The 121896-nt window shown below is 40.9% G+C and overlaps 3 protein-coding genes across 16 annotated transcripts; 2 read left to right on the top strand and 1 right to left on the bottom strand.

Moving 5' to 3' along the window:
• Positions 1 to 2331: 2331 nt before the first annotated feature.
• On the bottom strand, positions 2332 to 38380 carry TMCO3 (transmembrane and coiled-coil domains 3). Of its 4 annotated transcripts, XM_056328908.1 has the most exons (14): positions 38223 to 38379; positions 34870 to 35415; positions 30580 to 30759; positions 26262 to 26453; positions 25352 to 25480; positions 22348 to 22440; positions 21008 to 21194; positions 19955 to 20072; positions 19184 to 19379; positions 18410 to 18457; positions 12859 to 13009; positions 6455 to 6534; positions 5797 to 5946; positions 2332 to 4190 (listed from the first exon to the last, which is right to left on the bottom strand). In XM_056328908.1, the coding sequence occupies exons 2-14, from the start codon at positions 35314 to 35316 to the stop codon at positions 4077 to 4079; spliced, it is 2085 nt and encodes a 694-aa protein (XP_056184883.1). In that variant the 5' UTR covers positions 35317 to 35415; positions 38223 to 38379; the 3' UTR covers positions 2332 to 4076. The 4 variants fall into 4 exon arrangements, 3 of the variants coding, with proteins under 3 accessions (XP_056184883.1, XP_056184884.1, XP_056184885.1); XM_056328909.1 differs by lacking the exon at positions 18410 to 18457; XR_008820238.1 differs by lacking the exons at positions 2332 to 4190; positions 5797 to 5946; positions 6455 to 6534; positions 18410 to 18457 and adding an exon at positions 18479 to 18642 and having other exon boundaries at positions 12920 to 13009; positions 38223 to 38380.
• Positions 38381 to 38625: 245 nt separating this feature from the next.
• Positions 38626 to 63921, top strand: DCUN1D2 (defective in cullin neddylation 1 domain containing 2). 8 transcript variants are annotated; one of them, XM_056328914.1, is made up of 8 exons: positions 38626 to 38765; positions 41016 to 41412; positions 44486 to 44654; positions 47309 to 47439; positions 52220 to 52387; positions 60152 to 60234; positions 62617 to 62713; positions 63436 to 63921. In XM_056328914.1, the coding sequence occupies exons 2-8, from the start codon at positions 41238 to 41240 to the stop codon at positions 63513 to 63515; spliced, it is 903 nt and encodes a 300-aa protein (XP_056184889.1). In that variant the 5' UTR covers positions 38626 to 38765; positions 41016 to 41237; the 3' UTR covers positions 63516 to 63921. The 8 variants fall into 8 exon arrangements, 5 of the variants coding, with proteins under 5 accessions (XP_056184889.1, XP_056184891.1, XP_056184886.1 ...); XR_008820239.1 differs by lacking the exon at positions 63436 to 63921 and adding an exon at positions 53846 to 53942 and having other exon boundaries at positions 38628 to 38765; positions 41196 to 41412; positions 62617 to 62665; XR_008820241.1 differs by lacking the exons at positions 62617 to 62713; positions 63436 to 63921 and adding exons at positions 53846 to 53942; positions 57657 to 57689 and having other exon boundaries at positions 38628 to 38765; positions 41196 to 41412.
• A 3275-nt stretch (positions 63922 to 67196) lies between these two features.
• Positions 67197 to 105396, top strand: ADPRHL1 (ADP-ribosylhydrolase like 1). 4 transcript variants are annotated; one of them, XM_056328905.1, is made up of 8 exons: positions 67197 to 67282; positions 75278 to 75442; positions 81744 to 81869; positions 84462 to 84602; positions 87666 to 87793; positions 91398 to 91530; positions 92635 to 92788; positions 98646 to 105396. In XM_056328905.1, exons 3-8 carry the CDS (start codon positions 81773 to 81775, stop codon positions 103390 to 103392), a joined length of 5400 nt encoding a protein of 1799 aa, XP_056184880.1. In that variant the 5' UTR covers positions 67197 to 67282; positions 75278 to 75442; positions 81744 to 81772; the 3' UTR covers positions 103393 to 105396. The 4 variants fall into 4 exon arrangements, with proteins under 4 accessions (XP_056184880.1, XP_056184879.1, XP_056184882.1 ...); XM_056328904.1 differs by lacking the exon at positions 67197 to 67282 and adding an exon at positions 70022 to 71429; XM_056328907.1 differs by lacking the exons at positions 67197 to 67282; positions 98646 to 105396 and adding an exon at positions 70022 to 71429 and having other exon boundaries at positions 92635 to 93475.
• Positions 105397 to 121896: the final 16500 nt, after the last annotated feature.

The following is a 121896-nucleotide window of genomic DNA, read 5'->3' as shown; positions in this document are numbered from 1 at the left end:
TCTGCCTTTTGTTTCCTTTGGGGCAGGGTGGGCCACCCTTCTCCCAGCCCTAAGGACATCTTAATGTTCTTCCTTCTCGCTTCACTCCTTTTGTTGGCTCCCTCGTTTGTCCAGTCACCTTAACAGCGGATGTGTGGTACTTGCTGCTCTTTATAAGCTATTGCTGTTTCCCACAAAGGTGTTAAGGCTGTTAGCCTGGCTTGCCTCCTGTCACTCAGGGGTCCAGTTTCCTCCACCTCTGGCACTGCCCATGTGTTGGAGCACTGCCAGGATTCCTTACAGAGCAGAACTACAGATTCCTGCCCTACACAAACCCCAGGAGTGCTTTTGTGGTTAGATTGTTCCTGGGTTCGCTCCAACGGCAGTAAGGCTGCGCTAGGTTTCTCACACCCTCCATCAAGCATCATCATACAGCACTATTCTGTCATGCTAGGCACCACCACATGCCTCCTGGCCCACAAAGAGGATATCCAACTGTAAGCCAAACAAAACCCAAGGTATTATGAGGCTGCTTTCACCTCATGTTTGAGGATTATTGGAAATATGAATTCTTATATCTTTTAAGAAGCTACGTAGCTCCATGGACTGAGCCACCATGGCAGCATTCCTTGAGCCATCCTAGACCCATGTCAATCACAGTTGCAAGACCCTACCTCACAGCTCCCACCAGATGGCTACCCACTGAGGTAGCCTGCTCTGTATGGGGTGAGCCCGTAAGCAGAGTGGTTGTGGGTCCGTATATACCAGTCTGACCCTGGAGACAGGGAAATAACTCACAAAGTATAAGCGTAGCCCACACTACCAGCTTTTAAACTTTCAGTTTCTTCACCCTCATAGGGAACAAAGGCCAAAGGTAGCAGTTAAGTGGTAACATGCAAGAACTCAAATCTTCAGAGAAAGCCACACAAACCAAGCAACCCACCTCTGACACAAACCAAACAAAATAAAAAGACCAACCCGTAAACAGGTATGCTGAATGAGTTGCTACTCAAGCATAGAGCAGACCCTTCCTTTCCAGTCCCTTCAGTTCAGCTTCACCATGGAAATACCCTCTCATCACTTACGAAGTTTCTGCTCTGTATCAGCTTTTTCTGTATTCTAATGATGCTGATCATTAGATAAATGAATGAGATAGCACCACTGTCCAACAAGCTGAAACAAAAATTTCCAGAAAAGACCACCTGTTCTTCAACAAACCATCAACAAATCAGTAGATCTTCCTTTCAGGGCTTCCAGATCTCTGCTTTACCTACCTGACACAGAAAGAGAATATTCCAGAGTACAAGTATAAGGTTCCTGAAAAGCTGCAATTACATTGTAGTGGGCCAATTGTGAAATATTCTCCCTGTTTCCATACAGGCATGACTGATCATTCAGGAATAAGGTCTATTGTTTCTATCCTAAGATTGTTTCAACGTAACTACCCCATTTTGACATGCATGGTGCCATTATTTGCATCTCAGGAAACATTTACAGTACCTCAATATACCTCCAGATTTCTATGAGGCAGATCTCAGACATCTGATTGTAAACAAAGTTATCATATGTCCAATAAAATTAGTAATTTGAACTTGCATCTAATATTCAATCAGGCAATCCAAGTCTATGTCAACAAAGGCACAGAACATTGATACTCAGATGTGGCTCCTACTTCTCTTTTCCTAGTTCTCCTAAAGCCTAGCCAAGTCATGACTGAATCAAAATTTGTTTGGGAAAGAAGTGACAGAGACCAGGCAAGCAGTAAGGTATCTAGGTATTTGTTTTCCTTATTGGACACAGTACCAAGAGGACTCTTCACCCAGCTCCTTTAAAAGAAAGAAAACATTTTCTTGATTATCTTTTAAGAGACACAAATGATCAGTATTTCCTACTCTAACTGGAATTTTCCAGAGAAGTACAATTAGCCACAGCAATTTATTTAGGAAAAAAGTTTACTCATCGCAGCTGTAATACTTTGTGTAATAGTTTCAAGGGCTAACTAACTGACATAATGGAAACCATACAAAGTCTTTACCACGGTCTGTCACAGATGCTTATTCTCCCCTGAAACATAGGTGGTAGAGTACATGTGAAATAAACATCTTTCAAAACCAAAATGAGGCATACAGGAGAGAAGCTTGTATTTCAAGCAGAAACTATAAGCTAAGTCAGTGGATAGAGTAAGCATTTTTTTCCCTACTACAGTTAAAAAACAAATTATTTTAGTGAGGCACCTGAAAAAGAATAAAAAGGTCTAAGCTAGTAGACTATTAAACAGTACTATAAAATTTTTTAATTACTTCTGTATTTTGAAAACAAAATATTGAAATACACTGACAAATCAGTTTCAAGTGTCTTTTGTGTTACAGATTCATTTTATTAAAAAAAACCCTGTTTATAGGGCAGCTTTTTCCTTTGCATTTGTCACTGTTCCTTGACAACTTTTGGAACAATTCAAGGAGAGGTGGAATTGCCCTACATTCTTGCAACCTTTATGAAGCATTAGTGCCCAGAGAGAAAGCTCTGAATCCAGTAACAAGAACTCCACTATGATAAAGTGTACCCTGTCCTAACAGTATGTATACGCTCCAGGCTAGTCCAAGCTTCATTTTGACAAGCCCAGTAGATGTCAAGAGAAAACACAGGAGGAAACTGAGGGTTCTACAGTAGAGGAAAGAGGTATAAAGCACACATCCATCCAAAGCTTTGGTTTGCTACTTGGAGGACCGCTTTCATTTTAATTGACAATTTAAACCTACATAACATACACTCAAAATGGTTAGAAAAATGCATCAAAGTTATTTCAGATGATAGTATAATACTGACCTAAAGTGTTACTATATCTTCAATAGCATTGTTTTTAGCAGATAAACCTCAAGATGATTTTTAACCCGTTTGTCAGAGTAGACTATAGCCTGTGAGTACCTTGTCTTTATGACAGTTAAAGCATGGGCTTTTACAAGGCTTATTCAGCTACTTACAATGTTTTAAAGAACAGAGCACTTATAAAGATCACATTCAAAACACTGTTTTTTAGAACGTCATGATATTTTAAAGAGACTAACAATTTATTCAATGTAAATGCAATATCTAAAGACGTGGAGTTCCAAATACACATCCAGTCTGTCATTTCCAGTTTTGTGCAAATTAATTTACTTAAAATAATTTCAAGGCTAGCACAGTGTCATATAACATCCAACCTCCAAAGTTACAGACTGATGTTTTTCACATCTGCTTGAAATTAGACTTCCCAGTTTTACTAAATTTATTTAAAACAAAGAAAAAAACCTGTAAACAATTACTGTAACAGCAGTTAGCAACAAGAATGGGTGACAACTGTCAGTATTCAAATATAACTTAAGTTATGCCCTTTCTTTGTGTCAACTTTTAGTCAAATATGTAAATAAATACAAGAACTAACACAAATAGAAGTTACCACAACAGGAAAATGCATTATATGCTGCAATTTGGAATAAAATACCATACAATTTTGGCTGCATCATTTGGAATATGTATTTCACTGCTTACAACACTTTGATGCTAAACAGTTTAACCTTTTTCTTTGCGTAGAGGACTACACTCTTACTCACCATTAGAAATGTGTTTTGTAATTAATTTTTATACTAGTATATTAAGCTCCTAAATGTGAAAAATGACTCAAGTCATTTAGTGAAAGAAGATACCATAGGCACCATAATATTATTTTTTTTCTCTTTAAACAAAATCTGGTGATGAACCAGCAGAAACAGGATGAAAATCAAAAGGCACATTCAGGCAAAAAATAAACACAGTTTGCATGATGCTGTATTTTTAAAAAAATAATTTATGCTCTGAATAATTGATTGGGTCAGGAACAAATATTCTGGCAGATTCCAATCTGTCAGAAAGTAAATTTTGTAAAAACTATGCAATTCAAATTATATAATTTTTTAAAATGTTAAATTTTGTTTGTTTTAAGGTCAGTATAAGGCTTATGACCAAGTGCACATTAAGGAGACTGACTATCCAAAACCTCTAGTTTTCTAAGTGCATAGAAATACAATGAGAAATCAAGATATTCCTTGCAAGATGTATTCTTGTATACGTGCAAATCTTAATCAAGTACTTGAGCGTCTTTCAGGTCTCGGAACACATTTCACAATCGCAGCTCTCCACAGGGCAGGGGCAAGTAAAAGGCTTAGAGTAGTCACACTCAGAATAAGAAGATACACCTGAAAATTGCAAATAAAAGTCATTACCCCTCTTAGTTACATGGTAAACTAAGAACCAATTAGAAGTTTGAGGAGATCAGACTCTTCTAGATGGTGTCGTCAAAAGACTTCACCTGTCTGCCTAACAACTATGCTTATTGTTACAAAAGCAAACAAGTGCATGCTCAAATCATCTAGTGATTTGTTTACCTGAAGATACAATCACAAAAGCAACATTATGAGCTTATAGAAAAACAATTATTTACACCTATAGTAATTTTGAAAGCTTAATGTTTGCTAAAAGGTCAAAAGCCAAACGCCTCTTTATTACAAAAAAAAACCCAACCACAAAACACCACAACAACAAAACCCACCCAAAACTACTCTAGTTTAATGATATAATGGCAACATTCACTGTATAAAACAACAGTTTGCCACTAAAAAAAAACCCCAAATAAAATCCCTTTAAGTCATACTGCACATCTTCTGAAAATGATCTTAATTACATCGTCTGAATTAATCTTATAAAAGAGCAGCAGGAAGTAGTTTTGAGGTCTCAAACAGAAGAATGACTTTTGGAAATTTCAGAGCTACATAAACCTCTACAGTAGATTATCACGTGAGAGCTGCCACAGGAAAAAAATGGAAGCCTAAAGGCCTCCAAGTGCAGTGGGTGGGCCCCTAAACTGGTTCTGTGATCACGTATGGGTATCTTGAAACTCTATACAAACACAGTTTATAACTCCTAATTATATGCAGGAGCAAACATGAAAATGAGTCACCTATACACAATGCTGTTCACATGTGGGTAAGTTTTTCACATGTGCTTTATTTGGAATTTGTTCCAGCATTATATAGCCCACTTGCTCAAACAATGAACAGCTCAGAGCGCCAGCAGAGTATTTTTGAGAGCAGAGACACAGAGGAGAAAACAGCTAGCACTACAAAGTGAGGTCAGTTGTTGTATCTCTACAGCCATAATTTACTTAATTTCACAAAGCAGACTTCATCTTGAAAAAAATAATGTTCTCACAGCTTCAATATAAAACTTAGTTTAAGACTTCCCTCCATGGGGATTTTTTCATGACTAGTGAAAAAGCTTGTTGTTTCTTCTGCAGAGGATTTTAAATAAACAAGCTTTGCAGGTAAAGATTACAAGTTTACTTGTTTAAGTGTTAAGGCAATTTCCACTTCACCATATCTGCTCTGTAGTTCTTATTTAATAATATTTCCTTAGTCAAACCCTATACTTTCAGTTACCTCTTTCTATAGCGGTATCAAGATTTTAAAAGCAAAAGCTTCTCAGTCTTAGTGACGTGGGTGCTATCTACAGCTCACTGCTCAGTTAATAAAGAAATTATAAGTGAGAGCAGTTAAGGTAAAGCATTTATAACTAAGCTATTTAAAACTAAACCCTGCTATTTAAAATATTAAACTACAGTATGAAACAAGTAAAAAACAGAGCCAAGAACACTTGTCAGGGACATAAATGTCTCCATTTGTATGCTAACAGTTGAAGGATGCCACAAAATTGGAATGTATTGGTATTTCAGATACACTGTAATACAAAATCCCAGTAAAATATTCAGGTGCAAAAAGCAAAGTTAATAACTATAGAACAGCTTACCTCCCGAGATATGATCCCTGCTCTGCGTGCTCTACTTCCCAGAACAAAAGAGAATTCACTGACTTGTGCCAGTCCTGCTGAGACAATCCACTTGATATACTGGCTGGTCTTTGGAAGAATCAGAGAAAGGACAAGCACTGCCAAGACAAACTTTAAAAACGTTGTTTTTTGGGGTTGTTGTGGGCTTGTTTTGTTTGGTTGGTTTTTAAATAACAGAAGTGTAATAAAGAAAGCAGTACAATCTTTGTAAGATACATAGCATCTAATGCAGTAATTCTGGACATAAACTAGTACACTTATAAATGCATCTTCTGTATTAATGCCAAAAGAGACAAATGTACATTGCACAGTAAAAAGCAGTATCTTGTTGACTATAATAAAAACACTTGATAATTTTGTCACAAATCTCAAGCTAGATAGGTAGATGTTTCTCTGTGTAGCTTAATTTCAAATAAAATCTTTCATTTTTTTAATACCCTAAGAATGTTGTATCAAAACGTATTCTAATCAGTAAGATTCCTCCAAATACGGATTTGCATAAAGAAGTAACATTCTCTGTTACATCAGATGTTCAGATCTCGCACAGAATTTTCATTAGGGCATGCAGCACAAAGATTATTTAGATTATTAAAAGATAAAAAAGAGAAAAAGAAAATACCTTCATTATGACCACAGACAATGTAAGGAATAGTAAGACCGTGAGTTCATAGATTACAAATGTGGGAAAAACATGAAGTCCTAAGAGGAAAGAAAACAATGTTTCAAAGTTTAAGGACAACACCATAACTTGATCATTTTCTGAATTAATAACAGATTTAATTAAGACTCTCTTCTCAGAAACAAACAAACAAAAAGCCCTGACATACCTACCAACACTACCTACTCGATCACTAAAGCACTTCCTGCGCTATCCAACCATTTTTCCTTTGGAGTGGTTTAACACAAACAATATTCTCAGTTGAGTTAAATTGTGTATGACTGATGCACGAGCACTTCTGTTTATGAAGTTTTCTCTTTTCCACACCAGTCAACAATCCAAATCTGAAACACACATCTAATGAAAGCTATAAAAATACTGCAGGAAAATAATTCCTTTGTTCTGCACTGCGACTATAATGCACTTTGCTAGCCATTTAACATTTTTGTATGAGATGGTAATGGACTATCACTATGGGACGAACGTGATATTCAGTATTTGTATAGGCTGCAGCCACAACAGAAAGTGTAACTGTTTTGATCCCATGACCCTCACTTGCAAACGCTGAAAGTCACATGAACCGGGAAAGTCACTTAGACTGGAATTGGGTCAAGTCATAAACCCCTGAGCATGGTCTAAGAATTGAGGAATTATATAAAACCCCATTGCTATGATGTTGTTGGGGTTTTTTTCAGGGGTGAGGTGTCTCTTCCCCCCCCATCCCCCCAATTCTTCTGTCATTTTACTTTGTTAGTTGTATGAGGCAAGATAACAAGAACCATAAAGAACACAGAAATTTAAAACTAAATCCCACTAACATTAAACATAAGAAAAAGAAATACTTGCTGAAGAATTCACACAGAATCATGGAAATATCAGGGTTGGAAAGCACCTCTGGAGATCATCTAGTCCAACCCCCTGCTACAGCAGGTTCTCCCAGAGAAAGTTGCACAGAGTCGCATCCAGGTGGGTTTTGAATGTCTCCAAATAATTAGTCCTGGAGTCACTCAGAAAGAATGTTACTCAACTGACTAAGTCCATTTTTTCCTCCTAGGGTATGAGGAACTTGTGCTGGCAAACATAACTGTATCTTTGGAAGCTTATTGCTCTTTCATAAAAGCTCTTAAAAAGAGGAACCAAAACAGGGGTGGTGTTCCTCATAAATCCATAATAGCTCCAGTTCCCCAACCCTATTATTTCTAGTGAAGGACAAGACAGTTTAGTTTTCTAAAGCATGAGGCATGTAAATCAATGCTGTAACTTCTTACTTTAATGCAAGACAAGTTTTCATTAATCCTTCCTGCCCTATAGCGCACCACAGATCTGGAGAACTACAGAAAACTACGTCATTTCTCTTCTTGAGTGCACAAGAGAAGTTACTTACAGTAACTTCACAATGATTTGCTCATATGCACATTCCCTTCTGAACGGAAACATACATCAAGTACATCAGATATTTTTATGCAGGTAATATACCCAGTCAGCATGTACACACCCTGTTTTATTTCTTAAATTCCTTCCAACTACTGAAGCATAAATGCAAAAGACTATCAGAATAAGGGGAGAGATAGCAGAATAAGAGCGATGAACACCTCACCAAAAAAAGAAATCCAAATGTGTGTACACATGCACATGGAGGGACAAGTAGTTTCTTTTTTTTACTGTGTATCATATGCATGTTGCTCATTCACCTTTAGGCTTATCTCAGAAACATACATGAAAACAACTAGAAAACTACAGCCTATAACAATGTCTTGTTTGGCAAGAGGGCCAAAGCTCTGCCACATCTGGAATTGAAGATTTCAGGGGGAGGCCCAGTGCTCTCATCACTCCTGGTGGAGATACCTTTTCAGTTCTGGCACAGACAGGCAGTCTGAAGTCCATTTGAACTGTTGCCCGACATGGAGATTATTACCATATTCCAAAGAGCTGAGGCACAAACTACCACAGATTTCTACCAGTCCTATGGGGGTAAGTGTCTGCAAGGTGAAGCAAGCCTTAACCTGTTACATACGCTATTCTGAGCAAGCAAACCAACATCCCAGCACACAGACACATTTCGGGGAAAATAAATCCCACCACAGTGAATTTCATGGTTAGACTTTTGCCCCAGCCCTAGATGAAAACTTTGGATAAGGCCAGAAGTCATATCAGACTACTATGCAGGGACATGAAGCCTCCCTGACAACACGAACATTATCAGAAAGATTAACTTTGTGAACAGAAAGTGCATGAATATGGACATTTATTTCAATGGTTTTAATCAGACTTCCTGACTAAGCTCAGGAGTCATTACGGACTTGTTCTCTAAAATGGAAGAAATGCTTCAGTTGAATAACTCAAGAACTTCACCACTGTTATCAGGTAGCACATGGCATGCTGGCCAGTCACCAATAGTTAGGATATCACTTAGGTACATTTTTACAGAGCTGAGCATAAACCACTGGACTTCAATTCTAAGCAGTGTTCTGGGATAGCTGGAATGGAGGCCTTGAGGCGCAGGTGACCCTGCATTAACATCAAGCCAAGAAGCACTTGCTTAAGTTGGTCTGTGTTCTTCTATGGATGATTACAGGCAAGATTTTGCACATTCTTTTTATAAGTACTTTTTTCTTAACAAGAAAACTGTCTCTCCCCCCTAGTTGGACAGGTTCCACCGATCTGCTGGATAATTGCTAAACAGCATGCAAAGATCCAAATGTCACGACCACATCTTGGATGATCCAGCATCAAGAAAAGGAATCTTGGAGATCCTTGATGGCAAACAAGATTACAGAAACCAGAACTCTGTTGGTCAAATCAGAGCCAGCAGAATTACTTCTGACACATCCTCAAGACAGGACATCACTCAGAAAAATCACATTAGCAATGCGTTAGGATGCTGTCTCCAGTAATAGCCTTAATGAACCTGAGATCGTAGTTAGCAAATGCAATAAATGCTGCATCCCTGGCTAGATTATTACGCAGTGGAGAGGGAAAGCAACATTCATTTCTATCTTTCTGCAAAGGGGAAAACCCTCTTGATTCTAATGCCAGTTCTGAAAGCTTGAAACCTCCAAGTTTCATTCAGTTCCATGCAGGACAACAAAGCAGTAGAGCTGGATGAATAAGAGATTTATGTCACCTAACAAATTCCAGTTGGGATCTTTCTTTGATTTCTCTCAAATTCAACAGAAATGTTAAGAGGCTTATTAGAGAAACATTGAGCGTGTGTTTGTTCTGGACAGTGGTAGCACTGACAGTGTCAGCATCACCCATCTTCTGAAGAAAAAGACCTCATTGATAAAGAATTTTCAGCGTCTTGCATTCATGGTCCAATGCTGACCACCCAGAAGGAAAACATGGAGCCTGGCAAGTGACTACATCTGTGCAGCACATTGACAACACACCTTGTAGACTGTCAAAAAATAATTTTGTCTACAAAGTAATTATAAGCCCTTGTATACTGCCTTTAAAAATAAGTCAAACAGTCTATGCAAAGATGCCTTCCATCTTTCCAAAAAACAACCAAAACAAAATGAAATTATGCAGAGGTAGAAAGGGAAGGATCTGAGTACTAGGTACCAAAACAGAAATGAGAAAGTTCTGACAATGTGACTGTAAGGGACCAGTCCAGATAGTCTCTCAAAAATGTTAGTGAGGACAGAGACTAACAGAATCTTTCTAACCTCAGAAGACAGCATAGAGAGCGCCAGAAACCTTGAGGAACACAGACAGGCCTAAATGAATGTACGGAGAGTAACTCAAAATGCAGTTGTTAATGCCTAACTGCAAAGATGTATTATTCCCACAGATGCACCCATGCATAAATTTGAAAGCAGTAGCATTACACAGGTCAAGCTAAGGGCAGGACCACTGTTACAGAAATTACACGAACAAGTACTATTCAGCCCAGCTTTTAGGCACCAGAAGGATTTCTGTAGTGAGAACAGAAAAGCAGGCATTTAAAACAAGCAATATAGGAACTAACTTTTCCAAGTGACATATTTAGAATCAGTTTTCAATTAAGTTGATTTTTTTCTGTTTACTCATTTACTCTAAAAGGGAACAGAAGTTACATTACTGCAGTAGTGTACCATCCCACCTGAGGATCTCAAGCGTATCTTCTCTCTATAATAGGGTGCTTGCTGCGTATAGCAACAAGCCTTTTTAGGCCAGAGAGAAGAATCCTTCACTGTGGCTTTGACATAATTCCACATAGTGAATCTCCATATATTTATAGACACATATAATTTGCATGTGTACATATGTAAGTAGAGAGCAAGCAAGAAGTCTTTTCTTACTAGATTTCTTCTTGAAAAGTTCAAGGAATCATTTTTATCCTGCTCAGGTTTTCTTTGCAATGTCACATCACTCCTTTTTAAAACCTACCTCCATGCCACCCCACAGAACTTCCTGTTAACCACAAAATTTGAAAGCAGTTGAAAGTAAAGGGGGAAGGGTGAGATAATATTTATGGAGAGGGTGGTGGTCGTGGTGACGGTGTTTGGGGTTTTGTTTGTGTGTTTTGTTGTTTTTACAAGCAAGCATTATCACATTCTGTCAGAGACTTATAACATAGCTCCTTTTCCTGATTTTTAGCTAACTTTCTTCTGAGGCAGGAATGACAACCATTTTCTGTAAAAACATACAAACTTGTTAGGCAATTTTATTTTCTTTCCCTTCTTGCAATTAGAATGATAACAACAGTTAAAAGGATTATTTTTTTTTATTCTGTGCTAGAACTACTGAAATAATTTCTTTACAGTATAACATAGGCTATACGGAGTGCTGCCAGCATGCCAGCTGAGGTCTTGCTATTTTCCTGTACTCTCAAGTCTTATCTCTAGTTTTAATTTACGTAGTCACAGGAGCGTAGGACAGTATTTTTGTTCAATCCCTTGTAAAATTAACTTTGGGCTTATAATTACTTGTCATGCTTTGTATCACAAATAACATTATCTGCTCCATCAACATCTTTATTGAAACACATACACAGCTTAACCTGTGAGCATTTAGCAATATCTCATCCAACCCTGTCAGATATATGGGCCTGAAAGTTTTATCACTGCTCACTACTTTCCTCCCTTTATTAAAAAATAAGTTATTCAAATAAATATATATATTACTAAGCAATCTGACTGAACAGCACAAGGTATTATCATGGGCTGGGTTAAAAAAAAAAAAAAAAAGAAGACTGGCAAGCATGACTAGCATGACTATTTCCTTTTTATTTTGACAATCCCCAGAAACAGGTTTAGTTTCTGTTATGAGACAATGGGTATTAGACAGATACATAAGAAAAGGCATTAAAATTATGCTGATGATGGGACTTCACTATTATCTGAATAAATATATGAAGATAAATAGAAAACTTAAAACCAGAAGAAAAACCAAGAGTGGTCTGGGGGCAGGGGATAACAACAAAAAAAACCCAACCCCTAAGGATGTCCGAGTAAGCACAGGCTGAAGGAGGTTGGATTTGTGCAATGGGCCACATTCAAATCTCCCGTTTTAGACCTTGCAATGCCCCCAAAACAGGACACACATCTCCTATAAAACCCACAGGGAGAGGCAAGTGGTTTCACAGGGCCAGTCTCCTCATTTGCTGTACCTAAACACTTCAGTAACCTGTTTCAGTTTCCTTTAGAGAAAGTGTATTGAGGCATGCATGGACAGCTAGAGAACGCAGCAGTTCAAAACAAGCTACTGATTGTAAATATTCTCAGAGTTAACTTGTTTTGGATAACAAGCATTATGAGTTAGTCTCCTGGCCTTAGGCACCAATGCTGCATTTCAGTTGGTAGTTCAGGTAGTCTCTGAGATACATCTTATTCAATTATTTCTTCCCTGTGTTGAGAACACACAGATCACATTTCCCTAACTAAAGAAACAAGATACTATAAAAAATGATGTTTCCATTATCATATCCTGCTTCTGGAGAAAACCACGCTACAAGAACCTGAAATCTACTCTACCAATTGACTCAAAACAGTAATGCAATTTTAGTATAAATTACGAATATAGCAGCTGTGAAGACAGAAGAACATTTTAAAAAAACACAAAACACAAAACCCAACAGCCAAACAAAAATCTTTTTCCCTTAAAATTTTTAGTTATGTTTTAAATAGCTTGAATTCAGAATTACCAATGAAAAACTAACATTACAACAAGAATTGAGAGTACAACATGGAAATTGCTTAAGAAAATTAATGTTACATTTAAAAATTTAGCAAAGGCAAACCAATATTGTGGTCAGTTAACAGTTCAGTATTTCAACAAAATAACAGTCTATCTCCTCCCATTAATTTATGGACACCACTTTCTTCTCCTCCCCCACATTTGTAGGTTAACACTATTTTTAAGTAAGTTTTCTTAGAAGTTACCTATGGACGCAAAGAAAATGATGGCAAGAAAGTCACGTATTGGTTCAATACAGGACATGATCTCCTCAGTAACCATGTGACCCTGAGAAGAGATCAGAGCTCCGGCTAAGAAGCATCCCAGCTCCATTGAAACATCCAACAGCTCTGTGATCTGTCAAGGAATAACAGAGAATCTATTGCTGTTCTCTAGCCCTGAGTGACTTTATATACCATTTCACAGTGAAATTACAAAACTGTACATTATACTGAATGTAGAGGAAGCTACTATGTCTTTATGCAAGTGCAACAACAAATGGAATTCAGTGTATGTATTTCAGTGTTTTGTATAAATACAATGCTGCACAAGACTCACAAAACCAGCTTGCCCTCCATGTTTCCTCCTTCCCCACAAAAAACAAAAATACATTTCTTAATCTACACTATAATGCTTTGTGTCATTCTTAAGGATAGCATCTGATTTCACAAAAACAAGACAGACTATAACAGCTTCAGAGTCAGGATTACATAATACTGCTTTATTTCACAACCTCAATGTAAGAACAGCATATTTTCCAGCTGTCAAATAAGGGGAAAAAATAAAAATCAAAGCTTGTAATTTGGGAGAATACTTTCAATTTAGCAGAAGTCCCACACATAAATTACATTTTATTATTGTAAACAGGACTTAAATGTGCCTGTGTACTTTACTGAAAAGGGATGTATTTAAGTATGTGAAGCAAACTGCTGAAATGAAGCACAATATCTGTTTGAAAGAATTCAGACTGCTTCATTCTTTTTTATTATTTGAATACAGTACTAGAAGGAAGAGATGAAATATATGTAAAGAGACTGAACTAAAAACAAAACAACTGCTTAATACAATGCTCGGAACATTAAAAAAAGCAAGCAGTACTTTAGTCTGTATAAAATAAATTTTAAAATAATTACTTTAAGACCATGCTTCTGCAGATGGTCATCTTACTGAGGAAGGGCAATGGTATGAATATTAATGGAACATTTAAAAGTGAAGACTTATTTCCAAACTAATTTAAACAACAATATACCATAGTACATTTATTTACAACATTCACCACATCATGAATGGTGTTACACTGTAAGGTATGAAGCTAAAACTCAAGTGACTTGAAATTAATGGAAGAGAGCAAAAGACACAATAAACAAGTCTCCAAGCTATGTATAAAATGCTACCTAAATGCCAGAATTTTGTGTATTGAAGTATAAATGTCTGAATGCTCATCACATAACTCCGTCTGTGCTAACAATCCGTAATTTATCGCAAGACATTTAAGACAATGAATTGGTTGTGTCTACTAATGCAAATAGGTGCTAATCAGGCAAAACCAACAACATTGTAGTATTACTCTCATCTTAAAAAAAGAAAAAGTTTCAGTGCTTTTCACCACAATCTCAAATTGTAAGAGGGAAGAAGGAAATCTATATGAAAGGCTTTAAAATCACCAAAAGATGAATAATATAAATGTTTCCTATTCATAACTGTTTCCTTTAAGCTCTTCTCAATCCCATGTTTGAGTATGATTAAGATCCAATATAGCCTCTTCAAATAAAGTTGAAATTATTTTTATTGTTATCAGCCATAATAGAGCTCCAGATCAAAACTTTTATAGCTAATATTTTAGGTACTCCCATGTACATTGTTAGGTTATTTTATAAGAAATTATTTAGGATCTCTGATATCAGAACTGCATAATACTGTGCTGTTATGAGAATTGCTGTTCAGGCAAGGAGCAATTTAAGCGTGAAAGAAACATGCTTGTTCAAAAAGCATCAGACATAACTAGAAGGAACTGTATGTCTGGTTAGGTTTGCTCCCACAGCATAGAAACTGAATTCTATGCCTTCACACTATGGCAAACAGCTCAAGGGCCTGGTAGATAAAAAGACAAATTTTGCTATTTCTTGTCTACTCTTTAGGTACTACACAACTTCAGGTCTACAAAATCTACAGGTTGCTCTATACACCAAAAAGTGTAGAGTAGATGAGAGGGCAAGAAAAGAATCAGAAATTACATTATTTTATTAACCACATACCCCCTCCTACCATCTGTTCTTCAGATTTTTATCTAGATTTATACAGAGATTCCTTTTATTATTGCCATCCTGGTCTCTGGTTGTCCAATAATATTACCAATGAGTAGACACATTTCCTCAACTAAATGTATAGCATCAGGATTTATTACTTATAATGTGTGGGCATACGTGCACACACACATACACAGGAGAGGGTTTGTTTTACTGGCAAGAGGGCATTTCAAGCAAGATTTCTTATACGAGTAAAACTTGAAAAATATTTTGCATTTAGTATTCCCTCTCTGCTTGCATCATTTTTAATGTTTTGCCTTTACCAAACAGGGTTCTAACGATTACTAATCCCTGGGCTCTCTGCACTGTCCTTTTCTCAACTCTTACATTACAGAAAGCTTTGCAGTCATAATGACATGAAAAGTTTTGTCAATTTACATGTTTTTCCCAATACAATTTAGTTTTCAGTTGTTTTCAAAGGTCTCATTTTACTCTAATTCAGAAAAGATTGCTTCGTTTTCACTAGAATATTGGATTTTTATGTTCAAATGTTCTACCACAGCAATAAAGAAAAAAACATTACTGCTATAACATGTTCCAGTTGAATTTCAACTATTTATTCAGCAGTTGTTTTATCTATATTCTCTAATAATGTGTATCTTATTGCTACTTTTTAATCATCATAGAAGCTTAATGAATATGGTAAGCCAGTAAAATTAAAGAAATTCCTGATGGAAACAAATGTATTAGAATTTCAGGCTTTAGTAACTTGAATTTGCCCATGAGTAAAGAAATGAATTCTAAGCTTGCATTTTAAGAAAGTAAAGTCTAATAGAAATGAAAACAATTTTTAGTGAGTCTTGTAAAAACACCATCTCAACTGCATTTTATGAAATAATTAACTAGAATATTTAAGATTACAGTTCTTCCTTAATCTTCTCCTTTTAATTGATAGAAAAGGAGTTCATAAGCAGGTTATGAACCATTGAGAAATACACCAGGCAAACCAGGAATGACATTCCTAATACACTGCAGGAAAAAGTGCGTACATTTTCACATATAGAGTACTGCAATAACATAGCTCTATTCTCTTTTCATCTTTTTGGTATATAAAACAAGCTGGCAGTTTCTATCTGCTGCCATCATCCCAGGACAACAAGAACGCAGTCAAACTGGAAGCCACTTTCCCTCCAACCCCATGTGTATGCACAGTTCTATAAATATGCAAATATAACTACTAACCTTTTTGTCAGGTCAGGTTTTATTTTTATCCAATTCCTTCATTACATTCAGCGAGGTAGTTTTAAAACAAAACAAAACTGACCACTGTTCATCAGCAGATATCTAATACTACAATTCGTTATCAGGATAGTGTTTAAAACAATTTTCCTTGTAATGTTTCTGTACATACAGAACATGAAAAAGCAACACTACACCAGTGAACACTCTGGCTGACTTATAACATGTTCTTCAGCTCACTGTGGTATGTATCTCACCCTAGAAGTACCAGTTTGGCCATCAATCCTAAAATGGTCATATTTAAAACCATATGCTACATTTGCCCTTTACATTGTGATTCTAGAGAACAGTTCCCCAGTATTTTTTTTTTCAAAAAAAAAAAAAAAAAGAGTGTCTGCATAATTCAAAGCCTGAAAAGAAGATGTAGTAATGATCTACTGAACCTTTGCTACTGATGACAAGGTACATGATTAAAAGATGCACAACTGCGTCTCAAAGTCAGCTAGACTTTTATAGGATTGGCACTTGACATGATCCCCCAACCTGATCTGCCTATCTAGTTGAGGAACAAAAGGGAGGGGAATTTCAGTTCCCAGTATACTTGGGAAGAGAAAGGGGTATCTTACGCTCCAAATCCTGGTAAAAATAAAATCTCATATTTGAGGTTTGGTGCATCTTTTACATTTAAGATAGTTTATCAAGAAGAAACGTATTTAAGATCCCATTTCAGATTTAGTGCGTTGCAATGTTATCCAATGAGCTAAGCAGTTCAGAAATGCTCAAAAGTCACTTCCATACAGGAAGTTCTTCAACTGACAAGATAATTCCTACATCAAAATTGCTTACTCATGCTGCAGTGTAGGAACCTCTTCTGTCCTATCCTCCCTCTTGCTTTCCCATATAGAACTTGCCCTTATTGGTAGACAAAAGGCAATTCTTGTTTAATCAGTCATCTGAGTTTCTCAAACACTGAAAACAAGTAAAATAAGTTTATAAATATATATAATGTGCATTACATGTGCTAGTGTTACAGATGAACCCCAATACAGGATAAACTTTGGTGTACCCCAGAAATCCATTCAACACTGCAGCACGTAACAAGTAACTGTATGCATGAAGCAGGAAAATTATATCATTCCTACCCTCTTTGTCATGTACTGGAAAGGATGTGGCCTGCAGAATAACTCACATGCTAGAAAGTGAGTCGAGTTAAAATATTTTGTTTAAAAACAAGTTTTCTAAATGGAGCTGCAGAGTCATCTTTGGCTAAGGCCACTAAAATATGCACTCTCATATTCCTCCTACAAATTCAAAAGCTTTTTTAGAATTACACCAGCATGGAAAATTCTGTGTTTGCAGATAATTATACAAACTCCATTGATAATTAGGCTTGGTTTTCCATGGAGAAAGATAATTGCTTTCCTAGCTGGTACCCAAAACCCTTAATTTATCCTTTCCAAACACATGCAACATTTTTACAAATTAGATTACCATCCCCCACCCTACGTTTCTATTCCTGACACAGTAGGGCCTCTACACCAATTAAGATTTGTTTTCCAGAAAATTTTTTTATTGATCTGTTCAGCTGGACAACTAAATACTTATTTGTTTTGGGGGCTTTTTTTTTCTTTCTTTTTTAAAGTCTTTGTGCTCAAACCGTAGCTTGTAGCATTACTATAATGAACGTATCACTGTCAGTGAATAGCAAGCACCTCAACTGGTTTACTGAGGTTACACGCAGTATCCTTTATACTGTTCCCTTTTATACATTATTTATCAACTTTAAAAGGAAAATCGTTTTCACTTAAAGCACACAAAATATTTGCTCCTTCACAAATGCTTCCCATGCTGAAGAAGCATTCTGTTTTCACAGCATGAATCCACCACCCAAGCATATACTCCCTCGGGTTTGTATACACACACATCTATTATGTAAAGTCATATAGACAAACTCCTTGTACATTTGTTATGATTTGGGCACAAGACACCCAATTCAATCACATCAGACTAAGTAGGCTATATTTTTAATGAAAGTAAGACTGCTTCTACATACCATAATATTTTATGCAACTTTTGTGGTTTGGTTGTTGTTCTTTATTGAACTTGTTCTACAAATGTGAAGTCTGCTTGTTAGAAAGTAAAAAGGAGAAACTAGTTCTATTCTTTCCCTCATTAGATGACACGTTTGGAAAGTGATTAGCCAATTAGAGGGATGGCATTTTCAACCTATACAATAGAAATCAACAAATTGTAAAGCTATGTTCTCACTAACTTCTTCCTTGACCTTCTTCCTGGAGGAGGTCAGCTTTCTCTGTTGGACCTGTAATAATTAAGCAAATACCTCTAGAAAAAAAGGCACATGCACAGGAACTTTTTGGGATATTTTTTCTCAGAAATTCTCAGAACACATAACAATCTGCACATCCAGGATAATGGAGTTTCAAACCCACAACATTATCAGCGACTGTCACATTCTGCTCCCCAGCAGAATAGCTTTTCAGAGGGCTGAAACATAAGATACAAACAAATAGGAGGGAGATTCAGAGGAAAACGAACCAAACCCACAAGGGATATCAAGACCTATGAACCTTAAGACATTTCTTTACTTTCTCAACTTCATGCCACCAGTCTATCTCCCACAGAAAATTATTTTATAAAAACCATGTTGAGAATTAGCTATCGAAAAGAAACTTGTGAGAAAATGTCACAATCAGCCATTATCAGTATCTCAAAACCCATCCTAAGTTATTTTCAAATGCATGAAGTAGCCCAAAATTAAAAATAGAATCATGATCCTTTAACTGGCTGTATTAAAAGTTACCAGCAGAAGTTCAGCTGATAGAATTTAAAATTTTATCTCTTCTTACTCATCTATGCTGTAATGCATAAATCGTTTGTGCATACAGGGGATGTTTTAAAACATTTTAAAACCAGTTAACTACAGAGGTACATGGCTATGCAATAACAGTAAGTCTGATGGTTTCTGTGATACTGATGCAGTAAACTACCACATCTATCAAAATGTTTTATTAATGTAAAAGATTACCGTTAACATAAGGAAGATGAATGCAGTTATTCCTAGAATGAGGATTTCTTTGTTCCCTTTGCTTTCCGCATGCAACTTGCGATAATACGGTCCTATGAGGTAAGTCTTTATAACAAGACTTATAAGAAAAACAGCAGCCAGAGTAAAGAGAATTTGGCCAATCAGTATCAGTATTCTCAGTATTTCCTTGAAAATGCTGGAAGAGAAGAACAAACAAAACATTTCTTTCAAGTGCTCTCATGACTCCCAACCAGTTCCCCTTGAGTGAAAAGATCTAATTCCACAGATGTTCAAAACATGAGTAGCTACAGTAAGATATTTAGATACATTAGTAAACAAAATGAGTACTAAATCTGCTGAGTGCCCAGCAATCTCTTTTACAGCTTAGAATTTACTTCTGTGTTGATTTGAAAAAAGATTTTTGTTGATTGATCTTCAAGGGAAGCCATCAGGCTCAGTAATACTATTGCAGAGTCTTTGACAAAAATATGTCCTGAGGGAATAAAGTAACTGAAGAAATTAACTTTTATATATATACACACAATATCAAACTTTTCACCACAAATTTTACGTACTGGACAGGACTGAGGCAGCTAGAGCAGAAAGAATAATCTCATACAACATGGTGAGTACAAATAGTAAAGGGAACTCACAGAGTGCATATTTTTCATAGAACTGACATTAACTGTAGCACACTCATACTCATATTGGTGATCACATACTAATTGGAAGGGTGTAGGGGGGAAGAGATATACACTATTTTTTTTTTACCTGGAATGTGTGCTTACTCCTGCTTGAATAAGTGTAGGCATGACGGCTATAAATAAACCAAGCTGCACATCCTGCATCACCAACATGCCAAGCAGTACGCTGCTGTAGTCAATATCCCCTGTACGCCAGCAAAGCAGTCATGGAAACATCCATCAGAGTCTATGAATGCTTGCAATGCTCAGAAATCTAGAAATGTCTTAACCAAATGGATGCTAAGTGTAGTTCTCAATGGGGTGAGGTCATTCAAGGTATTCTGGTTCCCCACACACACACACTAGTAAGTAAATTAATATACATATATAAAGACATATTAAAAATATAAAATATTCATATGAAGCTTCTGTTACACAATAAAAATAAAGACTTTGCTTAGCAGTTAAGCACTATTTATGCATTTACTGGAACTCCTTTACTGAAAACATACAGTCTTTAGAGTAACAGACAGATGTAAAAGCAGCATGTGTAAAACGTATACTTTTAATTTAGGCATTAGAATATGAACATTCTAGAGGGTGGGGAGAACTTTAATGCAGTACATATAAGGGAGCTTTAAGTGGAAGAAAGCAGGCTGGCAAAACTTCTGAAAGGAAACACTTGGAAGCATTTGACAAGCTAGCAATATGGCACTTGAAGGTACTTACTTGAAGAGCTGTTTGCTATGAAAGACTACCTGAGCTGGTCTTAGTTTGCTGAAGAAGGATGTGAATTATTTCTTTGCCCTGATGACAGACTGGTAGCAATGATCTAACCCAGTAACCCCTTACAAAGCACAAGGATTTCAGACTATTAGTAAAGTCAGTTCTTAACATGGAGAGTACTGATTTGCCTGCACTGCCTCCAAAGAGGACTGACGATGTAAATAGCAGGTACACCTCATAACAAGAATATACACAATGCTGGCTGGTGTTAAAGGAGAATGATCACTTGTAAACTAGACTTAACAGTGGGTTTTGTTTTGTTTTTTTAACTACTCTCTCTCGTAATATTACAAAGTTGACTTATTTCAAATTTTTTGTAGATAATACAGTAGTCCGTTTTTAAAATCATACTTACCTTCTTTATCGCCTCGAACACTACCTGCAAGAAATCTTGACACCAGTGGTGTGCTTGATAAAGATAAACAAGTGGAAATGAAGACACTTTGAGTTGGTCTAATTTGGAGTAAGTGTCCCCATAGTAAACCAAAGGCAATCATCAGAACTGTCATGTAGCAGGGTCCTTGCAAAGATATTTTCCATACCTTGGGAAGAAGACAAGTTCTTATGATAAAGCCTGATGACACTCTTCTCACTGATAAGTTGCAATGATTTTCAGCAGAAATAATCAGTTAAAGTTGCATGATTTGGGGCTGCAGTACTGGGCCACAGAAGTAACAGGCTATCATGCTATACATCCTAAAACTCTTAAGTTACTATGCCTAGTAGATATTCTAGGCCAGAAGGCTCACTACCAGAAATTAGGTCAATTTCCCAGAACTCACAGACAAATTAAGGGCCAAAGGTCCAGTATGGGTTGGAATATATTAAACTGATCTTCCATGTAATGATTTATTTGATGCGATTCCAGATTGGGAGAAAAATAGGAGTCACAAAGGCCATCATCAATACCAGCAGCCCATCCCACACTACCGTGCAGGGAATTCTGAAGTAGTAGTTTACATATTACAGTTTAGGAACACTTGAATTACCAATTTTTATCTTTGGCTTTAGATGGACTAGAAATAGCAGATTAAGCTGAATGCTCATAAATTTTAACACACTTCAATTAAAGTGTTTATAGTGTCATGAACTCCAAACCATTAGTTTAGGAACAAATCACACAATGCAACTTTTTACATACACACATTCTTCACATATTTTGCAGCAGTATTTTCCACTATTAAAATTCTAGGTGGTTTATGAGATAACTTTTTTTTTTTAAAAAAGTACCTTTTTGCTGAATCCTGATGGTCACATCATGTAATATGTCAGATTGTACTAACATACTTGCAGAATCAGTTTATTTGTCGGTACAGCATGTATCATTAATTCAGTATGCAGTACTTTAACTGATACATTTTTTTTTTGTAACAGGACTAGCACACATCACTGGATACTCCATAACAGCAACTGCATGTTGCTGCATGTTAAAATAAAGCAAAGATGGATTGCCATAAATAGTGTGAGATTCTTCTAGTAATCAAACTGTTTTACTAAAAAGAAGAGAAATAGTAAAGTTTTGGGTTTTTTTGAGACACCAAATAAATAATGCGTTCTGTTCTTTCCAGAGACTTAAGGAGCAGAAGCAAATGTTGTATTTCTCTTTTGAAAAACATATAAAGTTAATCTGAAATAACTGATAATTTGAATGTTAACAATTAAATCCCGTAATATAAAGGTAGTACACAAAAATACCTTTCTTAATCTTTCAGGAGAAAATTCCAGACCAACTAGAAAGAGAGTGAAGAATACACCAAACTCTCCTAATGTTTCCACCTGTACAATAGACTTTAAAAAAAATAAAATCAGTGCACAGCAGTCTACTTATAATACAAATAAGTCCTCTTACAAAACAAATTGTTTCTCATTATGTTTCCATAGGTACTTCACTTCCTGGTCATATGACACCAGAAGTTCCCTCAGCATCTTCAGGGTTCAAACATTATTCCCATCACCTGGCTGCTACTAGATAGTTTGGTTGGATAGTGCTGGTCATCCAAAATGCACACATGCATTGATCTAGGTAAGCTTGCTTGCTTGCTGAAAATGAAGAGGTTACATTTTATACATATGCTATTAACTTCTGGAATGCAAGCCTTGGGGGTTTATTTCTGGCTAGTTATTTTATTGGTCTACTAGTATAATCCTTCTGCTAGACTGTAGTTGCTGTTCTGTGCTCCATCCTGGACTCCATGCATCCATCACTCAGACCAGTATGACTACCAGCCTTTCCACTTCAGAGAGAAGGGTACAACAGCAAGAAAAGTGGTTGTCATCCTTGTCACAAAATAAAAATGGGGCTACATCTGCCTGAAACCCTGAGGAATGCTGCTGGTGATGAGTTGCAATTCTAGGGGCAGTTCAGTCCATTGTATTTATCAATGATCTAGACACAGCACTTAAATGCACCATTTTTTTTGCTGATGATACCAAACTGGAGGTGCTGTTGACTTTCTTGAGGGACACCAGGCCACTAATCAAAATGTGATTTTTATAGCTAACCACAGCCCATCGTTTCACATGCGCTAGTAATCAGGGTACACGTGATGGAGCTAAAAAGGTTCAAGAGGCCTTGCAGAGGGATCTAGAAACACGGAGCACTGGTCAATCATTAATGGGATGAAATTTAACAAATTGAAATACACCTAGGATGGAGTAATGCTGGGCACAATCATAAACTGGGAGAGGAGTGGCTGGAGAGCAGCCCTGCAGAAAGAGATCTGGGGGTGCTGGCTGACAGCAGCTCAGTATGGGTCAGCAGCGTGCCGTGGCAGCCAAGAGGGCAAACAGCATCCTGGGGTGCACCAAACACAGCATAACCAGCTGGCCAAGAGAGATGATTATCCCGCTGCGTTCAGCGCTGGTGCGGCCTCACCTGCAGCACTGTGCAGTTCTGGGCCCCACGATTGAAGGAGGAGGTGAAGGTCCCTGAATGCGTCCAGAGGAGGGCAACAAAGCTGGTGAAAAGGCTGGAAGGAATGTCCTATGAGGGGTGGCTGAGCACTTTGGGCACGTCTAATCTGGAGGAAAGGAGGCTGAGGGGTGACCTCCTTGCTCTCTACAGCTTCCTGAGGAGGGGAAGTGGAGAGGGAGGTGCTGATCTCTTCTCCCTGGTACCCAGTGACAGGTGGGAATGGCTCAAGGCTGCTCCAGGGGAGGTTTGGACTGGACACAGCAGGCTTCCTAGAGAGCTGGTTGGTGCCCCAAGCCTGTCAGTGTTTAAAAGGCATTTGCACAATGCCCTTAATAACATGCTTTAACTTTTGGTCAGCCCTGAATTGGTCAAGCAGCTGGACTAGACAATCGTAGGTCCCTTCGAACTGAAAATACTTTATTCTAAAAATCTAACACTTCCTTTTTATGTATTTACAGTCCAGAGCAGAAGAGGACATGGTCTATCATCAATCATAGAGAAGCAGAGATGGAAACTCTTCCCTGCCAAATTAGAATCTGCCTGCCTCCTCAGTTCCTCCAACATTCAGGTTTTTTATGAAATATAGAAGAGACAAAAAGAGGGAGCAAACACAAAAGACCCAGTCAACGTGAACATTATCCAGATGAGTAATATTTAATCACAGTTCCAAAAGACACAGGCAGCTCACTAAGAAACTGTCCTTAAGAAATCTCTCTTATGTCTGTTCTGACCACATCATCTTCCTCAGTGTAAGCCTCTGACAATTCATTGTTTAATCTCTTTCTAATGGAAACTTAGAAATTTGTTTCTGTCTCAGTGGTCAAGCTTTCCAGACCTTCTCAACACAGAAGTTATGTACCACACAAAGTTTATTATTTAATCTCAATTTTAGAATATGAAATTTTTAAAGTGTAGTATTTGTAGCCTTCTCTTCCAATAAGAGAATGACAAAATCCTACAATTTCTACTCATCCCTACTTACTTTTGAGCCCAACAGTCATTTTCAACAGAAGTCCCCATAAAAGCATATGTTGCAAAGACAGTAAGTTCCAAGCAGCTACGTGGATATCAATGTAACAGACACATTTAACTTAACTTGACATTACCATGCAACCTTAACACATGTTCTGTTTTGCCTGCTAGCTAAACAATTTGTTAATGCACACCAGACCACTAATCAAAATGTGTCATGTCTAGCCAACCACAGCCCATGGTTTCACATGAGCTAGTAATCAGGGTACATGTGATGGAGCTAGAAAGGTTCAAAAGATTTCAGGAATGTGGGCAGGGGAATGGAAAATAACTAGGGTGACTAGGATGGATGAAAGAGCTATGGAAATGAAAAATAATTCTCTAGGAAGCCACGCTATGCTACTCGGGGAACTACAGGTCTGAGTATTTCATTCATTTAAATAATCTGGCTCTCAAATGTGATGTTTTATGATTAAAGACAAAAAGAAAAGAAAAAAAACCCCAAAAAAAACAGCCCACAACACACAACTTTCAGCTTTCACTTTCAACAACTGCTTATGTCATGATTATATAGGAGAAAATAAACCAGAGCAAAGTGATTTAAAGACATAAAATTGTAAGGCCTCCTTTTGCAAAGCTCAAGGTTTAGGGTTTTTTTGTTGGTTTTTTTGTTTGTTTGTTTTTGGGTTTTGTTTGTGGGGGTTTTTTGGGTTTTTTTTAATACATTTGAGGTTGGCAGTACCATACTCTTTTAAAACTACTTTGAAAGATTTCAACAAAAGAAATCAGTCAAGAAGCAACTTGCACGCTTACCTTGATGCTATTTAGCCCTGATGGTCCTAGGAGTACTCCACAGATGATATACCCAAACATGGTCGGCAATCCTATTGTTGTGCACAGCCAGCCACATGGCAAAGACAACATTCCTATTGTCACAATATCCTAAATATGTAAGATTTACAAATGCATTAATATAAATGACACAATTTGGTGATAAAATTAAAGACTACTGTCTTTAAAAATTAAATATAGACTACTGCCTATAATGAAAAGAAAACAACTTCAGTAAACTAACCTGCACACTTCATTGTAGATGTAAGCACTGTGGTTTTGCAGATGAAGCAGGTGAGGTACTGATATTAAGTAACTGGTAGCTTTAAGGGCTTTTGATCAATTTATTAAATATTTGAAATATATTACAGGAAGTAGACTGTTTCCTGGGGAATCATGGGGGGAATGACACTTTGCATTAAAACAAAACGGTGAAACGATCAGGTTTTGGCTTTTTTATTTTAAAAATATCCCAATCCAGTTATTCTTGATAAAGCACAAATACAATAAAAAAAATCATGCCTATGTATTTTCCAGCATCCCTTTTTTCATTATATGACATGAACAGATATATTCTCTCTAGTGACAACGTGCAAGTGGCTTATGAGGTACAGCAGTAGCTTGCTTTAACACCAATGCAGTCCAAGAGAAGGGACGGTGTCCCAAAGGTGCAACAAGTTAAATCAAATAAACCCAGAGAAGAATCATGCAAGCAGCATGATCATTCTTGTTAAGACTATACCAGGAGTTGGGAACATACTGGCCAGATCACCAGCAGACAGAGGAATCATGAATGCTAGCATAAATTTAGATGGGGAAATGCTGAAACTATATTCAATTCAACCAACCAGTACTAGCATACAAACTAGTGGAATGCCTCTCAAATTATTACCTTTATGAAATGATGATCAGCACGAGGAATGGTTGAATCTCTGGGCTTGGTAAGGATATACTGATTGTTCTGGGAATCAATAAGCATACTAAGACCTAAGTCATCCTCTACTTCTCTTTTTGAAGCATTTCTTTTGGAGTTGGCTTCATCTTCTTCCACCCTTAAAACTGCTTCAAAGTTTACACCTCTTACCTGTAAGAAAAAGAAATCAAACAACCAAAAAATGGGGGTCAGTGAAGCATACAGTAAAAAGGGATGTTTAGCCGTACTTGAAATTGCTCCAGAATTTGACAGTGACTAAAAATACTGCAGTTTCTTCTTAGAGAAGTCTTTCAGTCTCTTTATCAAAACCGTATGTCCAGAAGTGAAAAGGCTATAATTTGCTTTACATTTTAAAACCAAGGGGGTTTCCAAACCACTTTGCCCAAGTTGCCCAACAAAAAAAATATAGACAGGGTATCAAAGCTGTAAAATTCCAATTCAGTATTTTCAATTGCATCTAATCTGAAATATTTTTTTTTAAAAAAAGCTTTATCACATCTAGAACACAAAAGGTTGGATTGAAATGTAATATTTTATTCCCTTGAACAAAACCAAAGAGATTACAAAGTGATATTCAGTTTAAAAAAAACGTGAAAGGACTACATTCCAAGTCAAGAAAAAGTCACTGTCCTGTAAAGTTGAAGGAGAGAGATTAAGAACTTTTTCTACTTGGCTCTGTCTTCAGTGCCGGTAATTACAAAGTGGAAATCATCCCAGTGTCTTTATTATTCCCTTATTTTAAATAATGTGTATTTTATCAATATTCAGAAACAGTTCAGGTTGTTACTTATTTTAGACTCCGGTAAAGAGAGCAGGCTCTTGTCATTCCAGTGACTGATTAGAAAATATCAGCTTTTCTGGACTGCCATATTTGGCCCAAGCAATTCCCCAATTTAATGAAAAAATGCATTCATATAAGCCATCTATAAAGCAGCCTCCTATTTTTCTTTGCCAGTTCCCCAGCACATTTCCCCAAACTGTTCAGATAAATATTGCATTTTCAATATTTAATATTTAACCTGCAATTTTTATCCTTTTCTTCCACTGCTTACATTTGTGTGTGTATAATTACAGAAACCTTCTATTGTGGGAATGACCTCTTCCCCTGGTTTTGTACATCACAGAATGGTTTGAGTTGGAAGGGACCTTCAGCATCATCTAGGTCCAACACCCCCACCCCACCCCACCCACCCCCCTGGCCAGGGACACCTTCCACTGGACAAGGTTGCTTAAAGTCCCATCCAGCCTGGCCTTCAGCACTGGCATCAGCAGCTTCTCTGGGCAACCTGTGCCAGTGTCTTGCCACCCTCACAGTAAAGAATTTCTTCCTTAGATCTAATCTAAATCTACCCCCTTCAGTTTAAAGCCATCCCCCTTATCCTATCACTACATGCCCTTGTAAAAAGCCCTTCTCCATCTCTCTCATAAGCCCCTTTAGGTACTGGAAGGTCTCCCCAGAGCCTTCTCTCCTCCAGGCTGAACAACCCCAAGTCTCTCAGCCTGTCTTTATATGAGACATGCTTCAGCCCTCTGATTATCTTCTTTGTGCAATTTGACAGACCTCTAAAGAATTGGAAGTCAGTAAGAATCAGACAGAGGGGGAGACAAAGGAATTTGAAACATATTATGAAGATTGCAGAATTATTCAGAAACGCAAAATATCTGCTTCATACATGAGTGTTTTTAGCTATTGGACTGGGAGGCTTACAATCATTCTCTTTTTATGCATTATAAAAGTTGTCTTTTTACTCTTTTTTGCCCAAACCTCGGCCTTTTAAATATATCTTGCCTTTACCTTCGCTAAGCTCCCCACTTACCAGGCTATTTTGCAGTCCAGAATGAGGTGTCCATTGCCAAGTCTAAGAGATCAAACCAAACCATGTTTTCACCTTTTCAGCTGATGGGAGAAAGCAGGAGCAGATGCATGCCACATACATGCAAACTATTCTGACAGTATTGGAGCACAGAAGAAAGGCCTCCCTACAGTCAGCAAACAGGAAGAACTGTTTCTAATCAGATACAAACTTAAGTGCCCAATCCTACTGGTTTTGTAAACTTTCCTCCTGACACCCTCTCCTACAGCCTCATTCTTACTCCAGGGATACTAAAACAGAGCTTAGAGCTTACTGTTAAATGTTGGCTCTGCAACATAAAACATACTTTACACTGACTTTCACACTGGAATTATTTCACAGTTCAGTGCAGTATCCCCATCTTGCAGATGACTACTACTTTGCCTAAAAATCAAAATGCTAGTAAGCCAACATCTGTTCTAGTACCTTCTTGGGAATTTAATGTTATGACATCAGCAATAGTGTTCACCAAGCAAAACTATCTTATAAAAATACATCAGTAATGAAGCATCTACTTTGAAGCTCTGGAACTCCAAATCCATATGGAGTTTGTTATATGTTCCTTTGTACTTGGTAGCTTGTGTGTCCGGACTCTAACCAAACTTCTCTGCATCAACATTAAAAATGTATCAAAGACCACACGAAAGCAATGCAATCTGATAAGCACATTCCTCATCTAGTGGAGTTCAGAGTCTTGCTGAGCAACAATATTAGGAAAAAAAGGAAGATGTTTATAAGATTAAGAAAATTATGAAAATTTTTTTTGTTTTTCTGTGTTATATATATAAAAATCATACACTGTATGGATATTATGGTGCATTTAGAAAAGAGAAGGGAGCCACCAAAAGACAGACTATGCTACAAGAACAAGAGTAGATGTCACAGCTTCAGATGAGCTTTTAAACACTAATAAATTTGAGGACATGAGAGAAAAAAGTTCTCTTCAGGACTTTATTTCCTAAAACAGCAATTCCTGAAAACAGGTTGTACTTAACAGAATACAGTGTGCAAATACTCTTGTCTTGCATTAAGTGGGTTAGCTCGGATTCTTTCTTCTCCCCCCCCCCCCCATTTTTACCTACTACACTTCTCTGATTATATTTTAATACAAACTTTTGTATCTTTATCAGATTACTGATGAATCTATTAGAGCTTCTTTGTTCTATTGTCCCAGTGTTCTAGCTTCAGAGAAAACACGCTAAACATTTCTTGCAAAGACGGAGATGTAAATAGTCCTCCAGGTCGCATTTCACGATTCCTTTTCTTTCATGAATAGAAATACAAACAGAAAACCAAGGAGGTACACTGCAGAAAAAAAGATGCTTTGGCGTTTGGCCAACTGACAGGTGTAGTGGAAGAAGCCTCCTTCCTGGTCTCTTTCAAACGTGCCGTTATGCGCCGGCGGAACGGAAGAGGGCACTCCAGCCAGCTCATCCCTTCCCCGCTGTCAGTCCTGCTAGGTAGGATTCCCACTGGGTACAAGTGCTGCGATCGGGCATACATACAAAGTAAAAAGCTGCTTTCACTTTCTCTCAATACAAGATCAACTACAAAAAATGGCCTGGCTTTCTACTACTGAGCAACTGTTTTTTCTTCTCAGCAGAATTCAAGAGCTATGCTCGCCTCAGAAGTCAACCTGCAAATCAACAAAAGCCTTCCAAAAGCAAAAACCAAGTAAAATTGCAACCCACGTTTATGCAAACAGGACCAGTTTAGAGAGTCAGTCTCTGAGGACAGCACAATGAGACACTAGAATAAACTGATGTACTCCAAGTTCTTAATATATACAGCCTTACCTGAGTGGTACTGTCCATCGTTCAACATAGAAACAATGAACAATAAGCCAAGGTAGAAAAAGCAGAGGAAGTCTGAAGCGGAACAAAGCAACACCACAAACACATTTCCAGTCCTTACCTTAAACAATGTATCTTCTCCCAGACTGTGAAAACTAACTGCAAGGATTCTTGTTCTCCCATAACTTTCTCAACAAAACGAAAGAGAAAAAAGCGGAGACTATGCTTAACATGGTAACTCTGTATCCTACCAAGTCTAAGTATCACTGTCACCACCACCACCGAGATGTTACAGCTCTCATGGGCTGTATCAGTGAGATAGATTACACTTATCACTGTTGAAGTGGCAGCTGCAGAGAGGACTTTCAAATCAAAACCAGAAATCACTAGGAAAAAGGAGTAATTATTCCTGTTTGCTACTCCTAATGAGCAATCATTCTACCACTAAATAATTTCTTCTGTTGAGAAGCAAAAAAAAAAAAACATAGAGCAAAACTGTTTTTTTAAAGTAGTCATTAGAATCCTAACAACTATATAACACAAGAGAAACACCCCTACAGTGCAAATATCAACTAAGAAATAAATGCACGCCAATGAAAAGAAAAAGACTGAGTCTAAAACGCCACTTACAGATTTGTTGTCATCAAAGGCATGCTCTTCGATTTCCTCTTCCAATCTATCAGCTGCCTTCCTGACATCCTCTAGAATTTCATCAAGCATTGACAGGCTTTTGTTTTGATGCTGCATATTCTTAAGGGCTTCAACCTGATGTTTTTCCGCTGCTAGGAGTTCAACATATTCCATTTCTTCCTGTTCAATTTTACAACACAGAGATACTAAGTACTGGTCAGGCCTTCAAGTAGAAAACCATCTGACAAATGGACACTTTTTTGACACAAAACATCTTACAAGTGGAATTACAAAAGCAATATAGACTTTATAATGGTATTTGGAGATTACTTTCTCTTGTGCTGATTTTCAGTGGGGGAAGTGGGCAAGAAAAACAACCACCAAACAAAATACCTACCAATCACCTTTTCTTATCCATTAAACAGTAGAGCTGCCCCCAAGGTTACAATCCAGAAAATACAAGAAAGGAACTACTTTGAGGAACTCAAGGAAATATTTCAGAGCAAAGTAAAGTTTAGAGCTCAGTGCTTTAGCAGGGAAGCATAATAACCTTGAAAGCATAATTTTACTAGCTACAAACAGACAAACTGGGAGGAAAACACAATGAATCCTAATTTTATAAGCCATTTTATAAACATGGGAAGAGGTCTGTTTATGGTTTTGAAAAATTACAAGTACTGTGGAAACAGCTACAAAAAAATAAAAGCAGTTAGAAGAAAGTACAGATGAGCAGTCAAGCACTCTAGCTGAGGTTCCTGTTTATGTTTCACAAGAAGCATTTTTCCTATCAGAAGTAAAATACTTGACTTTGTCAGTCTTTTCCATTTGGGCCACTTACGAGCTTGCACTAATGTCTTCTGAAATCCATTTCTAGGACTCAGAAGTAAGAAAATAAAAAATGCTGATGTGGTTTGACTTGGTGCAAAAATATTTCAGTAACTTCCCTGATAAAAGTTCTTATGTTTCATTTCTCTGTTTTTGAACCTGAAACATCCAAAGCTAGAAAGTTTTATTTACCAATTAATACAGGACCTAACACTGCACCTTCTACGTGCTTATCAAGACAATAAAGAATACTTTGTACATTGACAGAGTATAATTTGAGGTGGTTTTTTTTTAAAAAAAAAAAGATGTTTCACTTTACATGCCTATGTTCTTTTAAAGGTGCAATGATGGAGAGACAGAACAACTATGAATGAGGAAACATATGCAAAGGCAGGCTTCTTCCTTTCAGTTAGATTCAGGATGCTGAGAATATTTAAAAGAACAGATGTAGGGTCTGTCTCATCAAGTAAGCCAATATTATTACCAAGAGAAAAAACAGACCAGGCAAAAAATATAAGCAATCTCTAGGTCAGACTGAATTCCCAGAAAACACAAGTTTCTATCTCCATTTTAGATGCCCTGCCATATCCAACCCAGTTGGAAATCAAACAGAACACAAGTGTCTCTTAGGTTGTGTGCTTTATCCGTTTTATTCCACAAAGATATCTTACATAACCTGGGCATCTAAAATGATCCTAAACTCCTATGCTTAAATAACTGGAGTGTCCCCTCCTCCACATGTTTCCCCTTGAAACCTGCAAGAACATGCATATAATTTAATCAACTCCTTGACACCCAGACAAGAGAATGTTCAGTACAGTAACCGTAGCTTAACTCTTAAAATCCTGTCAGATGAATACCTCTAGTTGTGGTGAAACCACAGAATTGTTGTATGTTGGTGTTTAAAATTGCCATAGTTACAACAGCACGATGAAAATTACCCAGTTCCCAAAATAATTTGGAGCTGGGAAAAACGTAACTATTAATGCATTTGGCCCAATGTCAACTGCTTTAGTTCATATGCAACACATAGGAGAGACAGTCACTCTCATACAGCCTCAAGGAAAAACATTTCCTATCTGTTGTTCTCTGCTAACAGACATTGCTTGAAAGATGTAAAAAACAGCCCCCACATGAGCTGCAGATTCTTTCCTCAGTCAGCAAGAGGGAATTGACAAGGCTTAGACTCTTTCCCCTCAAAAATGGAACAGGTTTTGAGTGGAGAGTGCCAATCAGACCTTTCTGTCAGCTGAGCCAAACAGGCTGAACAGAGCTAGAGGTAAACTGCAGAAAAATAAATAACACTAATTTGCAAGAAGTTAACTTTTTCTGACTAGCGAGGTAGAAGAGCTTTGAAAAATAATGAAGATAAAGGTTTTTGTAGTCTATTAAAGCGGCATCTCTGTTTTCACCTACAGACCAGTGACATGGCAGTAGAATGGGATAATCTGAGAACAGTGTCCGTAAAAAGAACAAGCTATCTCTAACAGCCTGCTACGTGTTAAAGCAGAAGTGCATCACAGTACAAACAGTATTCCACAACTCATGCTGGGATTGGAGACATTGGATCACAAGGTACATACCAAGCAATCTTTCAAGCAAGGTAATACAGATAAGGATTGTGCACTATACCTTTTCCCAGCAGCAGAACCAGCATGAAATACATCAGACATGCATACATATCCCAACACTAAAGACTTTCAAATACTTAACAGAAATAAAATGAAGGGAAGAATCCAGCATCCTCTACAGTCATTTGTATTTTCCATTCAATCACCGTTTAAAAAAATGGAAAGGACATCTTATGAGTACACCAACAAAGTAATCATTACAATAAAATTAAACTGGAACAAGACTGAACCTAATGTGTGTTTTCTGAAGTAAGTAGTCATCCAAAAAAATGCTTCCCATGTAAATTACATTCTTTTGGCATGCATTTTGCCACTATCCTTTGTTTCACTTATATAACAGTTGTAAGGTTAGAACAACAAATACACACTTCAAAAAATCATGCACATGATGTAAGATGGAAGGGTGTAAAAGATTGCTCATTCAAGTAAATATCTGGATATGATGATACAAAAAAAGCCTACACAATCCACCTCTGCAGTAGAGTTTTGACAGGACGCATCTAAAAACATCATTACACACGCAGACCTCATTTTATGAGAAAAATGAGGAAGCGCCATCCTCAAGTTCAAGGATAGATCACTTCAGTATTTCATGACAATTGCTACCATTTCTAAGCAGCAGAGGCTGGCACTACCATTAAATGCCAATATCAAAGTCATATTGAGCATTTCCTTCGAACACACCTAGATCCAACCTACTCCCTATCCAAATCTGTTGTAATTCAGTCTTGGTTTTCACAGCACAAACTGCTGCAGTCTCTCAAGTCTGCATCCCAACTTATACTTCCACTAGCCCTTCTTGCCACAACTCACTGCACACCCTTCTTGTACACAATCCCTTGCCACCTTCATCCCTGGAGATCTGCACATCTCTTACACAAATGCCTTTCAGAGATTCTCCCAGCTCAGATCCTATATCCCAATTACATTTTTTACCTTCTCTTGATCCCTTGAGCAAGGGCATCCTATTCTTTTAGGAGACAGAAGACAAAGAAAATCCTTACTATATTAGTCCAGTGGTTGAGGGGTAGAGCAAAGAAAAGACCAATTTAAATACCAGATCAATTAAATGACATTTTCTCTCAATGGGAGACTTTCGGTACGCAATCTCAGCACTATCAAGTCCAGCAGACAGTGGCAGATTGTGCACACCCTAACAGGTCTGCATCGACATGGGAACTCAAATTTTCCATGAAATACTTGTGCTCAACTGTTACTCAACTTTACCAAGGAAAGCACAGATATTTCAGCTGTCTCTTTCTTGGAAGCACTGTTTTTCAAACCTGTACTTCCTAGGTTAGGAGTGCTACACTGAGATTAAAAAACTAGTCATCTCATATTTTGCATGTCCCTTCTACCCGTATCTACAGGAATATAGAAATAAAAGGCAAGAAGTCATCCTGTTTAAGTTGCAGATTTTGGTTGAGCAATTCTCATTTAAAGTGGAAAAACCAGTATTTTGTCAATGTATGGTATTATTTCCACTCTGATAATCCCACTGGCTTGGCTAGTGCAACTGTGCTATGGGCACTGACTCACTTCTTGTATTCCTTTTCCTTTAACGTAATAATTGCCATAGGTCTCATGATTATGCTTAGCTTTGTTTTGAAATAAGAACTATTGACTGCTAGTAAGCTTTAAGCTCTATGCCAGAATTACTTCTAATTTTACTAATGAGAACAAATACTTCATTCAAAATCCATCTTAAACAGTAAACATTGCAAGTTTTAAGTAGAACCTCTTTTTTATTAAAACAGACTGAAGTCGTGCCATAATACAATTAAAATCACAAGTAGAAAATTAATACTCTAGTAATATACATGGGGGAACTAACCTTAATTGCAGCTTCTCTCAAGGCTTCCAGTCTCTGTCTACTGCTTTCTTTCATATTTACAACATCTTTGTAATCACCCTGTAGAGCTCTCTGGAGGCCATGGATTGCTTGAAAGACTGAGTTTTCACTTTCATTTAGCTCCTTTTGGAAAATTTCAAAGGTATGCACCTGAAAAAGTTTCTCTTCATCTGACAGTCCTGCATCCTTCTCAACAGCTCTCATAGCATTTTTTAGTTTGTTGAGAACAACGTTCTTTTGGCGAAGAAGACCAGATAATTTTCTGCAGCTCTCCAACACCCATTGCTTTCTCTGAGTGATAATGGCTCCTTTTCCACGGTGCAGCTTTATTGCATGCTTTACTACATCTTCATGCTCTCCAGGGTTTGCTAACTGGCCACAAGGTAGCGAAACCAACATCCATAGGGGAATAAAGCCAGTCACCTTCATTCTTCTTCACTTTTTATTGCTGTCAGGAGCAACTGATAATCCGCAACTGCTCAAAACTTTCTGCTACATGGCTTCTGCATGTCCAGTATGTGTACCAGGCTGCAAGACAGTACCAATTGGTTATCAAACATGATAAAGTTGGGCCATTAGGTTAAATAAATGTAGAAAACAAATGTAAGACTGCATTATATGATTGAATCTGTGATCCTGCACTATGATCTTCAACAGAATGTATATGTTCTCCATCAGTCAACAGTTATCAAGACCAAGAAAGAGCCCAAGGATATTGATATATATGAAATTTCATTTTCCCCTTGACTATTTTCTATGTATCATCTTGTTTTAAAAACACTGAATGGAAAGCTTAGTCATTTCACACAGTAGTCACCTGCACTTCTTATATGAGAGAAAAACCGTTAAAAATACTAAGTCACAATGCCATAGGCTGTACTTGAACCTAGCACCAGAACTCATTATTCTTATCTATTAGTAAACCTTTTGTCTTTTTTCAAGAGCATCCTAAAAAATTGTATCATTTATTTATACAGCCTCAAAAGCATTAACACACTCAACTATACAAAACATAATGAAAAAAGCTTAACTGAAATGGATTATATTATAAATCATATTTGTGAAAGAAACATTTCTACAGTAAAGAAAAAACAGCAAAACTTCCCGGACTTCTGAGCACTACTAGTTTGGATCAAAGACCTTCACCTGAAAGGGTACATGGCCTTGAGGTGTTTTACTTCAAAGCTAATCATTGATCCTCACGATTCTAAAATGGTTATAGGAACATTAAGAGTAAAATCAATTCATTCATAAGTTCATTTCCCAGAAGCTACTTGAAGGTCTATATTTAAACTGGTGTATTTGCTTTTATCACCAAGCAGGATAGTTTCACAACTAAGAACTAATTTCCTTCCCCCAGATCCTACAGGAAAATACTGACCTTATTGTAAAGTAACAGTTACATTTTCTTTTAAAAATAACCTCAAACAAACACAAAACACCATTAAAAAAAACCAACACCCACACCCCATGATAACAGTGCATAAATGTAGGTACAAAACATACATTTATCACTTAAGTATGGCATTCTAAAAATGTACAACATACACTACACATTAGTAGATCAGTAATAAAGCAGGTATTTGCCTAAAACTTTAGCTGCAATCTTGATCTCTGGGCCAACAGCTTTAATCAGGAGCTAACATATGGACACAGCCATCTGGAAGCAGTCTACCCAAAAGATAATCTTTTCCTATAATGCAGCAGCAGTCACAATCACCAGTATCCAAGCCAGCCTTTGTCAATATATAGTACGGGAAGGGAAGATGGCAAGCACAGCCATGCACGACCCTCATTTTTAAATGCCCTTCCATCTCTGCTTCAGAGACAACTGAGGAAACCTGTCTGTGGGTTGGATTATTTCTTTTCAACGCAGGAAATACAAGCCAAGCTATTTAGCTATCAATAGCGGACTATAGGCTAGAGTTTAATAACATGAAGAGCTAAAACTTTTAAAATTAAGAACTAACAGGTAATTGAAGTAGTAAAAGCGTACTCTTAATATCACAGCAAAAGCATATCTACATACTCTTAGTATCAACAAAATAGTAAAGTAGAAATATTTCAAACCTTGGACAAAGCTACGGGTTTACTATTTTTAAGAGACCTGGAAAAAACAGCAATCCTCTCCACCTGGCAAAATTCTAGTGTGATATTTAAGGAAATACTTCTTCACATATACAAAGTAATACTCTTCCTGTTCAACAAGTTTGAGGGAGAGATTTTTCTGAATATATTACAACCTATTCCTGCAAGAAAGGGGGAGAAGAAAACACCTAGTGTATACTCAAGCTTCCATCTGCAGGGAGTCGAGTAAAAAAACTCTACTGCACGACTTAGGCAGTATGTCAAACTGCATACCTAAACTCTGAGCAAACTAGTGAGCTTGCACGTTGTTGCACCATGTAACCTCACCGCCGTGGCTCAGACACAGTACAGTTTTGTTTCAGCAAGTGTTTTTTACTGGGCTAGCAAAGACTATTTAGAAAAGTGGCACCTGGGGCAGTGCTCAAAAGCTCTTAAGGGAAAACCGACCGTATGTATAAAAATGTATGTATTTCAGAGTGCTGATAAAGAGAAAAAACCCCCACACGCTTCTCCAGGCACCTAGTAGGTATCTAATTTGAGGGAACTCCTGTCGTTTGGAGTCCTTTTAAAGCACAGTTCGTCTTCTGACGGACCGCAGCTCATCTTCCGGATTTTTCTTTCCTGACCACGACGCCGCCGTACCAGGTTTCGTCCGGCTGCCTTCAGACCGCGCCGCCGGTGCGAGCCCTTGCCCCCTCCCGCCAGTCCTTCCCGCAGCGGCCCGCCGGCCGCCACCCTCCGGTTCCCCCAGTCCGAGCTCCTCCCCGGGACCCGCCGAGGCGGGGGCGCCGCCCGCTGCCCCCGGGCACCGCTGCCCCGGCGCGCACCCACCTGAGCGCGATGGCGGCCGGCGGGCAGCGCCCAGCACCGCCGCCTGCTCTTCGCGGGCGCCCGGGCGGCGCCTGCCGGTACCTCTCCCTGGGGAAGGCCGGCGGGGGAGAACGGGAAGAGATCAGGAGAGCGCGGGTGCGAGCAGCCCCTTCCCCGCCCCCTCATGGCGGCGGAGGGAGGGAGGGAGGGAGGGAGGCAACGAGCCCGCCGCCCCGCAGCCCACCCGGCAGCGGCGCTCAACTCCCCAGCCCCGCGGTGAGGCCAAACCCGCCGCTGGCTCTTCGCGGCCCCCACACCCCCCCGCCGGCAGCCGCCCGGCGCCCACCTCAGGGCTGCGGCTAGCCCGACCGCCAAGCGGCAGGAGACAGAGAGAGGCACCGGCCCCGGGCGCCGTTTCCTTCCCCCGCCCCGCTCACCTGCGGGAGGCCGGCCGGCCGGCAGCGACCAGGGGAGCGCGGGAAGGCCGGGACCGGTACGGCGGCTGCGGCCGCTGACGGAAGGTGCCGAGGAGCCCCGTCCTCGCCAGCAGCCTCTCCCGCCCCCCGGCCCTGCGCCGCTCGCCGGTGCGGCACCTTTAAGCGCAGAGTCAGACGGGATATGTAGTCCGAGCGCCTCCTAGCGGCGCCTCACGGCAACCGTAGAGCGCGCTCTCCCGCCCCCAGCTCCGCGGCGCACGCCGGGAGCCGTAGTCGCCGCCGGGCCCGACGCGGCGCACGCCGGGAGCCGAGGTCGGCGCGCCGGGGCACGGCGGCCGCCGCCTCCCCCCGCGGGCAGCGGTGCAGGGAGGGCCGCGGGCTCCACCGGCCCCGCGGGCGGGCGGGTGGCTCGTCCCCGCGCTCCGCCTTTGCGCCGGGTCCCCGCGGCGCGGCCGGCGATAGGCGGCGAGGGCGGGCCGGTGCGCGCCTGCGCGGGAGGCGGCGCCGGGCAGCGAAGTTGGTCAAAGCGCCTGTGATAAAATGGTAGGTTGTTGGGGTGGGGGGTAGGGAAACTGCGGGGCTGGGTGAAGGGACGAGCCCCAGCCGCCCGGCCCTGCGGGCTGAGCGCCCCCGCCGCTCCCCTCCCCTCCCTCGGCGCCGGGTCCCGCTCCCCTACTCGGGGCGGGGGGGGACACACAGGGCGGCAGGGTCCGCGCGGGCCGGGGGCGAGGGGGGGGCTGAGCGGCGCGCGGGAGGGTGCGCGCACCGTGCGGGGTCACCCTCCCGCCGCCCCTCCGCCGGTGCCGGGAGCGGGGAAGGTCACCGGGAGCGGGGGGAGGGGGCCGGGCCGGGCGGGGCGGGCGCCGCCGCGGGTATTTCGAGCGCCGGCCGCCGGCGCGGCGCGTGCCTTTCCCTTTTTTGGGCTTGGGGCTCGCGGGGCAGGTCCCCGCCGCGCCGCGTCCCGGGCTCCGGCACCGGCCGGGCCCCCCAGCCCCGGAGGCGGCAGGTGCAGCGGCGGGAGAGGCGCGGTGCGCGGCCCCGTCCCGGGGCGGGGGGCGGCAGGAGCGGGCGCGCTGCCCCGTGCGGGGTTCGTAGGGCGGCTGCCGCCGCCGCCCGCGCTGCCCCAGCATCGGCTCCCCCGCCGGGTTTGCGGTGTGGGGCAGCTCCCCGGCTTGCGGGGGCTTCTCAGACGTGGCTTCCTGGTGCCTGGGTGCTCGCTGGGGGTCCCGGGGTAGAGGGCACGCTGGAACCCCCTGCGCCCCGTGGTGTAGGTACCGCTGTCTGCAGGGCGCTGAGCACCAGCCGTACGACGTGGCAGAGCAGCAGATCGGGCAGCCGAGCGTGCTTCTTATCTCCCATGCCTTCAGATAACTTGGCGTTTCATTCTGAACCTAGAAAAGATCCCTAAGAAATGCCCGGTGGGAAGCAGTCTCGTAAGAGGACGCGGGGTTTACTTGGGAATTGTTGTCCGAGACCTCTGTTTCAAAGTGGTCGTCGCTAAGTTTGTTGTTCAAACGAAGTTTATGGAACGGAGGAAGATCTTAGCGCAGAGACTGTTGTAGTTAGGCTTTAATGAAAATTGGGGGGGGCGGGGGGGGGGCAGGGAGGAGGAGGAGGTTACGCAGAGCTTGCAAAGGATTATTGAGTTTTTTCTTGCCAAAATACGATGTAGTTATTTTTTCAGCTCTTTTCCCGTTTTACATGCTGCTTCTTGTATAAAAAGAAACTTTGCATGTTTCTTCTGACATAAAATTGAAAAATCTTGTAGGAAAGGCCACAGTCCTTATCATGTTTACATGATGTGTTTCTTGTCTCAGGACCATCTGTAGTCAAGATGTCACCGCCCATATGTGTACAAGAGATAACATGTAAACTGAAAGATGGTCCTATGTTTACTGCTCACTGAATCAAGATTCAGTTTTTCCCTGATATTCAAGTGACTAGTACGTTTTCTGTTATACCTGATGACTTAAGCAGTAGTGATGAACTTAGGCAAATTTCTCAGCTTAATTGTTGGCCTGGAACATGTTAAGTATGGTTTAACAACTTTGGAAAGGATCAGAATATCATTAAACCCAGAGTCTGATTTAAGCTATTTCCTTCTTCCAACTTCATGTAAAGAATAATGTTGAATTATGTTAATAGCAAATTTGCTCCCTATAGAATCCTTGTTCCTACCTACCTCTTGGGTGTTGCAGAAGTTTAGGGATGTGTCAATACGGTCGCTGCCATTAAGAGAAACATTGGTTCCTGTGTACCACTTTAATAGGCAGTTTTGTTTAACATATTAATAGTATAAACATCGTTTTCAGAGTTAAAGTTCTGGATCTCATTTATAGCAACTTCATAGTCTTGTTCTAACATTCAGCAAATCTCCGACATGTCCACTTTGCCTATTTTCTTTTTGTCTCCTGTCTTCTGTTGGCAGTGGCTTCTAACGTAAAAATGTGAGAAACGCTTCTGCCTTTTTCAGCTGATCACTTAAAATGATTAAATTTCACATTGTTCGTTGTTGCTAGGAAAATATTAGGAGAACTCTTGAGCAGTTTTCCTCCATGTATGAAGGACTTGCGCAGAATCTCTAAGTTGTGCCTTCTTCATTTCTTGTTTGTATAACCACTAGGCATATTTTTCGGAAGATAACCATATTGTTATGGGATGGAACTTGTTTACTGCTGTTGCAGAACAGAAAAACATGCATATGTGAGCAATAAAGCAGAAATACAAGTTTAATACTGCTAGAATATGTGCTGCTAAAAATGTATATATAGATGCTGTTATTTCAATTTTCAGAAGAAAATGCTGTGTTTTTAACTGCAGAAGAACAAGGCTTTGTCTTCCTGTAATTCTGAAGTGAAAGTTGTCATCAACAAGAAAACTAAAACCATTTAAAGATAGGCATTAGTAGTAGAATGCTGAAACAAACTTCTGGATTAGCTTCATTGGCTTTCCTGCTTCTTTTGCATCCCAAAGCATAAGCTTAAATCGTCTCAGAAGGACAAGGTCCGCCAGTTTATGGCATTTACCCAGGCTGGTGAAAGGACTGCTATATACTGCTTAATGCAGAATGAGTGGAAACTAGAAGTGGCAACAGACAACTACTTCCAGAATCCAGACTTGTACTACAAAGAATCCATGAAAAATTCAGTAGACAGGAAGAAATTAGAACAATTGTATAATCGATACAAAGGTAAGGCTTTTTTTTTAGTTGTGGGGTTTGGGTATTTGTTCTAATTATTTCATTTGGGTGTAATTTCTGTTTTTCCTTCTGCCATCCTTAAGGATTTCTAAGGAGAAATTGCTAGCTTTTGATTCTCACTTTGTGGTAGTGAGATAAGAATGAAAAAGCTTTTAAATGCTCTTATTGTTCAGTACACAACTTCTGTAGATATTCCTGTAGAGCTTAAAGTAAATTCGCAGTAGGAAATTAAATCTATAATGAGGAAGTAGTGTCAGCTGCATATGTTGGAGAGTAAAGCTTATTATGCAACTTAATTTTTTGCCAGTGGCTGCTGTTAAATATATGTACAGTGTACTTTGTGTAGCAAAATAATACTAATTATACTAATATTTGAGGGAGTTAGTTTTGTTCAAAGATAGTAGCAGTTCTATACATCAAAATAAAAAATGTTTCAGATAATGTTACAGCTAGGAGTCTGACAAAACAGTCAAATAAGAAATCTCAAAAACTAGTCATAGAAACTCCACCCTTATTTCTTTGTGCTGGCATATTACAGCAAAAGTGATGTGTCTGTTCAGAAAGGCTTGGAGGGGAAGCCACAGAGAAGTGGATTAAAGGCAGAGTTGTTTCTTTTCCATTTTTTTTTTTACAGTGTTGTTAACAAGAACAGGAAAAAAATAAAAGGAAAAGATAGCCATGTAAATATAAGAATGTACAAGATCCAGGTAGAAGTGCTTTCTGAAATGTGGCCATCTGACATGAATGTGTGCATTGTTCATTACATGTTAGAGCAGTGTGGGCTGGAACCATTACCAGCCCCTGCTGAGATCCATGCACCTCGTGTTTTAAAAAATGAACTGTTAACAATTCCTCAACTATGATTTTGTGTACTTTTTGAATTGCAGTATATGGCATGCCCTGTATACACTTTAAGCTGTCTTCATGATATTGTTTCCACCTCTTTATTGTATTGTTACTCTTTACCTAATGGGTTCTATTTTAAGAATAGACATTCCTTAATATTTCATTATTATGTGGTAATGAGTTGTGTAGGGACAAAGAGCCATCAACACTATAGCATTTCCTTTGTGGAAAAAGAAAAAAAAAAAAGACAAGCGCTTTTAAAATTTGTTTGGGGCGGTGGGGGAGGGGAGAGAGAGAGATGTACATAGATATGAAACGTATATCTACATCTTGCCTTGCATGTCAGTCTTGGAGATTGCTCAGTCAAAATTATATACAATTTGTAAATGCTGCTAAGGATATCTAAAATGGAAAAAATCACGAATGTTATTTATTATTCATAAGTTTATAGCAGTGGCAAGCTGCATGGCTTGGCTTTTGTGAAAGGAAGTTTAGTCAGTTTTATGTCTGTGTTTTGGTTAGCAGCACACCTTTGCAGTTCTAGCACCCTTAATACTTAAGTAAAGCTGTAAACTTGAACAAACCCTTCACAAGATGTCAGAAAAAAACTGTAAAAGTTTTGGTTAAGCATCTTTCCTTTTTAAATATGTCACTTAAACCTGAGTCATTGGCCACACAAGAACAAGGTATTCATTTGTCCTACAGGGCCTACAGAATGTTCCATACGTTGCCTTGTATTTGAAATCTGAGATGAGAGATCTTTCATTTTCTGTGCTGTCCTTTTGTTAGTTTTCTTGGTTGTTTATCCAGCAACTCTGTCAAAAAACCAATTTTGTCTTTGTTCCTGGTTACCTGGATGATGTGAAACATGATAAGGATGAAACAGTCCTTGTTGAAGTCAATCCGAATTTTTCCACTGGTTTCAACACCAGCATGGTTTTTGCCTTTGATTCTTCAATTACTTCCCAAATATACAAGAAATGTATTTTACATGTCTTGGAACTAGATCAGGCACATAGTGGGATAGATGTTTGTTATTCCTGCTCAAAGGTCCCTAAATTATACCATGACTGTAATTCTTTAATGGGTATAAGTCTTTATTTGCTAAATTAACTTCCTCTCTGCATTTTAACATTTCTTCCACTGTAGTATTGGCTGGAAAAGCAGAAGACAATGAGTCTTAAGACCCCCAAAAAATAAAGTTTTCTTTAGAGTTGATTGATTATTTTTTTTTTTATCAACTCATTGCATAAGGAATTAAAAATAGCATGGCTGAGAATCTTACCAGCTGAAGGAGTTAGTCTTAAATTTACTGGAGGGACACTTTTCTACATAGTCAACTTACAATACTGAAATGTCTTCCTATCAAAAGCTGGAAAAGACAGTTTTGTAGTTTGTAAACTGTCAAGCTTTGAAAACTAATGGTATGATTTTGTTAGCTTGTTTTCTCCCCCAATAATTTAAGTTTACGTGCAGAGGGGGGGTTGTTTTATTTGTTTGTGGGGGGTTTTGAGAGAGAATTGTTACAGTTGCAGAATTGTTAGTGACATCCACCCTGAGGAAGTTATTTACCAGGTGTGGCTCTGACATTCAAAAAAGGTATTACTTAGTTCTAGTGAAATGTAGTATTTCCTATGATGTATTCTTTAGCTTAAGACCCTGTAATGCTAAGGCATTATTTAAGCAATATTTTGGCGATTTTCCTGACTTAGAATTTAAAAACCAAAAAGTATTTGACTTAGTGTAGTCTTTAAACAGTTAGTGGATTCTCTTATATACCTATGAGGAAAAAAAAATCTGTGAGCTCACTTGATAGATGTATTTTTGTTGGGTTTGGGTTTATTTTTATTTTCTTTTTTCTTTTAAAGTTTAATACATGCTAACCAATAAGTATGTTGTACATTTTGATGTGTTTATCAGCCTTACTGCTTTTAGCTGTAGTCAGGCATTTCCTCAGTTAATTCAGATCTTTTATAGAGCATTGTGGAAAGAAGACAAAACTATTTCATTTGTTAGCTATGAATTTAGGAAGGAGTTGCAAACCAATTTCTAGGAGAGTCTGCAGAATACTTAATCTATTCGCAGCTACTCTTCAAGACTGATGTTAACTAGATTTCAAGTGAAAACATTTGTGAAGTACATAAAAGCTATGTGGATGATTATTTGTAAATATTTTTGTGAATAATTACAATTCTCTTCTTTGTATTTTGAACTGCAGACCCACAAGATGAAAATAAAATTGGCATTGATGGGATTCAACAGTTCTGTGATGATTTAAGCCTAGACCCAGCCAGTATCAGTGTTCTGGTTGTAGCATGGAAGTTCAGGGCAGCTACTCAATGTGAATTCAGTAAAAAGGAATTTGTAGATGGCATGACAGAATTGGGGTAAGTATTCATTTCTGCATAGTTCATAATGTAAGACCTGAGCTCGGTTTCTGTTGAAAGCATTTTTAATTGAATCAAGTGTGAAGCTTCAAAAAGCTGGTAAGGTGGGTGCCAAGCATAATAAGTGCTAAATGCCTGTAGTGTCTCATCTTCATTCATTTGCTGCTTTACTGCAAAACCTTAACAATGACTGCAAAAGGGTGAAGCAAAATAATTCTTACCTGTACAGCAAGGAAGGCAGTGGATATGCTGATCCTATGTGATTCACAGTAAACATACACATGGTTGTGTTAAGATTTTGAGTTGGACTGTGGGTCGTTAAAAGCTGAAAGTCACTGGAGATGCATGAATAAAAAAGAAATTCCGTTAGTGTTGACAAAGAAAAGAAACAGGAAAGCAGAAAAGAACCTTCAATTCTTTCCCTTTACCTTACCACCACCAAATAGGACTTTTTTTCTTTTTACGAGTTTTACAGACCACAATTTTCTCTTATGCCTTGTATACTGGATACTCCATTTGTACAGAATATCTTATGAAAAACTGAAATAAAAGTGAGGGTATTGGTAATAGAAAAGGTTGTTTAGTTTGACTGTGATGTAATTGATAATTTTTTTTTTCTTGATTATGGAACTGTTCTGGCTAATAGACTTTGAGGTTAAATGGTGTTGCCTCTGTTTAGCAATAAAGTCAAGCATTTATCACCATAAAATAATATTTTGTGTATAACTTTTCCTTGGAAGAGGTGCAGTATTTCTAGTACATAGAGGTGTCAAAATGATTATTTTTTTAAACAGATTGTAATAGAAAGGTGGAGAATTACAGTTTATTACTTGTGCATAATTTTTGTAGCTAAATAATTTCATTTGATCTTAGAATGGTGCGTTACCAACACTGTTCTACAACAGACTAGCATCTAGCAAATGTGGCGGTTTGAGATGAGATCCTAGCAGTATTATTGTTAATGATCTCATCAGTTACTGACTTCTTTCGAAGCTTTCCTGTTTAGGTAAGGGTGTTCAGAAATTGTGATGAAATAACTTTTGGTATCACCTGAAGTCCAGTGCTTTGTTTTGTCCCTTTGGATAGAAATTCTAAGAATAATTACAATTTTCTAGCCATGGACAGCAATCAAGTGCTCATGCTGCTACATTAAAGGCTGCCAGCATTATTTGATATAGCTGATTAAAAAGGTTTTGCTAAACCACCTGTGTCTTTTGGCTTGGATTTTGTTTTGTAACTTTATTTTCCCATTGCTCCTATGTCCTTATGACTGTCTCTCATACAGTTCCACTGAGGTCTGTGATTTTTATCTCCTTCTGTTCAGCATGCGTTATAGTGTTCTTGAGAGCATGATCCGATCGTATCTGCTTGCCATGGTATAGTGCCTATTGAGAATTTGCAATGGTTTTGTTACATACTGAAGGTGTAGTGTCTGCAGTTTTTAGCATTGAAGATAGGTGAAGATGTGAATGAAAAGAATTCCCTGAGGCTTAGTTCATATAGCACCTTTAAGAAACCTATGGGAAGGTATGATATATGTCCCTATTGTTAACTAGATCGAGCCCCCATGAAGTTGTCAGGTGAAGACTGTTGGCAGAATTCGTTATCTTTTTCTCCACCAGGTACTGCTGGAAGCCAGAAAGGTACTTATTTTTATCTGTACCATGCAAGACAGTTAAAACTGTATCTGCATTTTTTTTTATGGATTCTGCAATAGTTAGCCATCCTTTAATAAAATTACTCTTGAATCTTTAGAATAACTACAAATGTTTAGCTACTGAGAACTTTTAAATGCCAGTTATTTGTGATAGCTGCTTCTTTGAAACCTGCTTCCTTTGCTTTGAGTTTCTAGGTACAAATCAAAGTATTGGTAATGTCCTATAAACCTTGAATATTCATTTTATTCCTTGTTATGGAGGAAACCCTTTCTTTTAAAACTACATATTGTCAGCTCAGGTGCTTTCACTGGAAATGCTTCTGTCTTGTGTTACTAAGGAATGTGTTTCTGTTAGAATCTCAGTAATGTATTCTATCTTAGCTTACCTGTGCCAGGCTGTTAAGCAGTTTGCCAGCCTTCAAGCTATTGTCAAAAGCTCTTTTTTTTTTTTTTTTTCCCTTTTCCTTTTTTTATCTGCAAGTGTCCTATGGTGGGGAGAGGATGACTGCAAATAATAGTTCATTTTGCTGGGAACTCTAATCTAACTGTAAATGTAGTATGTAGCTCTTTTAGGTAGAGCAGGGAATAAGGTCTATCTAGATTAAAGCAAAATCTCACAACCTTGTGTTACAAGAGCTATAAAAGGGGAAAGGATAGCAGATGTCAGTGAGGTCTGTATGCCTTTAAGAACAGAATAACAAGTGTTGTTTGAGTTCATAAACTTGTGAAGAGTCTGAGAAAAGTTAAACCACTGAATCCTGTTTGGGTTGTGTACTTAATGAATGCCTGTATATAATGTTCCACTTAAAACAGTTTAGTAAAGGCATATGAGTGTTTACATTTTTAATATTACTCTATTTTTATCTTATACCCTATATGTATACTTAAACTCTATTTTTTTCTTAACTGCTGTTTTATTTTGCTCTGAAACTAGAAGTTAAGGGGGGGGAGAAAAAAATGTCAAATATTTACAAATAACGTAACCTCTTTTGAACAGGTGTGACACCACAGAAAAACTAAAAGCTCTATTGCCAAGACTGGAACAAGAGCTAAAAGATCCAACAAAGTTTAAAGATTTTTATCAGTTTACTTTTAACTTTGCTAAAAACCCTGGACAAAAAGGTCTAGGTAAGTAGAAAAAAATCGAGGAATCATCTACAGACAGTGAAGTCAATTCCCAATACTTCCAATAATACAGTTTTCTCATTGGTGATTTTATAGTAAATTCATTATTGATTTTTCACTGACTTCTCCTTTTTCCTATCTTTAAATTAATCTCTTCTTTAATGTACCCTTGGTACAGATAATTTAATGGGGGTTTCTGTAGTATTGACATTCTTTCTCATCTTGTCAAGGGAAGTTCCTGCAGTTCTTAGAGACCTGTCATAATTTTTTTTTTTTTTTTTAAAGACTGAGCTAGTGAGCTCCTTGTGTTTTCCATTTTGTTCAGAACAACTGAAACAAGATGTCCATATTGGCTTAAAAAGAGGGAGAAAACTCTGTGCAAAAGTTACTGTTACAAGAATTTTTAGTTTTAGCTTACAGTTTTTATGTAAAGCTTATAAAAAGAATATTATGGACTTGGTTCAAATATAATGACTAGAAATAGGCATACAGTTTATACAGTATAACATTATTTTTCTTTATGAAGTCTGAGATTTATCCCAACCCATGTTTTGTATTGCTGAAGTAAAATGCATGTATTATTTAAATTCCAATGTTTTCTTCTCTTCAAATCAAAATTATCTATAGTTTGTGAATAGATGAAAAAATCTGTAAGATGAAATCTGATATCCTTTCAAATTTTTTGAATGTTCACTTTCAAAAGACACTGTGTAGGGAGGAATTAAACTGTTTTTTATGTCAAATAGCACCGTACCAGTTCTTTGTGCTGTGAGTGAGAGGAAAGGGGGGGGGTGTTAGCATAGCCACTTTAACTCTGTGTCTGCGTTACTTGGCAAGCTTGTTAATAAACACTTTTTCTCGAAAATTGTTAGAAGAGTAGTGAGATGAGGGAGCAGAATGTTGATTTAGACCTCCCCAACCAGAGGCGTCTGTTCCACATTTTTTTCTTTGGAATTCCTTTGAATAGTATCTCTTGTCTTTCCTGGTGTCTGGTTTTTTCTTTTCTTTTTTAAGCTGTGGGTAGCTCTTAGCCAGTTACCATTTTTCCTTATATTTTGCAGCAATTTCATTCTTCGTTCTGTGTGTCACTCTTTCATGGGTCACATGTCACCTTTCCAGATGCAAAAATGAAAGTGTCTTGTAGTGGTTCTGTGAGGGTGGTTGGAATTCAGGTCCCTTAGCTAGTTGTTCAGTTTCTTGCCGCTCTTCATTAAAAAGCCTAGTACTTTCATATTGTGGAAAAGGTAAGTCAGTTACAGCTGAAGCTGGAATTTGAGGTACCTAAAGTAATGTCACAAATGGCTTCCTGTTTTAATTGGATCAGTTCCAATATGAAACTCACGTACTTGGGAAATATGTCTCAGAAGTTTTTCACCTAAGCCTGTACAAAGAGGAGGAGGAGGGAAGGCAGCCCAACCCAGATTGTGGAAGTGAATGTACTGTTTATTTGACATGAGGAGGAAAAAGGAAACTTACTTGGTTTCCATTACTTCTGTTTATTTGGCATGGAGTCCCTTTCGTTTGTAAGTCTGTCTTTGTTGTGTACAAATGGTACTTTTTGGCAATAGAACACCTAAGTGCCTTCTTGCGCTAAGAGCTGAAGTATTAGCAGGAGAAAGAAAGAAGTGCAAAAATGAAAGTAAAGCTTAAAATAAACTATAGAAAGTATTGATTGGAACTGTTGGTGATCTCAGTTTTCAGGAATTTTAATAATTCTTGTAATACTGTTTCTTAATTCCAAATAGTGCTTAGTTCTTGCATGGCAGTATTTTGGTGATACTGTTTTGTCCGACTGTTTTTTCTAAAGTGATTCCAAATATTAAATATAAGCAGGTGCCACTGGTTTCATTTCAGTGGAGATACACCATATCTCTGTCTGATGTGAACTTGGGTCGCTATAGGTCAAGTAGAAAGAGAATGTTGAGCAAGCATGTTGACTAATAGGACATTGTGGAGTGACCAAGGTCAGTGATAGCTTATCCAAATAAAAATTAACACTGTATAGGTTTGGATTTGAAATCTTTTCAGCAAATGCCATTATATTCAGTGGAGCAAGGAGATGGAGTTAATAAGTTTACAGGTTGCCATGTACAATGTACTGCTTCCTGCTGTGATAGTATTCTAAGAGCTACGTCTGTTCTCTTTCAGCAAAAAAGTGTTCAGCAAGGAAAAAAAATTAGTTATCTTACAAGAGTGTCAGTATGAGCTGAGAATTCTAGTTGCTTCAGCTACATTTAATACGGACCTAGGTGCTTTTTTATTTTGCATCTTTTACTCTGTATACACTATGTATTTTCTTTTAGGATGAGAAACTGTCCATCTTCCTTCCCTCTCTCCAGAGGTGTTTGGTATTTGTGTACCAATGATTGTGTGCCCTATTGTCAAGGAGATGTGGGAGTTTTCTCTCATCTGTGTACGAAGTTTTGTTTCTCTATCACTAAGTTTGGAGCCTTGGCTTAGGATGCTTTTATGAATTTAGTCCAGATAGTTAAAGAGAACGTATAATTAGATTTGTTACCAAATAAGCTTGTATAAATCTCTGTCTAGGTCGTTGTCAGGTGTTGACCTCCCCTTCTTCCCCACATGTGTGTTAGATGACCCCGCAGTGCTGCCTAAGTGTAGGATGCTGCGAAGCTGCTGCCCTATGTGCTTGCCGTAAAATGTTTCTGGTGATGTGCTCCCATGATAGTGCTTGCTTGCTCATTCCCATATGTTCACATTTGAATTATGACTTGAAGACTAAGAGGTCAGTAAGTTTATGTCAAGTAGGAATAAAAGTGAATGCTTTTAATTAATGAAGTGGAAATAATCAAAGGAATTCTTTCCGAACATTCAATTACAGAACATTTTCATGTGATTTTTCTGGGGGGTGAAGTATCCAGTGCTTCCTCTTATTACACTTGGAGCTGAAATCACCAAGTCTGGTAGCTGTTGCATTCATTGCTTTAGGGGAGTCGTCTGTAGGCTAAAAGAATATTGCTTGATTCTCAGGTATACACATGATCTATGAATACGCCTGTTTGAAAACTAAGTAAATTTGACATAGTGCCAGTAACACATGGGAAATTCTTATTCTTAGCAGATTGTTAATAAAAACTTTTTTATAAAAAAAGACATAATTAAAATGGTCCTTCTGTTGGATCCTTCAGGCTAAGTGCTAACACATGTGGGTTTTTTTAACAGAAATAACTCTTGAGAATAGAGCTCACCAGAAAAATGTCTGCTAGGCATAGAAGACTCATTTCTGCAATTATTTTTCACGTTTATTATCTTAACATATTGAAACTATAAGAAATTGCTGAAATACCTCTAAAATGTTGAAACAGCGATGCTTTGGTTATGAGTCATGTTCATTGCTCTGTCAGTATTTTAATATGTTTCAGATTACTTTTTTAAAATTTCTGCTGTTTTAAGAAGTGATAAGCAGCAGTTATTACTTTATTTTTTGCCCCATCTCCCTTGAAGAACATCAGGAAATAGTGATTCATGGATTCCAGGTGGTCTTTACATTTAAAAGATAGAGAAAAACTTGTATAGTGTATTGCCTTGTGCCAGACAGGATAGACATCTACCAAAACCATTCCTGGCAGATGTTTTTCTAACCAAATGTTCAGTGGTATGCTAGCAATATATACTAACTTGCCTTTTCAGTTTCAATAGTTATCAGCAAGATTTGAGTTCTGATTGGCACTGGTCCTCTGGCTGAAAGTTTGAGTGCCACTGCCTTCATATAATAATATCATCTTGAATTTCTGATGGCAGGTCTCATGTCTATGCCCACACTTGTTCAAACCTATTGTTAGATTTATTTTTTTTTTCTTTTTCTAGCATATACCTTAAATCTTTGTTCCTGAATTCTCCATTTCAGTACTTAACCATCCAGGGTAAATATGCAGAATACGTTTCCTTAGAGTTAGTAACAACTTTTTCTATGTTTGGCAAGTGTGTCTGCATCTTCCCATAGTATCTAGACTGAGTAAAACAGACTACCCTGAAAAATTTTATCTTCCAAATCTGTAATGATGGAATTATATCTTCCAACTCTCTTTTCCCTTGCAGTCCAATTGATCTAACTTTCTCATGTCTTGTAGTACCCAACAGGCCTAGGTATCTTCCATGCACCTTAAATATTTTGGGGGTTTTTTACATCCCATTTTTGAGTTTGATTATGTTTATAACACTGGCACTGTCTGCGGTTTGTGATCTATTATATTATCGGGTTTCTGCAGAACTGCAATGCACCCACTTAATTCTGATCTTGCATTTCTGCAGTTGATTATTCCCACTAGCTATAGACTTTGTACTTCTCTTTAATGAAATCTTTCTTACTTCCAAGTGGTTTTTCAGCTTGTCCAAATAATTTTGAATTCTAATCCTGTCCTCTAACATGCTATACTTTTTGTAGGTTTTGTATAAGTTGCAGATTTAATACAGGTTTTCTTTGTTGTATCAGCTGAGTTAGTTGAGTCATAGATGATGTTAGATACAGGACTGACCCCCATGGATGAGTTATTTTCTCCCAATTTGGCAGAAAACCACTGAGGTTCTTTTAGAACCTCCTTTTAATCTCTGTGAAATCTTAAAGATGGTAGGTAGCAGTCTGAGGTTCCTTTGGCATACCAAGATGAATTTCACCATGTCTAGCTTCACTTTGGGTACCAGCACTTTCAGACTGAATTTCTAGAAGTCGTTTCTGAGATTACTGTCAGTTTTCATTGAACCCTTTTGCCTGGAGCATATATTGAAGAAAATCTCTGTGTATCCCAAACATTTCTCTTTCCAGAAATTTTAGCAGGATGCATAGTACCTTTTATTAAACCAGCCGCCATTTGTACAGGTGGGAGTGGGAAGGCACAGAAGCCATTCTTAGAAATTATTTTGGTGATACCCAACACCGTCATCTTCACAATGCAGCAGAGTTTGCTCCAGAAAAGTGGCCCGGAGGAGAGAGGTGTGTGTGTGCAGTTTTGTGTTTAGTTCATTTTTAGAACAGCCTGTCTTCCATTGTTTTTTAATTTCTTCTTATTCTACAGCTTCCCTCAAAACCAATTCAAGAAATTCTGCTTTTATGTAATTAGATTGGAAGAATCCTCTCCAGTAAATTAAGTTGCATGTATTCTGTCATTCCCCAAAACAGGCACAGTGTTCAATATACCATTCCTAGAATTCTCATTCAGAATACTCATTCCTAGAAGTAGGGCTGCCTTTTATAGGAGTCTCTCTTTTTCTGTAGTTTGTGTGGTGGTACTAGGGATTCTTTATTTCTCTTTATATCTGCAGGACTTCTGTCTCTATAGTCTTATCCAACTTGAATGTTAGAAATAAAAAAAGAAATAAAATTTACTTTTGTTAGCTTAATATTGTCAAGTAGTGTGCTTCAGTCTGGACACGTGCTGTTTGGAAAAGTAAAAGTAGTACCAGTGCCCCCTAGGTGATAGCTCATCTAAGTAATGAGATGCAGGAAGGAAAAGCATGTTGCATGAGATCTACTGTGATTTTCTTTAAGCAGAAAATTATGTTCTGATTGATGTTACTCAGGACCGAACCGTCAAGTGTCTTTCAAATACATTGGGATAGGTTTGATTATTATCTAAGAAAAAGATGGATGCTTATAACTGTTAAGACTATTGCTCTCTAAGTGGTGGACGGAATTCAGGAAAAAAGATTGCAAGATTTCAACACAGCAGTGCCATCTCACTGACTGCATGTTGGACCTGGCAGGCATAATATTTTGATATATTAAACTTCATCTGAGTGGGTTTTTTGTCTGTATTTTGAGATAACATAAAAGGTGTAGTTTATTAAGGTCTGGTTTGTCAGGAGACATTCACAAAGTGTTATGGATAACTATGATTCTGTCTAACCTGCTCTCTCATGTTCTCACTACTATATTTAGTACAATAAATCTGTAAGATTTGCAGGGTGCAGACTTGGAGAGGTTTATCTCACCTTGTGCTCCCAAGCTTTAGCTTTTTCTACTGCAATCTGAGTGAGATTATGCATCCTAGCTCTTGGTTGATAAGTGCACTGAAGAAGAGGGTTGTAGATCTTTTGTCATGTTGTATACAGAGCAGTGAGATTTCTAAGGACACTGTTCAAGCTCAAAACAAGACCTTAGCTCCATCTTTTTTTCTTTTTTTTTTTTTTTTGTGTGTGTGTGTAACTGGATACTTACTGTGAGTCTCTTGATGGGTCTCCCTTTGAGCCCTGACAAGACATGTTCAGGAGATTCCTCATCTCAGGAGTTTACCACAGTTTGTTTCAGCACCGTGGAGGAACTTAATTCATTCTTTCATGGTCTTCGACTTCCAAAATGGAAACAAAAAGCAAATTTGGTCCTTCATCACTCCTTTGTGGTCCCTTCGCCTGCTTGCTGGCTCAAAAGGTTGTGCTTCCTTCTCTCTGCCAGTTTCCTGGGATCAAGCAAGAGATGATACATGAGGAGGGCATTCAGACTTGAATCAAATATTACCTCAAGACCAGAAGAATGACTATCTTTGCATCCGGTATGTGGACTTCAAGGAGGTTGCATCTTCTATGAGCAGATGAGTATAATATGCTCTTTTTAATTGAAGCAACATCAGCTTTGGCTTTCATCATAGCAGTATCTCAAGACTCTTTGAAGAGACACCTAGACTTTAGGGAAGGATTTCCCCCCGCCCCACCCCCCAACTAGTTATCAAGATTTCCTCCACTTTCAATGAAGAATTAGATTGATCCATTTGTAAAAGTGAGTGGATGGAAGAAGCTGAGGAGGGAGTTCAATAAATGAGTTTCATGTTTATTTTGGAAGAGGTCTGTGAATGCCTTATTTTAGGTGTTTCAATGGCCTTGGTCTGTGTGTATGGTCCTTGCTTTATTTTTGGGCATGTTTTTCTTTCTGAAAATACCAGCAATCTAAAAGAAGCTTAGTATAGAGCAGGGTGCATCTGACCAAAAAAGGCCAATAGCAGCAAGAGAGTGGCATAACGGCCAATTCTAGCAATGCCTCATTGATTCCTTTACTCGTGTTTGCCTCTTACTTAGGAAGTGTATATCCAGTCAACTTTAAGTCATCTGTTGTAGTTTATCTCAATTGTACATGGAGAGATTTGCTGAGACGGAAGGATTTTGAAACTGGCTACAGTCAAGTTCATTAGGCTGCACTCAAATTGATGTTTAGATAGCTATCATCTTCTAAGCCTACCTCACATTCAGAAGCAGTTTATCTGCTTTTGTACAGTTGATACTCAAGATAATAAACATGAAAGCTTCTGCATGGAATCAGCCTGCTTCACCATGGCAGATGCTGAGATAAGCATTAATAAGCACAGTCAGACCCTGCCTGATTCCCGCTGAGCTCTTCTGATATCCACATGCTGTGCTTCACCACTCTCCCCTGTCTACCACAGGGACTTAACGCTGGTGCTGTGCATTATACATCCCCTAACGTAGAGTGCTGGGAAGGTCTTTGCTTACAGCTTTGCAGGGATGAATGGATCCAGCTCAGCTGGACCCTGAGTTTTCAGCCACTTCCTCTGTTTGTATCATACCCTTCACCTGTTTTCCCTCTTCTCTCTTTTTGTTGGGGAGCTCCTAATTGCAGATAAGGGCTATTTTGCTCTAAACTTTTGGCAATTTGGTGAAGGGGTTTTAGGCTGAACCCTGATGATATTTTCTGGTTATTTTGCTGTATAGATTTTATTTGTTTGTAGAAGAAGAAAACCTTCTGATTGGGAAAGAAACTAATTTTTGTGTCCATGTTCTTAGTAATTTGGAGGCCAAAGAAGACTCTTAAAATCATTCACAGATGAGGAAACAAGGAATCGAGTAACTCACTCAATCTTGCAAGTATTCATTTGATATTTGTTGGACAGGTAGTGTGATAGTCCAGTTGTTGAGGCAGATTGACACCAGTTTCCACTGTTGCCACATCGGCACCAATTTTGGCAGGGTGTCCAGGAATTTTATTGAAACAAAGTAACTTTATGCTTTTGTTTAAGCTTTATGTGACAGTTGCCTGGGGTCCCAGTGAGAAATCAAGAGGAGAGAGATTAAACAGTATCAACCAAATGATACTTTAGGGCAAACTGTATGACTGACTATAAAAGCAAACATCTGAAGTTCAGCATCTTACAGAAGCTATATGTATTTTTACAAGGTGGTTGAATGAAAAAATAGGTCTCTGTGTCTTGTGCCTGTCCAAATTAATTTTTTATGCATTATGAGGAACAGGAGAGTTTGTGGGCTGCTCTTTTTGTTTTCACATTTGTAGAGTAAGTTTTGGTTAAAGCACTGTGGAGAGAAAGCCTCAAACAAAGGGCTCTTGGCTCTAAAACTTTCATTTCCAAATTTTTGTCTTTTTTTTTTTTTTTTCACTAACAAGGCTAATAAAATTAACTTTTTCCTCCTACAAGCTTTGTTACATTCTTTACTAATATGGGGGATTTTTTTTTTTTTTTTTGTAGATGTACTGTGTAAAGCTGATGCATCCTGCTATTTTGGAGTAAAAAAAAAAAAAAAAGCTGCCTATGTAGTTTGAGAGAGTAGTCTTTGAATGAAACTTATTGGTGAGCACTGATGCTTATAACAAGCTGCCCAGAGTCTCTCCTAGAGATGACATATGAAGTAGCAAAGCTTTACAATATTGATGAGATGATCCCACATCAATAAAGGAAGAAAAGGCAACATTGGGACAATGAGTTAAACTCAAAAGATGCATTTAAAATAAATTACTTGTTTCCAAGCTCTAAAACATGATAGACTCTACCATCATAATGTACAGCTCCTAGTTAATATGCTATCTAGGGATTCTGAGGACAACGGTGGCTACTATTGAAGTAGTCTTATAAATAACTTCAAAGATTTCAAAATGTCATTAGGAAGCCAATGTAATGCCTTTAGTCTTTTTTGCTTTTAAATTGTATCAGTAACTTTGGTGAATTAGTTTTAATATTCTCACAGCTTCAAACATGACTGCACAAACAGCTCTTGATAGTAGGGCAGTCTGAGCGCTGGAGAGCTCTGTTTGGCAGAGGATGACAAGTGCTGCAGTCCCAGTGTACTGTTTCGACACAGCAGGTCTGAATGAACTTCATTTCATGTTCCTCATAAATCCTACTCTTCAGCCAGTTCCTTGCTATCTGTTGATTTATCTTTCTGTCTTCTCATTTCCTTGATTACTTGTGTTCAATGACTTCATTGCCCTTGTCCAAAATCATAGCAAAGGGATGAGGAACTTAATTTGATTATTTTTTTATGATATGATTTTGTTGATTTATCTTTGATCAAGATAAACATTTGATCAAATCCTGAAAGTAGACACAGGCTGTCTAACTGGTAATTTATTTTTCCTTCTGCATTAATTGTGCTTATTTGTTATCACTTCAAGTTTTCACGTCAAGCTTTATGTTTACACAAGGTAGAAGTGACTGGGGGGGGGGTTAAACAATTATATAATGAGGCTTTAATGTTTCAGAATAAATCATACTTCAAAATGCCTTACTTCTGTGAGTAGCTCACTTTGTGGAAAGCTGATTGTTTAAATAATTCAAAAATGTAAAGAACTTTTAAAACATACTAAAACATATTTACTAAAATAAACACAATTCAACAAAATGTTTTAAATCAGAACATTATTATACTAACCTTCTCCTCCTCCTTGAACTTGTTTTATTTAGATATTATATATATTTAATTTTTTTTAAATCTGGTTTTAATAATTTTGCAATGGTAATTGGTATCGCTTTTAGGTGACTCAGTTCTTAGGGTTTTACAGCATCTATAAAGCTTTCTGTAGTATGTAGCCACAACTAGACTAGATATCCAGAAAGGTGAATATCTAGGTATTGAAGCTTGCTTTCAATGTATGTAAAAACTTTGGAGTATAAAACCATTATACAGAAGGGGCTGCATGATATATAATACTCACTAGATATTGACACTGCAAATATTTTGGGGTGAAGGGAAATCTCAAACTGTTGTGTAAGTTACAGTAAATGACCTGGTATTTTTATGATGTTCTTTAAACATTAACTGCTTACAATTTTTATGTTTTGAGTGTGAACATGGATGTTTGCAGTGAAGTCTCTTGTAAACTGGTCCTTGCTTAGGTGTGAGTTTCTAGAGATTCATGCAGCTGTCTTTTCCATTTATAAAACTTAGCCTGTAATGTGGGAAACATATTTTTGGTACAAAACCAGCATTTTTGTAATGTACTTCTGGTTTTATTTTATTTGTAGTGATGCCTTCATATCTATGCAGCATTGAAACAGGTATGCCTAAGCCTGCCTAAGGAATCCATGCCTTGCAAACACATCTTCCTATGAGGATGCAGAACTTGGATGGAATAAGGCTTTTTTTGTTTGTTTTCTCTTTTTAGTGCTGCACTAATTGTAGCTGATGCATGAACACCACAGCATTCTGTTACTGATACTACTATCAGCATCCTAATGTCGAGCTGGAACTCTGTAACTAGGTTTTCCATTTAAAGCAGAAAAATTCTCTTTTCTCTCCTGTGGTGCTAAGTTTTTCAGCCTAGGTAGGGAATTATCTTCAGTATGTCAGCCATATCCCCTGAGGGTGCAGCACACCTGAAGGCCTAGTTTTCTTGAGAGCTTTAAGACTGCATAAACTGGCACTACTACCAAAAGCGATAGTCCCATCTAGTCCTTTTGTTCAAGTGTCTCCTGCGTTAGTTCGTGGGTTTCTGTGATTGCAGGGAATCAGATGGGGAAGATTTACTTTTTTTATTATTTTCTTGAGCTAATTTTAACCAAGATCAGGTGTTCTGTCAGTGTGCTTGATGGGGAGAGCAGCTCTCATGTGGACCAGTTTCGGCCACTACAGAACGGCATACTCAGCAGGGTATGATTTTGTTTTACATTATAACAAATAATTCCTGTATCTTTGTGCAGGAGAATCCATTTGCACACACATATACTGTATCCCTCAAGTATCAACTTAATTAAGATAGTACTTCACATGCATTGTGTTAAATGCAATTTTGCAATAATCAAGTTTACCCTAATATAATACTAAATTTTACACATACCCAAACGAACGAGGAAGTATGGCCTCTTCCTTCCCCTTTAATTTTATTGTGGCATCTGTAACCATCTTTGTTTCTTTACCTGTACCATCTTCCTTTTTCCAATGAATATTTCCATCAGAAGTATAAAAACTGTTCTGCTATTAAGGTGTTTTTTCTTCAGGATCATTCTCCTTAATGTTGTCACATGATAAGATTTGCAAGATTGTCTTGGAAAGGTTGAGTCTTCCTAAAGAAGCCTGAGTGAATGGGATCAAAGCTGGTCACTTCACAGTGAAGTTTAAAAACCCTTAAGATTATTAAAGTTTCTCCCTTCCCATTTCTTTTGCTTTTCATCTGGGATAACTGATCTGAGTAATCTGCATATCTAAACAGCAAGTAAACGCTATTAACTATTCTCTTATTTTCTGTGAAAAGTGAGCATGGTGGCAAAGACAGGAAGGACTTAAAGAAGTTTATTAGGGCATAAAGCAAGTTCTGTACTGAAAAGCAGTTTGATTGTAGTAGAACAGGCACTGGCAGCCCTGTCTCTATAGCCAGGTATAGGCATATTGCATTTCTCTGCATCTTGCAAATCTTGCACTTTGTCTGGGCCTCAGCCCTCTATGATACAGACTCCAGGGAACTAGCTGTGTTAAAATCTGGAACATCCCTTTCAGACCTGAAACTTGATTTCAGGTGACAGTGTCCTTTGGTTTGTAATGTGGTGTGTACAACTTCAAATACCTTGTTCCTTTCTTGTAGGTGTAGGTCAAGCTTCTGCCTTACCTGCTATGACAGTACTTGCTATTAAGTTTCATATTTTGTTTATACTTACTTTACACTGAAAGCACAACGTGAAATCTTTTTGTGGTTTCAGAAAGGCTGTGCTTTGTTTTGTGGTTGCACAGCAGTATGCATACATTTAGTGCCGTTACCTGTGGGACCAAGCCCAGAAGCCATTAGGTATTGTGAGTTGCTGAGGATGAAAACAGGCCTTCAAGAAAACATCCTTTTTACTCTTATGCTGCATCTAATATTGCTCCTACTTTTCCACTTGAATGTGCGGCGGTGCTGCATCCTCCTGTTGGCATGCATGAGCTGAACTCTGCTTTCACATCACTGGTCATGGTGCAGAAGAAGGGCTGCTTTCTTGGACTTCTATTTTCAGTATTGGGTGTAGGTGTTGGTCTGTTGAATGATTCCAGAAGAAGAGAATTATTACTGTAAGGGGTCTGAGGAATTACCATGCCCCAGACAAGTATGTTTTTTTAATTCCCTTGTGTCCTTAAATTCCCTTTAAAGTCAAGTGTGTCTAAAATGTGATAAATTAACGGGAATTGGCACCTGCAGACTTAAACGCTTGGGTTTCTGTCAATATTGTTGTGTTTGTATTTTTTTATTTGTAGGCAAAGTTAGTGATAACTGCTTTGTTCTGTTTCTGTAGACTGAAAGTAGCTTTAATCTTGCACTGTTGGATGGTGACAGAAAAATTTTAATCTTTATGACTGTGATGTTCAATATGCAATTTATACCATTACTGCTTGTCCTGAGTTTTTTGGGTTTAGTGAGAGTAGAAAACATTCCTTATAATTTTTGTAGTGATTTTAGAATAATGTTATTCATTTGTATCATAATGTACTGAATGTAGTATTGTTTTATTGCATATAATGTGCTGTAATGTTTACATGTTGCTTTCTCTTGCAGATCTAGAAATGGCAATTGCATATTGGAATTTAGTCTTGTCAGGAAGGTTTAAATTTCTAGATCTTTGGAATAAATTTTTGATGGTAAGTATGTACCATATTGCTTCCTGACTGTCTTAGTCTACAGTTGTCTGGCCTGTAGGCTATGTGCTTACAATAAAGAAAAAGACAGGATGTCTGAATACTTCCTTCAAACTTGTTCCTTTTTGGAAACTGATATAAAATAGTCTTAAATCAAGCCAAACTAAATCTTCTCTGTATAATTTTCTGATCAAGAAGAATGCAAAAAGATATAGTAAAGCAATAAAGCATTCTGCTTGCTTGATACTGCATCCTCCTACTTAAGAAAAGCTTCTGCATGAAAGGAAGTCATGATTGTAGATTGAACTTATGTTGTCTTTTTTCTCAAGGTAGCTGTGATGATTGTCAATCAAGTATTTTACCATGCCCTCCCTTCTGTGGTATTAATGCGTAAACTCCAGTCTTTTTTTAAATGTCAATCCTGTTATGACTGACTTAACCTGAGAGACTTCTCTTTTTAAGTGGAAGTTCTGCCTGAGTAGTTATTTTGACTCATTTTTTAGATAATAGTTGTGAGCTGATCTTGACAGTTTTCTATTACTGGTTTTAATTCTGTGGGCAGCACAGTAAAGATGCATAAATTAAACTTTAGGAATTGCAAAATACTCTTATTAAAGACCTGATTCATTCATCCATGTTTCTAAATTTGCATTTCTATGCACTTGAAAAAAAAAATCCACCTTATATAATGTTACATAATGTATAATTTACCTTTTTTTTTCCCCAATCTATCTTTTTATCTGTAATTTAGGAGAACTAGGAAGTCTTTCTGCATTTTGTCCCATAATCACCAGTGCTTAATAGGGGAAGTGTATATTTTTCACAGTGTTTTCTGAAGTTTCTTCTAAATCTTTGGACAGTATATTTATTATTCACTGAATAATGTGCCACTTTCATCAGGAGAACTTGTGACATTTCATGTTTCACACTTAACACATCCAAATTCAGATCTATAGATGTAACTGAAGAAAAAGTCTTTAACTTTTTTTCCCACTTGGCTATGTGATCAAGTTTGTTACAACATACGGTTTGGCAGATCTCTGCTTCAAGCAATAATCTAGATGATCTGGTATAAAATGTCTTACTTTGCTACAAATATTTAACCTGTATGTTTACTTCAGAAAAAATGTTTAGATTAAAAAAAATTCAACCTCAGAAGGAAGCAGGTTGGGATTCTTTAGGATGGGGTTGGGGTTTTTTTTATTGTTTGCATTTTGCTTATTTTAAGGAACCTTTTCCAGAAGGTATGTTTGCTTGTCATGTTTTTTGCAGTCAAGATACGACCTTTGCCTTGAATGAGAAGGCACATTTGCTGTTGTGTTGGACAACATGCTCATTTTGATAGAGTTCCAGATTTTTGAAATGTGATTTATTCTTCTCAATACAAACAACAAAAAAAAAAAAACCTGCCCCACAATACAAAACCAAAACCACAAACACAAAAAAACCCAACCCTTCACTGAGCAAGTTTTTTCATGCAGTTGCAACTTTTTACTGTAAACCAGAACTAGGTGTTGAAATTTAATTCCCTATTAATCACCTGCTGTCTTCAGGTAGTATAACAGTATCAACAGATGACGGGAGATGTGAATCGCCTGACTTGATCCTATAGCTCTCAACTGCTTAGTAATTGTGCTTCCCCACACACTCTCTGTTCTTGGGAGTGTTAAATTTAAAAGCTGAGAGAACGCTGACTAGAACTGAAGTTTTATGAGTGCTGCTCAAACTGGCCGGGGTGGTAACTAGTACTTGTGAATGGGGTGATGCAGAAAGCGCATCTGAAATTAGTCAAGGAGATGGTAGTGGAGGACAGAACAGACTGGGAAAAAGGAGACTGGGCAGAAGTGGAGCAGATGCAGGTAGTGCATTGTGGTGAAGGAGAAAATAGCTAGCTGAAGAGAGGCTGAGGTGGCGTGTTCGGAAGGCAGTCTGGGAGTGAGAAGAGCATAGGTGCAACTATAACCAACAAGTTGAAAGAGAAACTGGGATAAGGAAAAAAGGACTCGGGTTGAAATGACAGAATGCTAACCCATGGCTGCACAGTTTCAGAACCTGGAATGGATGCCAGTAAGTAGAAGTATAAAGTGCATTTGGTTTATTCTTTTTCATAGTGAGTTAGGAACACACACACCCTAAAAGCAGAATGGAAGAAGTGGAAGAAATACATCTGTTAAAGACTTCTTACACTTTTTTGCCTCCTTTAGTTGCAGTTTACCTTGTAGCTTTCTTTGGAAGCTCTGAACTTTATTTAATAATTAAAAAAAAGATGTAGAGAAGAAGAAAAAAATACTTAAAACATGTATTTCTGTATTCATCAATATAAAATACTGGTGTGGAATTTGAAAATAGTTTGGATTGAACAGTACCATTTTTCCTCCTTTATAGGAACATCATAAAAGATCAATTCCAAAAGATACTTGGAATCTTTTGTTAGACTTTGGAAATATGATTGCAGATGATATGTCCAACTATGATGAAGAAGGTAAGCAGTACTTGAATATCTTCAAAAATGGGTACAGTGGAATTAAAATATTGCTGTAAATGAACAACTGAGCGTGCTGCTACCTTCTGTCTTAATTTGTTTACCTTTAGAGATTTAGCTGCAAATATAGTGTCATACTTGTTGCCAAAACGGTAAAGATAAGAAGGTGAACTAGTTTGGTGTAGTGTGTAAACAGAAGTAAAGATACTATCACACCATGTTATAGCGCATGCTGTTTGAACCTGTTATGCTATCAGAGTTGCAGTGAAACTGTATTTTTTGCTACTTGCAAGGAAATACATCATTTTTCTAATGGCAGGAATGTCTATATGGGCATTTTTTTTTATTAATCTAGAAGCAATTTACACTTTGCTACTAATCCTGCAAACCCTGTTTTGGAATGACTGTGTACAGAAATATTTCTCAAGTTATGAATGGCTCTAATAGGAATGCTATGGTTTTGCTATCAGCTGATGTTTATAAACTTGGCAGCGTGGGGGTTTTATGCTTTAAATACACTTAGAACTATAGCTGCAAGAAGAGGTTCAAATGTCTAATTTATTAGTTAGATGCTTTTTTTCATGTGTTTATAATCTCATGCAAGTTAAAGCTAGACTAGGCCAGAAATGTCAGTGAGCTTCTGCTCCTTTGTATTTAAAGACTACATCCATTTATTGCTGAAAATTATACATTAATTTCTGAATTGCTTGACTTCTTTTTAGGAGCATGGCCTGTTCTTATAGATGATTTCGTGGAATATGCACGACCAGTAGTCACAGGAGGAAAACGTAAAACTTCCTAACCCCAGACTTGTCAGTTTGGACTAAACATGTGCTCTGAACTGCATTAGGTAATGAAGATTTGTTAACTGATAACTGTGCACATTGATGCTGGTTTCGGTGGTCGTGATGAGATTCTGCAGACAAAACTGAAATTCTTCCTTTCTGCCTAAAGAAAATGATTGCTGACTCTTGAACACTTCAAGAACAAACTCGGAAGATAGTCCAGGCTGTTTGTAGGCTATTGGCTTCAATCATTGTACTGGTTGTATCATATAGGATGTAGATTTTGCGTGATTTTATACTTTGGAGAAGTTTACCTAGAGGCCGTTTTATTAAAGTTTTGACAGCACAGCATGCCATTCAGTTCATGATCCAAAGTGAACACCAGCAGTTACATAAATAAAACTGTATTATATTGTACTTATATTAAGAGCAGTATTTGTGGTATATAAATTAAATCCCTAAATAAAACTTATGCAGTATGTTGTATTTTTATAAAAGTTAGTTCCATGGATCTGTCCTAATGTAGAAATGTAACAAAACAAATAACACTTACGCTTTTTTTACTTGTTGCCAAAATTTAAAATTTGTATTTTTGGGTCCTAGATGTATAGATTGATTACATACAGCCTCTTGGTTTTTCCCAGTGAGATTAACTTCCTCATTATTTTTCTTGAAGTGCTTGGACATGTAACAGTAGCATTGCTGAGGAAGGGCTGCTGCTTTATGTGGTGTTGCAACTCTAGCTTTTTTCTATTAACCATCTTAAAGTAGTTATTAAACAACCAAAGATGCTTTTACAACTCATGTTTGATTATCATAATTCAGTTAAGTCTTCAATTATGTTTTATTTATTTTAAATAATGAACTGATGGAATATAACTTCCAGTTTTATTTGTAGCCTGAAACATACCATAAATTCTAGCTAAATGCAACATAGTTATAAATGCAATTCCTGGCACTTCTCACAGAAAATAAATGTGAATAAGCCCAAAGACTTAACTAATTGGCTTCCACTTTGGAGAAGTAGTTAGGGGTAAGGAGACTTTATGTTAATGATGATTGGCATTCATGCCTTTGGATATATGTGCATTCAATTTTATATAATTAAGGGGGGGGAAGAGTAAGTTACTGCAGTATCATTGATCTCAAGGCTAGTGGAATTGGACCGGTTTTCACCAAATCTGAATTTGTTTGGTCATTTCTTTTGCCTCTTTCACCAGCCATCGATTATAAGGTGTACAGAGGTCAGTCTCCTCTTTCTCAACAGTGTCTTCCAATACCTAAGCACAAAGAAGTTTTACCAGAAACTATTCAACATGTTTTCACACAGGGCTCTTTTAAATGCTACCTCATCAAAATGAGTTTGTCGTAGCCACTGTAAAAGTTTGTTAAAGCGAAGCGTTGCTAAAGAGTATGTACAGCTATGATCGATAAATCTTCTGTAATCAGAGCTGAATAGATGCAACAATTTTGGATAAAATAATGCATTAAGTTATATAATTTATATCTGTTTGTATCATATCAGATCATTTAAGTATTGCATGACAGCATACTGTTTTATTTTGTAGTTGTGAGGGGTATAAAAGCTTACAATAGTCTCTGGAACTCTGATACTTATAGGTTCATATAAGCAGTTAGCTTTCATTTATGTCAATGCAACCTACAAGAACAAATGTACATGCTGCGTACAGAAAGATTACCTTCATTCTTCTGCTTGAGAGAATTTCAGTTGTGCATGATGTTTAGAAAGCAGGAGTAGGACAAATCTGAACAAATTAGCAAATTTTCTGTTAATAAGAATATAGCAGGCAAGTTGCAAATGCCCCATGAGTGATTTAGTAATAGTAATCTTTTTACCCCAGGCAGTGTTTGTAAATGTTAAAACTTGCATGGCAGACACTAGATGTCAGTGTCTCTGTCTTCAGGTGCTGCTCTCTTCAGCGTAGAGTTACAGAGTAATACTAAGCCAAATTATTAGTTTCTGACTACATCTCTTTAGAAGTGCATTTGTGTACATAAGTCCACTGCCTCTACAGAAGTCAACGAGATTTTAAAACTGTATTATGCTCTTTTTAATGCATTTGATTTACCTAGTCTTCCTTCCCCAAACCAGCCATTTCTGTATCTGTCCTGTAGGCTTTTGGAGAATGTGTAACATCTCATAACATCAAGTGCATTTTATCCCGCCCAAAGCAGTGGGATGCTTGATAGTCACACAATTGCCACTTAAAATATATAGCTATAATGTAACTGACCAGAAATAGTTTAATCTGTTGGTATGTGATGTAACTGAATAGTTTCATAGCGCTAGAGCTTGTGAAACATTTGTTCATGCTGAAAACTCCTTCAAATCAACCTTCTACATTTTAAAATAAATAGAATAAAAAATGCACGTGGGTCAAGGGTTTTTTGCCTTGTTAATCTGAAGAAGGAAGGTGCTTATCAGAGTATTCAGTTTCTATATATACACACTTACTCATTTACTCTTAAGCCTCAGTCCTGTGAGGATCCTTCATGGAAGACACCTTCTGGCAGAGTAAGACTGGGCAAAATACTCTCAAGATAGAAGCTGGTCCTTATCAGCCAGCTTCCTAGGCATGGTGTGCTTTTTTTTTTTTTTTTTCCTAGATTTCCACCCAGTTGAAACCACATAGACATTTTAAATGCCCGTAAACTATATCATGGAGGAACACCTTCACATTTGAACAATCATAACAATAAATGCAAATAAACTGCTTTCAAATTATGAGTTCCTTACGTATTTTAATAATTTTTTTTGTTGCTGTCCACAGTTCCACTTTACAGGGCCCTCCGACTCACTTTTTAGGTAAGCTGGTACAGTGGTAACACCTAGGCTGATCAATTTATAATCATAAATGGTACAGATGCCTTCAAGTTGCTCAGTGCATACAGTATCAATTCCTAGATATGCTGTATGTATTTTTGAACTTGTTGCCAAGTTGGTTGGTTTTACAGCCTAGAGCGTTTGAAACTGAGCCATAGGATTTGTACTTGCCAATTCTAAATTTAAATGTAATTTATCATGTATGTCATGCCAAGGAGAGCAAACCTGCAGGCATCTACTCATTCAATGCACCTGAGAGATTTGCTGCTGAGTAAGCTGTATGTGTGTAAATTTTGCGGCAATGGAAAAAGGAATAAAGGGAGTATCACATAAAGGACTGAAGTCAGCTGTGTGAGATGTCTGTATGGGTTTTGTCCACTTTCTGATTTGGAAGCCTTACAAAGGCCCATGGGTGTTGGGTTTTTTTCTTTTGTGGTTAATTTTGTGGTTAATTTACTAGATTCTTGCATTATTATTCCATCAAGTCAGAAGAGGGCAAGGATGTAATTTGTTAATTTTTGAGTAGTTATTATAAATGTCTGTTTTGCTCTTCTGTGCCACCTTTAAGCTTTTTAGAAGCTCAGTGTTTAGCTGCAATGCTGCATCCACTACGTGTACCTAGCGACCAAACTCTGCAATTTGCGTCATTGGCAACGAGAGGTGTAATTGCAGGGAAAGTCTTGCTCAGTCCTAGGCACAGGGCACTGTAGGAGAAGCAGCACACTCAGAAGTCTGTGCAAAGACCTTCAGAGCTATGTATTTGACTTCCTTAAATATCTTCTGAAAGCTTAAATCAAAATAATGAAGTTGTCCTCTGTACTCTCCCAGCTGGCATCCCTTTCCAGTGGTTTCATCAGCCACTGGCTGCTTTGGTGTCAAGTGAGTCTGTCTGCCTTCTCCTGTAGCAGTAAAACTGCTGATGCTGATACTTGAACAATGGTAAGTTCTTTTCCTTTTAAGTGTCAGCTCCAGTAGCTTTCCTCAGCTGATACCAACCAGCATCTGGCACATCAAAAGGCCCAGCCCTTCTGAAAGGAAAAAAGTAATGTTTTACAGCCATGAGAACCTTTTTTAAAAAAGTATTCAACAGAACATGTTTTCTGACCTGTGCATTATGTACAGTATGCTGGGTTGAATTAGGTGAGGTTGACACACCTCTAAAACAGGCTTTTTTTTGTTATAAACTATGGACAGAGGGATCTGCAACTGCAGCTACCTCTTAAAACCACATGCGGAAAATTCTGTGTTTCAGACAGGAGTGTACAACATTCACCTCTGAATGAGAAAAGCCTGGGGAAGCTTAAGGGCATTCAGATGTTGGTTGAGTATAATTGTTGAGATGCTTTCTCCTGTTGGTGTGTATACTTGACAAATTCCTATGTGTTTTTTCTTGTGCCTCTTTTACAAGCAGTGAAATTAGGCAAACCCTATAGGCTTCATGTCATGACATAAACCTGTCGAGAGGGTGAAGAAGAAAGAAGTCCATGCTGTGTTGTTAAAGGCATAGTTTTCCTTTAAGGCAGTGGTGTAAAGCTGTATGGAAATGGTTCATCCCCACTATTAAAGAATTGAGTAAAACTGGTCTATTTTTTCCTGCATCTCAATGAATGTGTTCTATAATTTGTATCATTCCTAAAAGAATGTCCCCGTTGCCAGAGGGAAGCCCTTCGCTTCAGTAGTTGCAAAGGTGCAGTTCTGACAGAAGGCTGATACCTATCTGGTATCAACCCTACTTTTCCAGGATATGGCTCTGCATCCTTCGGATTGGTGAGCTTGCAATCCAGAGCATTTCTCTGCTGAGTGTCTTTGAATGGGCAAGTACAACTTGCTCACTTACTCGTGGGTGAAGTACTTGGGGTGTAGTCGTCGTCTTCTGACTTAAAACGCTGAAGGGCTTGTGCTGCCAGAGTGGTCTCAGCCCATGCTCCGTTCTCCAGATCGTTTATTCAGTAGAAGACAGCAGTGCCCTTATTGCCTGGGAGCCTTCTCCTGGGTGATGGAGATCAGCGATTTGCATCCCCTTCGTGGGAGGCAGCAGATGGAGCCACATTTGCTGAAGGCATGCTTTCATGTTCTCACGTAGGGTTTCAAATGCAGTTGGGCTGAAAGAACAGCGTGTTGCCACCAACAGGAGCGAGTCTTTTCTCTGTCCTGCCTTCCTGTTCTTTTTCTTCTGGATTCTCCCCATCTGAAAGCAGTCGTGTGTACCGAAAGGACACCAAAGCTGCGTTTATCTGATGTAACTTTCATCAAACATTTTTTTGCCAGCTCCGCTTGGCTTTTTTTTCCTATTGTAAATAGGTATGATAAGCAAATGCTTATCCATCTTAATGGAGTTACTGTATTTTGGCTGTGTTTAAGCCATGCAAGTGTGGTGTTTTACAAATAATTGTCTCCTCTGCTGGGAGCAGGGGTAGGTGTCAGTGTGCCTAATGTACTGCCCAGAAAGCTCACAGTGGCTGGAAGTACCACATAAAAAGGAGATCACATGCAACTAACAAATTAAATAAAAACTAAATTCTTTGTGATGTGTTCTGTTTTGCAGTGTTGAATAATAGAATGTCTCTGAAATTTTCTCTGGGTTTTCATTATAGCCTTAGTTCTAAAGCCAAGGATTTTATTCCTAATTTGGGCTGTGTTATGAGCAGCCAAGTGTGCATGCAACAGGGCAAAGTCCACGGGAGGCAAAAGGGCAGTGCAACTGCCAGCCACATTCAGAAGGAAGAGGTAAATGGAAAACTAAGAATAGCTTTGCCCATTTTCAGGAGGGAACCTTCCACCTGATGAGGCCCTTACTAGCTCTCCGCAGCGTCTCAGCAGGTGGTTTCTCCTGTCCTTGCTTGGCAAGTTCAAATTCCCACATGCTTCCAAACCATAATGTTCTGCAGGAACAGAGAAGGGGTGGGTGCCGCAGGAGGGTGCGTGGACCACTAACGGAGACATTAACATCAGTGTTTCTGCCTGGTGTTTTTGTAAGCTGCCATGGCCTTAGTTTTCCATTTGGAGTGTTCACTTAAAGACACACAGAACCTGAGGTTCTGCTGAACCTGACAGTGCAGCGGTGACGCTAAGATTGCCTCTGTGTTGCTTAAATGCCCCGGCTGTGGGAGGTGACGCCTGTTCCCATAGCCGTGCAGGGCAGAAGAGCCAGCATCCTTGCCACCTGTGGCCAGCCATCTCCGGAGGAGGCTGGCCTCGGCCCCACGGCAGAATACTTGGCCCTGCATCTTCTCTCGTCCCTACATAATGCCCCTGGTATCCTAAGGTATAATTGCCCTTTATATTTGCTTTTTCAGTGCAGAGTTGCTCCTTCCTAACAGTGAAGAGACAGTCTCAGTGTCCTCTTCCTAATATTCAGCACTTGGTTACCCAAATTCTGATCTTTAAAACAGGAGTGTACTAACAGAGGCTGCTTTCACCGCTCTGGCACCTTATTTCTTCGAATGCAGGATAGGGATGGTGATGCTTATCTGTGTTCTGAAACTCGATTAAGGTTTCTCATGAAGTACAGTGATATTTCCACACGTGTTAATAACTCTGTCATTAACTGCTTATCGCTCTGGGTGATAGGAGGATGCGTCCTTTACACCGCTGGCCTTTTCCATCCCAACAGCAATCAGTATCGCTTTCTGAAAAAGATCCAAGAAGAATAAAGACCTTTCCCCAGGTACCCTTTATCAAAATTACAGTTAAGCCGATCAAAGCTTTCTGTTTATCTGCCTAAGTTTATATCTACTTTTGTATTTCTATCTGTAAAGTAGTAGTAACTTGTGAGCCTTTAGGAAAGCATGGATGGTGACTCAGAACCACAGAGTCAGTCTCAGCAGACCCCTTGAAAGGGAGGTGTTGAGCCTACACAGGGATGTCTTTGTGGACATAATGCATTTAAAAAGCTGCAAGACCACAGAGCCCCTTCTTGCACTGCATGGCAGAAGCACAGAAAAAAATGCAATAGCAGAAAGAAGCACATAATTGCAAAAGTATCAAGTTTGAAAGGATGGTATTAATAAAGCTTGGTTCTCACTAAGTGGTATTTCTTCATACATGAACTTCCTTAGATTCACAGGATGCCATTTAAATACATCTTTCAAAATAGTTTTTCCAGAGTCCAAATGTGGGCTGCACCTGAGCTCAGCCTTAGGAAAAAGTCACTCTTTGCCAACGAGTAAGAGGCTTGGGAGTGAAGCTGGTGTTCTGCTCAGTGTTCAACCAGGGGTGCATTGGATTAGCAAAACATCCTTGTACTAGGTGGAACAGAGCAAGAAGGCTGTTGACAGAAAATCACCGTAGGGCATAATTAGAAATGGGAGAGGTCGTCTACATTTGACTAGATTTTTTACTGCCTAACGCCTCACTCTGGTGTTTACAGAGTCTGGAAACTCCTTTTATAACAGGCTTTCCTTCTGACTGGTCCCTGGAAGGGAGGCTGACTCCATCATGTCAGAAAAGAGCAGGAAAATATATTTTACAAGTTATTAAATAAGTAAGCACCCCTGTGGAGGCATCTGTTTTTCTGAGTGTAGAGTTACTTACGCGGGGTAGGGCTAAGGCTCTCCTGGCTTGCTTTACGCTGGGTTGCAGAAACAAGGCTTTTGCACTTCACTTTGTGGATCTGCTCTTGCAGTTTCATTGAACAAAGCCCCTGCAAGATCCCTGGCTTATGAAATATTTCCTCTCTGTCGGGTCCCAGACAAGGGATGGCATCTGCAGAGCCAGAAAAGGAAGTCCTTGCCTTATAGAGAGCACTCTCGGTGTGACACAATGGCTGATATAAAGTGTCGGGGGAGCTGAGCTGAAGGCAAAGGAACAAAGGAAGATCAGGATTTGGTGGTGTCTGTCTCAGACAAAAGGAAAGTGGAAAACGTCTCAGGGATGGATAAATTTAAGGCTGCGTTTGTGCTGGCTGGGGTAGGGGATGCTCTTGGTTATCGCAATTTTTCCCGAGAAAACAATGCTTTAGGTGCAAAAATCCAGCAGGAGCTGAAGGAAATTGGAGGGCTTGAGAACCTGGTGCTCTCTCCTGACAAGTGGCCAGTAAGTGACAACACGCTCATGCACATGGCTACAGCAGAGGCTGTCATCACAGGTAGGTACGATGGGACTAGCAAACGCAGTCTGGAAAGGAGCAAAATTGTCAAACTGCTGCATTTCTTAGAATAAGCCTTAGTACTGGGGAAGTTGTGAGAAAGCGTCACAAATGCTGCTTATGCGCTTGATGTTGTGCATTAGCTTGTCTCCTCCGTGAGCGTAATCCTGCAGCCATCACACAAACTGGGGAGTTTCGATTTCTTGAATGTGAAGGGGCTCTCCCTGTATTTTCCCTAGGTTTATGCAATTTGTTAAAGTTTAAAGACTAAAAACCGCATGTCCAGCACAACAAAAATAATTGCTAAGTAAATTATCTGTGCACTGGAGTATGGCAGGGAATAATATAGCCACTAGAGAGTCTTCTGTAAACGATAAGAGCTCTCCTAAGCACATTTTTAACATGTTTGTGTCCAAAACTCCAAGCTGGAGTAAAGTCACCTTAATATCTCTTTCAGGCTAAAATCACTATTTCTGTCTCCTCTTTGCTGCCCCTCGGGCAAAATGTTGCACCTGCAAGGCCAGAAAAAGAACAATTTGCTTTATAAGGAAAGCTCTGTGTCTTTAGTCTAAAAAATATTCTAACACACAATGCTTATAATGAAGTCTATCAGAATAGTGGAAGTTATTAATATGTCTCTCCTAAAATCACGATAGTTTGAGAATGTTTGTTTTTTCTTAAGGTAGGAATAGTCTTTTGTAAGATAGAGTGATATGTGTATCAACACCTTACCCATCGAACTAGAGCTTTCTGAGGTTGCCAAGATCATCATCCAAAGTACACCAGAAGACAGTGACCATTCAGCAATATTTTGCCTCTTCAGAATGAATCAATTTTTTTAATTTCTGCAAAAATACCCCTGATTTAAAAAAAAAAAACACGCGTAACGCTGGATAACTAACAGTAGCAGAAGCTCACAACGTGGCTAACTATCCTTCACGTCAATGAAACCTCCCTTGTGCTTCTGTTTCACCACTTTATCTGCCTGCTTCCAATCTGCTCTAAATTTAGTACATAGAGATCAGTTGAAGAGTGTGTTGGACACTTCATACTTGGCTATTAGCTAACCAATGGTTTAAGGGGTGGCTAATACACTAAAGATAAGGGCAAGATGTCAGCCTATCAAGAAAAAAGATGACTAACATATTTCTGAATATAGGCTATGATTAAATACGTATCATATGTTTCTTTCTTATTAAACTCTTTAAACCTATAACTTCTGGGTAATCAAGCCAGTTAGACTAACAGTGAAATAATAAATCTTATTACTTAAATATAGCAGGAGCACTATGGCTCTAAAGAAAAAATGTCTCAGCTATAATTCCCATCGGCTTTGTTTATCCTACACTCTCATTTATTTGTCCTGATCAGACAAGCTTATTTAAAAAGTGATTTTATGGGCTGGTGAGAAAGCAACAAGCTGGAGTGCAGAATTTTAGTAAGAAAACTTCTTTTCACAGTAACATTGGTGAATGGGGGAAAGAGAGTCTTTCTCTCTGCTTCCTGCCTGAAGCAGTGTCTCCTCCTGGCAAGGGGAATGCAAAAAAGCCACTGGGCTTGTTCATGGCGCAGGCTGTGTGCCACGTCACCCAGGTCAGCAGAGTGAAGCTCAGGAAGGTGAACATGGGTCCGTGGGGCTGAAGGCAGCCACCCCTAGCCCTGGTGACCTGGAGTGGGGAGCCCTCACTGCCACGGAAGCTGCGATTCTAAAGAGTATATTGTGTGTCTGGAACATTACCAGCCAAAAAAAAAAAAGGTGGGGAGCAAGGGAAAGGAGGGTGAATAAGCAATAGGAATATTCCTGTCCCTCCTGCCCTTCTCCCCACACCTCCTGTTCACCTGCCCCCGCAGCATCCCCTGGGTGCAGGTGCATGCCTGCAGGAACATGCAGGATGCTGGCAGGCTGGGACGGACATGTCCAAGGCTCAGGCTCACTGTGAAGTCCCATTGCCAGAGCGCTGCCCTTGGGAGAGCTCCCAGCCTGAGCCTGTGGCAGCAGCCAAGCACAAGGTGGAGGTTTGTGTTAAGGACAAAGGCAGTTCTCACCTGGGGAGGTGATTCTGGCCAGTTTTGCCAGCTGCATGGAAGATGTCCCAAGGAAGGCCATGGCCAGAAGCAGGTGGGGGCTGTGGGCACTGCTGCAGACAGAAGTGGCGCTCCCCAAATCCACCACGTGCACAGACTGAAAGGTCGATCCGACAATGAAGGATGAATGAAACTTCTGCTTCCAGCAGGAACCTGTCCCACAAGGGAGGAACAAGAACAGCATCACCAGAGCCAGGTGAATTATCCCTGCAACAAGGAAAGCCTTTTCCTCCCTGACTTAAACACAGGTTTAAAAAATGTAAGAGTTCATTTCTAAAGAACCTGCCTGATTGGCTTGACAGCTGAGACAGCAGCCTGGCTCCAGGTGCAGGAGCCATGGTGGGCTCAGGCATCCCAGAGGTGCTGGACCACAGGGACTCTGGCTCTGGGGACAAGACTTCTGCAGAAGCTGCTGGGCGGTAAATCCTACTCCTGGCTCCAATCCAGATAAACTGACACCTGATTCCTAAATCTGGAAAGGGTCAGCAGCTTGAAAGTATCTTGTTCCTTTAGGATTGTACGTGGGATGGCCAGCGTAACTGATAGGGTATTTTTTTTATGTGAAAAGAGGGGAATCTTGGTTTTACCCTGCATCTTCTTTATTTGCCTGTCTGCTTCACTGGCATTTGTGAGCAGCTCTGGATTATGGGGCTTCAGACTTTCTCTTAAATTAAACCTTGCGCGGATTTCAAGAAATCACCATCTTGATCATGCATCACAAAATGAAGATGTTTTTAGAAGAACTTCCCCTACTGTGTCATTCAATCTGTGCATCAAACCAAGTATTAAATGGAGTTTCTCTACATTTGTAGAAAAGATATAAATGGACAAATCCCGACTGCCTCCTCAGTTCCCACTGATTACACAACTGTAATAGATGCCGGTGGAAGCTTTTCCTCAGCAAGAGCTGAGGGCAGGGCTCTCCAAGCCCAACAACATGCAACAGCAGCTGAGAGAAGCAGCTATACAGAAGAAACAGCGTATGTTTAACAGGGGGAAGGTTCCTGCTTAGGCAAGACTGTAGACCTTGGTAATAGTAATCAATAAACAGATGTTGTTAGTGGACATATTCCAGAAAGAAATTTATCTGCTGGAAATACTACAGACTCTATGGATTTACTACTCTTATTAATCTTTATAAACATTTTTATGAACGCTCACAGTTCTGGTTACTGTGCTGACATAGGATACTGGGATCTCTGCATGAAAGACCTACAAATTTTAAACAAATTAAATATAAAATATAGATTAAAAATAAGGTCAGTAATTTTCTTTTGTGTTTAATCATACATACCTCTTCAAAATAATTTGATGGTAGTTTTCAAAAAATAGGTTTTCACTTTTAAATTGGATCCCCATCTGCAAATAACAGGCTGAGCTGGGTGCAGCTGGCTTCATGCACACACCCAGCGCCCACGACAGCCATGCACCCACCTTACGGTTAGACACCTCTGTAAATACTTCACACCACGGAGTCTAAATAAAGCCCCTGAGCAGCTACTGCTGACGAACAGAATGCCTTCATCTTTGGATTAAAGGAATTAAAAGTGGGTTGAGAACAGAGAGACGAGACTGTTCTCCCTCCAGCCCGCTCTCAGAGGGTGCAAAAATGTGGTGAAAGTGGCACCAGAAACACAACTCAGTGTATTGGAAGTGGAAATAGGAATGTTTCTTAAATGCATAGTGAGCTTGCTTGTTTGTCGTCAGTGCCCTCTTGCTCTTCTGCCTTCACACAGCAACCTTCTCTTCCCTCCTCCGAGCAGATTACTGGTGTTTAGAGGACCTGTACCGGGAGCTGGTAAAACGCTACGTGGACGCTATCGACAAGCTCCCGGGGAGGCGGCCAGACCCCGCTACCATCGAAGGCTGCAGGGAATTAAAACCAGACAACTACCTTCTTGCTTGGCACACACCATTCAATGAAAAGGGTACAGTACCACTTTCCATTTACAGATCCTGGCTGGAATAATGCATGCTTTCAGTGTTTGTGCCTATATGGAAATTGTTTCCTTTTTCCCCCTGACATCAAAGGCTACTACCCCTGAAACGTTTCCATGCTTGCCTGAGGATGGCAGGAGGTCTGCCAGGAATTCCTTCTGTAGGGCACTATGTCCTCTCGTAAACTAACCCTTCCCGCTTTAACATCTATTTAAAGAGACTTTGTTCTTGGCTCTGTGCCTCGGGGTCCAGATCTTTGTCCTTGAGTTTAATGGTTACATTAAGAAATATTTTCTGCCATTTTTTGTTTAAACATTTGTAGTCTTGGATCTCTTTAGTGATGGCATATCTGAAACAAAAACCAAGCCTCTAAATTGCTTTCAGCACCTATGCATTCACTGGAGGGAAAGCAGAGGCTTTTCTCCAGGTGGATGCCCTGCTAACAACTATGACTTTTGCTGATAACCCTTAATATTCCTAGCCCTGTTTCGCTACCCCTGAACCTCTTGTTCTTTCTCTTTATGATCATTTCATTTTATGATAAATTGAATTTCTACTTCAAGTTAAATAACATGCATGCAATTACACGCACACAAGTACGCATATAGCCATAGAGTGCAATTAACCTTGAAAGCCCGTTGAGACACTGCATCACCAGGTGAAGCAGACCTAGACAGCCAGAAGGTGATGGCAGCTCACACAGACATTGCACTGTCAGTGTGATGCTGTACCACCACAGTACATACTGGCACCGCTCAACCGCATTGTGCATTGATGCAACATGGTGGCAAAGACCCAGTGGCACAATGCCATGGCTATTTCTGGGTCTCTGCAGTCAGTCTGACACAAAAAGCATCCTTCACTCCGCCCCCACTCCTCACAACAGCTGCTGTGAGGGAAAAGGATCCCCTCCCCATGTATTCTGCCCACCCTGCTATTAGCCAGGCAAATCTAGGAAAGTGCCTCTTCAGCCGTTGTCGTATATTTTATGACTGACCATGGGTAAAATTTGGTCAGAACAATTGTGGGAGCTGCTGCTGTCCCTGAGCAGTTCTCAACACCTCCAGCAGTGGAGCATGGCTGTTCCCTGGCCCATTGCTGTGTTGGAGCTACAACTCTTCTCTTAGCCTTCCTCCTCCCCAGCTTTCCACAACAAACTATTTGCTTTTGGGATACTCTGGACTAGAAGGATCTAAAATTAATTCCTGTTTCAAGACCTGGCAGCTAAAGCCCACCTGCTCCGTGTGCTCTGACAAATATAGTCCTGAATGTCTCAAGAAGCCTTTTTTTCACCCTGAGAGCAAAAGAAGCAGTGACCTGAGGTGACGATGTTCAGCCTACTGTGCAACTTGACACTGCTATGGGCATAATTAACTTTGAAATTGAACTTTCATTTATTTCTTCTTGAGGCAAAGACATTCCACGGGCACTGGATGCCTAACAGATGGATGATATCTTGGATGAGCTGGAACCAAAATGCTGTTTTCCTGTGGTTATTCTGTCTTACCTCACTTCTAGCAAGAATTCATGTGCCAACCCTCATGGACCAGTGAAATCTTAGCTTAGGTAATTTTGTGTTGCCTTATACAATGCTCCTCCACTCAAGTTCTTGTGGGCGTAGTCAGCAGCATGAATTCTTAAGTCAGGCTGCCCGGCGTGTCTCTCTGCAACCTCGTGCCATGCTCATGCCACACTCATGGCAGAGGTACCTGGTTTATGTTAAAGGCTGGTGAGATTCCTGTGATGGCCAGAAGACCTGTCCAAGGCTGTCTAACACCTTCTGTTTTAAGAGTTTGTTTCCAGTTTATGATGTTGATAAGCTCAAGGCTAAAATTTTCTCCACTGTTTGCCTCCGTCTGTCAGCGGTTGTTCAAGGTTTTGATACAGATAAGTCTACCATTTCTGAGACGTGGTAAAAATGTTTTGTTCCATTGCCAAAAAATCAAATTTTTCAGAGGAGAATCACTGATGTTTGAGAGCTGGAACCAAAATCTGAGTAGGGTGGTACCCCTTGAGCCAGAGATGTGCCTTCAGAATCTGACTGAAATGACTGAAAAGTCAGTCAAACAGCAGCTTGGCTCTGCCTGCACTGTGTGTATTCCAGGCTGAGGCTGCAGCATCCAAACAGGTCCTTATCTACACCTACCGGAGCAGCTGCTGGGCTTCCTCGTGGCACTTGAGAACAGTGCCTTTTTGCTGGTGGCATTGGTAGAGGAGCATGAGGAAAGAGTATGAGTTAAATGTGGAAAGTTGGGGAACAAAAGTGAAGGATAAACCGCAGACAGGCAGGAGAAAAAGGTGCCAGGCTCTACGGTCTCATGCAGAACAGTCTGTAGTCACAAAAGACACATCCTCTTCAGGGCTTAGCAGCCACTAAGCTGATCTTTATTATTCTACAGATGTAGAGTGAAGAAAAGCACACTGAGTTATTATATACTGCAAGAGAATAATATAGTGCACAATTTAAAATGATGTAATAAGAAAGTGTCAACACAGCTTTTGTGACAAGAATTCACAACTCAGAATGCTATTAGAAAGCTCATGAAGTAGCCAAGAAACAGGAAGAATAAAGGAGCCATTGTGAAGATGGTCTGTTAGGATTTCCAAAAGACTCTCAACGAGGTCCCTCACCAAAGGCACTAAGTGATGAGGCACTAAGCTGGATGGTGAAAAGGTCTCCTGAGGATGGACAACTGGTTAAAAGACAGTAAATGAAGAGCAGGAGATTGCAGTCTGTCTTCTCCACGGAGAAGGAGGTACCTGTGCTGAATCTCTGTTGTTCAACGTGTCCACAAACAAACCAGAAATGCAAGTGTATAGTGGATCAGCAAAGTCAAATATAATATAACGCCAACTTGTGGAAGATGCTCACAATGATGAATAACCATGTGGCACAGTAGCAGTACCAGATGCAATGCAGATAAGTGAAAAGCCATAGGTGAGCAGGGAGGGAAATCCTAATTTTATATATGTAGTTGCAATTGCTGACTCAGTTACCACTCAGGGAAGGGATCGTGGAGCTAAAGTAGTTCATCACTTCATTGCTCCATAAGAGCCAGAAAGCAAATAGACTATCAGAAATTAATGGGAAAGGAACAGACAACAAAACACAAAACATGTTTGCACTATGGTATAAATCCATAGCTGCTGTTCCTTGATCACTGTATATAATCTGGTCCCTCCCTCCCCGCCCCCCCCCCCCCCCAAAGGATGTAAGAGAACTAGAAAGAGTATGAGAGAGGATGGTTGGACTAGTATCCATAAGCTGTGATGTCTGAGGTAGTACGATAGAGAGCTGTAAAGTCATAGATAATTTGGAGAACATGAATAGGGACACAGAAAACTCAGTCTCCTCCAGCACAGAAACCAGAGACTCCAAATGAAACTGGCAGATCATGAGTTCAAAGGAAGCAAAAGGAAGAACTTCTTCACACAACACCTAATTATGAAAAAATATATTTTCCAATGCTGATTAGCAGATGCTACAGTTCATGTGAGTTCAAAATAGAGCTGGGAAAATTCACCCAAAGGAAATCCTTCAAGGGTTATTAAGCAGAAAGATGGATAGCCAGCTGCCTCCTGGACCAGGGCCACAAATTGACAGCAGCTTAGTACAAGGGGGTAGCATCATCATACTTTTCTTTTGCTCTTTCTTAAGTATCCTCTCCATTAGCCACTATCACACATGGTAAGTTAGGTCAACCTTTGGTGTGATCATGCAGGACAGTCCTTATGTTCTTACACATGTGTCTCACCTGTTGCTTGGACTAGTCTTGCTGTCCTTTACTTCATTGATTCAAATGGTAGACAGGGAGACATGGAAGCTAACAGCTGCTAATCACCTGGAGCCCTGTCTAGGCTTAATGTTACTCCCTGTCATGGAATTTTTTGTTACCAAGTTTGTTTCTCTAATTCTGCAGAAGGTTTTAATATAACTTCCTAGACTGGAGGAACACAATGACGTTGCAAAGACAAGGTTCTTCAGAGCAGCAGACAGATTACAGTAGTGCATCCTCCACTTTGTATATGCTAAGAGATGTCATTTAATTAACATCTCTGTGTAGTGCAACACCCTTCCCTCTTGGATAACCAGCGTGGACTGCGTGCTTTGGAGGAACCAGGACTGCATAGTGAAAAAGACTCATCCACTGCTCTACGGCAGCAGACGGTTTAATGAACAGTTTGGTCTTGTAAGCGGGAGAAGATACATTCTCCCAGTTAAGCTGACTGGTACTCTGGAAGACTGGATTTCTTTCCTGACTCTTCCTGGTGGTTTCTGTGTGATTTGTGGGATAGGCAGACAGTTTTTTCTGCTCCTGGCTCCTTCATAATCAGGCACTACAGAGGTAGCGTATGTGACATAACAGGAGCAAACATGCCATTTGCAGAACGAGTATCCAGCCTTTTCATGAGGAGCAGTGGCCAAAGGCATTCTGGAGAGGGCCCCTTTCACTGTTATCAGGAAGGCTAGCAAGGAATGGGGAAGCAAGCTCTGAGCTTGCAGGGAATAAAATGGTATTTTGCAAACCCTTTCATGTCACATTTATCAGGTGTTCAGCCTTATTTGGAAGAGTTATTGCATGCAAATTTGCACATCAGATTTTGAGGAGGAAGGGAAGAAATGCCTTCAGCTAACCTAATTCCATCACCTAGCCAGGGTGCTCACTCAGGATAGCTGCTTTTCTGGGAGAAGAGTTCATTTCCCAAGGGAGAAATTCAGATCCTAGTCAGTCTGTATTGAACCTGGAGATGCCAATGGGTGGCTTATGTTAGTTTCACTCAGGCTTCACTTTGGCTTGAAATAAATCTTCCTGCCAGCCCCATTACCACACTCTGATCACACTCATGATCCTAGGACACCTGAGCTGGAGCTGCTTGAGACAATGCTAAACAACAAGCAGTGCTCCAAGAGAGCCCCTGGCGCTCTGCACCCACAGCAGCCACAGCCCAGGGGAACAGCTGAGGGCTCTTCTCAAAAGAGGTGACTAGAAGCCCTGACCCTGGCTCTTTGGCATCTGCTGCTTCAGTTCGCTCCAGCCCATGAATTGCTCCTACTACACCATCAGACTGGCTAACAGAGATACAGCCTTTCTCCATGCTGCCTGTCTGGGAAAGACAGAGAGACTGTGCTCCTAATGCAGGGTCCACAGAGGCTAAAATTAGGTGGCATAAATATGCCCGTTATCTTCCAGGGGCCAAGGAGAGAAATGCTGATTGCTCTCAGCTATACCCAAGGTCACAGGGAAGTGTGATTGAGCAAAGACAGTGCTGAAAAATGCCAAGTACTTTGAAAAATCAAACCCTATCTATCTCAGGGTGGGCTCCTGCAATGAGTTAATGCTTTTTTGGGCACATTTGTCTCACCAGTTGCAAAGAGGAGATAATCACCTCACTGGTGTCTTGCAAAGATAAGCTCATTAAAACTTCTGTAGCATCCTGATATTACTGTGATAAGTACCACAGAGAAACTCATTAGTAAATTTAACTCTCCATTCAATAAAGCGTTTAAAAGTTGAACACCTGGAATCATGCACTCAATGCCGAGGACTGAAAGAAATTCTGAATTAGCTATTCCATAAATGAAGTCTGTGCTGCACAAGGCAGAAATTCCCAAGACCAAGCTCAGTAAGTGTAGGCTGTAGCGTGAGTGTGCTCACAAGCACTAATTCAGGTCACACGGAAAACCTCAGCTCTGACATTGCCCAGCTTAGGATGATTTGGCTCCATAGCCCTTGGGTTCTTTTTGGACAATATTTTAGTATGTCACAGAAACTATTTTAACTACCTGTGGGACTCTCTAGGATGAAACATATTAAAATTGAAAGATCAACTGTGATACTCATATAAAGTGTTTTAATCATGATCTCAGCATGAAGACTACTAAAACAAGCGGATAGTAAGCGTGTATCTGTTTCTCAAACTTCTGTTTCTAGTGCTGGCATCTGGAGCAAGCAAAACGGTGCTTATTAGCCAGGAATGAGTAAAGATAGCATGAGAGTTTGAACAAGGTCTGTGAACGAGAAAGCACACTGCTTTCTGAACCCACTATTCTCTTCATAGCACTTGAGAATATTGGAAAATAACTGTAAAACCAGAATGGCTGTGTAGAAGCAAAATTATTTGCAAGAAACTTCCAAAACTTGTAACTAGTGTTGCATGCTAATTTCCCATTCCCTGGGGAGTTCCCACACATGAGTTGAATTGATAAAATGTGCTTGTTTCACATTTTATCAACATATTTGTGTACTATTAGTCTCCTTTAAAATGCTTGGCATTATTTTTTTACTTTAGGTTCTGGATTTGGAGCATCCACAAAAGCCATGTGTTTAGGGATGCGATACTGGAAGCCGGAAAGGCTGGAGTCGCTGATTGAAGTGAGCATTGAATGTGGACGAATGACTCATAACCACCCTACAGGTAATGCCCACTGACGTATTGGTGTGCTGATGTCCCTAAGGCTGTGAATTCACCTGGTTAAATTGATTCTGCTTTGCAGACTCTAAGGCCTTGGTTTGAATTTTGCTTGAGTAGTATATAGATGTATACAATATTTACATAGGATTATGTATTTGCTCGTATATTATGCAGACAACAACCTCAGGCATAGAAGTTTTCCTTCCTAAAATACCAATAACTAAAGAGTCCAATGTCTGGATCGTGTTCATGTCACTTGCCCTGATCAAATTTTAGGTTTCATGTACATCTAGATGACTCACTGTTATCAAGCGAGTTTATGGTTCAGGAGATAATAACATTTTTCTCTTGACAGGTTTTGTCATATCCAATCACTGTAGGCAAAGGTAGAAAGCCAAAAAAAATCTAACTCCACACATTTTAGGACACAATCTGAAACGTTCTCTAAACAAAACATAAATAAATAGATTTGAAGTTGTTTTGAATATTCAGGTCTGTCATTCTGATAATTTTATGCTGTGTAAGTGTGTATTCGTTCTGTCTGCTTTAAACAGCAATAAATAAAACCATAATGAATGGTGACATGTTCAACACACTCAGTGCTCTGAAGCAGTCAGAAAAGCCATCAGGATGGTATAATATTAGAGGAAAAGAATTCAAAGCAAAGCAGAAAATAGTATTAAGCCAATATATAAATCTATGGTGCATTAGCAGCAGTAAGACTGCTTGCAGTTCGGGTCTCCCACCTCAGAAAGGACTTAGCAGAGCCAGAAAAAGGCAGCAAGGAGCATCCACCTTGTCAAACACCTTCCGTACAAGGAGGCATTTCACCCAGAAGGAGTTTTCAGCTGGGGAAAGAGGCAAGTGGCACAGCGGGGAGGTGGAGAGGAGAGGGGTGGAAGGGCCACCATGGACCTCACCGCCATTCTGAAAGGTGGCAGGGAAATGTCAGTTGCAATTCTCATAACTCAAAGTCTGAAAAAAACCAACTGATGTGTCAGTCAGGACTGAAACAAGCAGACAAAGGAAATCCCTCCCTGTGTGGTGCGCAGTTAAGCCACAGACCTTGCTGCTACAGGCAGCTGCAAAGTCCACAGATACGCCTCTGTTCAAAGGGGATCAGGCAAACGGACAAGAAAGGCTGTCACCATTAAAAGCAATCAAGCTGTGTAATTAAAATTGCCCTAGAGCTACTCTAGAAGCTCTGGGGTGTGGAGAAGCCAGGCCAATTAGGCTCGCTCCCTATTGGCATAATTTGCAGAGCCAGAACCCTCTGCTGGGGCTTGCTTCCTTCCCTGGTGAGGGGCAGCAGGCTGCGCGAGGGCTGCTGCAAGGAGGGGGAGCAGGGTGATAGCAGCAGGGGGAGGGGGCTGCCTGGGGAACAGGCAGAAAGAGACTGCCAGCCCCCCCCAAAACCCTCTGGGCACACCTCAACCTCTGCCACCCTCTGCAGTGACTTGTCCCGCTGCCCTTTGCTTCACCCTCTAAAGCCTCTGCTGCCGCCCTCACGCTGAATGTGGCACTCAAGGATCCTTATGGCAGTTGGGTTAGATGCTCCCTACCCAGGTGAGGCCCTTTGAGCTGGCTTTACCTGGGGTTTTATTCTTTATGAAAGCATCTGTTAGATTCTGGGTTAGATGTGCCTTGGGCCTGGAGCAGTATCGCAGGTCTTGTGGCAGAGAGAATTAGTAATAGTCTCATCTGGACTTCTAACCTCCTAAAATAATTTGGGTTTACCTTTAGCAAAACACACAAAGTTCATGCTTACCTTACTACCTCTGCGCACGAGTGAGCGCTTTTGTACCCATGCACTGAGAGATGCACACGCGTCAATACTTCGCTCACCTGGGGCTTGTTTAAACGACTGAGTTGTTTGCTTAAGTTTCTTTTGCACGTTGCACGGGGTTGGTTTTGTTGCCTTTGACGGAATACCATGAGCACAAAAAAAGACAAGAAATGAGCCCCTCTGTTTCTGATATCATGGAAGTGTTCAGTGCCCATCAACAGCAAGTTCATCTTAAGTATATTCATTTCTAAAGTGGAAGACCCAGCTAGGCAGGCAAGAGCATGTCTTGGACAATTGCTTCTTTGGAACATGGGCTTGTCCCCTTAGAGGAAAGAAGCAATTGTCCAAGTAGGACATGGACTTGTCCCTTTAGAGTAAAATGAGCCAGAAGTAGTGTTAGATCTAACAACCACAGCCCTTGGGCTGGATGAATCTGTAAGTGACGTGGTATAGCTTGTAATTGAATCACTTTGCGCAAGTCAGTTATTTCAATCAGAAGATTTTTGGTATCACATTAGTGGATTATGTTTATTTTTGAATGCTACCTCAATTTCTGTCATATCACACCACAGAGAACAGAGGCTCCCTTCTATGTAAAGTAAGTTGTAACCCAATGGGCACCACATGTTAGCCAAGGATCTCAACATGCCACGAGCCAGCCTGCAAACGGGCAGGGATAGGTCATATACATTCATTAATCTTACCCAACAGCCATGAGGCATTCCACTAATGATTTTACAAAGGACATGACAAGGATGGTACAAGCACAGACCGTGCATTAATTAATCATTTCTACCAATGAATTCCAGGCTTTCTAGGGTCCCTATGCACAGCTCTCTTTGTGGCATATGCAATACAAGGGAAACCCCTTGCGCAGTGGGGAAGAGAGATGATGAAGGTTGTGCCGATGGCTGAAGAATACTGCAAGAAGACCATTCGCCACATGGCAGGTAATGTGTCTGAATCAAAAGAGTTATTTTTCTTAAAATTATGTTTGCTAGAAAGACACCAAAGAGACATCGCTCCCCAGTCTGTCCATTTTGCTGCTTTCCCCACTCTCCCATCTCCACAGGCTGCCCTTCTGCTTTCTCTGCTCAGACTGTCAGCTCTTCACAGGTGGTACCACCTTCTTCTACTGTCTGTTAGTTGCCTGGTATACTAGTGGCAAAAATACGAAGAGAAATAGCAATGATAATGCCCTACTGCACAGTTTTATTTTTAGGAAGTCTTCAAAGATTGCTGGGCAGGGGGGAGGGAGGAAATGATATTTAGCAGGTTATTAGGCAAACTAACTGCTGAGATATGAATTATTCATCTCCCTTCCATCAGTTAGCACCATCTAATATTTTCCATAAGAAAACCCACTGATGTTCTTCATTTTGCCTGGAAAAGTTCACCTGCAGATACCACCTGACCAAGAGTTAGCTTTTGACCACAAATCCAGATTTGACTTGTTGCTTTTCTGAACCAATATTAAAATACAACCTGTTGTATCCTTGTTTTAAAACAACTGAGCATAGCACAACTACTGAACTTGACATTGCTACTTTACTAAAGTATGTGATCTTCACGGCAAAGGTATTTTAATCCCCTCTTGCCAGGGAGTGAGGCATTTGCAACGGTGAGACCTGCCATGGACAGACAAGTGTTGTTACATTAAACAATCGAGGAAAGAGGTTTTTCTGTTAATCTCAAGGGGCAGCTGTTGAGAAAGATTGAATTCAATGGAAACCTTTCCTTGAGAGCACTCAGAAATGAAGATTTACCCAGGAAGGAAAGCTGCTGCTTTAAAATCTGAAAGGAACACCAGGGAGCCTTTCTGAAAGACCCCGCATTTTCGTCTGTGCCTCATGGTGCACCAGGATTTTTTTAGCCGAGACCTATGAGGAGCAGGTGCAGGATTAGCGTGAGCGAGCTCCTCTCTGAGTGGCTTTGCAGCAGGTCCCTGTCACTCCACCCGAGCAGGACCCCTCAGCATGGAGGTATGCATGTTGGACTCCTGAGGCACGCTCTCCGGCTAGTGCCCATATTGTTGAGCTTCATCCTATTTTGGTAGTGGGAAAAATCTCCTGCATTAAGGTTAAGCTACTTGGCTGGTGAGATGCACTGCAAAGACACCCTGCCAGAGCCTTCCAGTTTTAGAAAACTCTTTTTTAGCTGCATTATCCCCCACGAAGAATAAACACAGCGTTCAGTTGCAGAGGGCTTGATTCAACACACCACTCCAATACTCAGTTGCAATCACTTCCCAGGTAGTCCTGTGGGCCTAAATGTGACCATCGTCTCAGGCTGGGCTCAAGGGATTTCTGACCATGCTACAGGTCGCCCATGCAACACAGATCTCCTGCAGCTGCTTTATCCCTTTGTTTCTGAACCTGTGCATTGGAATAATCACACTTCCTTGCTTGTTGAGGCACTTCATAGCAAACATTTGGTTTTGATGCATTCATCACTTATGGTTGTGAGGGAAGTAGGGGAAGAAAAAAAAAAGAAAGAAACCTGTCAGGTCACCTGCATTTCTAAAAGCAGTCTTGCAACCAGCTGCTGGAGTGGGTGCTGGTAGTTCACTTCAACTGCCAACATTTTCTTCATGTGACTTTTTTTTTCCCCTCAAGATGCTCTCTTGGCCTGATGGCTGTGAGTGCACTTTCACTCTGTTTTCTAACCCCCACCCTAGTTTTTTAGGGTTCTAGTGAATGGCTTCCTTGTGATCAGGCAAAACTGGGGCATGGACTCAGAAGAAGGGCAGCTGGGCATTCACCCGCATAGAGGGCATGTGGCTGAAGGCTCATCCCTGTCTGGGGCTGGGGAGCCAGCAGCCTTGGGAGACTATCAGGTCCTACAAGGCAGCTTGGATTTTTTTGCAAGGAGTTGAACTGCTTTAAAGATTTTAATTGCCAAAGAGGCAATTTAGGCAAATAAGCAAAATCAGATTACGTCCTTCAGAGAAATTGGCTGTGTGCATGCTCCTCAGCCACTTGCAGCACACAACGGAGTGACCAAGCAGGACAGAGCCAGGGAAAAAATGGCAACGCTCAGTTTTATTTTAAACTGTACACCAGCAGTCCCATACTGAATTGCTAGTTTGCCTTGGCACACTTAGCCGCCCGGTCCATGTCACTGCTTTCTAATTCCATATCCCCATGGGCTTCCCAGGCCAGGTTTCACTCAGGCCTCGTTTCTGCAGACGGGTGCATGTGTGTGTGCTTAACAGGTCGGGGTGACTTACACACCTTTATAATCTTTTATAAAAAGGTTGAGCCAGAGCATTGGTTTGAGAATAAACTGAATTTCATAAGATTATTTACACGCACAGTGTTAAGCGTGATTAGAGATACTCTTCCAATAGTGACAGAAAAAGGCGAAAGACCTATGGTTATTAAAAAAGGCTTATTTCTGTGGGCACAGATAGCAGATGTGTGTGCTGTTTATCCCTTCTACTACATTTGATAGGTATTATAATATATGCAAATGGAAAATTTGGCCTTTCCTATCTGCCTTTTCCTGAAAGATCACATAGAAACTCTGTGAAAACAGAACAGAAATACTGGAGAAATTACGTGATTAAAAAGTGATAACTGAGGCAGGAGGCAATTTGCATTTAGGACATGTAAGCATTTTCAGATATTCTTTACTCATAAGAAAGGAATATAAAAATTGGCATAATATTGATTTTTTTTCTCTTTTTGTTGACTCTTACCTTTTCTTTGGATCATTTCTCAGTAAGTTCTCTAAAAATCTCATATTGATGTATCTTAATGTAATTTTAATACACCATAAAAATACCACAAGACTGAAAATATTCCCTTCGTTCACATCTTCTGTTTCCAGTTAGATGTCCCACTCCATATTAAAATGCATACTTAGTACCTAAGCCTGCTTAATGTACATTACTGTAAAATACCTAGGGTTCTGGGTCAGTCGATACTGTAATTTTCTTTAACATGTATTGAAGTAAAACTGAAAAGATTGCCAAGATGAAATACTTCATCATTAATTTCTTTTGTATTCAGAATATCAGGAGCACTGGTTTTATTTTGAAGCCAAGTGGCAGTTTTATTTGGAGGAGAGAGAAATCAATGAGGAAAATCAGAATAAACCTGTCTTTCCAGACAACTACGACGCAGAGGAGAGAGAAAAGGTAACTGGAATTTCAGGAAGCGCTCGGAAAGCCTTTAAACCCAGAGAGGTATTTTCAAAGAGACACACCAGGATTTTTCAGCTGTTCCCAGTGCCAGAGTAGTCAGGAAGTCTTTCTTTTTCTTCAAGCAAGAAAAAACAACTCCCATTCTTGGCCCTGGTATGTGTTAGCGTAAGAAAGCAGTTGTCACCAGTCCTGGGGTTGCTGCAATGGGAGGAAACATGGCAGAGAGGCCGACTGAATGTCACATGTATTGACACCCAGAGCAGGCACAAAACGTAAGCCACAGCTATTTGAGGGTGGAGAGGGCAAACATGTCACTGGATGGATCCTAATGGAGCTGTGGCCCAAGTCCCACAGAAATCCCCCTGGATACTAGGAGCTGGACTTAGTCATGGTCCTCTGAACAGACGACAGCCATCCTACACAATTCTCTGCCAAGGCAGGCTGTGCCCAGACTAGTTTTAAGTGTCTCAAGAGATGGTGTTTCACCATGTCCCATGGGATACTACTTTATAGCATACATGATCTTTCCTTTGCCTCATCAATTCTGGTTATATTTTCTTAACTCAAGAGAAAGAATGTGTCTTCTTCCCTGGTGTTCACAGCTTTCTGATATGTGCTGGCACCTCTCAAAACTCTCCACTTAGCAGCTAAGCAATGAGTCTGTGATTCTTGTCACCCTTTCCCATAAATCAATCCTTTTTCCAGACTATTAAAACAGTTCTATTCTGAGAAGTCAATTAGTATATTTTTAGGTGCTTATCTATGCAGTGAAAGGTGCCAATGGAAGATAGATTGACTGTGGATAATAAGAAATTGCTCACTCTAAACATAAAGAATAAATCCCCTTCCAGGTTTATTTATTAATTCAGTGCCATGAATTCACTACCAGCTTTTTGTTCCTTCCAGTTCTACCAGAGTCTTAGCTTTAGGAGAAACTAAAATAGTATTTCCCCATGATCATTTCAAGAGAGAACTGCATGAATTCCTAACGCAGAAACAAAATTTACTTTCACCACCCCAGCCCAACTAATTTAGCCTATTGAGCTATTTATTTTGATGCACAACAAAGGTAAATGTTGCTTGACCCTCAAACTCCACCGCCAGCCAGAGATCACAGCCTGACAAAAGTCCAGAGACTTAATATGCTTGTAAGCTGAGCATGTTAATAGCCATGGAAAGAATAAATGAGGAGAAGGTCACCATCCTGCCTGCCTTTTTCCCAGGAGTGTTTTCCTTTGCATTCCCTCCAAACTAGCAGGCCACTTGTGTCTGGAGGTATAGCTGATCGCCTTTCTGCAGGCCATTACTAAAGCACCAATATCTGGCACCACTCTTGCCAGCAGGTCACTGTACACATGTTCCTGCTTGACCATGTGCGCCTTTTCGCAGGCATGTACCAGCTTAGGAGCTGTGAAAGTGAAGCCTTCAAATGTGGCTTGGATTGATCCAAGTACATCACAAGGGCAATTTCCCTCTCTAAAAGAAATGACACCTCAAAATTCTAAGCAGCAATGGTCACATTCTCTATAAGCAGGTATACAGCTTAAATTTGGAGAAAACTAGAAAAAAGGCAAATTACTCCTTCTTGAATGGATAAATACAAGATGAGCCAATGTAGGATAAATCATTTTTCAGTGGTACATGTTTGGAACATACTAGATACACAGTCAGCAGGCAGACATTGCTCTGCACTTGAGGTCAGCCTTGCTTCTGCAAATAAATCTGTCACCCTGCTCACTTTCCCATGCTGGACACGGTGTGTGACCCAGGCCAATTAGACTCTGAGGAGCTCATCCCCTTAAGATGGAGTTGCTTAAACCAGCACTGTGCAAGGACCCAAAAAGGGGTGGAAAAGGAAAAGGAAAGATGGAAAGGGAGTGCTAGCCAGTAGTGGGTCAGCTCCTGGAGGGTGAGGAAGTCAGAGGCAGCTGTGATTACTGACTGCAGGGGTTTGCAGCGAGGAGAGGACCTGTGAATTACCTCCAGGGCTTGGCAGCAGCTCAGTGCCTTCAGCAGGAAGGAGTGGGTATTGACACTCCAGTCCACGCACTCTGTGATACGGGTCCTTGCCCACCCACCCTAGGGAAGCTGGGCTGGTGCCACACGACAGGGCTGCGAAGTTTGAGAAGGGCTGCCTTGGTGCAGTTAAGTCCCCCCAGGCTCGGCCACGAGGACATCTATCCCTAATGTAAAGTTGCTTCAGCCAGGTGGGATGACATCAGACGTGTGCAGAAGCGTATGGGGTCTTAAGGGCTAAATGCAGGAACACTTGAGCCTCCTGCCTGCGCACCCAGAATAGCACCTCCACGCTTAGTCCTCTTGCCTTTGGTAGTATTACACATGGGCCAGTACTGCTCCACCAGCTTCTGAGCTGCAGCAAGAAGGCTGGAAAGTTTGCATGTGTCAGAGGACAGGATAAAGACAGAAATACTTTATAGATGGGGAAAAAAAAAAAACCACAACCAAAAACAAACAACCAACCAAACAACCAAACAAAAACCCCGACAGCAGCAGAGTAAAGCTGCAGTCCAACTCTGCTTTGTTTGATGTATATGCACATAAACCACAATCACGTGTGTAATGGCTGAGGGTAACGTGAACAGATATAAAGGTAAACCCTGCATATGGGTTGCAGAAACCAAGAGCCAGCCAAGCAGCAACAAGTGCATCTAATGTAATGAAACTTAAAGTTCAGGAAACAAAGCTGCCCATTTCCTTTAAAGGGAGGTACTATTTTACTGTAAATTTATCAGCGTTGATTTAATTTGGGGATTTGGGGCAGGAAAAAGTGAGTTCTGGAGCTACCTCTTCTAGAGAAAATCTGGTTTTCCTCTGCAAACCTCTCTGTGGGTTTGGGTTTTTTTTCTTCTTTCTCCTCCTGAGGAAGAAACTTTTCTTACATTTGCAAAGTATTTTCCCTTTTATTTAACAAATACTTGTAGAAGAGGAGGGAAAAGTCTTGTCAAGAAAAATTCAGAGAAGGGGCTTAAGATAACATAGTCTGAAATTGAGCCCCTAAAGAAATAACTGAATTGGAACTTTTCCACCCTCCATGTAAAACTTGGCTAATTGAAACATTTGCAAATGTGTGACAAGGGGAGTTGAGAATATTTCCAAGAGGCAGGAAAAGGACCGACAAAGTAAGTCCTTACCAACCCGAGTTTTTTAAATAATAAGATATTTCAAAGGTGTGAACTTGGAATCTATGTCACCTACTTTTTGGCCTTCTGGGCTTGCTTAAATTGAGCCAGCTTCATGGCCAGCCAAGAGCTTGGTGCGTTAAGCTGGGGTGCAGGCTTACACCTGCACCTCGGGCACCACCCGTGCTGCGGTAGCTGCGGCCGTGCTGTCTCACCCTGTGCCGCAGGCAGCGGTGTGGGCAATGCGGGCAGTGCGGGCAGTGCGGGCAATGCTGGCAGTGCAGGCAATGTGGGCAATGCGGGCAATGTGGGCAACAAGGGCAATGCGGCTGCCTACTGCCTTTTCCCCGCGAGGTGAGCTATTGCCACCCAGCAGGGCAGAAGTCACCCTGGCACAGCCGTGTGCCTCCCGCCCCCATTGTCAATGCCCTACCTTGATGCCACCGTCTCTCCCACAGACGTACAGGAGATGGAGCTCCGAAGGCCGGGGGGGCAGACGAGGCCACGATGCCCCCATGATTGCTTACGATGCCTTGCTGGGCTGCGGCGGGGACTGGACGGAGCTCTGCAACCGCTCCATGTTCCACGGAGGTGAGGCCCCCCCTGCGCCTCCCATGCTCTGCACCCTTGCCAAGGGTGGGAGAGAGTCCTCCTGGCTGTCGGCTGCTGCTGTTGGCCGATCTTCCACGTTGCCTGTTGTATCTGTGCCCCTGGTTTTACCCACCAAACAAACCCCCTTCTTGTAGCAGCAGCTGCCGCACAAGCCATTTACGGTGCTTTTCAAATGCTATTCCATCCAAGTCTCATGGTTTCGCCAGAGGTGCACAAGGAGTAAATCCAGCATGGCTTTGTAAAGGGCTGGCATCTTCCCCCACCAAAATGTTAGTCCCTCAGGTAAAGGAACCTCTTAGCTGCACATAGCAAAACCAAGTAAGGGAGAAAAATAATACAGTGCCCAACCAGTGCCAGGCAGATGAAACCTAGCACTTTAAAGCACACAATTTATTACTTCTACAGCTTCGCAAGAGATAACTCTCTCACTGGCAGCTGCATCCTGCTGGGCTTTCCAGAGGGCCAGCGTAGCTGGGGGGAAAGGACCCCAGCCCCAAATCACTCCCTCCCTCCCAGCCTGGCATGGGCCCTTTGCAAAGCTGCTGGGTTGCTCACTCGCCCCAACACAGCGGTGAGAGCTCACAGCCCCTCACCGCAGAGCCCAGCAGGCACGAGCCCGCGGGCACTGCATGGAGCATCAGTGCTGCTCACCATGGCTGGAGGCTTTAAAGCACGTGCAGTGCCACACTGTGCTGTGAGGAAGGAAGAGACACTCCAGTCCAGGACATTTTCTGTGTAGCAGGGAGCCCTGCAACTACTTTCCCCTCCTTTATTCCTAATGATGGCTAGCTGCTCACAAGAGCTGCTGTGTTGGAGTGAATTTTCCCCACACTGTAGAAGCTCCTAGCCCAGGAGCACATGCTGCAGAGGCATCATCACGTGCTTGCCTTGCTCCCTTCCCTGGGCATCCTCACCTGTGCTACCGGAGGCAGTACGTGGGGTGGTGCAAGCCATTGGGACCGACTCACCGTGCCACCACCATGCCCCCGCAGCAGTTTTGTATTTCCACCTCTGTGCAGCACAGGTTTGGTTCTGTATGTGCTGGTGACACTGAGACCATTGCAATTGTGCTTAAACCTGCAGGAGAAAGTGCAGCGACTGGGTCCATTGCCGGCTGCCTCTACGGCTTGGTTTATGGCCTGAGCAAGGTCCCCAGAGGCTTGTACCAGGACCTGGAACAAAGGGAGAGGCTCGAGTACTTGGGCGAGAATCTTTACCGGCTATCCATGGAGGAAAAGTAAAGCGGCTTCTGCCATTTTCTCTTTCTATAAAGACTATATCAAACGCTGTAGATAACTGACCGACATCCATAGCGAAGGAATTAGTCGAGAGTTAGTAGGTGAAGATAGCTGAATTATTCAGGACTGGTATTTATGGTCTTTGTGGTTTTTTTACAGATGTAGTGATTTCTGAGTATAAAGAGTGCTGCTCAAACCAGTGAGACAATCTCAAATGGAAAAAAATAAATGAAACCTCTTTTGACTGATTTCAGTCTAACTTGCTATAATACCACTTCCTAAGCAGCTGTGACCAGCAATCACACATATGAAATTAATTTTCAGAACTAATGCTTTCCTGCAAAACTAATGGTAGGAGCCACTTATGGGGATATTCTCTGTATATTTGACAATCCTTTCACCACTGTGTTCCTCCTTCTTCTCAAATCTAATGTGTCTGTGACACTTGTAAACCTAATGTCTCACGGATTAGCTTTTAATAAACCACTGAACTCCACACCAGTTCTGTGGTGCAAGGTATTGTTACAATTGAAGCTTCCAGAAAAGGAAAACCCAACACTAAAAATACTCCCAAGGAACAGCAAAGCTTCAGTGTGTCTAAAATTTCTGAATTATGCTTTTACTCTTCTTCAGTCTTCAGAACAAAAGGGTTTTTTTTAAATATAACTGGCTGAAATGTTTGTAAATAAATTAATCTTACACTATTTCCTAAGCATCATTCTTTATTTTTAGATTGAGCAGATTACATGTTGCTGTATCAGTATCAGAAATTTTGGCCGAGGTCTTCAAGCAGTTGTAATAGGTCAGCAGTCAGGCTGTGATACATTCCACAAGTCTGAGCACCACAAAAACCTCAAGAAGAAGAGTTACAACTGCTTTACCTTTTTCCTCTTTCCTCTTTCCTTTTTCCTTTTTTTTTTCCTTTTTCCTTTATTCCCATTTTTCCTCTTTCTTGCCTTACTTTGCCTTGCCTTGCCTCACATGTCCTCTCCAACTTCTTCAACTTCTTCTTTTCCCTTTCCTTTTCTTCTTTCTTTCTTTTTCTTTCTTTTTATTTTTTCTTTTTCTTTTCCTTCTTTTTTTTTCATTTTTCTTATCCTTTTCCTTTTTCTTTTTTCTTTTTTTTATTTTTCTTCTCTTATTTTCCATTTCCCTTTCCATTTTCTTTTTTTTTCATTTTCCTTTTTCCCCTTTTCCTTTTTTTCCCCAATGTTTTACTTTTATTTTTCAAGAAAACCAACAAATTATGATTCACTTAAAAGTTCCTGCAAAGTAAATAGTAAACCCCGGTGAAGGAGATTCTGATGCCCCTACAGCAGCACGGGCACAAATCTGGAATCCTCAATGAAATGACACAGAAGAAGTGAGCGCAGAATCTGTCCCTGGTGTTTAAACTTATGTTTTACCTCAGAAGTTCAGAAACTGAGGTCTACATAGCACTTTCCAATCTCCACTTTGAGTAAGTGCCTAATGGTGTTGGTTTCTCCTGTCCTCCTCCAGCTGCTGAACTGTGTTTTAAAAAGATAGCTAAAAATACATAAGTACTTTCCTACTCCTTTTTCCATGTAAGCAATTGCTGGAATTGTCATTGGGATGTTATGTGGCAGAAAGAGGAGCAGGTGATGCCTGTCATTATGATTAGCAGCCTGCATGACAATATCCGTATGAAAATGTTTTCTGTACTATGAGCTGTTGTTTTAGCATGTTTTCTCTTGGCAGCTTTGCAAGGTGCTTTCATGTTTGCTTCAGAGATATGTGGGGGGGGAAAAGGAGCATTTGGTCAGTAGCTTTTGATTTAAGAGAATATCAAGACTTTATAAAAACATTCCTTCTAGTTTAGGATGCCTCTAGCATACCTGTAATAAATTCAGCAGTAGAGAAGAGAGAAGAACATATCCTGCATAAGGTAGGATTTTTCTCTAGTATTTTGGCTTTTCTTCTTCCCTTAGAAAAAAATAATCACAAAAAAAGTTGAAGAGCATTCATAACTGTTCCCACTTTACCTTCAATCCAGGCTGGGGAGGACCAAGTTTTGTTTCAGACAAGTGAGAGAAACTAATTTAAAAGGTGGTTCCCAAAGACTGAACCTATAAAGCATCATTTCTGCAGCTGTTAAGGCAAGCGGCGTGTTGGCCACCATTTCACTGAAAACACTATGAAGGCCTGTGCATCCGTCCGAGCAGGCAGAGCCAATCCCGGTTGCCTTCCTTATCTAGGGGCAGGTCGTTGGACCAAACACCACGGCAGAGCTGGGCAGTGACGGAATGCCCAGGGACGAGGGGGCCTACGGGATGCAGCACCTCACACGCTCCAGCTTGTGGCCATTTCCCCAGAGTCAACCAAGAGCAATCCATTGATCTCTGGCAGCTTCTATGAGTTGGACAGTGGTTTCCAATATGTTTTCCTGTCTTTTGATGAAGTCTCTGTAGTGCTGCCTTCTCCTGCCCCTGCCCCTGCCCTGAGTGCTGCCCACACAGTAGCTAGTTCTTCAGGCTGCCAGGGCGTGCAGAATGGTGGTTGGATATTTCACATGTAATTCAGAGTGGAGGGACAGGGCCTTCTTTTCTCCACATCGGAGACTAATCCAGAAGCTCCAGCAGCCGTATGCTTTTAGCAGACACCACAGGATGCCACCACACCACACTGCTGAGCAGCCTCCAGACCCCTGGCTGAGTGGAAAGGCTGGATGCGGTGGTGCAGGAGGGTGCATACAGGGCGGTGGGACAGTGCCAGCTCCTGTCCCTCTGCCGTGGCACGTCAGCTTTCCTCTGCTCCACAACACAGTGGTGTCTGCTGCAGAGGTTTCCCTGGAGCAGGCCAGCCAGCGGGATAGGGTTGCACTGCTACCTGTTAGCATATCAGGCTGTTGCCACTCTGATGCTGCCATGCTAAGTGTCAAAGAACAAATAACTAAGCTGCCTGTGTTATGCATCTTAATTATTCGTGGGCCAAGAAGACAGGAAACTTTTGAAGGTGGCCTTGTCTCCTCTGGAGGTCCAACTGGTCTGTCCTCCAGACACTGAAAACCATGCAGCAGCACTTCCAGAAACCAGCAGCACATTGAGGCACCATCACGCACATTAGAAGCAATAAAAACCAGTGTCTCCATGGGAGGAGAGGAGTGAGGAGGCTGAAGTCCACATTAGGCCATTTCACAGCATCAGGGAGGAACCCAAGTATCTGCCTTGTCATCTGGCAGATCCCTCCTTGTACACGGGGGATACCTGCCTAGTTCCTGCTGGCCATAGGTGGGAGTAGAGTTGGCTATCCGTAGTTGATATAGAGGTTACTATAATTCATTGATAGGTCACATAGTTTAAGAACAGCAGGATGCCAGTTGGGAAAAGATGGTGAAGAAATATTAGGGATGATGTCTTGGTCTGTTGAAAATGGTGGTCATGCTCCCAGACCTGAGAAATCCTTTGATTTCACCCTCCTTCCCTGAGAGGGAGGCATGGTGTTTTCCAAACATTGGGACAACACAGACTCATCACTACCCACATTTTTTGTGGTGGTCACAGAATTCAGTGTCATTGTACCACAGCCCTTGCACAGAATGTATTTCAGATTTAGACAGTCATGATGCTGGTTTGCAGGTGAGGTCATCTTGGAAGACCTGCACATGCCCTGAATAGGTGCCATAGCTGTTTGATCATTTTCTGCTGCTTGCTGGTAAATATGGATCAAATACTCAACCTGTGCAACATGTCTTGGTACTTTAGGCAATGCAGTACTCCCACAAATGCTCTATTTCAGATGGCATCCTGCAAGAACACTCCAGCATAGAAAAGGAGAATCCTGAACAGGGCTCACGAGTAATACATTTTAATGAAGCTGTTCGAATTTTGTAGCTCATAAGTGACTAATGACTGTGAATATTCCTTGCAGAGAGGGTCTGATCTTCATCCCTTCACAATCAATAGTGGTTTGGCTGTGCTGACCTCACTGAAAGCAGGACTAATCTATATTTTACTGTAGCCATTTACTATATCCAAAGTAGCCCAGGAGGGAGAGGTAAGCAGGGCATCTGGTTCCACTGCTGTGTTGAGAGATCAGAGATAACCTAAATCACGCTGGCTGATGGCCCCACATGTGTTTCTGAATGCACCAGGCACTTCTTAGGGGGGAGACAGGTGGTCTTCTGCCATGGCAAGCTTTCAGTCCAAATATCAGCAGACTGGCTATAGAAAAGAGAGTGAAGCAGGATACTTTTAGACAATTATACCGTGAATTCTGTTTTTTTCTTTATTTTGAAAATTCTCATAGTTGTGACAAATGGGGATCTTGGTGTAACATGGGAGCCTTGCCTCTTTAGCTGTGGTCAGTTCAGTAAAGGAAAGGCTGGGTGTTGCCCCATTATGCATGTGAGAGCATGCACCTGTGCTATGCTGAAATGTGGTTATTCCCAATAAAAACCTTTGAAGTATTGTTTGTCACATTAGACACGGGCCAGTTGTCATGCTTTTTTCTTTTATTGGCCTTTAAAAATATCTACAAAGTCATTATAAATAGACCTTCTCCCATTCAAGATGGCAACTTCATCCCACTGCTGAGGGATGTAATTTTCAACATGTGCGTTTGAAATGCAGCCAAGTGAAATCCAAATTTTACGACTTGACTGGACAAGAACTAGCCCCCCACTTTGCAGTCTCCATAATATCGCAGGGGGACGGGCAGGTCCAGTCTCTTCCCGAGTCCATGGGGTGCCAGCTGCTGGGGCACAGCTGGGCCTTCCGCACCTTTCGAGCCTGACACTCCCTAAAGCATGAGCCTCTTTGCAGCCTTTCTGCATTTTCTACATGTGGGCTTAATTTAAAGAATTTTTTATTCCACTTCTGCTCATAAAAATTAATCCCCTCCCGGTATGCCGGCTGCATTCTGCACATGAAGCTATTTCACTGCACAGTGAAGTAACCTTGCAGCTTTTCATGGTGTCAGACAGCTGACACCTCTTGCCTTTCCCTCTCCTAGCCCCAGCTATTGTTATTGACTGTAGGCTCCCGCTTTTGTGCTGGGTTTAGTATTTAGTTCAGTAACTGATCCACAGCAATTAAAGCATTGCCTAAATCCCCAGCTGTCCAAGCGTCTGATTCTTCAAACTCAAGTGTAGGTCCAACGTATCAGCCTTCTTCCTCCAGATTAAAGGGTGTTGTTGTCAAGGGACGTTGCCAGTGTGGCTGTTGTGATGTTACCCTTCACAAAGCAGATTTAAGAGCATAGTCCTGATGTGGGGTTTCAGAAAACAAATAATCCAAATCCTGTGGTGGTTTTTTTTTAAGTCTGGAGAGGTACCTACTGACTTTTAACCTGTGCCAATAGCAAAAACTATCAGCTGCACATTTGTGCTCCTCAGCCTTGAAATTTGGTTTTAATGGTTTGACTCTGTTTTTGTAACCCAGAGGCAGAACTATGTTTTCCTGCTAACTGCGTTCTCATCAGTTTTATCTTTGCCTATGCTTTACCTAGCAGGAAAGGAAAACACCTTCCTTGTTGCCCTCTCATTAGGACACGGTGATATTAAATGAGTGAGGAGTGGCCCAGAGGAGATGTGGTCACCCCGACGAGTGTTGCTTGCCCACCTAAGCGCTTCCACTGCCCACAAAGCGCAGAAGACAGAGCCGGCAGTGCCATATGGGACCATGCGAAGCCCTGCGCGCTCCTGCTACACCATGCCTCACGAAGCTTGTAAAGCACTTTGCATGCTTTTTAACAGGCCACTAACAACAACTCTCTTGAGAAGTTATAAACTGGAGTATTTTTTTCCATTTTACGCGCGGCAGCATGCTATTAAAGCAAAGTTAAGAGGTAGCAGCAATGTTAATGATTGAAAGAACATTCGTGTTTTCTCTTGTGCAGCACAAAAAGCACACGCTTTTGTGGAGATAATAAGGTGCTGGTAGACCCTTTGGTGCTGAAGAAGAAGCTCAATAGGATGGCAACAGAGCAAGGGGCCTTTGCTGTTCTCAGCAGCCTGCTGCTGTACGTCACCGAGCTCGCAGCTGGCGACCCACAGCTCAGCAGCAAGAGGACAAAATGGGCGGAAGGTAAAGAAAACAAGGTGAGTTGTAACAAGCCATGTCCAGATCCAAACAGGGGACAGCATCCCACCCGGTTTCAGCTCTTGCGGTCCAGGTTTCTAAACAACAATCGCGAGCCATACACCAAGAAAAGAAGAGAAGTCGGCAAACTGGTCATTAAGGAGAAGCTGTGGGTGAGCAGGGCTGGTAACAAGCTGGACAGAAGCAGAGACAGGAAAGGAGATGGAAAAGCAGTGGAGGAGGATGCAGACACGGTGCCCAGCGAGAGGGCCAGGTGGAGTGGGAAAAACACGGTGAAGAGCATCCTGAAGAAATTTTTAGCTGCCGAAGAAAAAGAAGCCAAGGAGAAGTCTGCCATCTGGAAGAAGAAAGAGGCAAAGAGTGGTTTGCCCAAAATAGTCAACAGGAGTTCGGTCCTGTCCATACTGAAGGAGCAGTTTGAACGAAATGCTCTCTGCTCAGCTGCAGAGGTGAAAGCGCCGGTCTTGCGTAAAGCTGAGAAAAAGACAAAAATCTTCCCAAAGAGAAAAACTATTCGTAAGCCAGAGGTCAGAGTGCTGCGCACGGCAGCGATGACAACCACAGGCATAAACAGCCCAGAGTCCCAATATTTAGTGTGCTCCACAGTCCCGGTGCCCAAACTCAGCATTGCTACCGAAATTAACCATCCTTGGAGCTGGTCAAAAAATAATGCTGCAAAGCAGCCTTTCAGTCATGACACACCACTGAAGGAAAAGGGGGGATCCAACAAAGAACCTGGTAAGAACAAAACACTGGCAAATGCAGCACAGGACAGGGAGGACAAGGAAGAGTTACTGGTGGCACCTGAGGCCATATCTGATGTAAAGGACCGTGCTGAAGCTAAAGTAGATTCCACAAAGCAAGCACCCAACTTTAATCCTAATCTAGACAGCTCTTCTTCTACCTGTAAAAACAAAGCTCCTGCAGACAGCATTCTTCCCTTGTCTGATCATAGTCTAGACTGCAACAGGCATAACATGACAGCTGGGCCTGATACATCTTCACTGTTGTGGATTACCAATGCTGGGCAACATGTTAAGGAAGACAACCCACCTTCTAACTTGCCTTACTCTAGCACAGCTGAAGGAGCCCATGAGCGAAGTCCTCAGGATACTGAAACAGGTGAGATTCCTGAAATAACTATGTATGTATACAGTTCAGAGGAAGCTGACACAGAGCTCACAGAGCCAGAAAAAGATATTTTGTTTGCAGGCCAAAAATTTTTTCCAGAGCAGAAAGCACTGGAAAACACCCTGCCATTTCATTCTCCAGGAGTTCAAGCAGCTTGTGAAGTTGAGCCTCTAATGGAAGATCGACAGCTAACTGCCCTAATGCCAGCTTCTGGCAAAAGGCCACCAATAGTCCAAAAAAAGATACCAGGTTTAAGAGGCAGATGTTCTGAGGAAGCCAAAGAAGGAGTGAAATATCACAGTGAAGACAAAATATCCTCTACTTCTGGCAAAAAAGATAGCGATGTCCCAACTAAAAAGGAAGAAGAAAATAAAACACCCAACAGCCAAATGCAAAATGAATCCAAAACCAAGCAGCCACAGCCTCCTCAAATGCTCAGCCCACAAAATAACTTTGTTAATTCCAATGCAGACATAGCACATCCAGATGCAAATCAGACCAAATCCACTCTCTCCTCAAATGAGAGCCAGGAGCAGAAGCCTGGTGCTGCAGAAGAAGAGCACATCTCTTCTCATTTGGAAAAGACACAATGCCCTCTGCCAGGTGACTTTGTGAAGCAGAGTTCCTATGTAGCAGAAGATTATTTTGGGAAGGACAAATTAAGTTCATCAAATGAAACAATGAATCATGCAAACAATCGGGCCCTGCACAGGAGTACCTTGACAGACCTGGAGACCTGCCACAAACCATTCAAATCTTTCATTCAGCGTGAAGAGGCCACTGCAGATGAGATGCCCTGGCCTGACTCTGAGGTAGGGCAGTCACCCTCCTCAGCCCCTCTGCCAACACAAATGAGTGGGATTGCAGGACAAAGAATCCATCACACTCTTGGAAATACCCCAGCCCTTCCACCTATTGATCTGGTGAGACAGGGAGCTAGTGATCTGGGGGATGAGCATGGCTCTGAGAAGCATCCACTACCCTCTTCAGATGAGTTGACAAACTGTGGGAATGATACAATGGTGGAGAAGGAAACTACGTGTGATTTGAAGAACCAAGTGCTGTCCCCAAATCATGCAACTGAAGATGAAACCTCTGCAGCTGAAGAGACAAATACATGTCAGGGATTTGAGAACTGTCTTTCACTTTCAACCAAGAAGCCAGGAAAACATGAAAATAAAACCGCGCTAGCAAGAAAGCCCCTATTACTTTTGAAGAAGAACCGAACACCAACTTCAGATGACACCATGAAGCAAGGAAGTGATATGCTGGAAAAGAACCTGTTTCCTTTATCAACTGAATTGGTCTCAGACCAGAAGAAGCATGCAAAAGGTAGAAATAAGGTTTCCATACATACAAAGGATAAGCTCGTGTCATCAGATGACAATGGGAAGCGTGAGAGTGATAGGATAGAGACAGATGAGAGAGAGGAGAGAAATGTCTTGCATAAATCTGAGGAGGAACAACTATTCACACCAAGGGATACAGTGTATCATGGTAATAACTCCTCAAATGAGAAGAATGCTCATAGGCCTCAGACATCCCAGTTACCTTCATCAGAGCGTGATACTAACAGTGAAGGACTGAAAAATACTGGGCAGAGTTTGAAGCATCTAACACCTTCAAGAGATTCTGTGAAACATGGCCATGATACGACAGTAGATGAAGATATCTGCTGCAATAATGGGAAACACCACTTGTCCTCATCAAATGAACCAATGAAACATGCAAATGACATTGCAGGGGAAAAAAACATCAAGTCAAACTTCAAGAATTATTCTATGCCACCAAAAAATACATCAAAGCAGGACAATAATGAGGAGGAGAATACCCCTCGTAATTTGAAAAATGAACCAGTGCAACATAAAAAGAGTCATGAAGGAGGGAAGAATACTTTGTGTGATCCTAAAAATCAAATTCCATTATCAAATCAATCTGTGAAGCAAGACAAGAAATTGTCTCCTCTAGAGACACAGAAGTCACCAGGTGACTTTGTAAAGCCTGAAACTAAGCCGGTTGAAAAAAAGACTAAACATACCTCTGAGAAGCTCCAGTCACCTTCAAACAAAGTGCTGAAGCCTCAAAAAAGAAGTTCTTCAGGAGAGAGGAAGCAAAAGACACCAGCAGCAGAGGATATCAAGCCACCTGAAACAAAGGCAGTAAAAGAGGATAATGAGCACCAGCATTCTGGGAAGTACCAGCTACCTCCTTCAAGAAAATCAGCAAAGCCTGAGGAAAACAGTCCAAGGGGAGACAAGCAGCAAACGAGATTTGAAGATTTTACCATGCCTGATGCGAATGCTGCAAAAGAGAAGGACAAATTTCCAAGTTCCAGGAAGTACCGATCAGTATCGTCAGAAACATTGGTTAAGCCTCAAGAAAATGACACTCCAGAGCAAAAGCAACAAACATCAGCTTCTGCAGGTTTTAAGAAGCTTGGTACTAATACTGTAAAACAAAAAGGTGGAGATCCAAATTCCAGGAAGTCACCTTCTTCAAGCAAAGTGCTGAAGCCCCAAGAAAAAAATACTTCAGGAGACAGAAAGCAAAAGACACCAGCAGCAGAAGACATCAGGTCACCTGAAACAAAGGCTGTAAAAGAGAATGATAAATACCAGGGTTCTGGGAACCATCAGGTACCTCCTTCCAGGAAATCATCAAAGCCTGAGAAAAATCCTCCAGGAAAAGAAAAACAACAAACTGTATCTGAAAGTTTTACAAAGCCTGATGCAAGTGCTGTAAAAGATCAAAGCAAAGATCCAGGTTCTGGGATGCGCCAGTCCCCATCTTCAAATTCACTGGTAAAGCCTCAAGAAGAGAACACCACACCCAAAACTAAGCAATTGCCACCACCACCTGATGAAAAAACAACTTATAAAACTGGTAGTCCGGAAAATAAGAGTGAATCTGAGAGAAGAAAGAAATATCAGCTACGCTTTTCAGGTCAATCAGAGAAGCACAGCAATGACGGCTCAGGAAAGGAAGGCCCTGTGGGCAAGTTCAAGAGCTACCAAGCTCCCTTGCCAAGTGATGGCACAAATTGTAAAAGCAATACCAACCCAAAAGAGAGCAGTTTTCTTACCGAAGAGAAGTTCCCCAAATCATCCTCATTTCATGTTGCAACAAAAGATGAGGAAAATCCTGCTGGAAATAGAAAAAAACAGCCTGGATTGAAGAAGTACCAAACGCTCTCTTCAAAGAATTTGGTGAGGTGTGAGAAAGATATTGATGAAAGGGAGGGGAGCTGGCAGGCAGCTGGCAAAACAAGTGAGAAAAAAGCAGAACTGGAGGACTGCTCTAAAGCAGCGCCACTCTCGAAATACACAGTAGAAAGCTACAGTGAAAGACCCTTAGATTCATCTTTCAAACCACTGATCATTAGAGTAACCGACACGTTTAAACATCAGAGCTAAAAAATATGGCTACAGCTTAGGCAAGAACTTACAACTGGTCATGGCACCAGTTCTCTTGATCTTTCTTTTTTCCCTCACTCTCCAGGGCATTATATTATCATTTTTTAATCACAAGGACATTGATGTGCATCTATCTGAGCTGGGCTTTTTTCTTTCTCAAACTTTAGCCTGAAGACATGAATTAAATTAATCACTGCAAGTGAATTAGCTAATCACTGAATTAATCATCAGTTTATAAATTAAATATGAGAAGGGTTTTGAGATCAGCGTGAATTCAGCCCTGCTCCAGACTCTCCCTGCTAACTAATGGGTTTTGTTTGTAACAAAGACGACTGTTCAGGGTGAATTCTATTTGTATTTACTTATTCTAATGAAACTCTGCTAGTACTTCTTCCAGGAATGGTGGTAGGCAGTGTCAGCTTTAATTATGTCAAAACCCACTTATTCTAAACTCTGCCTTTTCACAGATTAGCAGGAACTGTTGATTTATTGCTGCACTGAGTGACACTTAGCAAAAGTAGTGAGGGAAGGAGGGGAATGCTTCATTTATCTGCAGAAAAAACCTCAAAGGACATTGATGCTACAAGAGGATTTACCATGAATGCAAATGTTCAGCCTCATTAATATTAATATTGGAAAAATAGTGATTTAACCTCCTCCGAAGCTATTTGCACTTTGGCCATACACTGTATGCATTATTGCTGTAAAGATACAGCATTTCAAGGGGTTCTTAATTACTGCAGATGCAACAAGTGTAAGAGCTCAGAAAAGCTCGAAGCTGAAAGGCCCTGAGGACCTCTCCTGAGGACAATGTAAGCCAGAGAGACTCAACACTTTGCCAGGGCAATTCAGCTCTTCCTGGGACATCTGTCCCACTCCAAAGCCTGGGGCACACAGACAGGAGGCAGGTGCCACAGCTCACATTAAAAGTCTTAGGAAGCGTTTGTTCTACAACGCAACGTGCAATGGAGCAGTAAGAAGCAGCCGGTGTCAATGAACCCTACTAATGGGACAGGATTTTTTGTGTTTACAGTAATAGCTGCTTCTGCGCAAAGTTTGTGTGTGATGAATGTTGTTTTGGAGAAGTGAGGGCAGGATTGCCACCTTGGGTGCCGTAGCAAAGCTGTGTCAGGCAGAGGAATCTTACAGTACCACTGTCCCGTATGTCACTTAAGCTTAGCGTTGTAACCATGTGTTCAGGTTAAAACTTACTGTGGAGGAACCCTAAAGGCATATTCTAAGGTCCCACCTTCAGAAAGCTGCAGAGCTATCCAGAAAGAGAGAGGATTTGCACAAGCGAGATCCTGCTCCCCCATGGCAGTGACCTGCCTTCGATTTTTACGACGCTTTCCAAGACTTCACTCTGTGCAGCCTGGGGCTGACCATTCCTCCAGCCCAGGCTGGCAGAACGCCCTGACCCACTGCCAGCGAGGGGACAGGGAGAAGAACAGGCTGGCAGCAAGCTGAGATCAAACCCGTCTGCCAGCACAATGCGCGTGAGTCACATACGTGACAACTGGGCTGGCCCTGACGGTGACGCTGCCAGGAGGAAAAGGGGACATGAACATCATGTCCCCTGACCACTGAAAAGGCTTAGAGTTAGACTTCTTTCCCTTCACAACATGTCAAGAATTTGGCTTTCTGGCATCCAGAGGCTCACAAAATCAAAATCACGTTTGTATTTCACACCAGTCCTCAAAACAGAGGCCCAGCAGAATTTATTGGAGATGGAAGACTGCCCTTCTGTGCAGAGGTGTGCAGAAATGCAGAGGTGCACTTCACCCACTGAGCTTTTATGAGCTGGCAACCATAAAGCCCACTTTGTACTAAACCTAAACCATAATTTACTTTTTATTGTCCATGATTTCATTACCCATTTGAGAAAGTTCCTTACAACATAGAGCGTTTGCACCAGACTTGAATAGTAAATGCTCTATTAGTTGGCTTCTCCTGCCAGCACAGGAGAGGCCATTTTAATTATTCTTTTTCTAATCTTTTAAAAGACATTTATGGGGGGGGGGGCGGGGCTTGCCCCTTATTCACACCTGGAAATCACTACCCTCTAAAACTTAAAGGACTTCTTCTGTCTGCCAGAAAGTTACCCAAGTGTTAGGCAGGTACCCTCCAGGAGAGCCAGTCAGCGGGCACCGGGAGACCCTCAGCTGTTCCAGTTTACACCGCAATGTCTATTTTTCTCAACAGAGATAAAGCACCAGGAGGCTAAAACACAGCACCCTGTGTTCAGGACAATTCCCGAAGTCATCCTGTGGGGATTAACTTTTAGGTTGCTGCATGCCTTAATCTCCCTGGTAAAATGTAAATCACCTATCCAAGTCAATTGGCCATTCCTCCCTGAAGTGCACTTAAAATGTGACAGAGATTTGCACTGAATGCATCCTTAAGGGTAATGCCTCACTTAAGGAAATCACTTCATTTCAGGAGTTAACACAATTAATCCCTCAGGAAGGAGAGAGCAAGGCCTTACAAATTCCTGTGGTGATGGCTGGAAGAGCAGTAGAAACTCGGTGTGTCTTGCAGTCAACAGTCCAAAACAAGCCACCCCAGACCATGCTGACAGGAAATTTAGCACTGGTGATAAGCAAAGAAATGCCAGAAATGGGTATTTCCAAAAGAACTGGAGTTTAAGGAGTGGTACGTGTATCAATGTCAGCCGTGCCAGGTGTGCAAATGGCCAGGCTTGAACCCTGATGAGACCCTTGCCTGAGGGAGACACACAACAGAAAACAGTGTCATTCCCAGTCTCCAGGAGTCTTTCCCAGCCTCCTTCACACTAGGAGGAGAGGCCTCGTGGCTCTGCTTTCCATTAAGCACATCCCCCACCCTGTGACCGGAGAGGCAGTGAAGGGAGCCTTCCTGGGCTGCTACCTCACTTTGTCTGACCTAACAGCAGATCTTTTTGGTGCTCCTGCCAGCACATCTCTCGGCTTTCGTGGTTTTGCACAACAGGTGTAGTTTTGTACCGTTCTGTTCCTTCACCATGCTCCAGGTCTCTGCATTACTAAAATGCATCTCTCAAGGTCACTGAAGGCATTAGGTCCTTCGCAAGCACTAAACGCAGCAGGAAATTTTTTTTGCCAGTTTTAGTAATGCCTCCTTAAAGCCCTGGCTAGCTGTAGATACAGACAGATAACCAAAACCAGGCCAGGCACAAGGAAAAGAAAGAAAGAACAAAGCCCAGGTAGACAAGGTTTTTCAAGGTTACCCCTCTGTGGTGACATCATTTAAAATCTCAGATTCTTATGGAATTAGACTCCCACAGAGATTTTTTTTAAGGGGATTGGGCACAATGAATGACCATGTAATTTCCCTGGCAATGGCCCATTGCTCTGGATTTTCCAAAGTGTAGCTTTCCAGGAGTTTTTGGAAGCCCAAATAAAAGAGGTGTTTAAAGAGCCCAAACTAGGGTACCTAAAAGGTTCCCAGCTGAAAAAGCAGGTCTGAGAGGAGTTCAGTGGTTAGTGGTGGCGCAGAGATCAGGACAAGCAGAGAATCCAGGCAGGCTTCCAGTAGCAGTCATCAGTGAAGTCTGTCAGATTTTTTATGTCCTCTCTAATTAGAAGATAGTAAAATCTCCCCTAGTCACTTCACATCAGCAGCACACCTCTCAGGTAAGCTCAGTAATATGGGAATCACCAAGGGATTGGTTTGGGATGATGTGGATAGCCAAGCCTGGACCTGAACAAACTGCACACCAGTACGGCAGGTAGCACAGCCCCCTTTCCCACTGTCGAACACACGCCCATCATCTCCAGCAGCCCCATTCGTTCTCCCACATTTCTGACTGAAGGACTAACCTCTCTGCCTTTGGTCCCCAAACTCAGCACAAGGTCAATGGCCCTCTGGATGTGCCCTGCTCTCCCTCCATCTTCTACAGCAACACATCCCTTGACTGAGGTGCTCGGGGCTGAGTGGGACAAATCCAGGCCTCAGAGCCCCAGCTTTGTACAGAGACCACCACTTTCTCCAGAAGTTTCATGAAGTGTATGTGATGCCCATATTTCTGGGGTTTCAGGCGCTGAGAGAGCTCAGAGAGTCCAGGGGAAGATCTGAGAGCTCCCCCTCCCCCCCCGCCAGCTCAGGAAGGGCTGCTAAGCCATGCTGGATGAGTATTGTCTCCACGAGACTAATGAAATGTTCCCAATATTTTTTTTTAATTGAAAGAGGGGATATAAAGCATAAAGAGCCCAAGCCCTGAGAAGTTCTAGCTAGTGGAAGTACTCAGGCCAGTGCTATACCATAAGGCACGACCAGTCCACATCGAAGGTAGGAAATGTGTCACTGCTTTTCTCCAGACCTCAAAATTGGGGAGAAACTGTTGTCCCGGTAGCGCTGTCGAATTCCAAATTGTTCAAATGAAACCAAAAATTAATGAATGCACACTTCTAGCTCTGAACTGTGAAATAACTTAGTATTTATCAACATCTTCTAGTGCTGTTTCTCAGACAATCTTTAACACACTACACATGACAAAAAAAGAGACCAAGACCTTAAGCTGTATGATTTGCCTCAGGTTTTTTCCCCCTTTGTATTTTTTTGGATGTCAATGGAGCTGGTAATGGAAAAAAAGCACTAAAGAGAATAGAAGATACCTCACATTAAAATGCAGCTTCTTCCTCCCATTTTAACTTTCTCGTTCCCACCTGCAGCCAGCAGATCCCAGCACACAGGGGTTATTCAGCGCTTCGGTGAAGCATCCCTCCCAGCCCCGAGATGCCAGAGGAAAGCTCTGGGCTGATGGCAGTAGGAACGCTCCACCTAATGGCTGAATTTTAAAGCAGGTTGCAAGCAAGCGCTGACGAAAGCGGAGGGAAAGTAGGGACAGCGGTGGGAATAGCAGGGAGATGTAGGCAACCATTTCTTATCTTGTTCCTGTGCCGCTAAGGACTGCATGCCATCCAAAAGGAGGTTGTCTGTGTGACCAGAGAAACCCGACAAGTAACAGCTAGGTATCCTTAAGGATTTTGGGGTGAGGAGTTCCTCTGGAACGCTAAAGTAAATTGGCTGGTACCTGAAAAATCAGCACAGGGTATTATCAGCTATTAGCAGAAACGATTTTAACTACTTCCCTCACTATTTGGTTTCCAAAATGCATCATCTCCTCTAATCTTTATTTCTCCTTTTCATTTCCATGAGCATCTTTTCATAAAATGAAACATTTTCCACTCTTTGATGAGAACTTTCAACACAGGAAAAAAAAAGTCTTGCTGGGTATCTGCTTTCCTGCCAGCTAAAAGACTTTTTGTATACTGAATAGCCGAAGAATCAGCAGGTCAATATTTTACCTCTTATGACCCAAAGGACCTGAAACCATTTTGGGAATTGCTACACACCTCCTGTTATTGTACTTGGTTTGTCCTTAATGTGCCTTCAGTTGCTTGTACTCGACTGAGCTGCAGAAGCAAGAACAGCTTTGTAAGATGGTGGCATTGTCACTTGGCAAGGCAGCACTACAGCAGGCTCTCAGTGGTGCATGCCATACAACAGCACAAATGTGCTGCCAGAGGGAAAATTTCCTGAGAAGATAAAACCGTAGAAATCTATATCACACTGAACTGGTTATCCTCACAAAGCCATCAAATAGCTGTTACAGCATATATTTTAAAAAATAGTTAGTGACTCCAGATATCCAACATGGGACACTTCATCAAAGGGTCTGATTTTTGGGGGAAGGGCTCAGCACCTGCTTTCTGAAAATTAAGCTTCTTTCATAAGATGCCTCATGTTAGGCAACCAAAGCCCCTTCTAAAAAAAACCAACCCAGATTTCTGAAATACAGGAGAGTTCACAGATACCTACTTGCCTCTACATCTGAAAAACAAGACTGTGAACAAAAGAATTGGCGTGCAGGGACTGGCCAGCTTGCTGCAGCCCTGTGCGTGAATGCAGCCAATGCAGGTTGCTTTTACCACAAGGAATTGCAACCACTTTGTGCAGACCACGCACTTTCTTAGCCTGCACCATGGCACTTGCTAAGCTGGTCACTCTGGCCCTTGCAGGGAAGTGAGAGTTTTTATACGGTTGAGAGACAGCCTAAAAAGAAGGTGAGTCCTTCCCATCATGATTCCCATGAATCAAAGAAAGAAAACTCTTGGACACTGTAGAGCCAGTCCATCCTTACTAAGAAATAGCTGTGTTTAGTCAAGCTAAACCATCAGAATGAAATTCTTGTCAAGCTGACACCATCAGAATGAAATTCTTGTCACCCTTGGGATTTGTACCAATGCAATGGACCACCCAAAGGCAGCTCTGGATTGCTAGCTGCTGTTACTGAGATCTTACATTCTTCTGAAGAATGGGAACAGTGCTGGCAGCAGTGATCCAAGCACCCAAATAAGCACCCACCAAATGCATCTCAGCTCTAACTGTCTCCAAGCTCCAGGAAACTTATCACAGAAGAATAGAAGTCCCCAAAAGACATCTTCTTTATTAACTCATTTAAATTACACCCACCATGTAACAAAAAAGTCTGTACCATTGTCATATCATACAGATTTCTTAATAAAACTGTTTTCTTTCTTAGATGGGTTACTTATTTGTACCACGGAGTCTTATTTGTGTGTTCAGAAGATGAAAATAATAAAAGCGTACAAAATAATGATTTTGTAATCATTCTGTCATTATCAAGGAAGGAACATGAGAAACAGAGAAACAGCGCCTGTAAGTATCTCATCAGTATGCAAACTGTTTTCCTTACACCCAAGAGAGCTGACACATGCTGAGTTTCATGGGACAGTTGGGAATAGGTAGAAAACATGGAGCATTAATTATGCAAATGTTGTGGCTTTGAAAAGAACATGACAAGCTGCATTTTCTGCAGCTTCCTCCTTGCTGCCCTGGCCCCGTTGGCTCCTCAGACCTGAGCAAAGAGCAGGCTGCATGCCAAGGAGGTGACTCCAGCCACCAAAATAGGAGCAGTGACAGGCTAAGGATCAGGCTGGAAAGACCAGCGTCCTCCTCCTGTGCTGCCCATTGAGTGGGGGCGGCCAGCCAGGGCTGCATGACCTGACATCACTGTCTGTTCTTGCTTTTGCTTGGTGAAGGGATTGATTAAATGCACACCTGAAATGAACCTGGTGCCGCAGCAGGGCTGGATCAGGTTTGGTTACCCCTGATTCAAGGCTGGCAGGAGAAGCCAATAACTTGCTGACCACATTAGTGCATTAGAGCTGCAGAAAAGCCTCAGGCAGCTACTCCTTCTTTAAGGAAAACAGCATTTACTCTGGATGCTCTCCCCACCAGAACACAAAACTCAGGCAAACTGAACCTCTGAACATGGAAATAGTTACCCGCAAAGCAGTCCAGGGTGACCGAAGTGCTGCAGCCCTGCCTGCTGCTCATCTGGAGCAGTCGGACAAACCTGGGGCTAGCCTGTGAGAAGCAAACCCTGGGGAGACACCTGACCCTTGCCTAAGCCAGACCCTTTCTTCTGCTCCCTCAAATGCCAAAAGTGAAGGGAAAAGAGGAATCTTGCTGAGGGTTCACCCTGCCCCATCTGAAGATGTTTTAGAGGAGCCAGGTTCCGTTCTGTTCCTTCTTGATACAAACTGTGCAATTGTCGGTACTTAATCCCTCCACATGTCCCACCTAAAACAGAGGACACGCAAAACAGGCAGCAGGGAGCTCGGCTGCCAGCTGTGGCCAGGGTCCAGCAAGCACCCAGCCTGGACCTCCCACCTGGATGCGAGCAGCACAGGGAAACCAGGACAGAAGCTGCCCACCCACATTTTCCATTGTTCTGTGCATGACTCCTCTTCCAAAACCACCACCACGGATCCTAACCTTCCCTTCGACTCTTTCAGTGTTAATTCTCCAGGTGACATGTGTAGGTGAGATGGCCACTGAGTGGGAGAAGTACGGTGCAGAGTGAGCAGAGCTGTGGTGGGAGACAACCCACACAAACATGCAGGTTATCCAAGAGATCCTGTAGACGGGCAACACTCTTTCAGCTGTATGTTTAATTGAGTTGCAACTCCCCTGTTATTACTTAAACCTATGCTAGCTGTTGCTTGGGGACTTCTGATGTTCATCTGGTGTTTCTCCTTACCAACCCATATAACACATGTTTGAAAAAGGCACAAAGGGGTTGTGTAAAGTTTGTGGGAGCGTGATTCCCAGCAGGAGTGAGTATGAAGCTGAATGTCACCAAGAATTAGAAGAAACAGACTGGTATAGGTACCACATGGAAGCAAGAACTTAAGCTCAAGCTGTTCCTAAGAAAATATGATGAAAATACAGATAAGTGGACTCCTCCCTCCACCCCCCAAAACAGTAAGTCTTTTTGACATCAAAAGAATCAGCTTCTTTCTATGCCTTGCTTCTTCATCTGCGTAATGAGAATGGATGACTTTTCCTCTCACCTTGGTGCCTGTCTTTGTATCCGTGATATATAAGTTCTTTGGGTCATGGCAATCTGCAACAAATGCATGTATATGGATGTACTGCCTATCTGACTGCAACCAAGAGCTCACCTGAAGTTTCCAGGCAATGTGGGAAACTGAAGATTACATTTATTATTTTCTACTAACTTCAGTCCATCGTTTTCAGAACTCATCTGGAAGCGAACATGTGGCACAGACACAACCTCTGGATGCTCCCTTTGAAACAAGGTAACACTGAGGCTTAGTTTTGCCTAAAAAAATGGGTTCATGGACATTTTAAAAATAAGTGGCCACTACTCGCAACTCCAGGCACACAGAAACACAAAATGAGGTCTTTCTTTATGCTTTCTCCTTTAGAAACCCAGGTTTACATGAAAAATCAGCTGTTTGCAAATCTCAGGGATTAAACTACACTGAGACAGGGGCTCCCAGGGGCTCCTGTCCGCTTCCCAGGGGCTGAAAAACAGTTCAGCTTCACTTCCAAAGGCCATGAGATGACAACAGCCTCTGTGAAGATGGTAAAATTCCTCTCTGAGTGCCCTGTGACTGATGAAGGATTGTGAGAGTGTATTAAGTCAACCAGCAGTGACAGGACCCTGAAGCTTTGACAGGTCCGCTGGGCAGCCCCTCATCTGCTGGCTGTCCTCCTTATGACCCTATGGCAGCAGAGCAGCTCCCTCCACAGCAGAAGCCCCAGGCGGGACAAGACCACCACCAAACCTCTGGTAAGAGCCAGAGGAGGCCACTGCAGATGGGCTTGGGTCTCACTCACAGTTGCAAGGACCAGTGGGGCCAAATGTGTGGTGAATTATGGGCAGGAGGCATAGCAGTTACAAGGCTTTGCTGTTTCTCATCAGCATGCCGTATTGAGGACATGGCTTAGAGGGCTGGCAAAAGAAGGGCTGCAGATTCTGTGTTTCCTCTGTGGTGTTTTCAGACTTTTCTGTTGCTAAACTACATGTGTTTTCCTTTCAGCATCTTTGAGATAGCTTTTGTTCAAAATGGGGTGAAACTGAGGTTGCCTCAGGTTCCTCTTGGGTTTTTTAAGGGCTGAGTTGAATCAATATTATAAAAATGAAACATTTTCTTTAGGTTTTGACTTTTTATGGTTAATTGGATGCAACTGTGATTCATGAGCACTACAAGACAGCCACAGAAATAAAGTAACATTTCACCTTAAAATTTATTTCAAGTAGAATAATACATTCCAGTAACATTCCTCCAGCCTGACAAAGCAAGCTCAAACTTCCTGAAACACCCTGTTTTAGTATCTTTCAAAAATAAAACATGTTCTCATGGAAAAAACATGCTGAAGAAACAGTATGTTCCAATCGAAACCATATTTCATAGGGAAACTGGTGCTGATTTCTAGTAGGCGAGTGGAGGGTGTTAAGGTTTGGGCTGGGAAGCCGAGGGGGGCAGGAGCCATGCAGCATGCTCTCTCCTTGCAGCTAAGATCGGGCATGAGGAGACTGCTAGCAAGAGTAGAATAAGCCCGCTGAAGAACATCAGGTCTAATTTTTTTTTTCCATTTTTTTAAACAATCCACTGGAATAGGCTTAAGCCCCAGAGACAGGCACTAAACTTCTTTGGGGTAACGCCCAAAGGGCTATTTCCTTTTGCTAACTGGTGCATAAAAGAAGAAATCCTAAGACCACCATAAGCAAGGTGCCCCTGAGCTTGTGGGGCTGTTTTGTCCCCCAGTCCTTGTGAGTTGTCTTGCTGGCCTGCAGATGGCGAGGTTGTCATTTGGAGACGTGGCTGTTGCCTGACACGATGGGGAAAAGCCCTGCAGCCTTAAAGGAATCTGAAAATCAAACGCTGCCTGAAGATGATGGCTCAGACTTAACCCTTCACCCCCCCTAACAGCTCTCCCATAGTGTCTAATTTTGTGTGCATGAGCAGCTGTTTACTAGGCATGAGGATATCACCCTGAAGATGGCAATACCGGCACTTTGGCTGATCTTTATGCATTATTCTTTGCAATGGAAACAGGGAACTTCACTACCGACTTCAGCAGCAGCCACACTCCACAGCACAAAATCATTAAGACTGCACTTGCAGGAGGAGAAGTAAAGGCATATGATGATCATCCTATCATTTTCTTGGGCCCCCTACAGTCTTTAGTAATATGTTGCCATGAATTACAAAATACATATATTGACTGATTGACTCCAAAGGTCCCACACCAAGATCCAAGACTAGGACTCAGCAATGACTCGCAGCATTACTGATCTCTGTGCTACCATCAGCCAGATTCTCTGAGGAGGTCAAAAATTTTGAGTCTGGGTCCCACTGAATCATCACACACACACTTTTAGGGAAATATGTTTTCCATATCTGTTTTTCAAAGTACATATCTCTGTTTTAAACTCATCTGAACTCCTTCGCCAATTCACAAAAGCAAAACCATGAATACTTCACAAAAGTAAAAATATGGTGTTGAAAAGAGTACTTTTAATAGATACAAGGGTATATGTTTTTCCCTGACTGCCCACATGGAAACTCCACTAAGCTCATCCTGTGACACATACGTTTCCTATTGCTGGCTTCCCTCTCTTCCTTTCCACTTTCCTACCTTTCCCCTTACATTTCTGTCCTGTCCAAGGGCTACAAAATAACACCGGAATGTGAATCATGTGTTTCCAAGAAACACAGAGAATTTGCTCAGTGGGTCAAATTTTCCATTTATTTCTCAATAAAGGTTTCTGAGCCCTCCTGAGAACCTCATGAGCAGGAATTTCTTTCCAACATGCATCTGCTCATTAATTCCTGGGAAAACCCCTGAAACAGAGTTTTCAGTAACATAGTAATCTTACCATTCTAAAGCTTCACTGTTACTTTGTTAAAGAAAGCAGTCACAGCCATTCAAAACATTTTCAATGCGCTGTTTTTATCAGCTGTACAAATGAACACAAATACTCCATTGTGGCTGAAAATCTCAAATTTGGTGACAATTTGGTGCCCAAATAACTAAAACCTTTTGGGGGGGGGGGGGGGGGGCAGGGAGAGGGATTTTTCCACCCCTCCTGTTCTACAATGCTGTACCTGCTCCTCCCTGGATAGCTTGGGATTTTCCCTCTGTTATCACCCCAGAAGGAGCCTGGGGAGGTGGGGACGACAGATGGACATGCCACACAAGGCCTCTGCATCTTGGAACCCTAGGCAGCACAAGGGACAGGCAGCTGCTGCTGCCGCTGTCAGTATTACTACAAAGCAGGTAGCAGCATCCCCTCTGACATCGCCGGCTTGCAGAAGGATGCTATCTCAGCTATCAGACCATAAATGCAGAGCAAATAAGCCAGGGCTGAGCTCTGCCATTGTGTTTGTCTCTACAAGCTGCAAGACCAGATGAGCTGCATGCTGTAATGCAGCACTGATCTGAAACCTCATCTGAACATCAGCCTCCCCTCGCTCTGCCACCACTGCCATGGCTCCCCACTTGCCCACCGCGGAATGGGTGGGTTTTGCAAGAGCCTAGACACATATGTAGTGTATTTGCCTGTGGCTTTTCCTCTGCACACCCAACACCCAGTACAGCAGGGCTGCTGCTATGGCTGGAGCTGCTTGGGTGCTGCTGTAGGAATGTTCTCTGTGTGGGCAAACAGATGTGGAGCGCAGAAGAGGGTAGAGGTTTCCTACAGTACCAGGAAAGGAGTAACGCACAGCAAAAGCTGAGTGGTAATAAAGAGGAGAACTTCTTGGTTCATGCTCAGAAGAGCATCTTGCTGGCAAAAAGCAACACTTAGAACCTCATCATTCCAACAACCCAGAGACTCTACTTCATTTCTAGGTCTTGATAGCTTGTCTTTGACCCCCACAACAGTTTGTGGGCCATATGGGCAGAGCTAAGGGAGCAGAGGCAATACCTCACTGGCATTTTTAACTAGTCTGGGGGTATTCCCTCTCCATGCACAGCATTTGTTGGCTGAAAAAATCCAATATTTTTGGCTGACTAAACCTCCTTGCCTTGCTGAAAGACTCTCTATGGCATTACTTCTGCCTTTCCCAATGCACGCAGAGCTTCCAGGCTCAGCTGAGAGTGAAGTTGCTACAGGGTCTTAGGAGTAACAGAGCACTGGGGTCTTCAAGTCCCATTACCGCTTGGCACAGAGAGTACTTTTATATCTTATAGGATGGAAATAATTTGACTGCTGTCAAAGATTTGCCTCAGACTACTGTTGACAAAAATAATTCCAAGGGTTTGCTGTTACTTAGATGACATGGTGGTACAGGCCTGAGAGGAAGACTGCACCCCTAGCAATCTCTCTCCAGCAAGAGCAATGGCTCTTGCCACCCCACACAAGGCATTTTGAAGGGTGCCCCTCCCCCTTCCCCGAGATTTCTGCAAAGTTCTGCCACTTCAGGGCAAAGGGAGTTGATGTCGTGTCTGCTCAGTAGCTGTGATGAGCACAAACCAACAGTGAAGTGGCTCTGCCTAGCTGGAGCCTCTGCATTTTGTAGGATCTGGCTCTTTCTTTCCATTTTCCAGACTTGAAAAGGTCTGGAGGGTGTTTTGCTGAGATCAACAATCAAATCCTGCACAATTTGCTTCAAGGCCCTTTTGACATTCCCCAATAGTGTCTGCACAGTGATTTGTTTGGCTGTTTTTCTGCTGCCGTCATAGATCAAAGTGCTCCATGTGACCCCACACAGCTTGCCATTCAACTTTCATTCCCCAGCCACCACAGGTAGTCAGAAGCTTTTCTTAACAAGGCTGCTTTATCACGTATGAATATTATAATTTGGCACTGTGGGTAGATCTGCGAGTGAACAGCTTGCTAATAGTAAATAGCAATAAGAAAGCTGCCCTTGGCAAATCAGAAGGAATATTGTTCTGTGACAGCTCCCTTATTCTGGGCCAGCTCAGGATGTTCCTCTGACAGCCTAATGTGTTTTTATGTGGCAAACATGTTCGCGTGTCCCCTGCTAGAGATTATAGGAGTCTTGTTCTCTGTTGTTTTTAGGATTAAGTAATGAGGGAGACAAGTTTCATGTTAGGGATTGTCTTACTTCCAAAAATGTTAAAAGCAACACAGAATAACAATAAAAAGAAGGCAATGGGAAATCACAGTTATCATCCATGACACAAAAAAGCCCCACAGTTTTGTAGTAAAGCCATTCACTCGATTAAATAGTGAGAACTAAAGGCTGTAAAATTACTCTCCAGAGGTAAAAGGTAACAGATCAGAATTCAGGTAATTAACCTGCTTTCACTCCACACTTTAAAGCACAAACTCACCTCCCAGGACTGCCTTTGAATATTCCAGTAGGGAATACTCATAGGGAAGCAGTGCTCTGACTGGTGTCTTTGTGCTATACTTACCCTCCGCTATCAGATTTAAATGTTAATAGTTGTAATTTCTCACCAGTCCTGGGCAGCCATATGCCATACCCAGTTAACTGGCCTAGCCTGATGCGCCCTGAGCCACCCTCCTTACCCTTGCACTCCACACACTTGCTCTTGGGTTGGCTTCCCATCACTCATTTATCTCAGGCTAATTTTGCTGGTGGAAACCTCTCAAGCCCTACTTTGTAAGTCCTTTGTTCCACACAGTCTTATTTTAAAAAACAGCAACCCAAAGGAAAAGAGAGGTAAAGTAAAAGCGTAACTTAATTTGATGGAAACAAAAGAATCAATTTAATGCCTACTTGGCAAAAACGTGCTTTAGCTAAATCCTGGGAACTGCACACAATATCACTGACTCTAAGAAGGTGATTGTCTCTGCTGGCAGTCATTAGTGTTGCTGATATGTACAACAGGTCCTCTAAAAATAGCCATGTTCAAATTAGAGCTCCAAAAACTCTGATGCAGTGATTCTCTGTGGTGTCCTGCCTCATCTCTTCTCACACTCATCAAAGATGGATTTTGCCTCACCTTTTGCGAAACTATTTTTACCCATCTTTAATAATACAGGCCATCAACTCAATTGCTGTATTCAGGGAGGAGATCCCAGATGCCTTTGGTCAACACAGGTTTTTAGTCCAATTAAAGCTAAGTGCTAAAACAGAAGTGACAAGATATGCATCTCTCATGTCATTAGTATCAACATTTCAGCATTCACAGCTTTGCTTTTTGCAATCATCTGCTGTAAATTTCTCAAATATTTGATGATATTTCACTGGTTTTGAAAAGTGTTTAGCAAGGAACATTAAATGCAATCCAGACCCAAATATCTGAAGATAGCTCTGTGGGTCAGGGAAGTATAAGTCTCAAAATAAGTTATGCACAGGAGGATCTATTTACAAAAGATACTGCAGGGTGCTGGAGTGGAAAATTAGAGCATGGAAAAGCTAAAACTAGCCATTGATTCTCATGTGAGCATTACCTAATTGTTACTTCTCCCCAGAGAGCAGTCCATCACAACCGTCTCTTGTTTCATTACAAGTGTCCCCTTTGTGAGGACCCTTGACAGCAACTGTGGGGTTTTTAAGTACTGTTCATTATCACCACATAACCTTGACTGCAAGGACCAGTGTTAACTTTCCCTCCTGGGAATATGAATGGTATTGCCAGGGACACACTATCACTGCTGTGGGAAATACAACACCTTGCTAATTTGGCATTTGTTTCATACTAGAAACTACACTGCAAACATTAACAACCCCTTGTAATAACCACACATCAGTATCCTAAAATGCAGCCACCGAAATCAAAAGAGCCACCAGTGGTTTTGCACACAGAGTAAGTCCCAGTCATGCTGGCAAATACTGATAGTGCACATTGAAAGGCTGAGCTCTCCCTAGAAGAGGACTTCCAAGAGTCCTTTTTGTGGAAACTCTCTTTTTTGTTTTTCTTTTCTGAGGCACTGGGTAGGTCTGAGAAAGTTCTCAGGAAGTTGTCCATCTTCCTGGTACCTGACCATTCTATTCTCACCTTGTGTATAGGCACTGGACTTGAAATGTTGCTGTGAGCCGCATTTGATCCCGTGATGTGCAGGGGGAAAAACTCTGCCTTGTTCTGCACGATATCCAACACAACAGCATTTTCTCTACTGGATGGCAGGCTGAACTTGCTTTCTCTCTACTTGCAACTCCTTCACATTTGCTTTCCCTAACTACTCAAATGTGAAGTAAAACTGTGGCTGTACCTTCAGATTTAAGACCTGGTCCGCTTTAACATATAGGCCCCAGCCTCTATTTCTTTGTAACACAAGCAAAGAGATGCTATGTGAGAGCAGAACAGCCACATGTAACATATTTTGTGAGAGCCAGTCGGTTCCTCCAGGCAGAGACTGGATATTTTTGGCTAGAAGTAGTGCAAGAGCTTCCCAGGACTCTTTGTCACAGCTCAGCAATCCCGCGTTGAGCCTAGTGGGCTCCCAGCCTTGGGTTGGCTTCAGAGCTGTGCACTGGACCTGGAGATAGAAATCACCTCTTTTGCTTGGGTGAAGGCCTGAGAGTTTTTCACACTGGAGGAGAATCACCTCCCCTCCTTGAGCGACTCATATGCTTTCTGGTCCTGCACTGCCATGGCAGACTGGGACAGGCTGAAACAAAGAACTGAAAATTATTATAAGAGGCATGAGGAACACTCAGCCCTTTCCCCCCTCCATCCCAATGATTTCTGTGAGATTGAATCCGAACTTTCTTTGCTGAAAATTGTTTCATTTACACAACCTAATCTGTTGCACACATACAGAGAACCATTAAATACTCAAAGTCTGTAATTCTCAGCAAATTTTATACAGGGCATTTATGCTGTGATCAAAATGCAAAAAGCTATGTCTGAGACATATTTCCAGAACAGTGTTGTTAAGAGAATTGCAGCTGGAATTGTAGTCAACTGGCTCACAGACACACGGTTAATAGAAAGCCAGTCTGTTCTTTAACTGGGATTAAGATAAAATATGTAAATATCTATAATGAAAAGCAAGAGGTCAAAAGAATTTGAAAACCAAAGGATGTTAATCAACCCTTACAAATGGTTAACAAGACATGGCCTTGAGAGAAGGGATAGACACCATAAATACCTCAAGCTAACAAGTAACAAAATAAGCTCAAGCAGAACCAAATGGTTAATGAGACCAAACAGAAAATTACTTGAACTATGTGTGAACTATCCTAATTAGCACATTAAAAGACCCACACACACACCCCGAGCAAAGAAAGCCCCGTACTAACAAAGCCCCTCCCCACAGAACATGCAGGGTGAAGGAAAGAACACTGTACCTTTAAATGGAGACCAGGCTTGTAAGAACCAACTAGAATTAAGTGTGACTAAATGTAATTGCAAACAATTGTTCAAAGTGTGTAAAATGTTTTATCGTCTGTTAAACTAGTGTACTAGCTTTGTGGTTTAACCACCTAGCACCCAATCTTGCACGAAATCTGAAATAAATGATATCTCGGCCCTGCGTGTGAGAAGGGCTCTTTGCACACTGGGTAGCCAACACCATTTGTGAGACAACATCGCTTTTGCAAGCACATGGAAAAAATGACTTTGCATAGATCAGGAAAGATAATAATTATCATAAAGTTTACTTAACTGTGTTCAGAAGTTTATCAATTGCTCATGGAGGACCGATAGTGACAAGATGTCATGTAAAAGGAAACTGTTAGAAAAATAATACTAGTGGAGCTTTTGAGAAGAAAATTCTTGAAAAATGTGTTGTTGAGAAATACGAAAATACAGAAACAGAAGGTACCTGTTGCAGAAGCAATACAAATGTGCAGCACTGTCATATACGATGATTGCTATGGCTCACTGGATAATAATGGCAAATTAAGTTCTATCATTTTCAGAAGTTCACACATAGCTAAAATAAAATTTCCCTGTTGAAAAAAAAACTGGTATATTTTTGACATGTGAGCTACACTTCCAATGGAAAAAGGAATCAAACAGCTGGCTAAGAATATATTATTTTTGTAACCACTTACACAGCAAACCATGAAAATAATAAAATGTTCCTGACAGTTTTCAGTCCTACACATCTCTCCTCAATTTGATTGCTTTAAGACAGGGAAAAACAGTGTCAGCAATACCTGAAATAAAAAAAAGGAAATTTAAATTACATAATTTTGATAATGTATCAGCTAGTGACAACATTACTATTTTGAGGACATTTATCTCCAAATTAAAACAAAATGAGAACTGAATTTTTCCTCCAGTGTTAGTCTGGTGATATAATCTGCAACCTGACCAAGTAAGCCAGAGAAAAGGCATAATTCGATCCTAGCTGTTGCAATCAAAGTTTCTTAACCTTCAAAGGAATTTAAAAACATGATACTTCAGCTGATATTTTGATCACATGTAAATACTGCGGCATATCTGTACAGATGGTTGTTGTTATAACCTTCCAGTTCAATGAAGCTTCAGCTGCTTTTGCTATCAAACCTAAGTTTGGGGTTTCGCAAAACTTATTTTTCTTGCAGCCTATGAGTTTGAAAAATGTGTAGGGAATAAACATACAGAAAGCTACAGTGAAGAACAGCTTCCTTGGGAGCATGTTACCTTTGCAGAGTTTAGTGCTCCAAAGCTGGGACTTACAGAAAGGGGATTTGCTGATCTGACCTAAACTCTGTTCCCTTGTACCTATGCATTATGAAATAGTGTTTAATTACAGAAACTTAAGATTATCTGTTTCCTGGAAAACTCCTGCCTTATTCCATGTGAGAAATGGATGTCTTTTCCTGAATGGGTAGCTGTATGTTCTTTTTATACCAAATGGTGTCATTACTTTAAGGGTTTTTTTCCTTAATGCATGGTTTTTAGAGAAATCCTTAACTTCACAGAGACAATTAAGTAAAATAGATAATGTCCTTCACAACTAACACTACATATTTATATGCAATGATTGTATTTAAATACCTGTGACGGTAACTCTGCCTACACCTTATGGAATAGGATACTGCTCGAGACAATTGAAATGAGAGTCCTTGCAGAAGTCCTAAAGCAGAGGCAATTGAAGGGCAGGAGGTTTGCCTCCACATTTCCCAACTAGAACCAAATGTAAAATCATAGTAGACAGTCAGACAACATCTGGGTTAAAGCCCATCCCTAATCAGTAGGCCTTGGAGCGTCTGGATTTGCTAGGTGTGATAACTTCACAAAAAAGGCAAGAAAGAAAAAGAGGGTGGGAGAAGTAAGAAATCCAATCTTGTC

This window comes from Falco biarmicus, chromosome 2, assembly GCF_023638135.1.
Source record: "Falco biarmicus isolate bFalBia1 chromosome 2, bFalBia1.pri, whole genome shotgun sequence".
Taxonomy (NCBI): Eukaryota; Metazoa; Chordata; class Aves; order Falconiformes; family Falconidae; genus Falco; species Falco biarmicus.
This window is presented reverse-complemented; position numbering and strand designations above follow the sequence as displayed.

What these genes read in the sequence shown, in the direction of transcription:
- TMCO3 (XM_056328908.1), bottom strand. Translation starts at nt 35,316, where the DNA reads ATGAAGGTGACTGGCTTTATTCCCCTATGGATGTTGGTTTCGCTACCT. An exon ending in CAGGGCTAAATAGCATCAAG is followed by an intron (nt 22,441 to 25,351) that starts GTAAGCGTGCAA and finishes TTTTTTTTAAAG; the next exon opens with TCTATTGTACAGGTGGAAAC. An exon ending in TGTTCGAGGCGATAAAGAAG is followed by an intron (nt 20,073 to 21,007) that starts GTAAGTATGATT and finishes GCTGGCGTACAG; the next exon opens with GGGATATTGACTACAGCAGC.
- DCUN1D2 (XM_056328911.1), top strand. An exon ending in ATTGTATAATCGATACAAAG is followed by an intron (nt 41,413 to 44,485) that starts GTAAGGCTTTTT and finishes TTTGAACTGCAG; the next exon opens with ACCCACAAGATGAAAATAAA. An exon ending in AAGTGGCCCGGAGGAGAGAG is followed by an intron (nt 52,388 to 60,151) that starts GTGTGTGTGTGC and finishes TTTCTCTTGCAG; the next exon opens with ATCTAGAAATGGCAATTGCA.
- ADPRHL1 (XM_056328904.1), top strand. Translation starts at nt 71,216, where the DNA reads ATGGATAAATTTAAGGCTGCGTTTGTGCTGGCTGGGGTAGGGGATGCT. An exon ending in CACACCATTCAATGAAAAGG is followed by an intron (nt 75,443 to 81,743) that starts GTACAGTACCAC and finishes TTTTTACTTTAG; the next exon opens with GTTCTGGATTTGGAGCATCC. An exon ending in ACGCAGAGGAGAGAGAAAAG is followed by an intron (nt 87,794 to 91,397) that starts GTAACTGGAATT and finishes TCTCTCCCACAG; the next exon opens with ACGTACAGGAGATGGAGCTC.